The following is a 121,990-nucleotide window of genomic DNA, read 5'->3' on the forward strand; positions in this document are numbered from 1 at the left end:
GTTAATATGAAACCCTTCATGAAGTTGTGGAATCACATAAACAAAGACTTAGTTTGTGAATTATCTCTGGACTGATTTGACATTGACCTTAACTCCAATTAGCATATATGACCTGTCCTTAACATTCATCTTTTAACGAGAATGATGATGATAATGAACATCCCATACTGTCACATCATCACCCACCTCTTCTTTTTCTGTCACAATCATGACAGTTGTAACTCTGGTGATTAATGCTCGAGGAAATGAGGGTGATGCCAGGGACAAGTGGGAACCCTGTAACTTCCCGTGTTCCACTGAGGCCGGAATGCTTTGGGGTGCCCAACGTTGAGCCTTTAGCTAATTGGCTAAATGAGCTCACTGGGGCTTAATTAGAAGCAACTCACAGATACACCCAAATCCAGAGGCTCTTTAATTACCCTCAATTTTGCGAGGCAAGAGGGGGGCTTTGAGCTCTAATTAACCGTCTGCGGTGCACAAATGCGTGCGTATGCTTTTGTCACCCATACATGACTGTACATCCAGAGGGAGAGAAAACACCATTGACATGTTAACTAGGAAGCAGAAAAGAAAAGGCAAGTGTTCAAGAGAATGTGATAAAGATTTGTGTAGTAAGTGACAGACAGCTTTGTGAGGGAGCTGGAATGGGGTGGTGAGATAGAGTGAAGGAGTGTAACAAAGTGTGTGAGAGGGAGTGATGAAGATGGAAGGGTAAGTATGGTAACGCACTCACATAAAGGATGGGTGTGTTGGCTTGTCCTCCCTCTCTTTGTTTGCCAGAAATAGAGAAAAAAATACCAATTGGTGTCTGTGCACAAAAAGTGCTCGTAATTTAAGACAATATGATGAAAAGATGTCTAAGCAGAAATTGTTATTACCATACATATACTGTAAGCAACATGTTGGAAAAAAACTCGACAGCAGTGGAGTTCAGTAAGATTAAAACACCAAAAGCACCTGGGTCAGGAATAACACAATCATGGGTCAAAAAGGGGCAGACTACACTTCGGTCAGTTCGACCCAGATTTTTGGGTTATTCATTAAACTCAAAATTTTAGTCTAAAAAGTGGGTCAATCGAATAATCAATGAAACAAAACCAATAACATAGGTTGTCCATTTTTCATTCATTCCACCAACAACGCGGGTCAAAAAAACCCCACAAAATAACAACAGCAAAAAAAAGTTTGTTGGGGGGGGGGCTTCTTGGGTCAAAATGTGTTCACTCTGGCCAATTTAATACAACTTTTATTTTTTAAAAATTTTGTTCATTTGACTCAAGAAGGGTCAAATGAATGAAAAACAAAATGACAGCAACAATCAAATGGGGTTGTTTTGTGTGTTATTTGACCCGATTTTTATCCTACAAAAAAAAAGAGAAAAAAGGGGTCAAATTGATCCAAGTGACCACACTTTGAACAATAACCCAACTTTTATTTTTCAACCTTTTCTTGTTCATTTGACCCAAAAAGTTCAAAATGGTCAAATGAATGAATCCCAAAATGACAACAACAAAGCATGGTCATTCCCTTTAGCCTCAAAACTGAGTTTTTTCACAGTTTAGCAAAAACAAATCCCACTAAAACATATTATTTAAATTAAAACTATTGACAACCAATCAAAAAGCATATATAGTGTATCCATCTCTACATTTTTGAGAATTGTGGCAGAAAATCTTGAGAATGCCTGCAAGTGTATTAGCATGCTTTTCAAAAAGTGCTGCGCTACACTGTGTCAGGTATGGAGCGAGCCAACGTATGGATTCATTGACTGACAAGATTCCTGGAAGCTTCAGAGCTTGAGGCATCGAGTTGGCTTGCTCAATGCGTCCTTGTCTGCTGAAGGACTGTGATGAGCATGCTATCAAAACATTAGCACTGTGATATAATTAATAAAAGTACTCAGTTTATACTTATGTCAAAGTACTTGTGTACGTAAAGCATTAAGAAGATATGACAAATAAAATGAGCTCCAACTGTGTCACATACTATTCTCACACGTTCAGACACACAGACATACACTCATACATTCTTCACACACACACACAGATAGAAAAACACGCAGCCAACTGTGGTTAGGCATGACCAGATTATCTCTTGACCTCCTACTAGACTAAAAGAATTATACATAATTCTCTTTAGCGGAACAGATTACAAACATAAGGGTGAACAGTGTGAGGTATTTTTTTGCTCTAATGTAATGATGATTACATTTATAAGCCTACCTTATGGGATGCATACACATAAGCCGTGCAGCGCAGCAAGCTGACAGTCGTCCCTCTCCTGCCTGACTGCAGCCAGCGCACCTTCAGCCATTCATCAGTGTCACCCCGTCGCCGCCGGGTACAGCCCGCAGCCCATCGCGTCTTCATTACAGTCCAAATAAATCTGGTGGAGAAAAAAAAAAGCGGCTACAGATGATTTATTAGCTTCCGATGGCGTCACGCTGGTTAGCATGGTCCGACGCCACTCAGGCCCAAAGAGACGCTTCTCAGACATGAGCAGCGGAAATGTGAGGTGACAGAGGGACGTTAGTGAGATGATACCAGTCGGTGATACGGTAAAGGGCCTTTCGTGGCCTGGGAACAATTTGTGGAGGCTGGGTTTAGCTTTGTGCAACCAGGTGTGACTCACCGGCCACAATATTAGGGACACATTTACAATAAAGGGGGAGTCAATGCAAGTATGTCAGTTTTAACCCTTGAAGAACCATTGTTACATACTAAGAAAGGGCTCTCCAAACATGGTGCTCCAGGGCCAGTGTCTTCCATGTTTTTTCCTTTTTTTTTTTTTACCCCGACACACCTGATTCAAACTATTAGGCTTCTGCTGAACTAGCCGATTAGCTAGCTGATTAGCTGATTTTTGCATACCCCTGTACTAAAAGGTCCTCTTTTGTTAAGGGGTTCAAAAATAGATTCCCTGTTGCCACGTTTTATATAACTTAGTATTTAAATTGCTACTTTGAAAAAATAAATAAAAATATAATTAAAAAAATAAGTTAAATACAGTAACCTTTTTTGTTATTGCAATTGTAGCGTGCTTTATCACACAACTAACTTTAATAGAAATGGAAACGATAAAGAGCATTTATTGTTTGAAAATTGTTTCCGAAATAAATAAGACCAATTCATATTTGTGTGTCCACTGTGGCAAACATTTGGTTTTACTTGATATATTTTTACTAAAAAGGGGTCTAAAAATGGTTGGTGAATTAAGAACTAAAATAATTAATTACTTTGAATAAATAGTTACTCAAGTAATAATTTACTTTTGGTAATACATACTAAAATAATCAATTAGACACTCAAGTACTAAAGTAATGGATTCATTTGTGCAATATTTGGTCCAATTCTTCCATCTTTACATCAAAGACATTTCATGTCAAAGTACTGAGACACTAGGGAGCTGAAATTTCACCCAGATAGTGAGAACATGTACAGCGTGGCACAAACACTATCACATTACAAAGAGAGAATTATTGCTTTGCTAAAATACTGCGAGAATGATGTGGTACAAAACGACCCAAAAATGGTCAAAATACTGCACAAGTAATAATATAAAAATATATAACATTGGGAATGAATAGGTTAACAAGGAATAATTTTCATTTATGTGAAGAGTGATCATGTGAACAATTCTTCCCAATATCAAGCCAATGTTTACATTTTTAGAGAAAACCCAATGTCTCATCACTGGTAAGCTATTTATAGAACAAGCTAGCCTGGTACTCATATGGTCCTCAGGGACTACTTGGTGCGTCGGTGACCCCTGTCCTTGGCGCTTCTCTCAAGCAGCTAATATACCAAAATGTGAGAAACCGCTCACAATGTGGCTGCTCCAAACAATAACAACATTTTTTATGACTAGGTCAAAGACAGATTGTAGAGTGAGAAACAAGCTAAATGCCTTTGGTGACAGATTTTCCTCTCTTACATTTATGCAACGCTTGCGGCTCGGGCATGAGAACAGACTTTGACGTGCCTAAGTAAGATAAGAAGACTACTGTATCGTGATAAAGACGCGTGGGGGATGAAAGTCAGTCAGAAGCGGAGGGAGCGAATCAGTGGGAAAGCCGGCATGGAGGTTGGATGCTCCCTTGGCACTCAGCTCCGTGTGGTATCAGGATGAGGGATTGCCTGCCAGCACTCAGCCCGAGCCTCTACTCAGACTCCACGCAAGGATTCCCAACTGAAACCATTAGTCTGGGCATTAAACGCTATTAGAGCGCGCACACACACATGGAGATGCTTGGAGTGGCTGTGAGAAGCTCTCTCATCTCTGTTTTGTGCTCTTTCACTCCTATTTTGTGTGTTGTTGACGTGGGTGAAGGTGTGTCCCCTGAGCTAGGTGTAATTGGGTTATGGACAATCATGACAATGTGACACCTGCACTTCCCAGCTTGCTCCGCTGAGCTGGCCCGGAGTCAGCTGGACCTCGTCTATCTGGAGTGAACAATCTGGGATGGAGAGAAAAGCGAGCTACACCGGGATGCACGAAGAAGATATCAAAATATTTGATAATACTGATACATATTCAAAGCTACATGCTATTATGGATGAATGCATCAGAGACTATAATAAAGTTGAGGCATGGAGAGAGCTTTGCCATTTAATAAGAAATTGCCTCTAACTCATTCACTTCTAGCCATTAAAATGGACCTTTGACGTCTATAGCCGTCAATGGTAGTTGAGTGCACTCAAACAAATTAAAGTGATCTTCTGCAATATTGCATTTTTTTGATATATACTGTATTTTCCGAGTAAAAGTCGAGTTATCTCCACGCTGTTACAACTTATTTTACTTTTTTTTTTATCTGTGTGTGAGTAACATTAATTTGAATGTCAAAAGTAATATGCCATTAAGGCTCAAAATGATTATAAATACAACTCTAATTTGATGCAGTATGCATCCTTTTTAGAGCATTTGCACAGAACATCGCAAAAATGCACTTTGGTCAAGCACTGCCTAATTGCCTCTTTGTTGTCAACAACATGGCGGCCTGGATAATTTTTTCAGGGGACTTTGATGCATTTTGAAAAGGAGAAGAGGGCTTTGACACCTTTGTGCTTGAACAAGTCGGAATGGATGTTGGCAGGTGGGGGGAGAAACAGAGAAGGGCAACCTTCCACATTGACCTCACAACAGTCGTCACTTAACATCCCAAGTAAGATGATCAGCAAATCATCTCCAAACACCTCCATCTCAAACAAAGAGTGGAAGAGTAACGAAGAACAATTGGAACAATTGACAGGAGAAGATGTTCGAGAGTTAAAGGGGAGGAGCTATTTTGCTTGTCAGATGATGACTTTTAGGGATTTTAGGCAAAAATTCAGTTGTCAAAAAAATAAACCATTGTAACTTAAAATATTTTTTTTGTTGCAACATTAGTTTCAGCATTTGCGCGCACATTGCTTCGCACTTCTCGTTTCCGCCCCACCCCCTCACCCCCATTACCGCAACAGTATGTTATTTGATATCTGATGAAGAAATGCATCTAAAATTACCAAATTTAAAATTGATTTGGACCATTTTTAATTAAGGACAGTAGGAGGTGCTGCAGGTGCTGCATTTACCATTGTCCGTAGCTATAACAAACATGTCCGTCAACAAATCCAATTTATCTCAGTGACAGCAACCGTACAGTTTTTAAGTTAAGAGTAAATTAATTGAAAAATGAAGTAACTTACTGCTCAACAGTTTTATAGTAACTCCACAAAGTGTTGTCTGCCTTTTATTTTTATACAGATGTGCATAGTAATTAGTGACAACATTTTTATTTTTACAAAAATATAACAAAAATACGCCTGGTGAGACCACGATAAATGGATTTCTGAACTCTAATAAAGCACAAGTGTGATGAAGTGTTCAATTTTTTTTTTGTCTTCCCAAAAATGCACAGTTTAGGAGGTACTTTGCAAAAAAAAAAAAAAAAAAAACACGGTTTTAATTTTTTTTGGTGGCTCTAATTTATTTAAAAGCAGATAGCTCTTCACAAATTGCCCTGTGATTTGCTTCACTTCCTACTGTAACTCACTCTGAGCAGAGCAGAAAATGGATGGAGGGGCTGGACAATTAGACATAGCTCTCAAAATAACTCTATAGAGTTGTGGGGCATAAGAGAATGGCTTATTTTACCTTGCTGGGAAGTAAAGCTAAAAGGTGAGAAGGTCAAAACTGTGAGGATATATTTAATAAGAAGCCAGGGGTTGCCCTGATGGCTCGAAAAGGAAAGGTTAGGAGAGGATGAGGGATGGGGGCTGCAAAGGTGAAGGGAACTTTACAATGGATGGAGGGGGCTTTGCAATGGATTCTCGGGGTTAGGAAACAAAGAGAAAAGTGGAGTGAGTGCTAGACAGCGGGAGAGGAGAGAAAGTGTCGGGGTGGATTTGAGTGGGTAGACAGGGGGTATAGGTGTGTGTGTGTGTAGTACGTCGGGTTGTGTAGGGGGTGTCAGTACAGATGCTCTGTGACCGAGTGTCACAACTCGGGCGAGGAAGCTGAATCCAACAATTAATCACCGGGCCCCTGTGCTTGTAATCAAACTGGCTCGAGCCATGATGTATGAGGCATGTCACAATTACCGAATCACACACACACACGCACACAAAAACACACACACAGGGGCTCTCAGAGTTGATCATGTGCACGCATGCATACACATAAGTATGAGGATGAATAGACACACGTTGAGCCTCTGGGAGACCGCTGTGGCTGTCTTCCAAGGCCTCACAAACATAAACATCACACAAAGCCGATGCGTTATAATCTTAGTCAGCAACGCCAGAGCCGTGCCTAAGAGGTGGGGGGGGGTGGGGGGTGCTAGATGAAGAGGAAGAATTAGAAAGTGAATCTGTGGGAGTCCAGGTCTAATGAGGAAGACTGTGAATAATGCGAGACGGATGAAAGGCCGGGACGAGGACGGGAGACGAGACGAGCGAGGTCGCAAATGAGCGAATCACGGCGGAGATAACGAGGGAGGAAAGAGAGCAGGAAGTGATCCGTAGGGACGGTTGAGGTTGTGAGGATGAAGCTCTTGGTCAGCGCTTTGCAGGGAAGATGGCGGGCAAGCCAGCTGACAGGATGAATAATTTAGGACGAGGTGCGGACATTGATCCCACAGTGCACTTGTGCCTGACCACAATGTGCCAAAAGAATTCTTTCACACGAGCAATCATGTCCTTCAGACTCCCAACAAGCCTTCATTCTACATTTATTTTTCTTATTTTACTGCATTAGCAGTAATTTTTTTTTTATTCATACAGACCCCATGTAAATTATTCATGCAAATGTTGTATAAAATTGAAATGAGTATTTAAAATAACTGACACATTTTACTTATTCCATTATTATGTAAAATGTCCATATAGGAATTTGTTTACTTTATTACATAATACTAATTGTGACTTTTTTTACGGTATCCTGCACTGAACACTCCATATCATCAGCCACATGGCTGGAATTGTAAATAAATATTTTTGGATAACAGGAAAAATGATTAGAACACAAATCCCCCCCCCATATTGTATCAAAAAATAACCAGGTAACAAGTACATTGTGGGGTGCTTTGCACAAAAATAGTCATTTTGTAAAAGTCAACCCCCCAAATTGTATTGTTTTGTACAAAACAAACCAGAAAATTGGGTCAATCCGACCCAAATATTGGGTCATCCTCTTTTGATACATAAGAGGGTTATTTGTACAAGGACAAAACCATTATTAGGATCACCCCAATATTTTGGTTTATGAGTGAATACTTAAAAAAAAATGGACAAAAAAATAAAATGTAAAAATCACCCAATTATGAGTCAAAAACAGATAAACAAACACCAGCCCAATATTTGGGTCACTTTGACCCAACTCTAAAAAAGTTTGATTAACTATAACCCAATTATGGGTCAACAAAGGACCGCACTAAAATGAGTCAGTTTGAACCAGATTTCTGGGCCGTTTTGTACAAGACAAACTCCAGTATTGGCTTTTTTTAAAATTTTTTATATATATATAAAGCTACCCAGAAAGTTGAGTCAAATTTACCCAATTATTGTACTTTTTTTTTTTTTCTCTCACCCATGTCGCTTAACTGTTTACTCATTTTGAGAGCAAAATATATGCAAAAAATAATTAATGACAAATAATCTGAAGTTTAACATTTATGTATACGATTCAACCACAAACTGATGTGATTTTGCTCAATTTTTTTGATCCTCACTGGCTGTGAACGTAGCAGTCTCGCAGTAGCCCGCTCTTTCCTGTTTGGTCCACTCACTTCCTGTCTACGCAGCCTGATACTTCCTGGTTGAGTCACATGTCTTTGACCCCCGCCAGTTATGGCCGCCAAGGCAAACACAACCGCTTCCACTTCTGTAAAAAAATAAATATATTTTTGGATCAGGTCATAACAACCACTAGACAGCTAATTTTAATATTTTGTCGGTTTATAACCTGGCTAGTTTTGACATTGATTTTTGTTGTTGTTGTTGTTCCCTTAGGCTGTGGCACAACACAAGACCATTTTTTAACGGCGTGGAACAATGTTTCTCCCCAATCTCTGGCTTTTCAGACACCTCTCCTCTTCATTCATCACGCAGCCTGAACAAGTGACCGACGAATGACCTCGCTCGCACACACATACGCACATGCACGTACGCACACCCGGCAAATGCACAAACACGGCATCAACTCGCACAAAAGCGCTATTAATTCATCACAAACGACGGATACCTTGGAACGCATGCTCAAACACGCATGTGGGGGTACACACGCTAACACACACATATTCCCATCACATCCGTTACAGATGGCTTCGCCTCCTCCTTCGTCCTAAATGAATATAAATATGTCTGCTTGACATCATTCATCTGCCAGGGAGCGTTATGCACTTCCTCGCTCAGCCACCAGGGGCAGTGTTGTCCCTCCTGTGCCAGAACAGGAGGAGGAAAGGGAGAATCACAGCGCCACCAATAAAGATCTGACTCCAAGTCGATCTAATTTTAGTGTCCGAAATGGTCAGCTTTGAATATACATACAATAAATGCTCTTTTCAGATATCCTCATCAAATAATTTGTACTTCCCCTCCTGTTTGATTCTGTAACCATCTTGCGTAATCAACTGCGATCCTATCTCCCCCCTTGACAGGAAGTGTTCGCAATAAAGCATTTGAAAGCCCATTAGTGGCACTTTCTAGCGCCGCAACCCGATATCATCGGCGAGAGTCCCGATGAAGATGACGGCCAGATGACAAGAGAGTGAACGAGGTGAGAAAGGGAACAGGGAACATTGAGGAGCGAGAGATGCGTTAAGGACCGGAATGAGGAAATTGGACTATAATGATCATGTTTCAATTTTTTCTTTTTCAGGATTAAAAAGATTTTTTTTCATTTATGATTTAGGATTAGGTCAGTAAGGGCCTAGGAAGCTCCCATTGAACGTATGCGTATTAGAAATTTTAAACTGACATGAAAATTTTCCCGGTGAAGCATATATTTGAATATCAGAAACGTAGGCATATGGTGAGTATCAATGGTGTATAATTTGGTTTTATTCCAAATTGGAATTGGCCGGCCTTGACAGAGGTCGGTGTGCTACTGAGTGCCATGTTACAGTCTCTGAGGTTGAACACATTCATTTACCGCAAGCTGCTCGCAATCCATTTGTCCTGAGAAAAGGGGAAAAATAATCTGTCGTAAAAATCATAAAACACGTATTAAGAACACAGGTAACTTTAAAGTGACATGAAAGTCAACCACTGTTACTTTTAGACATATTAACCACCCAGTCTTGTCTTTAAAAACAGACAATTTAAAGGTTGCTCTGTACTTGTATTGAATGTGAAAAAAAGTCAAATGAAAATAATACATTTTTAACCTTGATAAGTATTGCTAACATGCAGACATTAATTGGTGAAACCAGTTGTATAAGAATTCAAAATATGGTTTACTGTCATATGCATAGTAATACTACACAATGAAATTCTTATTCTTTACACTTCCCTGAGCAGACAATGAATCAAAACAAACAAACAAAAACAATTGGCTTCTCTCTTGTCAATTTTACTTACGTTATATTTTCAGTTTTTTTTTCTTTTTTTTTTTTTTAAGTGTTGCAATAAAAAAGCCACCAAAAAAAAAAACCTTAAAAAAACCTAAATCCTAATCCTTTTAATATTTGACTTTACCCAGATCTCTTATTTGTGGTACATAAATGATCAAACATTAGGATATTTGCTTGATTGGTTCTGTGGTATATATAGTGGTATTGGACGATTCAATATAGCAAGCAAAAAAAAAAATATCTATGTAATATGATTGTCTCATAATTTGGGGAAAAATTAGCTAAATTGTGAAATTGAAGTTTTGCAAAAGTGGCAGAATGCTGGATGGGTAGCTGTGAAGGGAATCATATATTAGGTTGTTATCATTATGTTCTTAGTTCATTGTTACCCATCTATGCAATCCTAGTTCATCTTGACCCTGTCCTTAGATAGAACTGTTGACGCACGAAAGTGTGAGCCGGGACCTTGGCCCAGCTGCCGGTGGCGCCCGGCTGGCTCTTTTGTTGTGTCTTGTAATCTGCTATGCTTCTATTCAATAAAAGCCGGGGGGAACGGCTGGGCAAGTGGAAAACGCGTTGGAAGACCCACGAGTTACATTTGCCCAAGCGGTTTTTCCCTATGTCCGGCATAGAAAAGTCAATCTTGGCTGGTCTGAGTTACTCTTTTTGCTGTTTAAGCAGCTAGGCTTGTCCTAGTCTTCTTTTCTGAGATTTCTCTGACATTCTAACTTGGTCCGTTCGAGCCGGATGGTTAAGAAGCCTTCTCTTCGGTGGACGATCGACGACAGCTGAACCAATCGGTATACCGTCGGAATCCGTTGGATTCTGGAAGCCCTCCTTTCCACGAGGCCAGACGTCGGACACCGCTCACCGGAGGAACGCAAACACCATCCAACGAACCAGAGTGACTCGACCAGCGGAGAGATTGCAAGAACAAAAGGTCAGTCTGACGAGTCTGAATTGTCCACCGGATGTTAAACGTGCGGTCCATCGGACCTTAAACGGGCGGTCCATCGGACCTTAAACGGGCGGTCCATCGGACCTTAAACGTGCGGTCCATCGGACCTTAAACGAGTGGTCCATCGGACCTTAAACGTGTGGTCCATCGGACCTTAAAAGTGCGGTCCATTGGACCTTAAACGTGCGGTCCATCGGACCTTAAACGAGCGGTCCATCGGACCTTAAACGGGCGGTCCATCGGACCTTAAACGTGCGGTCCATCGGACCTTAAACGACCGTCTTGACGGGTTCAGTCTGACGAGACTGGCTGGTCCATTGGACCTTAAACGTATAGTCAATTGGACTTTAAACAAACGGCCTGACTTAAAAAAGAGAAAGTTTAACATCCGGTGCACAGTTGCTGATCATTTTTGTGATGTATGAGTGTGGAATGAATGTGGAGTGGTTGTCCTGAGTGACGGGAAATCTAAAACTGGTGAAACGGTCGTGAGTACAAACACCTGGGGATATCCGCCTTTCGAGGTAGAAGCTCGGTATCCGACACGACACCAGGCACGTAGCATTTCTCCCGTGACGAAGGAAACATAGTTAATCATGAGTAAAAAAAAAATAAGTCCTCCGAGGCCGCAACTCGGCCCAAGGAGGCAAAATGGGAAAAGGAATGTTGTTGCTTTGTGGATGAATCGAAGGAAAAAGTACGTCGGGCAGAGATAGATAGCAGAGAAAGTACTAAGTATGTGGAAAAATGGAAAATCCAATACGGTTTTTCAGGAGACGTGGATGATTGTGGTGGATTGGAGAAAGTGTTGCGGAAGTTGTCATTGAAGGACAGGGAAAGGATTGAAAACAGTGATGGTTAACAGTGGTTTAAATGCAAGGCTTTAGTTGATAGAGCCAAACCGAAACGACCATGGAAGGTGGCCGAGAAAAAAAGGAAAGCAGATGATGATTTGACCGCAGCCACTAACCTGTCGGCAACTAACACAGCCAGACAGTAAACCCAAATTAACGGTGGAAAACAGACACCAACAATTCGTACCTGAGTTTACCACCATATTCTTAAACCCAGACACCTGAGGTTTTCAGAGGCGGAGTTGACAACCAGGCAAGACCGTGGCCACGGCAGTAAGACCCTTTTCGGGACTGGGTCTCAGCTCCACATCTGAGTACTGAGGGTTGACATGAAGCCAAAGGAGTGATGCCATTTGAAATGGTGTGTGCAAAAAGTGTGTCTTGTTCGTGCTTAACAAAGTGCGCATATACGTTGTAAACTGCATGTTGTGTGATGTGGATCTGCGTGTGTATCTGTCAGTTTGCTAGTGTGTAACTATTGGTGTGTTACATGTTTGTATGTTAGATTGTTAGAAATAAACAATGATATTTGTTGAAATTTGGCTAAAATACATTGTTAGATCGGGCTTGATCTAGTCTGCATGGTTAAAAGTCAAAATGACAAATTTGAGATGGTTTCAAACCTGAGGTTTGTGGGCAGAAACTGGTCCATTCACAGGGTTAATTCTCAGCACACAGGTGAAATGAGAAAAAATGGAAAAATATATTATGGGATCAGTTGAGACTAAATTAAGAATTAGGATGTTTCCAAATGCTAGATTAACTGGCAATGAATAATTAGTGGTTGAAACACAAATAAAATACACAAAGTTGTTGTGTTGTATGTGAGGCTATGCCAGGGGTGGATAGCCAGATGACGTTGAATTATAAATGTTGTGTTTTCATAGCTTAATAACATGTAGGCATGTTGTCGTACGATAGCCAGCTTGGGAGACTGTGGTATGAAAATGAGAAGTGATTGTGAGTGTAAGTTTGTGAAGCTTGCTCTGTTGAAATTTTCACACAGTTTGCTGCATGTGTTGCTGTTATTGTTCTTGTCATAGTTGTGGGAATTGTCGTTTTTGCTAAAGTTGATTTTGTTGTTGTTGCTGTTGTTGTTCTTCAAAGTGGAAAATATTTGTAATTGGCAAATTGATAGAGACCACTGAATTTGTTAGAACAAAGCTGAAGAAAAATTTCAAATAGCAAAATCGATAAAAGAGAAAAAGTTGAATCTGGAAATAGCAGCAGCCACTAAATGACCTGTAGAAAAATAAAACAGCCAAGTAGACACCAAACAAAGCTGCTTGCGAGAATTGCAGATAACAGGACAAACAGAGGCGCGGAGAGCAGGGGTGGCAATCAGAGGCCTCTGCCTCCCTTTTTGACCGTGACTGCGACCTTTTTTTCGTAATTTATCCTCCACTTTCTGAAAACAGGAATGCGACCCTTCTCTACCAACCACACCTGTATAGAAAATTGCATAGACACGTGATAGGGAGTTGTATTTCATGATCCAAGTAGCAAACCCTGCATGTTAAGACAAAAGGAGGCAGAAAGGACAGAATTATTTTTGTATACTGGCCCTGCAAAATACAAGTACGCAAAAGCGGAAGAAAGCCTGGCACCTTACAAAATATGAATTTAAAAGGTAGAAGATTGATGCCTTATATGTAATAATTGTTTGAAGAGATTAGCATGATAGGATCAGGTCTTACAGTAAAATAGATTCAACTGTGCAAAAGGAGGATGAACCAGTCGATATGTTAATTGTTTGATATAGTATAGTTTGCAAGAGTTTTCTAAAAACAAATCGCATTATGGTAGATAATGGATAAACAGGCTGAACATATTGACAGCAGCTGAGAAAATGCAAGGCTAAATGGAACTATACGACAAACAAAAATGTAGATGTGAGTGACCTCCAACACTCAGAGATTAGATAAATCGACTATTCAGCTGAGAGTGGAGTAGAAGAAGAAAAGTAGAAGAATGTAGGGGAGAAAACAGACATTCTGGTGTGATGGAGAAGAGGAAGTGCGTTGTGTTGGAAACAGGAATTGTGGTAGCGGAAAAAGAGGATGTAAGAGAGAGTTGAAAGACAAAATTGAATGCATAAGAATGTTGGCGTTGTGGCAAGAAAGATTTTGGGCAAGTGGAAACAAATGGAAGAAGGTTGGCAGAACTAATGAGATAAGGATGGCAGAATTGTTACTGACAGACAAAATTGCGATTTTCGCCATTGCGAAAGCCCAAAAACTCAGACTAAAAGACAAATGATGTCTTTTTTGAGGCTGATGAATTATTGTAGCATATGGATTCCAAAATTTGTTTTGAATTGACTAGGCCACTGCTTGATATCAGTTATGAAAAAAGCTGACGAGGCATTTGACAGTGTGAAATTGGAATTGGTTTAATTCATCCGTATTGACACTACCGGATTACAGCAAACCATTTGAGCAAAGAGTGACCGCTAAACAGGGATTCATGACTTCAGTTTTGTTGCAGAAGCATGACGGGAAACTGAGGCCAGTCAAATTTTACTCTGAGGAATTGGATGCAGTTGCTGGGCTGACCCCTGAAGGCGTTCAGGTGGTGCTGGCTGCAGCATTGGCTGGGGAGGCTTCAGTGGAGGTTGTGTTGTTTCACTCCCTCACGTTGAGGGTTCCCTATGTATTTGTTTTGTTGCTGGAAACCCCCCCCCCAAAAAAAAAAATGACACTCTTATCGCCTGCATGACATTTATATTGCACCGCGGTTCTTGTATCACAGGGACACATTATAATTGTTAAATGTGGAGCATCAAACCCAGCGACACCTTTGCCCACGCCTGTAGACGGCACCCCACACGACTGTGGAAGCCACGCCCAAATTCCCACCGAACCAAGACCTGACCTGAATGACACCCCTCTCCCGACTGGAGAAGTTGTTTTTTTTTTGACGGTTCAGCTAGCAAAGGGGAAGACGGCCGCAAAAGGGTGGGATATGTAGTAAATTTTGTTTTAAGGAACATTAAAATCGACATGTTCATTGCAAGCAGATGAATTGGCCGCGCTAATCAAAGCGTGTGAAATTTTTGAAAGCAAAGATGTTACAATATGGACAGACAGCGAGTATGGCATGTGTTTTATCAACTTTGGGCTAACCGCGGCTTCCAAACCACAACAAGAAAAGAAATGACCAAATTACAGCAGGAAACCGATTAGGCAAACAAAGCAGCCAAAGAAACAGTCATAGGTGTGCCCACAGTTGCCAAAGCACAAGACAACCGCATTGACACACTACATGATGAACAAGACACACAGACCATCTTGATATCAAGGAAAACATCAGCTCCTAAACTGTAGCAGCAAAAATGGCTAAATAAAGGAGCATAACAAGATGTTGAAGAAAAAAGTAGATTGGCGGTTAGAAAACCATGGTTACTAAAATTCTGATTTGAATGAGCAGCAAAGTTGACACATGAGCTTTGCCATGTGTCAACAGGGGGGAATATGCATGATCAGTAGCATATGGGTTCACTTTTTATACTCAAAATGTTTGTGTTTTTTGTAAAAGTTGTGATATCTGTTTTTGCAATAATGCGCAAGTTTATTTGTGACCACATAGAGGCAAATTTCCAGAACCACCCGAAGCATTTCATATGATATATATATGGATGACATTGAATTGAACAAGGCACTAGGAAAACAATATTGTTTGGTCATAATAGACGCATTTTCAAAGTGGGTGGAATTATTTCCAACAGCGCATTGTGATGCAAAAAACAGTTGTCAAAGCATTGTGTGATCGAATCATACTGACATTTGGCAGTCTGAGAGTAATTAGAAGTGACAATTGATTGCATTTTGTGAAAAAAGCTGTTACTAAAGTTGGAGAACTGTTGAATATCAGAAGGGCTTGTTGAAAGAACAAATGGGACAGTCAAGGCCATACGCATAAAAACAATGCAAGTGATAAAGAGACAGCGACCAGATTGCATTCTTATTGTGGCCACAGAAATGAGATTTGTTCCGCTGAAGGAAAAACTTTATCACCATTTGAAATAGTATATGGAGGACCATACGGACTAACAGACTTAACCCATGACCAGCCACCTAGTGGATGTTCTTTTCCAGTTCACATGAAAAGACTGTTTGGCACAAGGGAGATGCATAAGCACAATGACTGGCCAGTGTGTTCTATCCCACAGAAAACCCGGGTCCAGATCGGAGACCAGGTGTTCCTCAAGGTGCTGACGACCTCGTTGGGACAGTGAACGCTGGGATGGCCCGTTCCAGATGATTGCAGCGACACCAACTGCGGTGAAAGTTGAAGGACGCGACGGGTGGATCCACCAGTCGCAGTGCAAGATCCTTCGACCCCCTGTTGACGGGCCTAGCGACGCCAGTCCCTCGAAGTGAGGATCAGCGCCCCCAAGTGCACGGACGGTGCACCGACGAAAGACCACAGAGTGAAGGGAGCTTCGTGTGGTAAACACACTCCTCCCAGGAGAATGGCCTGTCCGCCAGCACTCCTCCGAGCAGCGTTCTGCTTGGTGCTGGGCGGTGTCCTTGTGTCCGGACGACCTACGACGCCTACCCCTGGCCGACGGCTGTTGTCCACTGGCATTGTGGGCAACCTCAGGATTCTGACTGACACCACGGCAACGGTGATAAACGTCACATCTATCGCTCATGAACTGTCTATCACAATACCACTGAACCAGTTGCAGTCTCAAAACCTGGTAGAACGTTACACATCTGTCACTGATATGAGTCAATGGTATGATTATTGGTTTTATGTTATGAGCGCCCATGATGCGGATGCAGGCAAGTGGTTGTCATGGTCTAATTACATTACTTCTGTCGACGGTGATTATTGGGCCAATCCACACCGAAACAAAGGGGCACTGAATTGGCACAAGAAACTGACAATCAAAGTGTCGACTGATCGCGAACCTTCCATAACCTTTATTCTGCAACCAATGGTTTCGTTACCTAATGCAGATAGCACAAATTGTTCCATGCTCACGTTATGGGCTTGGTACATGGCTGGAGCCCATCCGCATGTCCCAATTAAAATTTGTTATAGTCGGCGCCATTCCAGCAATTCAGTTAAAACCACACGAGTCCTTCCACAAGTCGAGGTGACCTCTTTTCGGGGAAAAGTGGGAAAATTGACAAAAGGTGTTAAGATTCATTACAAGGGTGAGAATATCGAAACATTGTTAAAAGAAGATACTGGGGTGGGCATTAATGATAATTTGTTTATGGATCGCCTAGTTTTCGTTGCTAAATCATTACAACAGGATTGCATTGTGTGCATGAAACCTAGAGCAGCCTTAAGACTTGTGGAACCGGTACCATCTGAATGCGTTTTAAATTTGACCCAGGGAATTGCAGGAAATGACATGTGCAAACGGTACTCCCTGCACTTCCCAGTTGTTAAATTGGGAACCAAGCCCATGTTGTTTCATCCACCAACTGCTGCAGCATTCACTTGCTTCACACGATCGGATTGCTTAAAGATACAATGCGTAGATCATGGCACAATTAACAGTTCAATGTGCAATTTGACTGTGACTGTATCAACTGGCATTACCAGATATGTCGCACGTTCACAGTTGTGGTGGTATTGCGGTGGGGGAAATTTATATCCAGAATTATCCCCCCATTGGACAGGCACATGCGTTTACGTTACAGGTGTTCAACAGACTACTGCGTATGTATTTCCAGGAGATAACATTGTGATGAACTCCACCCATCGGTCCAAACGCAATTTTGACAAGCCGCCAGTCCCGCTTACCAGACAAACTCCAGTTTATTTTGACGTGATTGGCATGCCTAGACGGGTTCCTGACAAAGACAAATTGATTGATGAAGCAAACGCAGCGGGCTCACATCTGCCCATAATAGGTGCTTTGTTTCCAGTGACCGTGTACAAACACACAGAGTTGATCAACTATTTAAATCACAAGGTGAACACGTTGATTAACTTCACCGAGGCACTTTTTATGCACACCGCCTCACAACTACATGCTACTTCACTCATGACCATTCAAAACAGACAAGCACTCGACATGATTTTGGCAGAAAAGGGTGGTGTGTGCAAGCTTTTACCATCAGGTGAATGTTGTGCATTTATTCCTTTACACACTTTGTCCAATGGCTCGTTGTCGGAGACACTGACATTGCTCAGGGAGTACAGACTGAGGACTCAAAGTATGGAGGGAGTTGAGCTCAACCCCTTCCTGCATTGGTTGCAGGACTTCTTTGGCAATTGGAAGGGCGTGGCTGTAGCCATTGCTTCTGTCATCATCTGCATTCTCTTGCTGTCATGTCTCTGCATAATCTGCGGTGTGCCCTTGTGTAAGATCTGTGCCACCAAAATCATGGATGCTATCGAATTCAAAATAGCGGCGCAAGTGACCGTGGCCATGACTGGCTATCAACCTGTTGACTCCGACTCCGACAATGACTCCGACTCTGATAACGACTCAACTTCTGTGTGAACCATTTATGATGCACCTACGGAAAAGGTTTCAGACGTAGGATGTTGATGTGCCATGGTTTGCAATATGTATATACATGTATTGGACCAAAAACAGCTTTAGCTTTTGCTTTTTCTTTTTCTTTTTCTTTGTAACAAGCTCTTGCTTGGGAAGGGTTTCTACCTTTTTCCCACTGGGTTTTTGGGTAGTTTTCTTCCCACTCAAGCAATAGCTTTTGACATCGTTTGATGTGTTTTCATAATGATAATCAGGGGGGATATGTGAAGGGAATCATATATTAGGTTGTTATCATTATGTTCTTAGTTCATTGTTACCCATCTATGCAATCCTAGTTCATCTTGACCCTGTCCTTAGATAGAACTGTTGACGCACGAAAGTGTGAGCCGGGACCTTGGCCCAGCTGCCGGTGGCGCCCGGCTGGCTCTTTTGTTGTGTCTTGTAATCTGCTATGCTTCTATTCAATAAAAGCCGGGGGGAACGGCTGGGCAAGTGGAAAACGCGTTGGAAGACCCACGAGTTACATTTGCCCAAGCGGTTTTTCCCTATGTCCGGCATAGAAAAGTCAATCTTGGCTGGTCTGAGTTACTCTTTTTGCTGTTTAAGCAGCTAGGCTTGTCCTAGTCTTCTTTTCTGAGATTTCTCTGACAGTAGCTTAACGATAAACATAAAAAAAGAAAATATTTGATTTGATGCCTAGTATAGTGTAGCATAATTGGGTAGTATAGAAATAAATTATTTTGTAATTTTGAAGTCACAAAAATCAAACAGATTGCAAAATTGAGGTGTTGTGCAAGTGACTGAAAACCAAAAGTTAACTTAAAAATGCCATTTTAAGCAAGTTATCTACGAGAATGACTTTTTTGCACAAGCTAAGTTTGCAAAAAAACTCATTTCTAAACCTTTTGTCATCGTCTGAACATTTTGCACAAAATGCATTCTTAAATTAAAAAAAATGAACTTTTTCAGTGGTTATAAAATGGATTAAAACTGATTAACAGACTTTTTTTTTTTTTCTTAAGATTTCAATTTTGGACCATATTGCACAGCATAATCTATTACAGTGCTCTGTACACAGAACACACATGGGACTTGCACCTGTTTAGAGGCATGTCCAGTCGGCTATGACACCCGCAAAGAGTGCCCCTGGTAATGGAGAGTTCATGTGTAGTGCTAGCCGGGTCCCATTGGGAGGCAACAGCGGTTTCGCATTGAACTGGCTCCTGGCAATGTGTGCTCCATATGTCATTAAAGCCATTAGGGAAACACTAGATTAACATTATGGCTAGACTAGTGTCTTTGCACGTTTTTATCTCTTTGACACCCATTAACAAGCCATCATCTTGTGTCTTGCTCAGCTTTTCTTCTCTATAGCAAGCTGTTGACGCATTTTATTCGACTTGAGTAGACATTTTATTTTGGTCCATGGCTTCTGACTCACTGGAACTACCCTCCTAAGTTTTAATGTGCTCAGTGGAACACATCTAGGCGATGATGGCTCGGTTTGAGTGGGATGTGATTTTTTTTTTTTTTTTGTCCTGGAGAGACAACATTAATACCAACAGTGGGGAAAAAGAGCACAAAGACATAATATATGATATACATTTCTTAGTAGTGAGGCTAAAGAGCGAACTTGTATCCAATAAATGCCTGAAATACCTTTTGACATTTTGTTACATCCTAGTAAGCTCTGAGGACAAGTGGAAATATTAAGTCGCACAGGTAGCTAATAGAACAATAAGGCACACACACATGGTCCTAGTGAGGCAAGATTATGCCAGTTGACAACTGTGCAACGGACAGTTTTTTTTTTTCCCCCCACATTTTTAATGTATATACTCCTAAGACTCAGCCTATTAAATTGTGTCCACTATTGCGTCCCATTTGTCTGAGAAAGACAGCAAAGGGTATCACATTCCACTCCAACATAAGACATCATGGGAAAGGTCAGCATGTCCTCTCCTGAGAACACCAGGGTTGTTGGGTAGCTCAGATGAGTATATAAAAATACAGAAGAAACAAAAACAAAAATTCCACTGCAATGGACACAAAATAATAGGTTCTCTCTCAAGAGGACATGTTTTTCCAAACAAACATCCTAAGTAGAGTATTTTCTTTTAACTAGAAAGGAGAATATTTGTCCAAATATTCAAACAGGTTACCACCTGTCCTCTTTTTTTTTCCCCACCCTGCACAAACCACCACTAGGGGCAGTAAAGAAACATAATGGACATCCATCCATTGGACCCGCTCCGTTGTGTCTGTATGTTTTGTGACAAAAACATTGTTTGCGTTCATTACGACTTGTCCACATCAAATCAAAATTTAATAGCAGGGAAGGGAATTTTTCAGCTCAGGTAGAGAAACTAGCCATCATAATGCACCCTCCAGTAAAGCAGAAAGCAATATGTCTGCATAGAGGTCAGGTGGAGGTCAGCGTGAAGTGTCTGTCCTCCTCCTCCTCATTCCTGTGACAAAAGAGAGCCAGTTTGGTTGCCAGGGAAACAGGCTTCTTCCATGGCGATGCGGGAACACGTGGGACGGGCAGGGGCGGCTTTGTTTCGCGGGTGATGAAGCGCCCGCCGCGTGCATTTTTAAATCGGGCGACTCGTGGGCCCGAAAGCGAAAGCTCATCTAGCACAGCCTGATTATGTTCAGTGGAGCTTGTGACACTGATCATTTCGCCTGTTTTATCATGCTGGCCAGCGCCTCATTGTTACGTTTCCTGACGCAGACGTGCAGCTGAGAGCACAGATAGTCAGCGCAAACACCTTTGGTGACTTCTGCAAGCAGATGCACCTGGACAAATAAACACTTTAAATGCACAACGCACGCATTAGGCCAGAGCACACAATTCGGTTTTGTCCTTTGTCGTATCCGGGCGCACACCACTGTTTGGCTTAGCACAGCAGGGGGGAAAAAATGGCTAATCACCAAGGCAACGGTGTGTGCCGTTCTGCTAGAGCTGTGATGTATATGGTGACACTTTTGACCCTCTAGTGAACTCTATAACGCAAGCTAACGCAGCTAGAGCGTGGTTTTGCCTATGTTGTTGGTTAAGCGCATTATTTTCTCTCTTTGAAAGCTTTCTAAAGTTTGCAATTTTCAAAAATTTTTTATGGTGGGTTAAATATTTATGATGACAAGGCAGATACGGTATGAGGAAAATGTTGTCTTTTATCCATTCGATTTGTCATTCAAGTAACCAGCACGTCTGAGGAAAAAGAACCAACCAGAGACAGAAGCCATAACTTAAGATGTGTCAATCATTTAGTCATAGTCACATGCTTTCTGAGGCTGCAGTTGTTTCAGTGTGTGTATATATATATATATATATATATATATATATTATATATATATATATGCTCATGCACACACAATTTTTTTACTTTTCGCTTGGATGTATTTAGCCCTCATTTGTTTCCGGTATCCATTCTCTGCTATTGTCACACAACATCGGCTGGCACGCCATATCAGATGGCATTTAAAGTCCTGCACGTTGTCTCGCATGTTTGAAGGCACAAATCCAAAACACATGTAAACACAGTGCAAGAGATCATTCCCACCAATGGCGTTGTTACACACGTGAAGAACAAGACGTGACAGAAAAGACGTGGAAAGGTCACGGAACTTTGCGGGCCCTCCCTCTCACACAAACACTCGCGTCACGGGCCACACAAAGCAACGCAAAGCAAAGCAACACTTGCATATGAGCTCCCTCAATCAGCACTTGTCTCCTCATGTCTGGTTTATTTTTGCAGACGTGCAGGGCGTCTTCTGCATGTCTGCCACTAGGGGTGCTGCAGCTCAGCAATTGGAGAGCACCCAATGTTCCCCAGCTGCTGTTGCCGTCTCACTCTGATCTTCTGCAGAGGAGCTGACACCCCATAAATGCACACAAGCGGACACCTTCTTCATCATCCACATTGTTATTTTTTATTGGGAAACAATTGGTCCCACATGGTGCGAACATATATTATGTGGGACACAGCGATAGCTACGCTAACCCAAAATTATGCTCAAAAATGATGAAAGCAAATCAAAACATCAGCTGCATGTGATGCAAATACGTCAGTAGAAGAAAAATGAAGTGGACACTGGCTAACCTTAAATCATTTCCATTACAGTATACCATTCCAGCGCCATCCCTGCAGATGAAAATCCTTCATATATAGACCAAAGAGAAAGGTTAATGTATTTTTAAACATACTTAATTGAAACACCATTAAACTTGTTAAAACACACTTCTCTTAAGGTGGTAAACCAAGTCCGGTCCTCCAGAGCCACATTCCAGCCTGTTTTTGATTTTCCCCCCTCAACCAACACATCTTATTTAGGTCATCGGCAAGGTTTGCAGAACCCTGATAACAAACCTGATTTAAATTAGGTGTGTTGTTGGTTGAGGAGAAAACTTCAAAACCAGACTGGATTGTGGCTCTTGAGGACCGGACTTGGCCACCCCTGTGCTAGTTAGGAGACTTTTTTATAAAACCACTTGAGGAAATGAAGACTTTCACACTGTTCACGTAAGCTTTCCTAGTCAAACTTGCTTGCTGTGAGACCCTGTCCCTTGTGGACCAAATCACAACAGGGTTACACACACGTTTCCGAACACACACCCCTTATTCCCCTGTCACTGCCACCAATGTTGAGCAGGTGACCTTTTCTTTCGGCTAATCCACACCAAAAAGCCCTAATTACTGCTGCCGCTCCACCAACCTCTGCTGTCCCAATAATCAATACAAGCGATTGACCGGCAGATCACCCCGTCAAGACGCCAGCACCCCACATGTGGCTCAACGTGTGTATGTCTTAGACAGTGATGGCATTTCCACAGCAAGCAGAGACGAAGCAAAACAAACATCCCAAAAATGGAAAAACAAGAAAGGTTAAAAAGACAAAGAGGTAAATATGGTCTATCAGTACACATGCACACATTCCTACCTCTAACTTGAATATTGTGACACCAGTTGGCCTTATTGAGCGGCCTCGATGTTAAAAGGCCCTGATTAGAATATTCTCCTTTTAACCTTTAGCAGAGTTGCTCCCCTCACCAAAACAATGCGCCAGCAGGTATATACACTGTTTATAGGAACACAGTACTGTCAGAATTTCAACATGTTTTTTTGAGCATGGTCATTTTGTTTTGGAGCTTTTAATATCCCTCTTGATTAAAAAAAATATTCATGGCAATTAACAGGAACTTGAACCAAGAACTTGATTTGAGCTTTTAGGATCTGTTATGTATTGCCATTGCCATATATGACAACAAATCAATGTCATGCTACAATTGTACCAGCCCTGGCTAATGTTGGCTTGTTTACAGTACTCAGAATATTGACGAAAATAGTAGTGCTAGCAATACTAAGCTAGTGCTACTTTGGTCAATATTCTTTGTTTAACTCATTCGAGACAAGTCAAGAACCCATAAAAACATTCATATACTGTCAATAAATAAACACACCTATAAATACTAACACAAGGATGTCAAACTCGTTTTAGCTAGCGGGCTGCAAGGAGGAAGATCTGTTCTCAAATTGGCCAGACCAATAAAATCATGGTATATATAACTTTAAAACTACTTCAAATTGATTATTCTTTTTTGAAACTGTCAAAAATAACACAATATCACTATTAATCAAATGACATTAACATTACTATTCATGACAAAACATTACGTTTTTCAATTATTGAAAAATTCAGCTCATTTTCATAATTTACGCAATCATTTCGCAGCCTGGATTAAACTCGTTTGGCCTGTGGCCCGCGGGCAATATGTTTGACACCCCTGTATTAGATGTCTAATAAACTGGTGTACCTCGGGCCACATTATAGTTATTGTTTTTGTTGGAATGTCGTTATGTTCAAAAGGGGTTTTGATAATAAAAAAAATGGAAAAGTTGAAGAAAACTTGAATATTTTGCATTTTAGCCAGAAAATCAGTCATAAATTAGCACTTGGCGGTCGACATAAAATGATATGGCAGGCTGGATCTGGCCCCCTGGGCCTTGAGTTTGACACCTGTGCTCTAACAGTGAATAAATAATGTTTTTCAGATCTGTGATAATAGTCAATAAGTCATGTATGACAACACAAGCAATTAGAAAACCAAAGTACCTTTCCTCTTCTTTAGGTAAAAGTAATTTTCTGATGTCTACAGTTTACTCTCAGACTTTAAATCCGAATGCAGCGATAAAGTCTTCATTCTTTGTCAAATAGGATTTTACATTTAACTTTGAGAGGTACCTTTATTACGTTTTTAAATTTTAACTGGACCTTAAAAAAAATAAGCTCAACTCAATAACATTTTGTGTTTGAGTGAAAAAGACATACAAACAAGTCATTCTACAACCGTAGCAGCCGTGGCTAAAATCAGCTCGTTTACAATGCTAAGGCTAGCTTAATATTGCTTGCATTGGTATTGTGAAGATTCTCTTAAATTCAGGACCCTCTATCACCTTTTTATCCCCCAGTTGCACCTTCCAAAATAACGTTAAACCGATAACATTTCCGAGTACTATAATAACACTAAATTACAAGTCATGTTAGCATTGTAGCACCTCTGGCTAAAGTTAGCCTGTTTACAGTCCTAAGACTAGCTTAGAAGTGACAGCGCTACTGTGGTCAATATTCTTTAATTCATTTCAGATATATCAACAATCACATAACCAATACAGAATAAATCAGAATATATAATATTTATGTGTTTTTCAAAAGTAGGGGTTCCCGGTGGTTTAGAATTGGAGTCCGGGGGGGAAATAAACGAGATTTCGACCTTGGACTTTTGGCACATTGATTCACTAAGTGCAAAATAAAACAAAGAAGGCACCAAACTAAAAAACAAAAAAAAACAGGGTTTCATTCTATTGGCCTGTACATAATGTGTTTGCTCTCACTGTACATTTTCACAGTTGTCTGAAAATCTTGGTATCAGTTTTGATGCTACAAACCCCCTTTGAAATCCATTTTAGTGTCTGTAATTTTTGTACTTAAGTACAGGGGTTAAAACTTTGGACCATCATTTAAACAAGTACCTGTACTTCTAGTGTGAATACTTTGCCAATGTTGGTCAATGCAATGAACATGTCAAATAAGTAGCATATTTGACTTTTTTGTTTTAAACAAAGTTGTGTGGACAGTTACATGAAGAGTTGACAGCATGGAATACACATCACCCAAAGCACTATAACATTTCCTCACCTGTACTTGTGTGTTGATGGCGTATTGAGCGAGAAAGGCCCGGAGACACTGCAGGAGAGACAACAGAAAAAAAAAGAAAAAAAGTCTGAAACAATGTTATCAGACAGGAGAAGGAAGTTCCATTTTCGATGCAGCTACAACAACACAGCCGTATCTGTGAAAACTCCATTTCCTCCCGTGTTCTTTCTCTCCATGTCACTCTCGCTGACAGACTTTGATTGGACGAGACAAGTTAATGAAAAGCTACAGCGCAGAAAGAAGGCTGCACCTGCCAGCGTGCATACCTGCAGGCGCATTTGCGCGCTTGTCTTCAGGTCCTCGGGCAGTATTGCAGCCATGACGAGGGTGTTTGAGAGTGATGAGATGTACAGGATACGCTTGCTTGATGTGACAAAATGCTGAGGCAAAGAGGAAATGGCATTTTAGTAACAAACGACTGAAGGTATTAGCATAATGGCTCGAGTCATTTTGAACTTACTGTTAAATTATTAAAACTACCAAAGTGTTTCTTTATGTCTGATTTTGATTCATGGGTGTTCAAAAGTTGAATTATGGATACTCAACTTTTTTGTATTATTTTTTGAAGATGAAAAAATATATGCTGTTGGGCTTACAATATCAGAAAAAAGTTGCTTGTATCTCCAAAATTGTCACTTCTGAAAACATTATTTTCCTCGCATTCATTTATCAGTGTAAATCAAATCATAATTTCATTAAAACATACACCGTTCTGCGCTGTGACAAATAGCTGCATTTTCTTCCCCATCTTACTGCCCCGTGATCAGCTGCGGTTAATTTACGAGCAACGGCTGCATAACTGGGTCAAAAGGAGTCAATAACTTACAAATCTGTCCATTGTTATGATGTGAAAATTTTAACCTTAGAGGGCTGAGGCCTTTTAATTCTTAGGTGTGGTAATTAGAAAACAGTCGCAGATGATAAAGTGGACAGCTGCGGCATTCCCCAAAGTAGCAATATGTAAGACTATAATGCTATCTAAAGACATAAATAGGGACATCGCGTTGATATACTGGCTGCACGGGGAGATTTGAAAGTGTCCTATCGGCCTTAAAGCTGCAATAAATAAAGCGTGCGGTGTCTACTATCGCGCAAAATGGCCGTAATATATCTGCGGATGTGAACAGATTCAATAACAGTGACTCAACAATTGCCCTCCAGTCAATAACAATATATGTACCTTGTTGCTTCATCGGTCCTCATAGAGTTCAACGAAAACGATCAAATCTTTTCCTCATTTCTAGAAAGGAGTTCCGTTTTGTAGAAAGGGGTCTTATCTTTGGCTTTGACCTTAAAAAAAAAGAAAATCTACTAATTGAATACGCATAATATAATCGATGAGTCACATTTTATCTATAGAGACCAGAACGGCAGTGCACATCCACATTAAACCTCCAACCTTGTTATAAAATGGTATGCTTTTCATGGACTGGCGCTAAAGAATGAGATTTTTATTTGTGTAGTAACCGAGCAAAATTATTCTCACTTGAAAGTAAATGAATACAGAGGATTTCATGTCCAAACTGCTGGCAACAAAAACGAGTACACCCCTTAGTGAAAATGTCCAAATTGGTTACAAACTGTCAATATCAAGTCTGGTGACTTATTTTCCACCAAGACACATTTTCAAGGTGTTATCAATTATCTTTTGACCTAGGTCCCCCCTCCCCCAAATTGGGGTACATGAAGGTACTCCAGGGGTATGTGAGATATTAAAAATATATTGAAAGAATAGCATCCCCGCAAATATCCATCAAAAATAAAATGTAAATATTACAGGAAACTAAACTGTAAATTCAACTTTATATTCAGTAAGCAATACAATTTGGATATTCTTTACCCCCCCCCACCCCCCTCCTCCTCCATATCCGAATGGTTCCATACAAATTAGATTGTCATTAACCTGTCAATCACTTAAAAACTATTTAAACTAAGAACAAGTTTTTGGGGGGGCAAAAAATCTTTACTATGATTGCCAAAGGAGATATTTTTTTTCCATGCACAAATCTTTATAATTAAGTTCATTACTATTATAGTCCAGCAAAGGGAAGTCTGGGGCCCAGACTTAAAAAAAAATATCTCCTTTAGCAATCATAGTAAAGATTGTGTGTATATATATATATATATATATATATATATATATATATATATATATATATAAACGTGTTACTTTGCAGATCTCCTTAAAGTGAAGATTTAGGTGGCGATAGAGTGTGTGAAAACACCTAATGGACACACATGTCCACAGAGAGGAGAGACAGAAAAAAAAAAAAAAAAAAAGACTAATTGCACCCACTTTGGACATTTTTACTGAGTGGTTTGCTCACTTTTGTTGCCAGCCACTCGTACATTAACATCGGCATATTAAGCTATTTTGAGGTTAGTTTACATTTTAGCAAAGTATATTTCGTTCAGTAGTCTCATGAAACCACATAACGAAATATTTACACAAAAGCGTGCGCATGTGCGCGTGCGCTGACGGAAGACATGCAACCCCAACAGAGAGCTGCCCCAGTCAGGCCGACCCGCTGAGTGAAAGCCTGTGGTAATGTTTAGCTTTCGGGGTGAAGAAGAAGGTGAGGAGGGGGGAGCAAGGAGGAAAGGATGAGCGGATGACAAGGTTGAAGTCGTGTGCTTGGACCGAGAGTCAAGAGAAGGCTGAAGGGAGGGCGGGGCGGGTCACAGAGGAGCGACGGCGAGAAGGAGGGAAGGAAGGATGAAAGGTCCAAGCGGGACGGCGTTTTCGGGGAGAGGTCCCACTTGGTCTCGTCAGTCAGCCGTCGCTCGCTGACACCTGAACCTCCGCTGACCCGGTCGTGACTGCCCCTGCGGTACAGGAGATAGTGTGAGGGGAGGCTCACCTTTGACCTTTCAATCGCCACCACTGCGAGCTCCAAAGAACTTCGCCAGAGTCCTTCTTCACTCTCTTCTACGCCTTCATTCCTTTGCAGCTCTGAAGTCCATTATAATCCCAAAGAAAAGATTATTATTTTTATTTGAAATGACATGTCGCGAGGCTTAAGTGAAAACAAGCCAATACAAGAGTTTATCCAACATTTAGCTGGAGGTGATTTCAATGGAAAAAAGATTTTATATGGCAAGCTCAATTGTATTGTTACATTTTAAAATCGTTGCATCTTCGGGTGGTATCCTGTCCCATGTTCAGGGACGGACAAAACTGGTATGCAGGTACATATGCGCAACAGAAATCTCTGATGCGTAAAAATGTATGCTTCACTATGCACACCCTATTTAACTTTCACCCATGACAACAACCGAGCCTGAGCCAAAAGTTTTTTTTTTTTTCCCTTGAGAAGTGGCCCCAAGATGTGTCATATCTTGAGGTACACTTACACGTGGTATAAGATCTACCGCTCATTTCCTCAGCTAGCAGACAAAAATGGTGTGTTTGATACCGGGTGAAAAATTTTCAGTCATCCTTTATTTGACAAGTATGAAAAGTGCATGTGAATGTAGCGCAACTTACGACTAACACGCAAGCTAATTGAGAATAGCTAATTACGCCCTAGCTAGGTGGTGAGACAAACTGCAGGAACAATGCAAGCTCTATGTAAGAGCTTTCTCTTTGTCTTTTTATAAAGCTACAGTTACTGACACGGCTTGGATTGGCTGTCTGGTCTGCATATCATTCACGTGAAAATTATTTACGTTCTCACTTTATAGTTGACAATTTACCTCTAATTAATCCTAATGAACCACGCAAATCATAAGTGTTGGAGTTACAAAACTTTTAGGACGAAGGCTGGCCATGTGCACACAAACTGTGCGCTGCTAATGTGGGAGCAACACGAAGAAGAAAATTGAGGAAGAATGTTAGAAAGTGTGTGTACCGATTACTATGACCTGGTACTCATGTGAATAACCTGTGAAAAAAATTATGTGCACCCCTGCCCATGTATGAAGATATGAACAGATGAACAGATGGATGAATTTGTGAATGCATGATGGACGTTAGAATAAATGGATGATTTATAGACGTGTGCATGGATGAATAAACGGATTAGTGGATGACTGGATGGACAGATAGCTGTGTGAATGGATTGATCATACTGATTAGTCCTTGAATTTATGATTGATATGGAAAGCAACCTTGAGCTTTCTTTCAAGCTGTGTCCCAAATTGTGTGCTCAAATAATGGTACACCCATCTTGTGCAAAAACAGTATTACACACACACACACACACACACACACTTGCATCCCTGGAGAGTTGGACCTAATCCCTGGTTTACATTGTTAGGACAACAGGGATAATCCTGCTAACAGGGTGTTTATCTAGAAAGTACAACCACTGAATCCTCAACACATGCAGTATTGACCCAAAGCCAGGGAGCAGGCAAGTTTGCAAAAAGGCCTGGAAAAAGAGAACCAAGCAAGACAAAGATGAGCGGCAAGTAATGGAAGGCGACAGGGGGACTGCAGTGGAGCACAAGCAGATTGAGAGACGAAGATGATAAAGGAAGGGAGATTGCGCGAGGATGAAAGAAGGTCTGCGCTGTCAAGCATGCAGATGAGAGCGTGATGGCATCAATGCAGGACAGGACACAGGCGCTCCCTGCGGACCATGCGCACCACTGAGAACACATACGCCAAAGAGCATTTAAGCCTTCATTAGCGATAAAAAACACGGAGGACTGAGGAATGCTAATATAATAATACAGCAAACCTCACTGGGACTTGAGAGCCACTTTAGAATGAATCTGCTTTCACCATTCAGTCAGTGCAAAGTGGTCATCATCAGTGAGCCATGTACTCATGTGAAAGGGATACATCGCATCAAAATATACTTTGTACCGATGTCTTACATAAGTTCTAAAATATTTGTTTGCAGTGTTATAACCGTTCCTTGTGAAGATAATGCTCATATACATTATGCCTAGTAACGTATAGGACTATTACATAAATTGGGAAGTTTGAATCCATTGGAAACAATTGTTCGCAAACGATCAGGCTAATGGATTTTTCCATTTATTCGAGATTGGATTACACTGCCTGAATACATGATATTGCTCGGAGGAAGGAGTTATTGTCTCAAAAATGTGATGTAAGCCACTAATACCAACCTTAGTAAATCAAAGATTAATGAGTTCTACATTTATTTGCATTTATTGATGATACTAAATATCACAATTTACCCGAGTGTTCTGGGGGGTCTAGAATCTATGTACTGTATGTATGACCTGGCCCAGAGCCAATCAGAGAAAGCATGCAAATTGTTTGTGTACCCATCGGCAACTTGAAATAGTGAACTTTTGCAGTGGAAACACATTCCAGAATGCTCTTGTGAGCAAGAAATTTCTTAATGTAAAACCTATTTAAAAAGCAAAATAACTTAGATTTTGGTAAGCGAGACTGTGTACAGCAAAGATTCTCAACCCTTTTTCAGAACTTTCTGAACTTATATATTTGCGAAACAATTCAATAATTATTTTTAAAAGGATTTTTGCATGCATGTTTGTTTCACCCCCCATTTGAGAACTGCTGGTGTACAGTATGCATTTTGGTTCATGAAACCGGGACTAAGAAAAGTAGCAACTACAAAGAAGTCAGCTGTGTCATAGCTATGAATGACACAGAATTGAACAAACCCAGTTTATTCACTCAAATGAACATATTTCTCCACTGCTGCTTGAGTGATCGCAGTTTCTACTCTAAAGATGCAGCAATATAGCAGACAAACATGCAAGTCAGTTTTCATATTTCAGTAAGCAAAAGGGGGCATGGCGGACATCTGACGTAATGCCTATTCTAACAATTCTGACGGATTAAGATTGCACGTTTTTTGAGCATTCCATCATTCGTCAGTCCTTCAGCAAAATGGGCGTCATCGGCAACTGACTGACTGAGAAGTCCGTCACTGCTGACGAAGTGCCCACCTCTGATTATATTATCACTATGCACTACATTCAGTACAGCCCTTGTGAGATGAGGCTCCACAGAGGTCATCCTTTCCTCCAGAGAGACGTAAACTTCAGTGGCTAGCTGCCACTTTCGTATCTAATGCCGCATGTCACAATATTGCCGCATCTGGCGTTACCTTTCTCTTGGAGGAGGCTGCTGAGTCGGTGGGGGTGGGAATATCGGCAGAAATGCTCCAAGTTTAGCATGCGTGTCAGAGCCTGGGGACGCTCCCTGAGCCAAATGCCAGTCTATAGATCGGAGAGGGGACTAAAGATCACATCATCGTCCACCCGGACATTGGTGACACCGGACAGCGGACGTGGGAGAGAGGGTGGACCGAATGATCCCTGCCAGGACGATCTGTTATAGACAGCCGCTGTCATTACAGGGCAAACATGTGCACAACTACCACCCCAACCACACACACACACACGTACATAAAGGCGTGATGGCGACGTTATAGACAAGTGCTGTCATTAGAGGAGTCTCTATGGAGTTGAAACGATAACGACCACTGGGGAGGAGGAGGCGGGGATGAAGATGAGGGCAACTGTCCTGTTCAGAAGTAGATAGGTGAGCACGTACAGCCCGTGCGAGGTCAGCACCCAGTCTATACGCAGTAGTAGTCTGAGATTCAACCTTCCGGTTTTCTAGCTAGAGATAAATTTATAAATTATAAATACGCAAGTAGTAGCTAGCTAGATTGATCAGAAGCTAGCGGCTACCTAGAGCTGCAAGCTAGCCAGAAGCTGCTTAGAGCTTCAAGCTAGCCAGAAGCTGCTTAGAGCTTCAAGCTAGCCAGAAGCTAAATACAGGATGGCTAGTCAAAAGCTACTTCAAGGAAGGCTAACCAAAAGTTACTTAACCCTTTCATTCCCATTGGGACAATGCATCCCACAGCTTTTCAAAATATAAAACCGCAGTGGGTAATGGAGTCATAGAAATAACATGAAACGGCATTGCAGTAGTTCATTACACACCTATGTAAAGATTGTTGGAGCATTTAGCAACTTTTCCACACACAACATTTTGTGAATTAATGATCCAGTACTGTGGGAATTATATTGATAATATGTGCTGTATATGTGTGTTACTATGGAGTACACTGCGTGTAATGAGTAGTGAAAGAGTTATTGGCTTGCTAGCTAGCCATAAGCTACTTAAAGGCTAGCTAGAAGAGCTAGCAGGCAAGATAACATTAGCTAGGAACAAGCAAGCTAGCTAGCAAATGCTTGAGGGAGGGAGCGACCTAGTTCATTTATAAAAAAGAAAGGAGCCACTGCCATTACTCAGAAACCTAGTCATCTGTGTTCACACCCAGTGCAGCGCAAACATCCATTTATAAATGTTACGGTGTGAAAAAATACCAACAGAAAGAAAACTCCACCCATCAGTTCCCTTTTTATGCCTGCCATGTGTACTGCCCACATTTATACGGCTCATAGAAAAGTGCTCACCATGTTACGAATGTTGTTAACTAGATGCTAAATGTTCCTTATCAAATATGTAAGTCTATAAAAGGTCTCCTCTCTCCAGTTAATTTAATTCCTGTATTTACTTATCAAATCCAACCCAGGACCAGATCAGTTGTGCTATACCATGCCTTGTTACCAAGCAGTTGCTAGGCAACCACCATAACACAGTTCTAGTGTTAAACTACATCAACAAGAATGAGGATTAATCTTTTATGTAAACCACCGCAAGAACAAGAGTTTTACTCGTGTTATCATTCTGTCTTTATCAGAAAGCAAGCATACAGTGTTCCCAAAGAGTCCAGCACTATTTGTAGAAGCTGAAAACTGTGTTTACACTTTTATTGACAAAGTGGTCACTGATATCAGCATCTCATTAAAGTGTAAATTGGGGGTTTTAGTTACTTGCCATTACGGAAGAGGTTGTTGACACAGATGAAGCATTTGAAAGACTGCACTTCACATCAATTTGTCTGGATTTGTGCAGATCGCTTGTGTGAGATGCAAATCTAGACTGGTCCTTGCCTGAAGGGGACAGGGAGGCAGTCTATCAGTGCATAGTTTGTGTGCTTCTCACACTCACACTGCGTGATGCGCTTCAGGGCGCGGACCAACGACAGGCTTAAAGTTACACTATTCAGCCTCTCACCTGTCACTGAAACATCTCAACACAACCTGCTTTAGAATACACAGAGGCTTGACAATTGTATCGTAACTAGGATCGTATCTCTGATTGGCAACTGACTGGTAGACAAAATACGAAGAAAGGCTCCGATTACACCGAAGATAAGAAAACTAGAAAATTAATTCTGTCTGTCAGTGTCAATCCAAAGTGATCTTTATCTTCGTGAAGGTATTTTTTAATTGTTTTTTTATAATTGGTCTATTTTGAGATCTAATGAAGCAGGTGTACATGATTTTGACTAGCTAAAAACCGTACTGACAAACCGTATTGTTATTTGAAAAAAAAATTGACAAATACTGCCCACACGTATCCATCTATCATCATTATCATCATGGCATCATTAGACAGTTCTCATCTATCTTTCGCTGAATACATAGCTGAATATAAAACATGTCAAGTATCTCCGAGTGTAAATAAAAATCCTTAAGTATAATTGAAAATCCATGTGCATTATTATCACTGTCGACATGTCATACAGTTCATCCAATAATTACTTGAGTGAATGTAACTCATTACTATTCAGGTTTAAATTGAGCAACTAGTGGTGAGTGAATGCATTTGTCACCTTGAAAATGACCATCAAAGTTTGAGAGATAACATTTTGTGTCATTTAGCACACAAATTGCTGCCTAATCCCTCCCAGCGAGCACGTGGGCGCCATTTCTCTTCCTGGTGTGCTGGGCAGACAGGTGGTTCACAGGTGACAATCACGCTGCAATCCTAACACTCTCCAGCAAGACATTTAATCTTAACCTTTTTTCTGCCCTGGGCTTTGTGTGTGGAATAGACCACTGTAGTACTGCGAGTTTTTTTTTTTTTTTTTTCCTAAGTGATATGTTAGCAATTATGACCCGGAGGCTATGTGGCAACACGTGCTTCTTCAGCCGTCAGGAGAACAAAGCCTCAGGTCCTCCGTATCAAAGTCTTGGCTCAGGCTGCGGAGTGTTATTGACAAGATTGCTGCTGGCGTTGCAGTTTAAAAGGTAGAGGCCATGCTTCAGCTGTGTGTGTTTAACAGCCTCGCAAAGTAACCAAAGGCAAAACTTACTGGAGGAAGCATAACGTTTTATGTCTCTGCCAAGGAAAGATTTGATGATGGTTGATTTCTTGCATAAGATAAATCATTAGCAATAAAAAATAAAAACGGAAATGCACAAATTATTTACGCACATGCTGTTTTTTATATACTGTATTTATATATATAAGAAACACCGCTCTAGATTTTTTAGAACAGTTTGTACAGTTTTGCCTAACACATACACACACACCTCGCTCAAGGGCATATCAACAGTAACCAGGAATCTCTAACAACTTGAACCGTGACCCTTCAACCCTAAATCTCTCCCTAACAAAACGGAAACTTTACTCAGAGTGTGTTTAAGGGGTTGTCATAGCAACAACAATGCCACCCATTTGTTTGTTTGCAGTGGTTAAACTGCGAGGCCATGCTTGAATGAGACTGTGTGTCCTAAACACCAGGTCACACTGGAAGTGATTCTTTTATTTTCTTGGCTTTTATGAGGTGATACGTTCAAAGCGAATACTGTATGGTAAAAGAAACGCTGAGTAAGTAACTCAACCAAGCACAAGGATGAAGCTATTCTGAGTTCTAAGGGGGAGGGTGGGGTGGACAGCCTCTTTTTGTATCTGCTAAAGTGGCCCCCAGAAAGCATGTGCTTCATTTCTCAGCATTATGTTCTCTGTCCATGGACTCTTCTTCGCTGTAGCATTTCGCTTGTGAAATGAAACGTCTTCTGCTCACAATAGGGATCCAAGTAGATGAATGGGGAACCTCACTACTGTTTTCTATTGTGACGGACAATGCTTTTCCTTAGAGGGCGTCGGGGGCCACGAGCCTGAGAGGAGCCGGGATCAACAGCCTGTTTGTCAGGTGTTCTTACTCACATTAGTCATGAAAAACAAAGAAACGAAGGCAGACGCAGAGAGCATCCAGCCTCCACTCGGTGTCACCCGATCCCTTCCATGTGAATGTGCGGCTAGATAAGTGTGCGAGCGAGTGTTCGGAGGGGGACGAGGGCGCCTCATTGGCTGCCACGCTTGGGTCAAGCCAAGGTCGGGACGCGTGTGATGGATGGAGATGCAGACCACAGCCCTTCTAGCCATCCTCTCGTCTCTCTGGCCCTCAAATCTGATAATAAAGCGGCCTCCCCGTTCACAAGTCTTTGTGTGGTCACGTCGGGCCAAGCAGGACTGCTTTATGGGAAGCCGCTGGCCCTGCCAGAACCGCCGGATGATCCACAAGGTGAGTTGGGGATGAGCCAGTCATCCTATCCATCTAAACCTCACTCTCCTATACCTTGCTGCATATGCGGAATTACAAAAATGTGTGTATATTAGGGGTGACAGATTAACTGAATAGTTGTGATCAATTCATTACGGTCATAGCTAATTTTTCTTAATTGCATTAATCTCTTATTAATCTCTCAGTTTTAATATTTCACAGTGAATAGATGTGTTTTTAATGCATACAGCCTCTTGTACTGGACATTTGGTGTTTGGAAGACAAAAAGTAAATCATACCCTGGAGTGGATGCTGATTGGCCGCTATGTGTTTGGCAGAACCTGATAGGCTTCCGCCGTGAGTCAGACAACAATCTCACGAGCAGAAGGAAGACATGATAATGGAAGATCATGTAAGGGTAGTCAGTCTGATGAATGGTCGAGTTAACTTTAAAAAGAAGAAGCAGCTCCAGTTGAGCCTATCACATCAATGCAAAGCACCCAGCAACAACTGCAGCTATCCATCGCAGGGAAGACACTAATATAGCAAGCCATAGCAAAGCAATGCAAACCTAAAACTCAAGAAGACCCTGAATTTGAACACTTCTGCCACTGACAGGATGAAGGATTTTATTCTTATTTTCTAATTATTTGGCAATTGACAAAAGAAAAAGTATCGTTGCTCCCGATGGTCATAATTAAAAGTTGCAGATAGCACTTGGGGACTAGCCTCAAATACCTCACAAAATAAATGTAAAATTGTACATGTTAATGTAAATTAATGACAAAAGTCACATTAACACATATCTAAAAATATTGAAAAAAAAAATCTGGATAGGCTTTTTCTGGGATATTTTTAAATGAAATTAAAATGAGATTACTTATATCAATTAAAAGGTATTTTTAACTTTTTAGGTCTCTTGACAGCAACTAATATATACATCAAATGAGGGCGATGTAGCTTTTGAGTTGTCCGGCTTATGCAGCAGGGCAAGCAAGTGGATGGTCACATGATCTCTGTCATCACCTTCTCCTCAGTCGCTCCCTCAATCATACTGTCAATTGCTCTATGGGCTGACCGCCTTTATCGGCACACATCTGTCGATGGAGGAATTCATTTTGGCTGCCAATCACAACAGGGGAGTGGTCAATGAGCGACCATGTGCCAATATCTCAACGACCCTGATGACTGACTTCTGTCTTGTATTTTTTCCCCTCCCCTTGGTGCTGCTACCTGACTGGGGGTCTTATAGTTGAAACTTTATGGTGCCCATTTTGAATTGATTTAACAAGCGTACATATGAGAGACCGTAGACAAAGGATTGTTGTGGTTGGATGTATGAAGTTGAGCATGCATGATACATGAATTCCTGCACCATCAGATTGTCCATAAATTGGCATTGATAATTAAGGCTTAGTTTGAAATTAAGCACCAGCAGGGGGGCACACATTTTGCATTTTGGGACACAGACTCAGGGTTTCCCCTGTATGTTTTGACTCTGTGTGTGTGTGTGTGTGTGTGTGTGTGTGTGTGTGTGTGGAGGGGGGGGGGGGGGGGGGGGGGGGTATGAAAATCAAATGGAAAGATATAGGAAGTCTACACACCCTTGTTGAAAAGGCAACATTATGATCAAATTAACTTTTTTCTTTTAAAAAGTTCGGGTTTAAATTTTAAAAGGACTGAAATAAATTTGCAAAAGTGTGCACGTCCTCTTTTTACGTCACCTTAGAATGAGCCAATCACAGTCAAACAAGTTCATAGAAAGTCAGCATACACCTGCCTCCATTTAAAGTACACCAGAATAACCCCAAATAAACTTTAGATGGTCCAGCAGACTACTTTCTTTCCAGATTGTGCCCCCCCCCCAAAAAAAAAAAATCAAAACAAAAAAACAAATGCATTTTCCAGAAACCACAGATAATTTGATTTATAGGGCCCCAAATATTACTTGATTATTTGGCGGGCTGTTTCTGGCCCTCAGGCTTTGAGTTGGACACCTGCAATAGAGCCAAAATCCTCATGTCCATTCATGCTCCAGGTAGACATCATTGGATGCATTTTCTAAACTTAACTCCAAAATAGCAGAAAAAAAGCACAATTTAAGTAACTTCATGAAATATATGTAAATGGACTAATGTGGGTATTGAACCCACATCACAAATACAGTAGAGATAGATAATCACAGTTTGTCAAGTTCAGGTCACACCTGCACATACTGGATGTATAAAATCATAAAATTTGATTACCGAACATAAAATAGAATGCCTTTGTCATTGTACACATATATACAATGAAATTGGTGCATATTATTATGAACAATTGACTAAACTAAATGAAGAATGAATAGAATATTAATAGGTGACGTTATTGTAAAGTTATTTTTAAATGCTTTGAAAAAATGATATACTATGATTTTGAGAGCACATGTCACATCCAAACGAAGTAATAAAATAACCCCACCCCACACACACACACACACACATCTCTTGTAGCTCCTAAATGACTTTGCAGTTTTGTTGAACAAACAAATTGACCGTTGCCCTGATTGAACAATTATTGTGGATTACCACCATCTGAGCAACATAGACCGTACTAAGACATTGAACATGCACCTTTCGCTATTTAAAAAAAAAAATAAAATAAAAAAATTAAAAAAAAGGAAAGGACCAAACCAATTTCTGGGTGTATCTGACCCAACTTTATGGTTCGTTTCTCACAAAATAAACCCCCAAAATTGGTCGCAGTATAAACACAAACATTGGGCAAACCACCCAAATATCGGGTTGGTTTTATTTCGGACCAAAATTTTGTTATTTAACGCAACTATTTAGTGACTATGTACTTACCAGGAGATGTAGTCAGTCAGTACTTGATACTGAAAAATAAATTTTATATATATATAGTATGTACATGAATTTGACCAAAACATAATCAGAGCAGAAATACATAAGTTATCTTTCAGGGATACAGTATGTGATGCAATGAGAGACATTATTATGCTCACAAAGTCATATTTATTTATTATTCATTTATTATCATTATTTTTTTTAATGTTAGAGGCATTTATTTAACACTTTTTGTATTAGTGTTAAATGTATTGTCCTTTTTTCATGTCTATGTTTTAGGTTAAGGTGTGTATGTGTACCTAATCTAATGGCCTGTGACAAAATGCATTTAAAAGCCAAAAAAGGGACAATTATACATGCAGTAATTTACTATATTTGTAATTATGCTTCACAGTGAAAGATTTGAGCAAAACATTGATATTAATCAAATTGAAATTGGACTTGTCCTTTTTTTGACAACAACAGAAGGAGGGTTCTATTTTTAATTCAAGTCAAAAAAAGGCATTTAACTCTCAAAGAAAGGCATTTACATCGGAAAATAAACCCTAATACTGAATGCTAATATGGTCAATATGGCAAAAAAATCCTTTTTTGATTTTACATGTTTCTAAATGTCTTTTTGGCGTTCAAACCACATCAATACTATACGCCTTAAAGACATTTCAATCAAAAACAGGACAAGTCAACCTTTAATCAGTCCTCTTCGAAGGCTTTAATGGTTCGTCTGTCATCGTCCACGTGTTTATTGGTAAACCCTAATGGAAACCATGAGCTGCGTTAGTCATGTTTTGCAAGTGCAAAAAAAAAAAAAAAAAAAAAAAAAGCATAAAACAGCTCGCATCCAGCCTGCTGATGTGGTGTTTTGGTCAAACAGATCCTCACTGGTGGACTGTGACTTTTTGTTCAGGTGCTTGTTTGACCTGTGTGGTCTGTTGTTTGTGCCTGAGAATGTGTGTATGTGGGTGTGTGTGTGTGCTGTGACAACAAACTCCAAGTGTGACCGTGGGATGACCCGCGGCTTTCTTTTGGGGGGTCAGTTGCCTTTCCAAGTCACTCACTTGGCTCCACGGGGCCCCGGAGAGAACTCAATGAGGCCTGAACTTCCTTTAAAGAATTTTCGAAGGCTCGTTTTTTTTTTTTATTTTATTATTCATTTATTTTTGTTAACGGTATCATTCTTCTTGTTATTAACGTATGTTCTATACAATTTAAATTGGATCCTTTTTATTTATTTGCAAAACGCTATGGAAATGTGTTAGCTTGCCTCTTTTTAATAAATCTGAAATGTGATCGATTGTGTGCGAAATTTTAACGACGCAAATGAGGAATTTTTGCACAGAGAACTAAAAAATGTTTACGCTGAAAATCACGCAACTGGCTATCGTAAAACGGACCCGTTTAGATATTTTAAACGTAAAAACTGTCGTAAAAACGGCTCCAAAAATAAAACAATGGAAACAAACTCCATAAATGAAGTAATTCGTACTTTCATAAACAACTGGAAATAAACAACATTACTGAAGTAAGTAATTAGGTAGGTATTAAAAACAAACAAGTTAGAAAATTAGTCTTTATGGGCAAACGTTTTAATTTAAAATAGTCATAATTCTAGGAGCAACAGACAACAAAATCAGTCAAATGCATTTTTTAAATTTTATAAATGATGCTCTCACGTGCGATATCCTCATGGTTCTGCATATATTGTCAGCTTCTCACAATATATTTGTTCAAACACTTTTCTGAATAAAATAAGGCCAGAAATTTTCACAACGCGGTTCAAGCAACATACACGATCTTTTCTGCGTCTTTTTTTTTACAAACAAACCGCAAGCGAATACAATTGGCCACCAAAATCTCCAAGCAAGAAGACATTTTACGATTTTGTTTGATTGTTTTTTTTTCCTTGATTTTTTTTGTTTGTTTTTAACGTGAGAACAACCACGTGAAAATGTGTGAAATAGTTGAAAACGGTTCTGTTTCCTTCAAAATAAAGAACAAAGGGCAGCAGAACTTACAGTTTGGCGTGTTTCTCCACAGCTGCAAAAGAGTAAATCCTGCAGGTAGAACCCGGTCCAGGTGAACTGCAGTTGCTCATTAATCATGCTTCTTTTGGGCGGTTTTTACCCTTATATGGAAAGGTTGGACTCGCTTGCTGAACGCCAGGAATTAAAACAATTAGGCAGAAAAAACCTACCGTTAAATGATAAACGACGCTGGAAGAAAGCAAGCAAGAAAGAAATGAAAATAAGAGGCAAAAGTATGATCACGTGCGCACAGATCTGAAATGTAAGATGACGTCATCATCTCTGCAACTTTTCACCGTTGCTCCTGTCCCTATTTGTGCGGATGATGACACTTCCACGCAAGTCTCGGCGCTGAGGAGCAGACTCTGACAGGGCCAGTGGGGCTGCATCCTTGTCGATATCCTAACCTCCATGTTTAAATCGATACTGTTTATTTTGTCGTCAGCCTTTGTTCCAATAAGGTTGTCATCGAAAATGACTGCAAAATAATGTTATTAACTCTTGTGGGACTTAGTGCGACAACTACGGAAGCTATGTTTTTTTTTTTTTTTTTCTTTTTAATGATACTTTTTTCAAACAGTGTTTTGAAAGTGTATGACGTCACCGTGTAATTAAATACTAACACCAAGTGAAGCTTTCCAGAGGTAATCTCACTTTAATAACCCGTAAACGTTTGAGGTATGTGCTTGGTTAAATATTCAGACAAATAGAAGCCTGCAATACCACGTGTCAGGTCAAACTGATAAAACTCAGTGTTCTGATAACACATGAACGCACCATGCAACTCTTAAGACATTCTCACAATGTGCGCAAAAATGCGGATTATGATGATTGGTGTAACTTTGGCACATTTTATGAACTATTGATTTACAATACACAATATAAAAGACAATTCATGGTCCATTTTGCCTACATTTCCAAAAAGTGCATGAGTTCCTCCAAAATGTCCATTTGGTAACGCAGGAGTTTGGCTACTAAGTGGCTCTTGATTGGGTCAGTAATGATCAGCCCCAGTGGAGGATACCGTGGAGGAAGGTGGTGAGGGGGTCGAAGGAGACGAAACCGACTTCTCCGACGCGGCGTCATCCATTTTCTCTTGAAGGCGCTCGCCAAGGTCAGAGGTCATGGCCTTGACTGGGAGCATCCCTTCTTTCTCCCGCTTCTTCTGCTTCATCCTACGGTTCTGGAACCAGATTTTCACCTGGGTCTCATTCAGCTGCAGCGTAGCGGCTATCTCCACGCGCCGGGCTCGGGTCAGGTACTTGTTAAAGTGGAACTCCTTCTCTAGTTCGGTCAGCTGCTTGGTGGTGAAATTGGTCCTGACTGTGTTGGGCTGACTCCCATAGCCGTACTCACTTGACCTCCCTAGAGGCAAAAAAGCACAAGATGAAATTTTGGAAGATATGCACTCATCTGACATAACATTCGGTGCACCTGCACATTCTGCCATCATAAGATGAAACAATTAAGTGTCATTTGAAGATATCAGAGCAATTTGGTAGGCACTATATATATATATATATATATATATATATATATATATATATATATATATATATATATATATATATATATATATATATATATATATATATATATATATATATATAATGCCACTAAAAAAAAAGAAAGACAGCAGTGTAAACGATTCAATTATGAACATATCATTAAGTATGCAGACACACTCATAAAACTGCAAAAATGCAGCATTTTTTTCATAACATTCTCAAATGTACCCTTGAGATTTTAAAAGGATTTTTGCAAATGTTAGGGGATCAAATTTAATGCTTTTCAATGCGCTAAAAGTACATATTCTTTTCAAATTAAGAGCAAATTAATTGGAACATGGAACAACTGATTGCTGAATTGTGTTAAAGTGACTCTTTTGCAAATGTTAGAAGCCATTACCTGTTAAATTTTATGCAGATGCGCATTGTCATTATTGACGCAATTCTTGGGCATATGAGCCTGAAATAAAACAGAATATGAAACTCAATCTATCTTCTGGAGTCGACGAATCACATACGCCAAAGTTATAAAACATGACAACCGTTTTTAAGTCTTTTTTTATACACGCATGCTTTGTACTATGATTTGGGGGTGCTTGAAAAAAACTGGAAAAAAGTTAAAGAACCATTCGCGTTAATTGAATATACACGCTTAGAATACTTTGTTATTCTAAGAGGGTTTTGTATATTCCTACTTATATTTACATTCAAAAAATATTAAGGTTCTATCAAAATACAGTTCTTTGAGTTGCAAATAGTGGACCCACTTTTGGTATCATAGAGTACTCTTTGTTAATGATTCTTTTGGACCAACTGTTATCCAAAAAACAGAGCCAAGTGAATCTTGAATATTATTATCAATATGGTTGCAAAAGTATGAATACAGTGCCGTTATTAAATTGCCAATTCAATTGCAAATCAAATGAAAGGTTATGGGTATTGATCATATCGAAATGATCAAACATAATGTCACAGATTTCACATGTCATACTGTACTATACACGAGCACTCTAGAACCAGTTGACCCTTTAGAGAACCTGCTAACTCCAGTGGTGCTATACGGCAACCTTTGAGGCCACTTTATTTTTTTCAAGTGCAAGTCAATGAGTAAACGCCACTAAATGTGTCTGATAAGATAAGACACCCAACCTGTTTTGGGGGGATTCCTCTTGACTTTCATCCAATCGAAGGTCTGCGCATTGGAGGCTCCTTCCGAAAGAGGCGAGCAGCAGCCCTCCAGGTGTGCCGCGTGCAGAGGGGACAGTGGGTTCGAGCACCCCTGGAATTGGCTGGCATGCTCGTAGGCGGGGTGCCCGTACTGCAATTGACCCAAAGGGACCGCACTGTAACCCTGGCGGTGCTGCGCCTGCACCACTGACGTGGAAAGGTTACCCGAGTACACCAGCGGGCCGCACTGTGGGAACCCCGCGGCGGAGTCCACTTCCTGGTTGAGCGCGTAATGGTTGTAGGACGCGCAGAAAGTTTGCGCGCCGTAGCCGGAGCCGCAGGACGGATAAGCGAGCCCCAGATTCCCCGCGGGGGGCTGGTACGAGCCAGGTTGCTGGTGCTGGTGCTGGTGGGGGTGATGGGGGGTCTCGTCCGGGGAAGCCCTGCTCGCCATGAAGCGCTCATCCGCGGCACAGTTGTTCACCGTCACGGCGCACGACTGGAAAGTTGTAATCCCGTGATCCGGGTGAAAAGCTCTGACGGAACACGAGCCAGCCTCACTGCTCATGACTGAATAATCTAAGAAAGTGCTCATTGTGTCATATTTGGACCCGCCCGGAGCACCTCTGATCCCTTCCTCTCTTACCCCGAGTGACCGTGCCAACATTTACCTATACTCTGATAGCAGGAGGGGGTGGGGAAGGGGGGTTAAAGGGGGGGGGGGGGGGGGGGGGGGGGCGCTGACCCACATCAATGAACGGGTGTGGTCACGTGGCTCCGGGTCAGCCAGTCAGACACTTGAGCTTATCCTTTCAGCCGATGACAGATTGCTGTTTGAGTGGCTATTTAAATTCCAGCCGCTCGTCGATCAAGGTGACGCGCCGTGCACTCACGCATGCGTTGGCGTAGCAAACAATGAAGCCGGGCGGCACACGGTGGCGGACGGCGGACGCGCTCGCATCCACGGGACGCTCCCGGAGCCAAGGAGGATGCGCGCCGCGTGAACTCTGACCTAAGGTACAAGCCATTATTTTTAGGGGAGGCAATCGTGCATGATGTCATTAAATTGTGTCATTCGGAACTTATTTCTTCAGGATGGATGAACGTCTCAATGTGTGTCACTGCCGGAGGCTATCAGTGTCCCATTCCGATGCCAAATGTTTCACGCTTTAACACTGCGAGAGATTTACTCAGCAAATATTGTCACAGCGGGGCAGAGAGGGCAAATGCTTCACTCCATTGACACCCAAAAGAAGCCAGTGGAGGAGAATATGAGTTTTTGTTTCCTCATTAGAGTCACATTTATCTGCATATCAGAGTTGCTGGAAGGGGGAGAAACTGCGAGATATACTAATAGAATGTGCTATTAATTCAGTTTCCTCTCAGGGTCAACTCTGACCTAACTTACACGGTGTATGTATTCATTAGGCCGTGATCAAATGATGTGATAATGCGTGGCCAGCGGTGGTGTTCGCGCGTAGCCCGTGGCTTGATTACCCCGTTAAAAAGTTCATCAAATAAAGCTGCTGGGGAAATAAATTAATGCTTGTGCAAGATTGTGTGGTGAGAAGAGAGAGTGGGAGTGAGTGGGAGTGGGAGCACACCGGAGGGCAACCTCTTTACTGAGGAGGAAGGAGCGAAAAATAAATGAAAAGGAGGGGGGAGAAGGAAGGGAGTGGGAGGGTGCGCGAAGGGCTCATTTGGTCAGATGAGCGCCCTTAGTGGCCGAATGTGGCAGTACACTTGCATTGATTGCATTCTTAGCCTTATATTTGAAGACATGCAATGGAATAGAAGCTATTTTAATGACTATACTGCATATAAATACTGTATATGCGTATACTTATATGTGTATGATGTATATCCATACACATATACAACATTTACTTGTATGGCTATATGTGTGTATGCCGTATATGAAAACATATGTGCATACATGTGTATATGTATTTCTTATGACTACATATATACATATACCTTTGTGTATAAATAATTTACATGTACATATGTGTGTACATACGTGAGTGTTTATACATGTATACATGAGTATACTGTATATAGGAGTATTCATATATGTGTATACATGCCGTCGATCGACCACCGATCGAGATCGGACGATTTCTGGGAAAAGTATGTGATTAGCATATGTCGATCAATATCTTTCATTGCAGTTAGTACTTTGCAGCCCGCAGCCAACCAGACACCAGCCTGTGTGCGGTGTAGCGTCCCCTCCCCCTTTCTGCTTACAGATCAAACGAGGAGCAGAATCATAATATAAGTTGCAGTTCCTGTACCATCGATTTGAAATAATACAGTTTTGGTACAATAAAGAGATGAATATTTATAATGTTTTATGAATCTGATTAATCAATTCATTAAAAAAAAAGAAATCAAAGATGGATTAATCGATGTGAAAACAATCGATTGTCAGCAGCTCCGAAATTGGATCGTATCGGAAGCAGTATCAGGTGCTATCACTCATGGGCGATCGTATCAGAATCTCCACCATAAAACCCTGATCAAAACACGCCTATATTTGTATACGTTGCAGTACATAAAATGTACTGTACATAATATAGCCTACATGCTCACTGGATACGGTTTTGAGTCTAAACACATATACATGTCTATATGGTTTCGAGTGGACATAAATTGCCTGGTACAAACTTGTAAGCAAACCTAAGTAGCAAGCAATCCTGTCGACTTCCCTTCCCCCTCCCACCTCCCCTCTGACATCCCATCTGCAGCAAAGAGCATGCGTGGGCGCGGAGAATGGTGCATGTCAGTGGAGCCAGCCACCAGCAGGCCACGCAGCTCTCTGTGCTCTTTGTGTGAGCACATGTGTGCACAGAAAAGACGCGTTGTCTCGGAATGATTTGGTTATGGACACCAATACTGCAGGGCTCCCCCAACACTCTTTTTTTCTTTCTCTACATCTGTTTTAACCACACAAAGAGCTCACATACACTCGTACGGTTGTGTGTGTGTTTTTTTTTCATGCCACAGATAAGCTACTTATGACTCGTATTATTAGATCGATCGCTGCAACTGGTAGTTGTTGATTTGACACGCAAAGTTCCGAGCAGATATCGAACCGAAGTAGGCTATTAAACGATTCCCGCGAGTCTACTCGAGTGCAAAGCAATAGAGCAAAGCTATTCATAATCATCACATTGAATCCCAGTATTTCACCCGGGGTCTTGAGCCAAATAATCTTGAAAAAAAATGTTACTATAATAAAAATAATGCTAATAATACGACAGCTAATAAGTTATACTCGCCGTCTGTTTTGAATTTGAGCCCTACACGGGAAGTGAGCAGCTTGCACAGACACGCAGGAGATCTAGCCTGTTTAAACAGGCCATAAAAATGAATCATTGTCCAACGCGTGGAGAGACTCAGCCCCCTTTAAGCTAGGATATCGGGGAAACCCGTTACGGAAAATGTAAGTGGGCTTGTATTTGTGAACATTAAGTCACAATTGGGCTCCTTAATGTTCGTCCCATTCATGCCACCTTGGTGATTTATGAGGTCCTGGAGGCAAACATGGCTCGGCTGTTTGCTTGCAGCATGCACCGTGTCAAGAGCTTGGCCGTGCAAAAATTACAATATCAGATGTATCATTTGATTTTCCAATGTTAAAAAAAAGAAAAACGGTCGCATTTTTTTACTGCACACACACATAAATATATAAATATATAAATATATAAATATATAAATATATAAATATATAAATATATAAATATATAAATATATAAATATATAAATATATAAATATGACGTAACGTAAAATGGTGTCCCGAAATTTAAACACATCCGCCTCTTCTAGGTTATTTATATTCATTACCAACCTGTTGTATAATTTGCATACAATTTGATGAGCCCGCGCATTTTCTGCGAGAATTAATAGAATGCCAATAACCGCCTTCGAAAATATAATAAGACTCCAAACACGAAACAAAAGATTGTAGCAAGTTAATTGTATTCTAACAAAAATAGTCAAGACATTGTAAGCTATACAAAAATAAAAATGACCAGTTTCCACACAGGCCGGATATTGTAGGATTTTCACACACACAGTTTTCACTCAAAAAAAAAAAAAAAATCAATTCGTTACAGTCGTTACAGTCCTCATCCGTGATTTATGTTCATCCTTACCGTCCCACAAAATGTGTGCCGAATATACACAGAGGTGAGTTTAAGCCGTAAAAGAACAAAAACTAGTCGTGATTGATTCGTGTTAATAGTTGAGATTCTGCAGGTCGATTGTAGTTAGAGATTCCGAGAAAAAATAGAATGTGTCCGCAGAAATGTCCACGGGGCTGTCCAGGGATTCTGACAAGCTCGGCGAGGCGGCGTCGGAGAGCTGCAGGCAGGAATCCGACGAGAAAGCTTGGAAGTCGTGTATAGAAACATCCAAGGCTGGGGGACTGTCGCCATTGTCCGGCAAGGATGCCGAGCCTGGGCCCATTGTTGACATGCAGCCCGGAACAGTGGGTGACGGGTTGGGAAAATGTTTCAGATTTTTCTCATTGCTGTTGAGCGGTGCGGCGGCAAAGCTGCTATTGTGGACCTGCTGCGAGGATTCCAAATTGTTGTTGTGAAAGGAGAAAGTGTCTCTCTCCAGCAGGGCCCCGCTTTGCTCGTACTGGGGTCCCTCGTCCTCGTCGTCGCTGCATTGCATCCCGTCCTCCCCGCCGCCGGGACCCTTGCCCGAATCCCCGTTGTGGTTCTCCTTACTCTGCGTTTGCCGCTTGTGCTTCATGCGCCGGTTCTGGAACCACACTTTGACCTGGCGCTCGGTCAGGTCGAGCAGGGCCGCGATTTCAACCCTCCTGGGTCGGCACAGATACTTGTTGAAATGGAATTCCTTCTCCAGCTCCAGCAGTTGGGTGTTTGTGTAGGCCGTCCTGAGTCGGCGGGAGCCGCCGTTGATCCCTCCGCCTTCCGAGACCTCGGGCGAGCCTGGAGAACCGGGACGGAATTATTTAGAGCCAAAGCGACAAAAAAAAAAAAAAAATCTATCTTCCGTGTGCTTGCACGTAAACACTAACATGCGGGGGAGTTGGACACTAATGAATGCTGCAACTCCGGAACTCCATCACTCTTCATTACTGTCACACATCAAAAGTGGGACTAGAGGAATAATCCGGGTAAACTTTAACCAAACTTTTTGTGCCGTACCGCCAAATTGCAATAATATTAATATCGCAATTTAACGATATGAAACTACTCCCCTTCCCAAAACAAAACAAAAAAAAACATTAATAATAATGAAATGAATAAAGTGACGCACCCTTTGGGGAGAAGCACACAGGCCCATTAGTGGACACAGTGGTAGCGGTGGACGTGGGCAGGTGGTTCCGCTTGGACGCTTTCTTCTCCCGCATCCACGGGTACTCCGGAGGCAAAGAGGCGGTGGGCAGCGGGCTGCATCCGTCGGGGCTGTGTCTCGGGCGGCCGTGGCGCGGATGGCTGCCCGGGTTGAGGCTGGGGATAGTCTGCTCGAAGGGAGGAGGAATCAGTGTCGAGCTCTTGATTGATGAACTTTGAAATGAATCGGCGACAGGGGGGAAAGATGTCAGGCACTCAGCAAGCGACGGCTGACTATTGATAAATCCGCTCTCTCGCTCGAATTCGTAATTCATCTCCTCTCCCTGCGAGCCCAGGAAAGTTTGCACGCGATATTGTCGACAAACTCACTGGCGAAACGACGACGAAAATCATTCACCTCCCACAAAAAAAAAAAAAAAATGTCCTCTGATGGCTCCCTCTTCCTATATCTGTGATTACGGCCGTGTGGGGACCGAGCTACTATGAAACTATTGAATTCATGGAGACAAGGTTGAAATTGGACCGAGTTGCCTGTCACATGATTACCTCTGCCCAATGACAATTTGGGCTTTAATCAAAAGAAGCCACTGACTGCCTGATTGATCCAAAAAGTCTGCCTCGCTCAGCCGTGCCACTTTTATTTACATCTTTAGCCAGATCCCGACTGCGGAGACCCCCACCCGAAAAAAGTGTGTTTTTAAGAATGACACACTCTCACTATTACAGGGAAGGACCCCCGAGCTCAGGGCGCGCGGATTCGTGCACTCCTCTTTCTCGTATTGTTTGAGGATGTCAGGCGAGAACGCCCCCAAACACACACGCGCACACGCACGTACGCACACACACTCGTGCAACATAAAACTGCTATTAAGACTTCTTCCGTGCATGTCTACATCCATACATGGGGATGAGCAGCAATAAAAAGCCCACAGATTATTAATGTTGACATATGTGACATTTTTACGCACCACGAAAGCAGCTAGTTCGTCTCACATTTGGACATGAAATCATAAATTAACCTTACCTACAACACGAGGTTTTTAAATGCCTTTACACTGCAATTTTAATCGAGACTAATGGCCATAATGCTCGTCATCAACATTAAAAACGAATTATTACTGCACGTTTCTCCCCTGCTGCGACTTTGCTTTATTGTCCTTCCAAAGTCATCCGTGAAAGCCACATTTATGGGAATGTTTCCACCCCCTTAAACACACCGTGGTATATTTCCAGAAAGAAAAATAAGACTCGGTGGAGTATAGGAGAGAGGAAGAAGTGGTATAGGTCTCTTCGCGTTTGTTGCTTATATACCAAACAAAGAGTGCTGGAAGCCTGCACGCGATCAATCTTACTCGCCAAAAGGTCTGACAGCTCGGTGCCCTCACAACACATTTAAGGCTTCTAACTCTCCCCCGGATCAAATGCAAGCCAGGAAGCGGCGAGAAACACTGGTCACTCAGATTAGAAGCATTTTCTGCTCCTTCTAGCCCGAGCTGTCGCTGGAGGGATTTTCTTTTAAAAAGATAAATCGGAATCGGACATGCGAGTGCGTATTTCCGTGCAGGGGGAGGCTGTGAACGCACCACGGGTGAGTATCGAAAATGCATCCACCTGGATTTTATCTTGCTTATGGGAATGTGATTCAAATTGAGATTTTTTTTTTTAATGGAAATAGTTTGTGTGGCGAAGGTTACCATAGGGAATTTTGGAATTGCACGCAGCCTTTGTGTATCAGGAAAGGAGTGGGTGGAGGCTTTTTCTTAGGTGAGCCTACACACATTAAAACAAGAAAGATTTAACGGCTTTCCCACGGATGTGAATATATTACGAAATATGGCTTAGCTTTGGTTTAAATGCAGCAAAGTGGCACACATGGGTCATATCAGTGCGCGAATACAGAAGTCCAGCTTTGACACACCATGGTTCAATTGTTCCAGGTTTCCCTGCTAACCATATGTCACGGCCTGCTATATCAATCATATTCAGATTGGAAATTATTTTTGAGGGGGTAAAATATGGAGGATTAAAAAAAAAAAAGCAAACGCGCATCAAAATATATATTTTGTCTGGAGCTCTGTGAGAATCCAATTTATTTTAAAATGAACGAAAGCACTCGCATTTATTTTATTTATTTATTTTTTTTGCTGTTCTTTTATCCGAGTGATGCACTTTAAAGAGGTTGGAGATTCAAAACAATTTCCAGCGATCATTTAATTTCCTTTTATCCTAACGATGCACTTTCAAGGCATTTAAACGTTTACGTGCATTTTGCTGCATAATGAGACACACACAAAGCCAATGCAAGTTCGTATCCTCCCTGACCACATTTGACCGACTGGAAACAAATTCAGGGACATTAGTTTTCAAACGATTTCTCATTTAGATTGTTGTCTACTTGCAGGGGCTTGCTGAAGGGTCCGGCGCCTGACGTTTTTATTATTATGGATGTGCCCACGCGGATGAGATGAGAGGAGGGAAGAAGAAGGCCACCGGGGAGAGTTTTCTTCATGTCTCATCAGGAAGAGAGGGAAATAAATTATGCAGTTTTTTTTCTGCTTGCAGTCCCTGTTATTTTGCAGAAGAATATTAATGCCAGATATTTTTGTATACAGGAATAATTTACTGCGCATTTATTCTTGAGTTGATTCTTTTTTTTACGGACTACTTTCCTTGCCTGGTGTTGATTGTACCGATTTTTTTTTCCAAAACAAGAAAATAAATGTGAAACTATAATTAGTTTGAATTAAAACAAATATTCTTTGATTGTATTTCAATTGTTTTATTTACTTCTTCGAACTGGAGCAGCATGGAATGTATGAAAGGGTTTGTCGTGTGTTTTAATTCTGTTCAATAAAGAAACGATTAAATTGTATCCTTCTTTCCACCCTTATTGCGTCGATTGATTGATTTTACATTGTGAGAAAATTAAAATAAACTAAATATCTAATCGAAGAAGAAGGGTGGATATATATGATGTGGGTTGGAAATGTGTGTGTGTCTGTGTGTGTGTAAAGGGGGTGGGGGATGAACCCATTGAGCTTCTCGCAAATAATACTCGGATGTCTTTTAACACTAAACAGAAATAAATAACATCAGAATGTCCAACAAAACAAGCAAAGGGGATGCAGCCGTATATGCTCGTGACCCTTAATTTGACAAATGCATTTTTCACGTATGCCATGGATCCTTTCACAAGTGCAACAAAATGCATTTAAAAAAAATAAAAACTTCAAATGCGGATAAATAAGCTCACATAAAAAAGACGAATAACATGTTTTCATAATACCCTGTTTGAATTTGAAAAACAGTTAAAAATAGATTAAATAGGCCTTGGCTCGCTCCACGTCCTCCTTGAGCGTTCAGAAATGTCTTTTGAAGGAAAAAAAAAAGATTATTTATCCTATACTCTACTTCACACATCAAACTAAAAGAAACCTAAAAGGGGGACAGGAGAGCGCGAGAAAGAATGAAGGTAGACGCATTGTGGAGGCACACAAAGAAAAGTCGGTGATGCGGTCCGTAGGTGGCTACGAGACAATGGGCGGAGTGATACGAACTGCGCCGCTCATCGCTACAGATGAGTCAGTTTGGGCGCCTCCTGGATTCTTCCCTGAGAGTATTGCGGCGTAAGGTCTGTGTAGGTGGGCGTGGCATCACACCCGCCGTGATGCTGACTGTTGCCCATCGTGATTGCTCCATTGTAGTCCATGTTGGAGGACGGCGGGTGCGGGAGGTGCGTCAGGCCGAAAACCGAAGCCCCGGAGTTGGCCATGGGTTCCACGTATCCTCCGCCGACATAAACGGGGCTGCCTTGCATGTGCGTGCCGTAGTTGCCCCCTTGCATGGGGTGCGCGTCATACTCGGGCGTGGCCGAGTCGGGGTACCTCTTGTGGGAGTTATTCAGACCGGCCGGGGGGTATGACGTCGCCATGCCGTAGGCGTTCGGATGATTCTTATTGTACGACGTCGGTGACTGGGACTCATAAGGAACACTGTTTACCAGAGAATGCATAGAGCTGAGGTATCCTCCACCGGAAGGGGGGCCCACTGGACTCCGAGGGGACTGGCCCCCAGGGGAAGGCATCATCCCCACGCCCTTCTGATCCTTCTTGTATTTCATCCTGCGGTTCTGGAACCAGATTTTGATCTGTCTCTCTGTCAGGTTGAGCAGGTTGGCCATCTCCACCCGTCGCGGTCTGCAAAGGTAGCGGTTGAAGTGGAACTCCTTCTCCAGCTCCACGAGCTGGGCGCTGGTGTAAGCCGTCCGGGCCCTCTTGGAGGCGGCAGACCCAGGAGGGCTCTTGTCTCCTGGGCAACTCTCCACTGTGAGGAGACGGAGGAGGAGGGGGGTGTCAATCAGTAATCCATTACAGGCATGACAGTGAGAGTGAAAGCAGAACACAGCTGATAACAAAACTACAGCAGTGTTTGCTTACTGGATAGATAGGTACGCTCATGGGCCTGAGCATTGGGTTTACGAGTATGTCACGCCCTTAAATCCTGGTGGTCAAAATTGACCCAATTTTGGTAATAATGAATGAATACATTAATTTCATTTTTAAAAATGATCCGACTTTAGGTTATTTTGTATGAAAGTAACCTCACAAAATAGGTTGTTTTGCTCCCAAAATTGAATAATTTTGAACATAACAACCCAGGAAGTTGGGTCGACTTGACCCAAGTAATGACATTTTGAAGAAAATAGGGCTAGTTTTGACCTCGCATTATAATTTTTCAATCACACCACTTAAAACTGTGGAGGGAGAAAAAAGAATCCATTTTTACCCAAAAATAAAAACATAGGTCAATGCAATTCAACTTTCCTGGTTTGGGTTCTACAAAACAGTAAAGACTTGGGTGATATTGACTCAGGTACCAGTTGGGAACCCTTTTTAAAAAAAAAAATTCAACTCAAATTGGGTTATTTTTGAGCTACCAAAACAACAACTCGCAGTCCCTCATAAAACTGCTTTGCAAAAAAAAATGATCATAGCCAAAAATTGTACCAGTCCACAACTTGGGTCAATTTGACCTAACCTTCTGAGTTTCTGTTGTTTTGATACCAAACAGGGTCACTGGGTCAAACTGGCCCGAGTAGCTGGTTGGTCTGTTAATTGATAAAAAATTGGTTTCTTTTGACCCAGCATTAAAATAAAATTAAAAAATTCAGTCACGTAGATTTCTCTCATACAGCCCCAATGACTGTGAACATTCTATAAACTTGTAATCACTTCATTACATTATACTTTCATCTTTGAACAATGAATGGTTTGAGATTAGATATATTTAACAACAAATTCAATTTGAAATCGGAAGATAAAAATGAACATCCATTTGGTGATATGCTTGAATCATTTTTCTACCAAAATTAAAACAAAGAGATGTAATAAGACATATGATGCAAAAGGATGTAATATGTAAAAAAAAATTAAAAAATAGACCTTTTTCTTGTCTGTTTCAGTTATTGTATTATGACATTTCAGCAAAGCAAAATATCTGTGATTGATGTTGTTGCTCTTTGAATAACACAGATAACTGTATGTATGACCTCACCTAAGGGGAAATAATTACACTATTGAATTTATAAAGTCTCAAAGTGTTTGTACATGGTTTTTAACATATTTGCTGGGGCCACTTTTATGGTGCGGTAGGGCCAGATTTGACGCTCGGGCCTCGGGTTTGACACCTGTGACTTGGTGTCTTTTTTTTTTTTTTTTACTTGCAACATGAGAGGGAGAAAAATTATATACATCTCATGGTGTAACGCAGCTCTACATGTTAACCACAACCACAAAAATGAATTCCTGCCAGTCAGCGTCAATCAGAACTTTGAGTCCTTGTAAAGGCAGAATTATACTGAGTAGGTGCAACATCCAGTCGCGTTCACACGCGACGAACCACTGTCCTTCACTTATACTCACTATGTTGTGAATCACAACACCAGATAATACATGTGAAGAATAGAAGGCCAGTCGTAGTTCTCACTCCATGAAGCCACACAGTAGCACATGCCTCAGGCACATTTCTCATTGTGTGCACAACTTCACAGATAAGCCTGCCCCTTCTTGCAAGCCCGACTTCAGCAAAGCAAGGCACACTTGGAGTTTTTGTGGCAGGCGGCCAACGGCACATAGTAAATTTTACTACCTGTCGAGCCAAACATGGAGCAGAGGGACTGTAGGATGACATAACTTCCACTGAGGAACTTGTAGCTCGTAAATTTATGAGGTCGGGGACGGTATCCCAGTCGTACGTAACACCAAATTACTTTAATGTGCTGCCCTTGTTACGGAAATGGGCTAGGTTGCACCATAAAAAAAAAAAGTGGGGCTTTATTGCAAATAAGTTGCAGTCTAAAACCGGTTGCATCAAAAATGAACCAATTTGTATAAAATCAAAAGGAGACAAACATTTTTTGTCCTGTTTTGAACACAATAACGTAGTATTTTAAGTATTTGTGCAAAATAAACAAATTGTGTGACATGTGGGAGAGGGAGTTGTGTGTTTGATTTTGACCTAACATCTTGGTTTAATGTATGAACTAAAACGTTGGGTCAATTCCTCATTGAAACAAAATTTGACACTCTAAAGAAAGTTGGTTTAAAAATAACCCAAATATGGGTTAAAAATGGACTGACCCAATATTTGGGTCGAACTGCCCTAACTTACTGTTTTGTTTTAGTTGTTTTTTTTTTTTTTTTTTAAATAACACAGAAATTTGCATCAAACTGACCCAAATATTGGATCAGTTTTTTACCACCATTATTTGGGTTGGTTATTTGATACTTGACAGTTTTAACAAATGCAGTTTTGATATTCATCTTTTAGTGAACGCTTTAAAATGTTATATTTACTTGCATCTGGAGAAGTCAATAAGTATACGTAACAAAAAAGCAATATATGGGTCAAAAGGCAGCCAATCTCTATTTGGTTCGATTTGAATCATATTTTTTTTTCTTTTATACAAATAAGTGGGTCATATTGACCCATTCAGCAGCCTGGTCCATTTTTGATCCATAATTGGCTTATACTTGACCTTTAACGGTTTCTAGAGAGTAAGTTGATAGGCTTTCTTGTCAGAATAATCCAGGTTCAAGATTTTGCGAAAAACAACCTATAATGTTGGGTTTAACTGCCAAAAATATTGGGCTTGTCTTTTGGTTTTTATTGACAAATTACTTCCTCATAACAACCATATTTAGAGTGTACTAACATTGCTGGTATAAATATTAACAATTTTTGCAGAAAGTTGGGTTAGTCCTTTTTTTAATTTATAACTGGGGTATTCATCGCCCTTTTTTGTGTTGCAACATTGTTCCCATGACAACCAAGAATTTACATATACTAAAAGCTGTGTGCGACAACGTTGCAACACTCTGAACACAACCAAATTCAAATCAACCAATCAAAAATTACACAGAATGTTGGGCCAAATTGACCCAAATATTGTGTTGACCCTTTTTTTGACACAAAACTGGGTTATAAATGAACAACTGTTTATGGAGCGTATATGCAATTTTGATGTTAGCAAAATGTAATATTTTAGTTGCTTTGCCCAACTTGAAATTTATCAAAATTTGTTGCCTTTACATTTTTTTTCTCCCAAATTTTACAATTGTATGCAGTTCAGCATCACATAGTTTAGTAAAGTTTGAGATAGCTGGCCCATGTTTAGTGTTTGTTGACTTTGTGGGGACACTATGTGATCAGTGCATGTGTATGTTTACAGTAGGCCGAGGTCATCTGCAGGGCAAGGGGGCAGCAGGCAAACTGTGGGAGCTAGTCCCAATCCATGGTTTTATTTAGTGAATGTTAAGGAAGGGCGGGGGGCTTTAAGCCAAATGTCCTTTCCTTAGCATATTTGGACGCTGTTAACAGAACTACTCAGAGGTGTTGATTATTCCCCTCCAAATCGCATGTAAAATTTCCCTCTATATGACATCGAAGGCACTGGGATGAAGTGGGAACATTCCCTCCACTTGCTGTGGCCTTCACAGTGGGAGTATTATATTATGTGTGTTTTGACACCCCCCCCCCCCCCCCTCCCCCAGCCCCCAACATGAATTTCACGGCGAATGTTGCGTGTGTTGTACCTGAAGTGGCGCTATTTGCGGGTTTCTGCTTGGTGTTCTGGCGGGACTCCTTCATCCAAGGGAAGATCTGCTTGCCGCGGGCGCCCGACGGCGGCGAGCCGCTCTTGGCGCTCGGCTGCCCGCCGCCGTTGTTGGGGTTGTGAAGGCCGCCGTCGGAGGGGGAGAGCGAGGGGGGAGGAGGAGGAGGAGGGCTGCCCTCGGGACGACGCGCCTTGGACGACGGCGCCGCCGTGCCGTCGCAGCTCTCCGCCTGCATCTCCAGCGGCTTGTGCAGAGGAGCCAGCGAGCCGTCAGGAGACTGCAGGGAGCAGGCGGGTCGATGGTAGTCACTTTCCACATGAGAGGCGCGGGGATATTGGACCTGATTGGCATCATAACTGAAGCCATTTGCGCTTTGATACGGGTAGCCACTGTAAATTGCCGAGCTGTCGTAGTAGGTTGCCTTTTGCATCTCGCCGTTTCCCAATATTTATTTCACAAAGTGACAGGGTCTTGACACCCTTGTAGAAGAACATTGGCACCCCGTGGTCACGTGACGCCTCTCCGCCAATGGCCTCCTCGGGTGAACCTGGGGTTACAACAAGCACTGTGAGGAGACGAAATGGTGGCGATCCATCTTACTTTTCAATGCGGGCCTGACACTGCGTACTATAGGCGAGATTGGGCCCGCCGCTTGCGAGCGCTATTACCGTTTACCTTCTGGCTTGCACCTACCAACCTTCTATTACCAGCTGTGCTAAACGACATGCACTCAAAAGCGCTTGGCCAATCAATTACGGGACCTAACAAGAAAAGCGATGTCATTTTGAGACGCCCTACTTATTAGAAACGCAATAAAATTACATTTTGAACTCCAACGCTGGCCGTGCGAAATTGAAGTATATTTTCTGCCACATGCCTGCAAGGCGTAAACAAGCACATTCCCTCCTGTGTCTCTTTTGAAGATAAAAGCTTTGGGGAAAACCTGAAAAACCGGGTGGACATTTGTGCATCTTTAGAACCACATTGTGAACTTTTCCAATGCTGACCCATAATAATGGCAGTTGATGATGTTGACTACGTGACTGCATGCGAGGGTCACTGGACTGAACTCGGAACAACCGGCCAGAATCGTTATCAACAATAACCCCATCACATAACGGTGGAGGGCTTCACTACCATCTTGAAACGCCACTGAGATAACGTAAATATATTGTGTTAACATAACAAACGAAAGGTATTGTAAAAAATGTTAAAAATCGAAACTGTAAGAAATATTTATTTTAACCAGTGGCAGTTTTTTTTTAACGCGAACGAATCGTTCGGTTTTTTTTTCACCGCTCAAAATGTAAAGGGATCCCTTGCTATCCATGTATGTAGATTTTTTTGTCCTCTTTTGTCAAAGAAAGCCCTCAAAATGGATAAATCTGCACCAACGGGTTAGTGAAAACGTCTAACATTAAGCGGGCCGCTACGTGTCCCTAAAATCACTCAAAGCAACACTACAGCTAATCTATCAGAGTAATTATAACGATAATAATTCTAATAATCGAATTGTATGTATTTATTTCATGGTAAATAATTAGTGGAAATCTCCCCTGTATGAAATGCAAACATTTGTTTTGGAAAAGTCGAGCAAGCACAATCTGAAATAATTTTAAAATTATAAAAATCTATTTAAAAACAAAACAAAACCATAAAACAGAAGCACCAGTGCACCCGTGCGTGACAAGCAGTTAAAATCAGTTCAAAACGAGCTTTCAGCCAACAAATAATTAAAGCAAAAGTAATGGTCTGGACTGCATCTACAGTCCCAGAAGCCTCTGCCGATTTCTCCCAAAACAAATCGCGTGGCAAAAAGCGCGCATTAATCCCAAAAGCGCGACTGGAGGCAGGCTTGATCTTGCGCTCGGCCGCGTTGCTCCACGTTAAGAGAAATCTGCGAGTGTGTGAACTCTTCCTGAACCGAGATCCAAGTCATACGGTGATAAATCACCGCTCGCGACTGCACACAAACTCGGCCATTTAGAACCCGGGCAGCCTATTCCTGGCCTGCTTACCTTAACCTCTGACGACCAATGCAGAGCACCGAGCAATATTTTCTCATTCAGCGACGAAATCGATCAAAGTAGTAATCCGGAGGAAAGTTGAGGAGGCAGGGCTGGGCTGCAGCAGCGAGCGCCATGCGTGCAGGAGGCAACCACAACAAGAAGAGTCCAAAAGAGAGAGAGAGAAGCCCCCTTTGCTTTTTTTTTTCTCCCTTTCTTCCACCCTTCTCGTGTCTTCCCCACTCGACGTGGATGTGTACATGAAGATTACGAAAGCAGGCGGGTCAAGCCAGATAAGTCTTATCTGGCTTCAAGGGCTGAATTTATCGTCACGCCATTGGAAGCAATGCTTCTCCAGAGCAAAAGCTGAGCCATGCATGTGCCGGGCTGGACCGGACCTCTTGCGTGATCGTGCGGACACCAGTGAAGTGGCCCGAACCGCAGCGTCACACCATAGACAAGAAAAATTATGCAAATGAAGTAGCGCCTTGGAAAGGCAGTTCAAATCAAGTGGCTGCCTCTCCTCCTCCTCCTCCCCCAAGCAAATGAGGGAGAGAGAGAGAAGAGGCAAAGAAATGGAGCATAATCACAAATAGTATGCGAGAGGTCCATTATTATTTTTATTTTTGTAATTATTTACTGCCTCTTGCATTAGGTGCGCAATTTCGCAAGAAGTTAGCGAAATTATTCATCGCCCTTTGCATGTTAGTTTGAAGTGACTCCAAAGTGAATGTATGATCAAGTGAGGATCAGAGGAGAGCGTGGGGGAATCCCTCTGCGTGGTAATGTTGTCTTTTTCTCTCAAACTGAAAGGAAAACGTCTTGTCAGCTTTACGCACGAAAAAAGTGGAAATTACGGTACGCGTGGGATGGTGAGTGGGCCAAAAAATTCACGAGTGAGGATTTTTTTAGCCACCTCGGCTTAATTATTGACCTCTTTGTGTCGTCTTAACTGCTGATTCTTCTCCTCTCTTTATAATGCGAGGTTAAAAGTCATCGAGGTGGGGGACACAACGGCGTGAAAGGAGGGAGAAAGGCCGGTAAACAGATGTAAAAACGATATAAATATGTATCGCACGTGCATGGCTGAAGTAGAAATGGGTTTTTGAAAGGAGCGAGGCAGCGCTCCAAGAGCCTTCCTCGTCACGTTTATAGTGACAAATTACACCTCGCAGACAAGTGGAAGAGAAGGAATTATTGCTCCCGGCCTGCTCGTGTTGCACATCCAAAGAAAAGTCACACACTGCTTCTGTCAGGCCTTTGGTGGGCGTGCTACTTATTATTTTCGGGGAAAAATGGAATAAGCAGCCATCAGAAGATAAATCAATAAAGACGAATATAGACTTACCGTAGTGGTTGTGCGTGCGAGGTGGCTTTATCGGCCCGGAATTCTGCAACGGAGAAAAAGAATTACCTTTAGCAATGTCTATTTTTTATTTAAATAGTCACATTTAGGAGGAAATAGTTTAGATGAAGGAGGCGCGAGGAAAATAACGCGAATGTCTAAATCCCGCTATTAAAGACTTAGGGTGTCAACATTAAAAAAAACATTATGGGGTTAAATAAACCTCAGTATGAGTGAAAAATAACCAAATATAGTTAAAAAAAATAAAATATTGTTAAAAAAAGATGCGTTTTTTTAAAAAGTCGGGCTTTAAAAAAAAAAGCCCAATGAAGGTTAAAAAGCTCCAAATATGGTTTTTAAAAGCAATTTTTTGTTAGAAAAATGGAAATATTTTTTTGATTATAGCTCTGTATAACTCAATGTAGGTCGAAAAATACCCAAATTTAATTTGGATGAATAATAACCCAATATGTGCTTGTATAGCCACTGATGGGTTAATGTGGGTTGAAAAACAACCAAATATTTAAAGAAAACGAGTGTGCATTTTTAAATAGCACTATTGGGTTAAAAATTGCACAATGCATGTTTGGGAAAGAAGACAAACGTGGGTAAGAAAAAAAAACAATAATAAAAGTAACCCAGTGAGGTAGATTTTTTTAAATGGCCCAGTAGTAGCACAATGTGGGATGAAAAGCAAAAAAGATATTTAAAGGTCAAATAATAGTTAAAGTAACCTAATACACATTTTAAAAGTAGCCCAATACTGCTTTAAAACAACCCAATTTGAGAAGAAAAAAATAACCATATATGGTTAAGAGTAAAATAATGGTTAAAAATTGATCAATTTGCGTTGTTTTAAACTGCCCAAAATGGGTTTAATATAATCCGCTATGAGTTCAAAAATAAGCAAATATGGTGTGAAAAAATAATTTGATTGTTATAAATAACCCAGTATTAATTACAAATAGCTCAATACGAATTAAAACTAACCCAATATGATTGAAAACATTTCATACAATATTTAAAAAAAAAACGAGACGATATTCACATATCTGAGTGAAATCTCGCCGTCTGGGTTTAGTAATCCAAGCAACAACATGAAAATAGCTTTATGCAAATACGCTGTTTGTTGTTTCCCTCTCGGTCGCCAAGCATCTCCCCCCCCTCCACAAACGGATCGAATAGTCATTAGCTGCGGAGCACCATCTTCCCTAAGTCCCCGCGCCCATAAATCACGCCGGAGCGCGGTGACCTCAGCGCGGCCGAGCCGTCCTGCGCGCAGGCACTCCGTCTTCCATTATAAGCTCGTTTTCCCCTGCGTGGAACCACACAAGCCCACAACGTTCACCTACTTTTTCGAGACGGGATTTGATTCGGAAATCACCTTGATGGAGCTTTTAGGCGCAAGTGATTTGTTTGGGTGCGTATAGAATTTACAATTTACGAACGGATGAAAATGATACCGTGTTGATTTAAATTGCTCAGTATTTTTCTTGTCAAAATACTCCACCTGATTGGCATTGATGTGTTCAAAATTAGACTTACTTGAAACCTAATGCATATTTCTCACGTGACCTATATTTGCAAATAAGGCTAAATGTGATTCACAAATAATTCGCCTCTTTATACTAACCTGCGCCTCTCGCTGCAATAACTCACCACAGCAACGAACAATCGGCGGAAATGCCTCAAAATAAAATCCATCCTCCCAAAGCTCGAGCTCTCTCCGCGTGGAAAAACATATCCGTCCGTGACAGCCGTGTGATACATCCACACACACACACATCTACACAAGCAAACACACACAAAAATATTTGATTGCGTCTGTCTTCCTTTCCTTTTTCCTTTTTTTTTTTTTTTTTTTTTTTGCTTCTCCTCCCCACGCGATAAAAACAAGCTACCCGGCCAGGACTCCCCTCATGGCAAGTGGCGCTATAATGAGCATCATATGGCCGCATCGGGGCTCCGCTTTGCTCGCCGCGGCCATAGCATGGAGCGGCGTCACGTGACGCGAGTCAACTTAAATGCCTTTGATTTGAGCCTGTGAATCATTAATAGAGGCAGTGGGATGTTTCCAGGCACCCTGGGTGGAAAATATCATCTTTTGAGTTACTTTTTTCCCCCTATACTGAAATTATTCCGATCCTTCAAACCGGATTGCGTGGATGATTCTCTCCATTATGGATTAATATGATTGCATGGAACTCAATGTCGCCTCCATCTTCTGTGGCGGCCCTTTCATTTGAATGCGGCTCACAAATGTGACCACTTGAGTCAAACATTAAGATGCCAAAAAAAAAAAAAAAAAGCGTTCGAGGGGTATTTGGTTGGCAGCCAGCAACCATGGAGTGTGCCACTCGTGCGCCATGGGAAGTATCTGGCACCGGAACCCCCCCAAAATTTGTTGGCATCATGGCCGGAAGAGCGTCTATCTCTCGCCCACTCGCTCTCTCTCTCTTCGGCACCGTTTGGCACTTGTTTTCAGTCAACACCAAGAAGCGGGCGTGGAAAAATCCCACTACAACAATTAATCACTTGTGGACAACGTCCCCCTTGCATACTCAGCTACCCCACCCGGAGCCGAATCTTTTGTGTTCCCAAACTTGAGCGGCAAACTTTTAAAAGGCAGGAACCCGAGAGGCTGAAATCACATTGCGTAAAAGTTGCTTTTAGGAACCGGAGAGTTGACTTTTACGCACGATGGAAACGTAACTTTTACGCACGGAGGACCTGCTAACCGGTGTGGGTTTTTTTTTTCATTTTCTTTTTCAAATGTTGTTCTTTGCTCTGATTACAGGCGGAATTGACTCCACGCACTTTTCCGAAGCGATTCCGATGCAGTGTCCAATTTATCATGTAGTCACAGTTTATTAGTTAGCGTAGTGGACATTACAGTACACCTTATTGGAGTCGGAGAGGTAAAAGGTGGGGGGGGGGGTCGTTTACACCGAGCAAAGCTTCTTATCATGTCAGCGAGGATGAGTTCAAAGACCTCGTTGGACGATGGCCAGCACAAGAAGCATATCTTAGCACAATGTTGACATGCAGCTCTTAACAGGCAGCTAAAATGAAGATAGTCCTCTCTGCAAGCACTCCGGGCCAACATCAACGATAACAGCCGATGGAATGCCTTAAAAGTGACTTTCTGATGTTGATGTGGGGATTATTTTGCATGTGAAAAAGACCTTTTTTGGCTAAAGCTAATTTGAGCTTCAACGACGTCATTCGGGCAACAATAGCAAAACAAGTCATTTGTTGATTTACTCTGATCTTCAAGTTAGTTCTGTGAACTCATGGATTTGTTGAATATGCAACAAATACAATTTACACATTGGCAAAAATTTATGCAATTGCTATCATAATAAAGTTGAATATGAAGCATGGATTCATTGTTTTTTATGTGTTGCAAATTTAACGTGTTGCAGGCGTGCAAAAACGTAAAAGGTGAGTAAATTAATGCAGCAATAGCTACGATACAACACCGAAAAAGCTATGGTAAGTCTTGAGGACTGTCAGTGATCAACAAGGTACTGTGTTCCATTGTAATTTCCTCTTGAATGGACCTTTCATTTTGAGTTGTGCTGACACCTTTAAAATGCACAACACTTGTCTTTATATTGCTGCTAATGTCAAATACACGTGTGTGTGCATATATAAATACATACATATATATATATATATATATATATATATATATATATATATATATATATATATATATATATATATATATATATATATATATATATGCATACATATATTTTTTGTGTGTGTGTGTGTTAATGTATATTCACATACTATACACATTGAGTCCCAACCTATTTTTTGTGCCCACTGTTTTGTCCATTTTATCTCAGACAGAAACGTAAATTGCATTCCACCCAAACACAAGACTTAAATGAAATGCCAGGATGTCCTCTACTGAGCACACCAGGTCTTAGAGTTAATTAGATGAGCCAATATTGACTCGCCTAATTTTATATATATATATATATATATATATATATATATATATATATATATATATATATATATATATATATATATATATATATATATATATATATATATATATATATATATATTCGTCATTTTGCAGAATGTATTTAATTTATTTGAAAAAAAAAGGCATATTTTACTCATCTAATGGAAGGATTTCCTGCCAAAATGACGGCCCTGCGCAACATGGTTCACACAATCTCTTAAGTACAATTTAATTAAGTATTTCTCATTCAGATTTAACATGGAGCTATAGGTTGGATTTAATACTGCATACGTACTTTAAAAGCTACAAATCTAACTCATATAGACGTGTTTTGAATTTTCATAAGGAGGGGGAAATAAAAAGTCTTCAAACTACTCACAAGCCATGACGGTCAGTATGGAGCAGCGAAGATCTGACTCACGCCCTGAAGAGATCACTTCAAATGAAAATAAGGCACATTTTCACATCTATTTCTAACCCTGGTCCATTCATTATTCAACGAGCCACACGGATGGGCAAATTAAAATTTCAGCACATTGGAAGTGACCTCTATTGGCAAATGACGTGAAGATTGTAATTGGACTTTTTCATGGAGTCTGCGCAAAATTGCTGTCACTCAAACTCAACGCCATTTTTTCCTGTGTGCCGGCAGAACCCTTTTTGGGACAACTGAATTTAAGAATTTAAGTCATAAAAACGTACATTCGTGGTGCAAAATATTGCACGGATTAAAAAAAAAAACGTGCTCACTAATCGCTACAAAAATATTTGTTGTCTGGTTCAAAAGCAACATGTTTCTCCTCCTTTGTGGTGTCTCTAGATTAATTCATGGCCGTGATTCACACCTTACAAGGCGCTTTTGGGGTTTTTTTTCAACCGTGCTGTCTCGGGGTCAATCTCCAACGCAAAGAAAAGGCTCTCGGGGGTCTCGGCGCTGATGTATGGTCTGAACATTGTATGTGTCGAGAGGTCAGGGGTCACAAGAAGGGCTACGGACCGGTGATTGGTCAGAGTCGGCCGTGTCCCTTGGTTGAACCCTTCATTGTTTGGATGTAGCAGGTAGTGACCAACACTCACACTCTGGTGCACCGAGGCTGGCTGAGGTCGCCTTGTAATGGCCAAGGGAAAACAATCCGATGGAGTTGACAATTTGGGTTTGGGTCTAAGGTGTCAAAAGTCAAGCTTGTGACAAGCCTAGACCTATTTGGAAAGCATAGTGATTCCAAGAGGTTTTAAATTACAGCCGAGGCGACTTTAAATCCAAGCGCACAGGAGCACTGTAAAATCAGAACGTGCATTGGGGGGGCAAAGGAACGACTTTCACATGATTGACACTTATGGCAGCAATGTTAGTTAGCACAACAAAGCTTGCTGTTTGCTCCAGAACAATTTGCCGAGTTGTGAGGAGACAATATTAGAGTGAACGGTTATGTAAACTTCTTTCTTTGAAATCTAATTTTCACTTTAGTACAATTCAAAATATTTTATTGAATTTCTCAATTTACATTTTTTTAATTCTACCATCTTCAATTTTCGTGCTAAAGTTTGATCGACTATAAAAAATGTGTTTCCTAAAAAAAATGACTTGAATAATTTCAATTTTACGTTCAGGATGTTGAAACAACACCACAATAAATCAAATGAATATCACACTACTTGAAAATAATACGTCAACTTATGTATGTTTTCTTTGACTCCCTTTTTCGCGATTCCGCCATTTTGTAACAATCAAAAGCCACCCCAGCCTTACAAGTAAAGTACACATTTATTTCACAAGAACATATTCGTCTACACGCTATAGCCTACACAGCACAGAGGTCACTAGTGAGACGGCACAAACACGGATGCGTATTCACAGTTTAAAACAATACAACATGACACAAGAGCACGAATCAAACTATTGAAGACGTCACGACATGGAGCTAACAACCCAAAAAAAAAAGTCTCTAAATGCATTCCTCGTTGTGCCTTCATCCGTGATTTGTCTATATGTACATTACAATATGGGCAGGTCACCTGGACTATACATTCAGCACTCGAACACACACCGTGACTATAATGGAGCTAAAGTATAATAATAACTTTCAAGTATATTAGAATTCTCCGTGGTAAATAAAAATAATGATAAAAAAAGATTCTTTTTTTTACCGCACCCATTTGGCCATTTCTAACTAAATTGCAACATTTGTTTTGATCCACGTGACTGCGCGTTTATCCTTCATTCGTAAAAAATAAAAGTACAAAAAGCAAAAATGAACCCTTCAGTCGCTGTTTTGTGGGATTTTGATGAACGTTATTTCAAGCTTATGTGAAGACGCGAAAGAGTGGACGGGGACAAAAAGTGGAGGGGGCAAATAACAGCAAAATATTCACTCGGTCCATCCATTTCCACTTATGTTCTTTGCCATCTCAGTCTTGTTTTGGGCTTTTTTTTTTTTTTTGTATTTCTGTGCACTATAGAGTGACGGTGCACGGCGTGGGCACGAGCTGCTGGCCTGTTTTCATTTGCTGTTGTTGGGCCCCGGAATTCGATGAGGCCGAATTGGAGCGGATCTTGGTATTGGGGAGCTTGTGCTCCTTCTTCCACTTCATGCGGCGGTTCTGAAACCAAATCTTGACCTGGCGCTCGGACAGGCACATCGTGTGCGCGATTTCCACCCGCCTGCGCCGCGTCAGGTAGCGGTTGAAGTGGAACTCCTTCTCCAGCTCCAGAGCCTGCTGGCGGGTGTAGGCAGTGCGGGACCTCTTGGGCACTCCTCCGGCGTAACTGGCATTGACTGGGACGGAGGTCGAGGGAGGAGGAAGAGGGTGGTGGAGGAGGAGGAGGGGGGGCGTACACAGGCAAACAGGCAGGTGTTAAACATATCCAGAAACTAATAAAACACCCTCCAGATTCGTTTGCAGCTTTTTACGCAAGCATCCGGGGACAGCTGACGCTTAAGAAAGATTAACTAAACAGCGGGGTCGGATATTACACTTTGGCTCCGTTCCAGTGGAGGAGGCAGTTTGGGTTAAAAAGCAACAAAGGCGCATGAGCCCCGACAGACGAACACAGGCAATAAAATTTACGAGGGTCCTTAATTACCGACCCCGCTGCTCCGTAGTCGTAAATTGCAGCTGCAAAGTGGCTGCCTTGCTACCATGCTCCTTCCTGCAATCCACACGCGCTCGTGTTTTTTTTTTTTTTTTTTTTTAACTCACCGGTGCTAACGTGGACCTTTTTCATCCAGGGATACACCACCGGCTCTTTGCCCTTCACCGCGCCGGGGTAGACCTCGCCGGCGAGGCTGCAGTCCTTGATGGTGCCCGCGCCGGCGTCAGGGGCCGAGCCGAGGCGCGGTCCGTGGTTCTGGGGAAGCGTTTGCGGCTGGGCCGCGGAGTGGTGGCCGTCGCTGAAATCATCCAGTCCGGCGGCGGGGACGTTGGCGTAATCGTAGCCCGGTTCCGTGTAGCCGGACCTGGGGTAGGAAGCCTCTTCGTGATGGGGGAAGCCCGTGTCTTTTGGCCGCTCGTAGTAGTCCCCCGGGTTGGGGATGTATCCGCCCTGCTGGTATTCGTCGCATGGAGGAAAGGACGGCTCGATATAGTTGGAGTTTATCAAGTAGGAACTCATGGTCATTAATTTGTGAAGTGCAACAATACTAATTTTTATCGCGCTGTCGTTTTTCTGATCTCCACAAAACCCTCCTACTCGCTGTCAAATGTACAAAGTTGTGTGGTCACGTGAGCGGGGCCACCAATCAGCGCTCTTCCTGCGGGCATCATGTAAACAGGAACCAATGGAAAGCATGGCACTGGCACCAGCCGAACCTCTCCGGACTGGCTTACGTATAGCTCTTTTCCTTGGTAAATCTCATTATAGGAACGCAAAACCAATCCGGATACTTGTTTACTGCACGGCGTCAAACTTATGTGGGCGAGGCTTCGTGGAAGGAGAAAAGATGCACGAGGAAACTGAAATGTACTCTCGTTTGAACAGATTTGCCATTTATTTCAAATTTTAATAAGCATGTTGGTTGTAAAATAAGTGAGAGTGTGAAATAAATGTCTCCTTTATCATCACCAAAACCACAGACAGCGACTTGCACACCAGCGGTAACAAAAATACACAAACACCTCGCACGATTGCACTTATGCAAAAAAAAAAAAAAAAAATCTGTTCATATCGCCTGTGTCAAAGCCGCAATAATCTGGCAACCAAAGCTGATATGAATCTGATTATTCAGATGTCCTGGCATATCTCCCAACTCATCAATAAACACACTTTGGTGCACGGATGACAATAATCTTCAAAACACATTCTCATTGGCTAAATGTGAAAGTGTCTCACCCAAGAAACAATTGCAGACATGCAGCACATATCGAGCAACACAAGCGGCTGCAAAACAAAGCGCCGGGCATGTTTTGCTCTCTGACAAGCGAGAAGGACACTGCACGCAATGTTAAGGGCACAAAATGTGCAAACAAACAAATAGGTTGTGTCTTGACAAAAATTATGAATTTTCAATATTCTCTCTAAATATATATCGAGGTCTAAAATATATTTTAGCACAATATTCAAATTAGGGGAGCAACAATAAACTGTACAACGTTTAGTTTAAAAATTAAATATGAAAGGCGATGACACAAGCCAAACTATGAGAACAGCACTTACTATTTAATAGTTATGTAATAATCACGAAATAATTATGTAAACATTTAGCAATAATTTAAATAATAGTATATATTGAAACTTGTGCATGCCTCCAGGGTACAGTAAATATTGCACAGTTTTTTTTCTTTATTCTCACTATAGTTTTCTATTTTTGCATTTATTTTTGGAGCGTTAATTCAACTATGCATTATGCAAGTCTTGGGAAAAAATGTTGGCAATAGTCAGATATAAAAAACAATGAGCCCTAAAAAAAAAAAACTTTTGGGGTAATACAAGTTTCTGACCTTTTTGCTGTCCCTCCGCCATCCCTCGCAGTCCGCGTTGTCCTTTATCCATTGTGAATCTGAGACAATTTAATGTCCTTCAGGATGTTCCAACTCCACACGGGGACACACCGTCCTCGTCAACAAGGCCTCTCTCTGCATGCACAAACAAGCAGCCCAAACTTAGAAATATTAAAACGCGTTTCCATCCTTTTTTTTGTCTCCCCTCCCGAGTCGCCCCCTTCTCTGTCTTCACTCCCCCAAACAGAGATAACTTGTGGCTGACCCCAAACTGACACAGTTTCCATTTTGTTTCTGATTAATCTTGCCCATTGACAGTCTTTGTTAAACAACAAGGCGTGCCCCCTTCTTCCAAAGAGGCGACATTTTCATATCAGTTAGACGCGCTGACCCGCTCTTCACCCCGGACTTGGACTTCTGGACAACTGTGGATTCGAAGGGACCGCATTTAAAAAGTTCTGCACTACTAGATTTTGAAAGCAAAGAACGCAACACGGTGAATTTGACTGAACTTGAGATTAGAACAGAACTGGGAAGAGCTCGGGTGAAATTTACAGCCCGCTGCCATTGGATTCTATAGAGGTCGTGTTTAAATATATGGGCCGGGGCATCTGTGCTATTAGCCCCTTACAGTAAATTATCCTTGAGTGAAATAATGCTGAAAAGCTTTGACGGACCGTTGCACTTGTTGCTGTTCCCCTTGTTCATCAAAACGCACTGAACGAGTTGATATTTGAGGCCTGCAAGGTGAGCGCAAATTATTTTCTGCAAATTAGATTCGATTGATAATTAAATGCCAAAAAAAGAAGAAATTCACATTACGGCATTCAACAAAAGCAAGCTTGCGTGGTGCGTGAAGTTTGAAGCGAGCCAGACCGTGATGTTCCACTCCAGGGAACGCAAACCGCCAAGTGAAGGTCTGCTGAGGTAAAATATATCACTGTGACACTTTACTGTAAATTTAGATTATGAGTGAAGTGCTCTGGAGATATCGTGACAAACTGCAGGTGGCTTACACAAGGTCTCCTGTCTGTACATATAATAATGAATATACTTCTGAATTCGGTGTGACTGGAGAGGACTCGCGAGTAATGCAGAAAAATATACACCATAACTTTCGGAAAAATATTTGAATGTGGTCAAATTTACGGTGAGTAAAAGAAAACCATTACGCACAAGAAGAGCTTCTGCTTGAAATGTTATAAATTGCATTTGGCAATCAAATCTTTTAGCTGATAAAGAAAATGTTAATTCTGATTATCCTGAAAATTTGATTTTTTTCTTATACACGGTAATTTGGGCAAATTAAAATGATATAAAAAAATTAAAGCGTGTACCCCGTTGCTATTACGTATGGTATTCCTCTCCTAACAAAAATTTATTCCTACCATAAAAAAATATGGTATGCATTTGACTCCAAAAATACTTTGAAAAGACCAAAGTATTCAAAGAAAATCTCTGTATATTTTACACTTTTTAGACCGGGGACCTAAAACAATCTTTCTAGAGTAAAATATATTCTCTACTTTACTGTGCACAATAATGCTAATAAATAATGATGATAAAAAATAATTATGGGTTAATAAAAGACCAACACAGATTTGACCTAAATATTTGGTCGTTCTACACTGAACAACACCAAAACCTGTGTCCTTTCGTACAGAACAATCTAAAAAGAAAGTTGCGTTAAATCTACCCAAATACACAGTCGGACCTTTTTTTTTTTAAACCTATGATTGAGTTGTATTTAAACCAAAGTTCGAGTATGTGTCTTTAAGTCGGTTTTTTTTTTCTTTAAACCGTGATATGAAAAATGCTTTGTGTACACCGATGTTACTGTGTTTGATTTTTTTTTCATAATAAAGATTATTCAATCAAAATTATCTGGTTTTGATTTATTTCAGTCATATTGATTCACTTCCAAATTTGCAATATGCTTTTGGTATATTGTGGTTTATATTTTCATGTAAAAATATTAAAATAATTTGATGTCCCTTTACGGTAGTATTGTAGCTTACTATTCACATTTATTCTGGCCATAACGCAATGATTTTTTTTTTATTTCTCAAAATTGTTCTTTTCAACTTCCCGTACTTTCTAAAAGGCAAAAACGTGCTATCAAGTTCTGTATTTTATTCCAGTCTTTTGTGGGCCACAAAAAAACATCTGTGCCATTGCTGCTCCCCTAAAAGCTTTCCATTCAACACGACGAGGATGCGAGAGGCTAAATGATTTTTAAGGGGTCCGGGGGCTCACTTTGGGGGGTGTGCAGGGCCTTCCCATTACGCGGTGACCGGGTCGAGAGTATCAATCCTGAAAATGCAAATGCCGCCTCCCCGTCCCCAAACATATCAAATGCAATTTATTCAAAGGAAATTCACCAATCAAGCGCGATAATAAAACGCCAGCTACTCAATCTTGTTGCCGGGGACGGCTTGGGGAGGGGGAGTTGGGGAGGGGGCTCCCCACCTCCCGAACGCGGGGTCACCGCGCATGCAGGGTTCACCTGGAGTGCAGGCTGCAACATATGTAATTCAAAGCTATTCTGCCTTTTGTGTGGACGAGTCAAGATCGCTATTATGAGGCTGCAGGCATCAAGCTGATGACGGAGACTTGCTGCTCAACTTTTGACCCCAATTTTTCCTCTCCCCTCTGCCGCTATCTCGCTCTCGTCACCCCGCCCCCCAAAAAGAGAAAGATTCGAAAAATCTCAACCGATGAGCATCATCTCCATAGTTTAAATGGAGAGGGAAACCTGCAAACGATGAGATAGAAATATGCAAATAAAAGTTGCAGAAAAAGCTAAAGGAGCCAGTGTTGTCCTTCCACAGCATCCCAACGCCTTTTTTTAGTCTATTTACGGCCATCCCTCTTATCTGGACAAGGCCACGGAAGCGTGCTATGCTGCCTGCATTTGCAGGCTGACAGTGAACTTGGCCTAAAGCGAGCTCTGCTGGTGGCTCGGAGAGGATGCAGATTTATCTTGAAGCTGGGATGGCTGACCTGCGCGTGAACTCGCTGAGCCTGGCAGCGTGCCGCACAATCAGTTGACTTATTGGCTTGGATTTTCATTTCTGAAAAAGCTGCTGCTCGCTTTCTCAGCCTGCGAGAGTGCAGGACTCGCCTTGTTTTATTGGCATTGTGTTAGGAGGACAAAGCTGAATAACCTCAGCGTGCATGGTGGCTTCTCCAATGAGAAATGGGCAATTTGCATAAGCGGGCGGGATGGTTTGATTAAATTGTCCAACTTGGAGAAATAGTGATGAATTGAAAAAAAGTCATCCGAACTCACGTCTGGTGAGACGAAAACGGTTCAAATAACTTTCAAATTTACTTTTTTGATGTTCACGGCAGAGTGTTGGTTAGCACATGGCAAGCTAGCTCTAAATCAATTTGCTTTGTTTTACGTATCCTCCTGAGGCCCAACATAATCAATTGTGTCCACTGCTGTGCTCCTTTTGTCTAGTAAGACACCAAAGTTAATTGCATCCCAACATGAGACATCATTGGAAAGATTGGGATGGCCTCTGCCGAGCAAACTGTGACTTAGCATGGTAGCTCAAATGAGTCAAAAGTTAAAGACCAACAATAAATGTCCAATGAAGTGGACGCAAATTAATTATTTTTTACGTTGATGAACAATAAAAAGGACCAATAGTTAGTCTGTTAAAAATGCGGGAAAGCCCAATTTTACGACAGCAAAACTTTAACTTTTAATGGGCCGGTTCAAAGATTTTATCGAAGTTTGAATTTTGAATTCAGTACAAAGACAACATGATGCAAACAAATGTTTTACAATATGAATTATTGCTCATGTTCATTTTTTTAGCCTAAGCACGCGTGCTCTAAAGAAAAATTGACTAAACGATTTCCTTTACCAGCTTGGTAACTTTTGTCACCGTTTAAAAGTGAATCCAAGTCAAGTGATAGAGTGTATTGGCCTATGAGTGTTTAATCTACTTTTTTTTTTAAATAGCAGGCGCAAATATCGTTCTACACTTATAATAAATAATTCTTTTTATTATTTAATGGAAAATACAGGGTTACGAAATGTCGTTTAGTTTGAAATAAATAGATTATAAAAGCCTAACGTCATATTTCGAACATTTTCGGGGAGGGGGGCAGTTGCATCATTTAGCCTTTGTCAGTTATGACCTTGATGACTGAAAATGTCTAAAAACATGCAATAGAAACACTTTTATTCAAGCACATTGTCATTTAAACCATATAACGCGATAGGTAAAAAAAAATATAAAAAACTATACGAGAAGCAATTATGCGACACAGAAGAAGTATAAGCAAGAACAAACCTGCGCATATTCTTTCATTGTTTGCCCTAAAAATCATGCTACAATGGCGTCTCCATTTCCCTGTCACCACGAAGCGAGAGTGACTTTTCCAACAGGGTCTGTGGGGCGGACTGGGGGGGGTCATATGAACTTTTCAACCCCGAACACAAAATGACGTGGCTGACACAAAACGGAATTCCTTTTCAAACTGTTGTTTGTTCCCGACTTGTGTTTACTTGACACTGTTTACAGCCCAGCCCAAATATGTGCGTAAAACGCCGCAAACTTCCCCTAATAGTAAAGTCGGACAACAAACTCGCTGTGGTGTCCTGCGAAACATGATCAAATTGAAAGAGAGAGAAAAAAACTCACATCCTCTAAAGACGAGAAGTTAGTGGGTGGAAATGGACGCAGAGATAATTATCCAACATGCAAAAATGGATTATGAGTCGCACCCCAGATGGAGGGAAACAAGTTACAACGGGGAAGGAAGCAATTAAATGGCCATGAGCCGGACCCAACCCTGCCTGTCTGCAACATCTGCCCAGACCAGAATCCAGCCCAGCATCACTGACAAATTAGCTTAATTGACTAATTGGGAAAAATCCAGGCAGAGCGCACAATAATAGACAAGGCTCACTTGTTCTACGGCTACCGTTAAAAAAAAAAAAACCTTACCCGGAAAGGCGCTCCTAATTTCAGCCATCCTTGCGGGCAGCGTCCGGTCCGGTCGGGTCCTCTGAGCCCAAGTGACGCTCTGTTCTGGTCAAGACGCTCCTCAAAGAGCTGCAAAAGGCAGAGTCAGACCAAGCCTGGTCGTCACTGCGATTATATGTTATGTGCAATATACTGTCAACTCCCCAAAACCATAAAACTTACTTTAATGGCCACCACGTGACCGTTTATGTCCAGTGAGCCTATCTGGACGCGCTCCGGATGATTTTTACGATCTAATTCATAGACAAAACCCCCCGTTCATTTAGCACCCAAATGTCGAAGAGCCAGAAAGGGGCCTAATAAAGTTTACAGCTTGAAAAGTCAAGCTGATGCGTCGAGAGGTGCAAAAAGACACTTTGGTGTGGGCTGAGGAGGAACAAACGCCAGCAAGGTGAGTCAACACCAAAAAAAAAAAAAGATTCGTTTCAAACTTTTGAGATTTAATAAATATACATAAAATAACGTGCCGCTTGCAGTTCCAGTAGAAAGTTTATTATAATTATCATGATTAACAGCAACAATGTCTTTTCAGTAACTTCCAGTCTTTTTTTTAAACATTTACAAAAAAATGGACACCACGTGGGTTAATACACAAAAAGTAACAATTTTTGGAAAGCCTTAATGCAAAACAAAAAAAAAAAAAAACAATTCAAAATACAATGCGCATATACTGTACAAACATCACTTTGCAGACTTTGGGAGGCCTTTATCGCAATTTACACCACACAAATAAATACAATACACATAATATACTGGAGATACACAGAAAATTGAGCTAAACAAGCTGTGACTTGAAGTGCATTCGCTGGTTAATAGGTAGCATTTTCTCCCTTCTTTTTTTCCTTCTGAACAAGAAATAATTTAAAGCAACATTTATTTAGTCGTTTTGCTAATCTAAACAGATCTGTACATTTAAGACGGCGTATTTGACCACTACGTGAAAATAAATTTGGATATAATGGTCCTGCATGGTGGAGCCGTGTCTCTGCAACCCCCAAGAGTGGATATGACATAACTTTTATTTTTGTCTCACTCCTTATCAGGGGTGACGATGAGTTGTGGAGGAGAGGGGGCATAATCAAGGCCTATACCCCCCCGCGCCCGCAGCCATGCTCATGCTCTTCAGCTTGTTGTCCTTCTTCCACTTCATCCTGCGGTTCTGGAACCAGATTTTGATTTGTCTCTCCGAGAGGCACAAGGCGTGTGCGATTTCGATCCGCCGCCTGCGGGTCAGGTAGCGGTTGAAGTGGAACTCTTTTTCCAGCTCCAGGGTCTGGTAGCGGGTGTAAGCGGTTCGGGCTCGCTTGCCCTCTGGCCCGGACAAGTCTGGTATCGAGGGGGAATAAGAGATGGGCGTTAAATCACCTGGAACGCTTTTTGGGATAGTGTAGAACATTTCTAGAGTATATTTGACTCTTAAAAGATTATATTTGGTCCCACTCTAAACACAGCAAACTATATGAATATATTAATCATCCAAGGGGTAACTTTTACTTGTAAAATTGTCATACTTTTAGAGGAAAATATAGCGTAAAAATTACTGCCTAATTCCAATGAGGGGTTGGATAAGTACAGTATCAATAAAATTAGCAACATTTAGGGAAGTGGCGTGACGTCACGACTCTTATTTTATCATAAGTCACGTCCTTTTATTCTTTGTATAAAATAGTCCATTTTGACGGTATTTTACACGTACACGAGCACGTGGAACTAACCTGTATTTTGTTGTTAATCATTGTCGCTTATAATGTTTATAAATTGCCTTAGTCAAAACATGTATGCATCAACTTAAATTTCGTTCACGTATTGCGCGTTTTTAAATCAACTCAAACCAAATAAGAAGTTGGTCTCCTTCTGTGATTATTAAAAAATACATAACTCAAATTAAACTTGAACCTACAGAATTTTGAAATGTGACTTGTGTGTATATGCACTCAATTTAGATAAAAGTGAGTCACATTTTTACTTTAGCCTGTGAGATTAAAAGTCACCTGAATCGACTTTTCTATATTGGCCACATATATGACAACACGAATAAGGTGAGCAACACAGCCCCTGGCTAATAAACCCAAAGAGAAACTCAAGTTTACCGTGACTTATGTGCAATTTTCTCATCCACGGATATATCTGAGGCTGGGCCGGGTCGCTGGCGTTCTGTGGCGTCCCGGGCGCACTCCCCGCGGGTTTTTCCTCGTCCAGGGGGGAGCCTTTGCCGTGCAGCATAGTGCCCCCGCCAGATCCCGAGCACGGGCTGGGCAGTGAGTTTTTCACGGCTCGGTGCTGGGTCCGAGACTCGCTGACCTGCGTGGAGGCGGCCACCGAGGACGGGCAGGGGTTGGGGATGGGGTCAGCCGCGGGGGACAGAACCGAGTTGGAGGAGCTGCTGGCGACCGACTGCGTGTACCTGACCGGCTCCGCCGCGGGGGTGGCGGTGGCGGCCGCCGAGTGGCTCGGGGAAAAGGCGGCAGTCCGCTCGCTGGCCACAAAGTGTCCGGTGGCGGTCCGGCCGACGCTCAGGTCCATTCCGTTGTAGCCATAGCCGTACCTGCCCGAGTGCATGGCGTTGGCGTCTCGGTATTGCTCGTCGGCCGAACTATGCTCTCCATAATTATGTAACTGGAAGTCCGCGCCATTGGGATAGCGACCGCAAAATGAGTTCACAAAATAGGAGCTCATTTGTTGACAATTCCGCCACTCGCTGCGTATCGCTGCTGGATGATTGTTGTGATTGCAAGAGGAGAAAAGCATAAAAGCAAAAGCCTGCTTGATTTGTGGCTCTTGTGCTTTAGCGCGTCCTATAGCAGCCTTGCACAATTTATGATGAATTATGGAAATGAGTGGGCCATGGACTTGATTCTCTCCTACGTAGGCACCCAAATATGGGGTACGGCGGAGTATCACGTGCTTTTGTTGACCAGTCGTAAATCCTGCTCGGTGACCTCCGGAGGTAAACTCGCGCGGGGTGGGGATGAGGAGGACTCGCTGGCTCAGGGCGAACTTTGCCTTGTCGAGGTGCGCCATCCTCTGGCGCAACTGTTGCACTGACGCCGCCTGCGGGGTCATTCGGAGGTTAACGAGCATTGCGGCAAAAAACGCCGGCGAAACAATGCCAGGCGAGGAGGCGTGCTGGGAGCGCAATTTCTGCAGCCAGAGGCTCGAGCGCACCCATCACAAACCTGGTGTGCGCGTTAGCAAGGCGACGAGCGCAAATTGGGCATTTAATGGAATAAAAGCCATTCTATCTAGAGTTTGCACTCATCTGCATGATCGTAAAACGTTTCTGGTAGGCGTCTATGGGGCACACTAATGAATAAATGTTTGGGGAAAGAGGACAACTCAAACATGTCCATAATACGCAATTGGGGGGTGTACAACTTGCATTGTGTAACCGGATATGTATTTCACGCGTTCATGAAATCACATTTTACACTGTTTTATCCTGATTGGATTGTTATTTAATATGAAAGCATGCGTGAGGGCAAACAATTCCAGTCTGAGTATGAATAACGTGTATAATAATCATTTGGAACTTTAGGCCAAAAAAATTCATGCTATAAAAAACAAAAGTAATTTGAATAGGCATTTGACGTAATTATGTGAAATTGATCAATGTATTTATAAAGAGTATGTGATCTATACTCATATACATATATAATTTACGTATATATATATATATATATATATATATATATATATATATATATATATATAAACATACTGTATACATGCCTACAAACATATACACACGTGTGTATATACACACATTCATAAATATATTAAAATATATGTATTCACATATAGTATACACTTGCGGTGCACTATGAACACACACCCAATTTAAATTAAATGTATAATAGTAAATAAAATACCAGGTGAAAGTTCGTCAATACTTTCAGACTTGAAAACGTTAAGAGGTCAAGAAATTCAGGCTATTAACTCTTGAAAATGCAGAGCTGTCAATTTGAAAGACATTCCAAGTCCAAATCGTACAGCACCATCCACATCATAAAGCTGACTGACAAAATTGGCTAGAAAAGATGTGCAAAGCTGTTATCTCGCCAAAAAAGTGTCTATACCAAATCATTCCATAGACATGTCTTCATAATGCCGAAAATGTAAGTATTCACATGTTGAAACAAGGAAAAAAATGCGTTCACAAGGCGTTTCCAAATTTCTAACTACTGAACACACACACACACACACACACACACACACACACACGCACACACACACACGCACACAATCAACTTTTAAACTACGTATTGCCTATTTTGTTTTATCTTCTATATACATAAAACTTACAGCGTTCAATACTTAAAATTCAATACGATAAACGATAAATAATAAATAAACGATAAAGGCCGTTTTGGAGAGAAAAAAAAAAGTTTCCTATGGCTACCTTCCTGAGTTGTGTTCAGTATAATTTATTGTCCCAAAGCGAATCTCGTTTTGCAGAGAGAATTAAAGACAGGACCATTTACAAACGGTGAATGCACTTTAAAACAGTCGAAACATCTTAAAATACACTATAGAGACACAAACTTGACGAATCAAAGAGAAAGACATCAACAGACACGCTACAGTTTTTACTTTTCAGCGAAACTTGATGGGCAAATGTAGTAATACGATCGAGGTTGTAAAAAAAATGACCTAAAACGATATAAGCAGCTGTTTAGCTATACACAGAATGCTCCATAATCTATTGTGTCCATCTCAAGGTCCTAAATATCTGAACTGCAGGGAAATACAACACCGCCAAAAAGCGTCCAGGCAGGAAACTAAATAAAAAGCATGACGGTAGCTCCGTTTGGTCACATGCACACTTGTGGAATTTTTATGGCACCCCTTGCCTCTTTGTGAGCTTGTGAAGTGACTTTTGGGTTCACGCTTCCACACCCCGGAGCAACTATTTGCTTTGCATGTGCACAGGCCCAAAATATAAAAAAAAACAAAAACAAAAAAACATACTATGTGCTCTCGTATAAAATGTTATACTGTAGCTCCCCTATTTTGTAAGACGTTGATTCGTCGTACGAGAAGGACATTGAAGTGTGTGCATGTGTTTCCTACAACAGCTGATTTATGACGGGCCAATGGCAGCAAAGTTCCCACGAAACCATTTCCCCCCAAGTCGAGACAAGGACACACCCAGGAGCTAAAAAGGGGGCATGCATGAAAAAAAAAAAAAAAGGAGTGGTGGTCGTGAAGGGGCGAAGCAATAATAGGGCGGCAGTGCACTCTGCAGGATCCTCACACACTAACATGTTTTGCAAAAAAAAACATCAAAATAAGATTTTATTTTAATCGTCGTAAATCGTTAAATTATCAGCACACAATTGCAAAAATTAAAGAATGTGAAGAGTTTGATTTACAATTAGAATTAAATCTTGAAATTACGTACATTTTACATGCTCATAGTGCAAATTAAATCGACTTGGAAGCAAATACAACAAAAAGAAAAACATTGCACTTTATTAATGTATTACGATCAGAGAAATTCCTTGTACGTTAAAGATGGTCGTGATATGAGTCAACAGTCAAGCATTCGACACCATCTGGGTCGTATGCAAAAAAAAAAAAAAAAACTTGTAAGATGTAAGATTCATTGTGACCACGCACGCGCACCCCCGTAGCGCCCCAAACTTCAAACACATATTTCCACCGCAATAGAGGTCAACGCACCAATCTTTGCCCGTCCGACATTTTGAGACAGGCGCTGCTACCGCGTGTCTATACCAAGCAGCCACAAGAGGGCGACAAACACGCCCTCTTCGCTTCTCCCAAACCATCCACAACACCGACTGAAGCCCAGCCCAGTTTAAAGTCAACAACAAATAAACACACGCAAAGGGATGCAAAGCACGAACGAGTGTAGGGGACATTCATATCGTGGCAGCTGGGTGATTTTTTTAATGATCAGGAAAGCATCGATCATTACTGGTATCACAGATATTGCATCACTATGACCATTGCTATTCTATTAAAGCTCACATAGTGTAAATACTAGCGCTGTCTTACCTTTTATGTTTTCTTCCATGACAAGACTTGACAGGAGGTCCTGTGGGACTCAGTGACGCACCGGGACTCTTTGCACACATCTTGCCAAAAGCATCCAGTCACGTCTAAAATGACGTTTTGTGGCTTGAAATCCTCTAAAAAGGAAACATGAAAAAAAAGACGTGAGAGGTTGAGACTTAAAGAAGGGCGGCGGTGAAACCATCCGTGTGGGAGCCGGAGCCTGTTTAATGAAAGGCTGTTCTATTCCTCGATTGGAAATTATATATAAAAAGTTCATGTTCACTGCTCCCGACCACGTGACGAGCCGCGGCCAATGAGAGGCCGAGGTGGCTCGTAAAGCCGGATTGCCATGTTGTAAATTTTCATAAACAACAACGGATTTATGGGCCGGTGCTGGAGAAAGAAGGGAGGGAGGGAGAGAGAGAGAGAGGAGAAGACGGAGGTGGGGGATGTACAAAGGAGGAGAGGAGGAGGGAGGCAGGTCAACAGCAGGCGCCATCTTAGAGAGGAAAGAGGCAACGCAGAGTTCAACAGTAAATTCTCCTTCTGGTGCAGCGTGCCCCGTCTCGCATCTTCATAGTCCACATTCCCTTAAGTCAAATATCAGCCTTACTCGCGGATACATTTTTAAGCGTATAGTTTCGTTGAAATATTTAAATAGATTAAAGCGATATTATATTTTTATTGTTACAATTACAAAGTCAGCCAGGGCGTGAATAATGTCCAGCTATGTGATGATTGTAGCAATATAACTTTGTTATATTATAATATTATTCTATTTAAATTTTTAAAATGTATGGCCAAATATAACAGAGCCCTGATAAAAGAACACTGATAATAACATCAAATATCGTTATTGTGGTAGTGGGTTGTATAATAATAAATCGATGATTTGTCAAAGTCATAGTTGTATATTTAATTTGGTGTGACATTATTTTGTGATAAGAAATTTCCTCGTTCGGTGTAAAACTTTGGCACATTTACGAAGCGCGCGCGTGTGTGTGTGTGTGTGTGTGTGTGTGTGTGTGTGTGTGTGTGTGTGTGTGTGTATATCGATTGGTGAGTCTAATCAGTATTTTATGTGTGCATGTTTAGTGAGTTTCTAAATGGGGATGTATTGATATATTGAATTTGTCTAGTTTCTTGAAAACAGGATGTTTAATGTTTAATGTGAGACCAAAGCATTTGCGTCTTAGGGTTTAAAAAACATTACTGGAATCTCTGAAAGGAGCTTTGGGTATAATGTGTTTGAAATGTATATATATATATATATATATATATATATATATATATATATATATATATATATATATATATATATATATATATATATATATATATATATATATATATATATATATATATATATATATATATATATATATATATATATATATATAGTGTGTGTGTGATCAATTTATATAATTTTAATATTTTTTTTATTTTAAAATGTATTTTATTCTATTTATTCTTTATCAAATATTATTTGTGTCCATATTATTAATATGCACCAATTGGAGCGGCGTTCCTAATTTTATTGTACAACCTTGCGCAATGATAATGATGCAATGATAATATAATACAATTAAGTGATATAATACAATTAAGTGATTGTATTATATTATATCGTACTTTCTATTATGAATCAGATTATTGTTTGTGTGTGTCTGTTCCAGTGTCTTGCCTCCTATGCTCATCCATCGGAAGATATCAAGTTAGTCTGATTCTTACATCCAGCTCTCCTAATGTCAGATTTTCATTCGTCTCTCTGGCAGGCGGAAGGTGCAAAAAATCTCCATGTAAACAGAAAACTTATTTCCTGTGTGGAATCGTATTGCAGTGTTTACAGATATAATGTGAAAGATGTGCTGAATATTGTAAACAATAAAGCATTTTAGAAAAAACGCATTCAGAATTAAGCTTTTGTCATTTTACAGTTAATTTATAAATGTATATTTTGTTGTAAATATTCCATTATTGTTTAATCCATCTCAGGAAAAAAAAAGCAGTTTTCACCATTGCAATGTAAATCCACCTGGCTGCCATTCAACTGTCAATATAGCGCTTATTGAATGGACATCGAATGAAACGCGTTGGGAAAAAAATCTTTCTCCGCAGAGTGCAGGCCCAATTAGAAAAGTCTAGCTTGGGAGTGCAGGAGAGCGATTTACACAAAAGGTCACTTTTTTTACAACCACAAAGGGGATAAGAGGCTATGAGAGTAATAGGAGTGCAGAGAAAACCCCCCAACGGCAAGGTCTATTGGTGCTGAACACAGAGGCGCTGACCAAATGAATTTATGGCTGCAAAACTCATTAGTTGCGCAGTAAAACTTTTACGATTCCTCCCTTGCAACACCAGTGGCTTGGCGAAATTAATTGAAACGCCAATGGTTAGGCTAAGTATCCTTGTGTTGAGGGAAGAAAAAAAAAAAAGTCACACTTGGAGTCAGTAGCACGTACCTGCTGTTTGCATCATCCGGTGTTGTTGGTTGCCGGGGCCGGATGGGAGCAGCTGTCGGCGAGCAAACGGGCTGCAGGCTTGCATGGGAGTCCCGCCTCTGGCCGTGGGGCCTGGGCTGGACTTGGGCCGGGACTCCAGACGGAACCGGTCAAACACAAGATCTCTAGCAGAGCCACTTCCACCGGACTGCACTGCAAATTGCACGGCTGTGTTTGAAAAGAGATTACCTCCACACCGCCGTATATTTACCAAGAAGCCCATCCACATAATAAGAAATCATATTTTCTTCCTGTCTGATTTGTTGGGCCAGAATCCTCAGTGTCGTTTTTACGAGGTTGTGTGATATATGACAGCAATACGGCCTAGATTTACACCAAACACCATTTTGACCGTGCACCCAGGAAATCCGTCACGTGACGCTGGCCTGCCCATTTTCAGCCAATCGGGAGGCAGATATGAAATCTATCATGGCGCAGGTTGCACAGTGAGATTAACGCTTCTTGCTCATAAACATGAAACGCATCACATTAAAGCGGCCCATCACTGAGAACTTGAGTGAATATATGCACAAACTTGAACACAAGTTTTAAGAATGCATCTGTAAAAAAATCTGTAAAATATCTTAATCGTCTATTAGGAATCATCCAACCACTGTAACACAAAAACCCTTTGAGGGGAAGCTAAACTATTAATTTAAATTGGAAACGTATCGTATTTAAACTGACTAATATGGCAATGATGTTAGTTAGCAATACAAAGCAAGCAGATTTTTTTTACTCCACAATTTGCCTTCTTTGAAAAACCAATTTTTTAAACAATGCCTATTTAGTGTATCGCCAATATGATGCTTTATATATATATATATATATATATATATATATATATATATATATATATATATATATATATATATATATATATATATATATATATATATATATATATATATATATATATATATATATATATATATAGGTGTGTGTGGGGTTTTTTACCATATACACACCTATATGTACACATACACTTATGTACGCAGACGTCTATACACATATTTGTATACATATATAATTGAAATACGTAAATATACAGATAGATAGATAGATAGATAGATAGATAGATAGATAGATAGATAGATAGATAGATAGATAGATAGATAGATAGATAGATAGATAGATAGATAGATAGATAGATAGATAGATAGATAGATAGATAGATAGATAGATAGATAGATAGATAGATAGATGGATAGACTGTGTATTTACAAACACACACAAATATATACGTACACTTTAAATACACGTATGTGTGAATGCATAAGTGTATACATACATACATGCACACAAGCGTGCACGCACACATACACACACACACACACACACAGACACACAGGGACATTCAAACGTACACGCATCTATACACACTCATACATGTATACTTATATTAAATTATAATACGATTTACCGCACATTCCTAATGGTTCGTTTCAGAGAAGAATGATCGAGAGCACAAAATTAAAATCACAGTTATTGTATATTAAATAATGTATCCAAAAAAAAGGTATAGCCACATTGAAAGACGCCCCAAAGACAACTACCGGTAGGAATAAAGCCCTAAAGATTATTTTTAATACTCTGATAGTATTTTTGTCATTGTTATTTTATAATAAACTTCAGTAGATACATTATATTTAAAGCGATATATTTTCAACCTTACATGTGTTTTAATAGTCTAAACAGTCTCGGATTGTCGTGAGACGTAATGATGAACGTCCAGTAATCCACCAATAAATATAAAAATATAGACAGCCGCCTTTTTACGGTGTTATATTTATAACGATTACAAAAGTACCTTATTTTTTTTCAATCACGACCGTGAAATGTAAAACATAATTACAAATACATGAACAACTGCATGCGCCCATGAGAGTTGCAGCAGTTCCTGACCCTGCGCGTGCTGATTCCTCTTAAGCGCAGTCAAGTGTTTGGCTGGTGCATGTGCAGACTGTTAAAAAGGTGTGAAATTGTTTGGCTGGACTCTTAAAAATGTTACTAGAGAATTTCGCCCACCGCCGCAACCGCAGCAGGTTCATTAATGCGGACGTGTTAGAAAAGGCTGCCGTGGATCAGTGTCGCCACCCACTGGAGAAGGATGAGAAAGACAATGCACAACTTGGTTCGTTTTTTTTTCGTCTACAGCTGTATTGCATAAATCAGTCAATTATATTTGTGTTGAATTTTATATTGTCGAGAGTTGATCTGGTTAGATTCTAGTTGGTGATTTTCCTAATATATTAACATACCCTGGGAGAATTTTGAAGAAAACGATTAGTCACACGAAGCATGCTTACATTTGTTTTAATTAGATTAAAATAAGGGTACAAACGTTAAACATAGCAATAAAGAAAACAACAAGATGGTCCCCATTCAGTCATCAGTCATATCTTCACAAAATAAATGCCAGAAATTCTGCCAGGGTATGCAAATTTATTAGCACAATCATAAGTTAGCTCATGCCAATAAATGAGATTGAAAAAAAATATGTTTGTCACCTTCTGACACAAATCCCATCATGGATGTATTTTCGTTTCGTGTTTTACATACAAAAACACATGGGAAAAGAAACTTGAGGGGGGAAAAATAATCGAATAGTAAATCGCAATATTGATATTGACGAGAAAATGACAACGATATGTACTCTGCATACTAAGGTAGCGCGCGTGTTTATGGGAGTCTCGACGCTGTATGTGCAACGAGGGTGCAGAGGGCGGAAGGTTCCCAGGTAGAAACAAAGGCTGCGTCCAAATGACCGTGAGTCGTGCAAGCGCGTCCCCGTTGGGAAGAGTCCAATAAAGCTGATCATTTCCGCTCGGCCTTTTGTCCAGAACCAAAGAGAAGAAAAAACAAATGGCTGCCATTCTGGAAACAGCCTAATTGTGTCTGGACGGCCATAAAGCCATTAAAAGTGGAATGCCAGACAGTATAGGAGACCAGGCGGTTTATTGCGCTGTCTCTTGGCGAGTCTTTGAAGTTTGGGTCCATCTGCGTCCCCCCGAAGCGCGTCACAACACACTCGAGTCTCCGGCTTCAAATGCGCCTCAGAATAATGTGATATTTTCTGCTTTGAATGGGACTACCACGCGGATTTTGAGAGCAAGAAAAAAAAATGCGTGGGCAGATCAAAACGTGCCAAAACAAATTCTCTTCGGTACAGAGTTCAACCATGCCTTGGAGGAGGTCGTGTTTTAGAAAGCCTCTCAATGACGAATACTCCAAATATCCTGATTTACTCCGCCAAATGCATTTTCATTTTCTTATTTAAAAAAAAAAGAAATGCTAGCTGTGTTTCCAAGCCCTCCATGTCTTTTTCTTGTTTTGTGTCCTCTTGCCTCGCAGCGCTTTGCACCCCATAAAATGTTATAGCGGTAATTGTCTTTTACGGCTCTATAGAGCCATCACCATCCTGTACTGTAACGTCCAACACGATATGCTCATATTTGTTTGGCTTCTGAACAAATTTCCATTTTTAGCCGTCGGAGAAAAAACAACAACAAGGCAGCGTCGATTAAGCCACATTTGTGCAGATATAATTTGTTTTATTTTAATAAATAAAGTACAAATTACATTTTGAGAACCAAAATTCGAACGGTCGGCTGACCGAGAGGTAATCAATTATAACCTACAGTGTTGTTATTTTGAATTTCTCCTCACTAAACAAAATCATTAAATTCAGGCTTAGCTAAAACCAATCAAGAAATTCTACGATAATTTGCCATGAGAGGAAAACTAGGTTATTGTAGGTAGCTGATAAACACATAGGTAGTCAGTCATGTCATGTAACATAGAGCTTCTGATTCTACTTTAGGAGGTTTCTGAGATGTAGCACCTATGTTTTTTTTCCTTTTTTTTTTTTTTTTACTAAACTCAGTCATAATTCTAGGAACAACAAAATTCAACACATTTTACAAACTAGCTCAGGTGACTGTGAAATAGACAACAGAGAACATCCAAACACAAACACAAACAAGTCTAGACCAGGCCAAATAATTCACTTTAACGAGATACTAAGTAAAAAATAAAATACATATGAAAAGGGCAACTAACAAAATAGGGTAGGGGGGCACTATTAAAATTGTGCAATATAAAAAAGGTAGTCGCTTCAAACGAGCCTAACATGCTTTTTATACAAGACAATTAAGCCCAATGGTTTCTGCTATATGGAACACTAAAACGAGTTTTTCAAGAAGCTCCAGCAGAGCGCATGAGGGGGGAAAAAAAAGCACGCCATTGGCCTCAATGTGATTTTTCTCCTCGACTCATCAGTCACTCATCTTTCGACGCGCCATCTTTGTTAAACTTCTTCATCTTCATCCGGCGGTTCTGGAACCAGATTTTAACCTGTCTCTCCGTGAGGTTCAAGAGCCTGGCCACCTCGTACCTACGGTCCCTGGTCAGGTAGGTGTTAAAGAGGAATTCTTTCTCCAGCTCCAGGATCTGGTGTTTTGTGTAGGGGCAGCGTTTTTTTCTCGTGGCACTCGCGTGGAGCCAGTTGGACACGGGGTTATCTGGAAAGAGTGAGGAGGGAGGGGGGGTGAGGACGCGGTTTTTGGATGGGACCAGAGGCTAAATGCATAAAACGCATAAACATGGATGACGAAAGCTGCTGAGATAAATAAATAGCCATGGTTGCAAGGGTTGCCAATTAATGGGGACCGTTAAGAAAAGGTTGGGCGTGGGGACGAGGGGGGGCACATAAGGAAATGGCATGTTAAGAATGGCATCTGAAATGACACGCGCCCCTGACTTGACATTATAAGAAGGGGAAAAAAGACGCAGGAGACTTACTCGGATCCAGGTTCGGTTTCTCTTCTCCTTCGCCGGTCACGTCGCCTGCTCTGCCGGCTAGCGCAGCCTCCTTCTCCCCGGCTGACGGCACCGAGCCGTAGTCGGACAGCAGCAGCGCCGTGTGCGAGCCGGCAGCTTCGGGTTTGATTCCATAATGGTGGGGCGTCTGTAATCCGAGCGAGCCGGACATGGGTTCGAGGAGCCACGACTGGTAGCGGGCGTCTGACTCGGCCCCCACCGGGCCTTGGGGGTGCCCATAGGGGTGGGGGTACACCGACGAGACCGTCCCCGGGAACTGAGCGGGGACGTGGCTCCACGACGGGCCGAACACGGGAGCTTTGGACGTGAAGGTGCAAGGTCCGAGCTCGCCGTGCTCACTGATGGAAGGGGGGTGCTGCCTGCCGTGCTGGTACCCGGGCCCGGAGGGGTATCTCGGCATGGAGAGCTCCTCGCTCTCGGGGAGAATGAGAGAATCGACGTAATAACTAGTCACCGCTCCGGATGTCGACATGGCGGCAAACTACGCGTTCACACGCACGCCAGCAGAGCCATACAGCAACAACAACAACAAAAAAAGCACGCACACACACATACACAAGCAGTAAAGACAGCCTCACAAAATAACAATGTGGAGAAATCAAGTAGCAAGTTGGCCCCTCGCAGAACTACAGTGGGTTGTAATGTGGGAGCCACGCCGCCAGCCTATTGGACGGCGAGGCGCACGTGATCATACAGGCTGAACAATAAAGTATAAATCAATCCCCTCTGGTCATTAAATACGCGCACAGTCCCCAATAACAAGCAGAGTTGGGAAAAGAAGAATAAATGAATAAAATCTGAGAGATTGGATAAGATATGAATGAAATTACAATGACGTAAAGAGAACAAATGCTCAATTTTGCTGCCGCTGCTGCTTCATGTTGAAGCCTTGCTGCTAAAGACACACGATTTTCTAAGGTCATTTTATGAGCTCTTTTATAGGCCACGTAAGCACCCCGCTAACCAAAACACAATGTTTAAAACAGTTCAAGGCATGCAGGAATTTTGATTAAAAACTACAAATAAGACAAACGTTACAGCGGATCGTTTACCTATACTTACAAACGTCGTCTAATTCTTATATGCTTCGCAATACTGTTTTAATGAGATTAAACGTGGAAAACGGCAACATTGAAGTGGTTGTTTGCAAACCTACAATTTGAATAATGTGTGCGTGCCCGTGTTGTGGTATGGAAATAAAACATGCTCATTAAGTTTAATGTTGATTGGGGGTTGCTTTTAACAACATTTTCCTAACTTACAATTCACCACACGAGCTGCACTTGCGGCAAAAATACACAGACAAGCGAATACGTAGCGCCACGGTACGGCAAATATGACGAGGCTTTTAGCCAGGGGGGAAAAAAATCAAAATATTACAATAGTTAATAGTCAAACGAATTCAGAAACATTTTGAAGTATTTATTTTACAAATTTTAACGAACGGTTTCTTATAATATGTTGTTTTCACCCTGCCCACGTTGTATTTTTTTTAATAAATCAAATTAAATAAATATACATGCGTTTCATAGCAGCACTTTCGTCGGCTAGATGTGTTAAGAAATTCCGAAAGAACCGCGTGTATCAAATTAAAATAAAAGCGTAACTATTACACAACGTTGACCACGCAATTAACTGCGTAAACACAAATCAAATGATTTGTAAACAACAACCATGGCGGTTTGTGCTCTTTAACCATTCGTTCGACTTGTTTATTGTTGGCAAGGCTATTATCACGTCTACGGGCCTGTGCATATTTCACGCTTAACAAATAGTGTTACAGTAGCTCGGAGAAACCTTACACTTAAATGCAGCAAAAATATGCAAGTGGCGGCTGCGGTTTGCTTCTTTGAAAATTAAATGACGCTACTAAGTAAATTGGACACAAATATTTCAAGCATGCTAGTTTTGATTTAAAAAGAACATAGACTGCATTTCAAATAGCAGTATAAAATAGTTTGTATTTTAGGGAGCTAAAACAAGAAGGAACTACTTTATATGAATAAATTACTGACATTCGTGGCAACAATGTTAGCAAAGCAAACAAGTTGTTTGCTCAAATGATTTGCTGAGTTGTTTTTCGCTTATATCTAAATATAAGGACAATACAGGACTAAAAATTTCATGACAGGAAACGGTAATATATAGATAATACGTCCCAATTTAAATTTTGATATCCTTAAAATTGAGTTCACGCGTTTTGTTAACGCTGCAGTGAATGAAGCCTCTAATGCTAAAGCTTTTGTGTCACACACGAGTGTGTGTATTTTTGCATGTGCGCTAAACAGACAATTGCACACAAACAAAACTGGGCAAAGTGTACATGTGTGGACTGTCACCTTATAGGTGCACATTGTTTGGCAAACAGACATCAAACGAGGAGGAGGGGGTGGACAGGAAGGGCTCTGAGAATAGACCATCAACCAACGCCTCAGATGAGGAAAACACGCCACTATATTGCAATGACTCTCAGGCTGTAAACCTAAATCAGGGTGTTTTTTTCACCAACTTTACCACGGGGGCTATTCAGCTCGTTTGCTTGGCTAGATAACAGCCTGTCTGGCGGATCTAAACCTCGCCATAAAGCCCCTTCCCCTCCTTTTGTCTGAGCCTATATTGCGCAGCGGAAGCATCCGGTCTCGTTTGCCCGCGGAGGTCGCTGTTGGCCCATTCACCTTCCCCTTCCCCTCCACTGCAGTGGTCGTAACCGAGGCCTTGTGTCTGCATGGGGCGTCTGCGACAATACATCTCGTGGATGAAAAAAAATGCTATTTTTAAAACAACATATCATATTATTATGAGTAGTGGTTGTCGATACGATTGGTGTGATGATAGTTTGGGAATAAAATGATGTTTGAAGAGCCTTTCTTCAATCAATACATTCGAGGATCAGGTCACGTCATTCGGATCACGTTATTCATATATTTTGACTTATTCAATACATTTGCTCTCCATTCGGCGTCGAAGTCCATAACTGGGGCAATTAAGACAGTTTCATGTTGCAGAGTTAGAAAAATGCACCCCAACAACATGAAACTACCTAAACCACTCGACAGTCCATCCGGGGCCTCACGTCACCAAACTAGCAAATAATCAACCCAATCACACCAAAAGCAACCGGAACCGATGAAAGCGGAATCACACTTGCAGTGGATACACACTTGCTCTCGCACACGCGACACGACCACACGTTTAAACGCACTTACCCATGCGTCACCCCTGTGCCGGATTCTGTTAATCCCAAATTAAAAAGAGCAATATTGGATCCGGGGTGTATGAAAAAGAAGCAGAGAGCAGGGCCGTGTCTCCGTTTGCAAGACTCTCCCACGACTGAAGCAGCTCTTCGAGGAGAGGGAGAAAGCTCATATAGCAGCCAGTCATAAAACTTCACAATAGCCGCCTGCATGCAGCTAAGACGCCTCAGAGCCCCATTTCTTAATTATTTCCGATGCTAATTGCCCCTCGCCTTAAAACTGCAGTCCAAATAAAAGTTTTGGGAATTTTGGTCACAAAACACACACACACATTGAGAGGGAGCAAAAATACAAGCAGCTACTACAATGCGCCAGAGCGATAATTTATTCAGCATGACACAAAAACACAACGTCTGTATGTACACAAAAAATATACAAGTCTTGCCTCGTATTTTTTCCTCGTGGAAACCCCACTAAAGACTGTTGCTCGATTGGCACATTTTACACACAGGAGGCCTGCTGACGACATCGAACTTGGTCACAGGTGGATTAATATTAGTAATATTTTTACGCGGTGATTCCTAAAATGACTCCATGCAAATCGAGGTCGAATATTTTTGTTTGGATTAAAAACAAGAAATGTGCAGGGTGAAATTGACTACACTAGCCAATAATACGGCAGAAAAGACGTAAACATTCCACATGTTTCGTCAAATCATAGGAAATCAAGGTTCCATGGCCCACATGTGAAATGGGTGAAATGGGTGGGTGTGTTGGGGCGTGGTGGCATGGGAAAAGAGAGAGAGGGGGCTGACTAATAATCTTTCCCTTTTTCAACGTTTTTTTTTTTTTAATCACCTCGTTCATCATGAAAATCCGTAGTTGGAAGTGAGCTCCCGGATCCTGTTTTCTCGCGTCATTTTCTTCAGTTTCATCCTGCGGTTCTGGAACCAGATTTTGACCTGTCTGTCAGTCAGGTGTACGCTTTTACTGATCTCCAGGCGGCGCTCTCGAGTCAGGTACATGTTGAAGAGGAACTCTTTCTCCAGCTCCAATGTTTGGTGCTTGGTGTAGGGGCAACGCTTCTTCCGGCCGCTCTTCGCCGTCAGCCAATTGGCCGCGTTGTCGCTTTTATTGTCGCCTGAAAGGGGACGGCACACATTTTAGCATGCAATGCAAATGTGCGGTTGTAAGTAAAGTAATAATGTGGTTTTGGTTTTATGTGACTGGGTAGTTGCATTTTTCTTCTGTTGTGTTTTTGAATTTTTGCTTCTCTGTCCTATTGCCTGTAGTGTGTCTTAGTGTGTGTGCGCGCGTGTGTGTGTGTGCTGATTTTGTGGGTCTAATAAAATGTTTTGATATTTTTTTCTGTTTTATAGTTTTATAGTTAGAGTTTGCCTATTTGCAATTTTGTGTATTTGCCTAAGAGTGTATGTGGGCTTGTATTCTCCCTCAATACGTGTTTGGTTTGTGTATGTCAATATTTTTGTCAGTATTACGCCATTACTTACGTTTGTATGTCAATGTGCATCATTTGTAATGTGTCCACGTGAGTTAATTTTTGTTGGTGTTTTCTTATTTCTACTTTTACGTCAGTGAGTTTGAGTGATCGTTCAGTGAATGTATTATTACTTCTTTTCGTGTGTTGTGGAATAGTCGGTGTGTGTGTGTGTGTGTCTTTGTATTTTTTTGGCAGAGTATGTGTGCATGTCAATGTGTGCCAGTCAATGTGTGCGTGTTAGGGTTGTGTGTCTGTGTTTTTATGGCAGCTAATGTGTGGTTCTCCGTGTGTGTGTGTGTGTGTGTATTTCAATTTTTTTAAACATGATGTGTGTGCATTTGCATTTCCATTAGTGGTGCTTGATGTGTGTGTGTGTGTGTGTGTGTGTGTGTGTGTGTGTGTGTGTGTGTGTGTGTATGTGTTTTATTTGTATCACCCTGTCAGTATGTACTAGTATGTGTGCGTGTATGCTAATGTGCATTGTATATCGGGCGCGTCAGTGGGCGCGTGCATGATGCAGGGCCCGTGCACGTGTGCTCGTGCGTGGCCAGAGCTACCACAAAGCAAAATTGAAACAATTCGGTTCAACGATTGTGTTAACGATAGGGCATAATTAAATTCCGTAGATTATTAAATTGAGAAAATTAGCATACTCCATTAAAACATGTATAGGTTATACATTTAACGCAAATCATGAGATATACAAATATATACATGACTTTGTCCATATATATATATATATATATATATATATATATATATATATATATATATATATATATATATATATATATATATATATATATATATATATATATATATATATATACATATGTCCGCTGGCAATTATAAACAAGGCTAATGCTTAAATTCTTGCAGTATTAGACAAGCAAATGCAAGTATTCCAAGGGCGTGTCTATACTGATCGAGTGATCAAGCTAAACAGGTGCTTGCATCCAAACAGTAGAGCAAGAAAACAGGCATGGACTACCTTTGGTGCCCTTCTCCGGCCTCTCCTTGTCCTGCTCGTCGGTCTCGTCAGCAGACGAGTCTTCCGCATCCGTGGACTCGCGTGGATCATCCCGCCTGGCTGCGACGTGGGTCTCCCGGTCCGGGTTCCCCACGGACACGGGTTCCTCATTGTCCCCGGTCCCTTCTTGAGTGGAGCTCGGTGGCGAGTGGAAGCGTGCAGAGGCGCCCGAGTGCGCAGGGCCCAAATGAGAATAGGGTGGCTGCGGGCCGTCGGCGTTGTAAAGTTTATGAGGCTGCGAGTGGGTTTGAGACAAGCGGAAATAGCACGGCATGGGAATGGTGCCTCCTCCGCCAGCAGCGCCACCTCGGCCGCTGTCGTTCAGCGAACCGACCGGAGCTAACCTGGAGTACGTCAGGTCTTCGGCACCAGACCCTTTGGGGCACTTTGACTGCTCATAGACGCAGTAGGTGCTCTCTTCCTTAATGTTCTGCGGGAAGGAGCAGGGCGTGACCTGAGGAGCCTGCGCGGAACGCTCTTGGTCCACGCGACATGACCTCTGCGCGTCCATCCACATCTCCATACCGGACAGGTATGCACCCGGAGCGCCCACCACATTTTGGGCACCCACATCAGCCCGCTTGGGTATACCTGTGAAGTATCCATAGTTGTGTAGTCCGTAAGGCACTTCGGCGGCGGCGGCGGCGGCCGCGGCGCTGCTTCCCGTGTAATGACCTCCGCAGTTCTCAGCCCTGCCGCTGATCAGAGAATCCACCAAGAAGGCATTTCCTGATGGACTGTCCGAACATGACATTATTGTCGAGTATTTTGGCGAAGGGAGAAGGTAGCCCCCTCTGTCTGACATTTCTTGTGCAAAACATGCTGGATATGATTAGGAGCGCCCCTCATTCTAGCGTGCGCGCCGGGCGGCCAATGGGAAGCTCGCTAAGGGGCTAAGTCCCGCCCACTGGGAGCCTACGTAGGACATCTCTCTCGCAGCCGAGGGCGAAGAGAGTGCAGCCATCAGTGTATGCCTTCATCTCGCCTTAATGCACCATTATAGCTTGAGAAGGATCAACGTTCTCCATGACGCATTGTGAAAGTCGGCGGAAATTGGAATGGTTATGCCGTCAGAATAAATAACAAGTATCGAAACAAATATATCCTTACATTGCAGAATGTGTCAAATCATGTCTGAACTTGCACGGCAGCTTGAAACCCACCAAACAGACACGTAAAAAAACAAAGTCACCACGGGACTTGGAAGGTAATAAAATGTTTAAAATTCGCCGTTGGGGCTTGCATCAGCCAGCAGGAGCTCTTCCTCTCCGCAAAAAAAGAAAGAAAAAAAAAGAAGAGCCAATTTGTTTGCACTAATATGGCCTGGGGGGATTTGGAGAGATATCAAACAAAAACTTCACATTTTTGACCTTATACTACCTCCTGTGTTTTTTTATAGCTCAGATTTATTTGAACAGACGTAAAAATCAACCCACATTGGCAAAAGCTACATAACGGAACTTTAACAATTATATTTCGTCACCACAATAAACTTGTTATTAAGGAATTAGACAAGGGAGGAGCAGGTTTTATCATTTAACTGATCAAATATAAATTGTAGCTTCGTTTATGTGAGAATATTCGTTGCCTTTTGCAGGGTGTCATTCTTCACTTGTTATAATAGCTGTAAGCATATTTTTATGATTCTTTTTTGTAATAAAGAGTTTGCTTTTTCCCCCTACAGCGTGAATCGCAATTGTTTTAACGATGATATTTAGGTGGCTTCTTTGTCATTTATTATTGTTGGAACAACCTAATAAATCGGTGTTAATACTTATGCCTCCACGCAAACAGCGAGGTACCGTGCTGAAATTGTGCAAGATCAAAGTGTGTGTGTGCGCCACACAGCATGCCGTTTGCACGTCCACTTCATCTTGTTGCTCCAATGTGGGGCCGTAAGGGCCACAATAAAACTTTGCTTGCAACCTCCTTGCAGGGTCCTTGGCCATGTACATTCTTATTGCTCAAGTTAATCTCACCTAGCTCTGCCATTACCAGGCCCAAGCAGGTGACTTGAAAGCACCAAGCGGGCTTGTTGAAAACATGCAAGGGCGGCGGTCAAGATCAAATCACATTTTGATTAATAATAACTTTTTTTATTATTATTGTATAACAAGTCATGCATGCAACACGTTTGTTATTGATAAGGACTGGTGCTTTTTAGCAGTATAGATCGATCTTATACGTGTATATTTGTGTGTATTTGGGCTCCGTTGCGACATATCGGAAAAACATGTTGACTCATGAGCGAGAATGTAATATTTAACATGTATCCAGATAATTACATTTTTTTATTATCTAATGATCGTTTTTAAATCAAAGAGGCTAGATATAATGTTACAGACATGTACATACATATATACGTACGGATAGACTCACATACATATACGTGTATATGCATATTGTGCAAGTTTTCTTATATATATTCATAGAATTATATTTATTAATTACATCAAATTGGGAAGCAGTGAACATGCAAGGTTGTATCTGATAAATTAAAGTCGGATCAAAGCAATTTAATATGAAACTTACTACACGTCTTTGTAAAATTGCACGGGTGACTACGTGCACGTTATCGTTCGATATATTATAGGCGTCTGCAAATATGTAGTCTTTTACAAGTATTCTATTCATATAGTAGCCTACAAATGCATATACTTGTGTATTAGAAATACACATTCAAATATACACATATACACACACATGCGTACATTATCGTACACACAGGATAATATAGACACAAAACATCAATATATTCATATACTGTATGCATATAACGTTGCTATGTTTCTACATTACTACAAATACATTATCAATGAATGTTTTCCATGTAGATATATGAATGCAGGTCATTTCAAAGCAAGGATGGGGGAAGTACTTTACATATATATATATATATATATATATATATATATATATATATATATATATATATATATATATATATATATATATATATATATATATATATATATATATATAATGTTTCACAGCCGATAAAGGGAATAACGCCAACAAAAGACAAACTCTATAGGTTCAAGGCATATATTCTCCTTGCGTGTCCTGTCTCTTGGACATATGAGCCAGGGGGAAACTAAATACATCAATTAATTACGTGCGTCCAGTATATTTTACAATTTGGGCCTGTTGTGGAGCAGAAGATGGGGAGCTATCGATATCTTTCCGCTGCAGTTATTAATTGCAGCTATTAAATCTTCATTTTCGCAGCTGCCCGGCCATTTTAGCCTCTCAACAGTTTACTCTGACCGCTGTCTTTGATCAGGCTCAAGCATATAATAGTGGCCGAGGTACTCAGGGTCGGATCATGTTCGTCCAGAGTGCAGCGATGAACAATAATGCGGCGTTTTATTACATCCAGCGGAAGCATTTATTTTTCACCAGAGAGCAAAAAAAAGGGGGGAAGGAGAGCGGGTCCGCACGCACTGACGTCCACAGACACCGAGCAGCCTCAAGGGCAAGATGTCGGGTCCAAAGAGCGGAAGGAAAAGGGAGACGCAATCACCGTCCTGTATCGCAACCAACAATCGACTTTGACTAATTCGACTTTTTATCCACTTGGCACGTTTGCTAAGTGTTTTTGGAAGGACGTCAAGCGTTGCTGTCTCTCAAGAGGAAATGAGGAAGATAAATGCGCCGCTGTGATTTAAGAAGGTGACTGCTTGAATGCGTGTTTTGGGCTTAGCCACCAACACAACAACTACATGTACTAACCAGAAGAGCTTTTGTGACTTCGACCTTTGAAAAGCAGCAAGTCAGCGAAATGAGGAGCACATGCCTGCAGCTATGGCGCACATGTGTTGCCTTTTAAGGGCCCCCGGGACGAGCGGTTTCCGCGCGGCGCTGCGACCTCGAAAAGCGAGCAAAGAGGGGTTTGATTTTCGATATCCAGACCAAGCAAAGCCCATATTCACCAAGCGAACAAAAGGAGCAGATTTTACCTGCTTGCGTTAGCGACGAAACCTACGCGGCCGTGACATTGGTTTCAACAGCGCCGCCCGGTGGCAAAGTCCAGTCCAGCCCAGTCCGGGATGATTGAAGTGGACATCTCACGCGAGGGGACCCCTGTCCAAAAATGAAGTCCAGGCAGGGAGCAAAAAGTGCTTTTCCCCCCTATCCTTGCTCTTCCTGTCGCGGCTCTCGCCTCCTTGGTAACCCAGTTAATAACCTTGGGTCTCAGACGGTTTATTGCAGTGCACTCCAATTGTACAAATGCTCCAGACCCTCAGACAGCTTTTACGACTGCGTTGCCACGGCAACGAGGAGGATGTCCCGTAATTAGGGACAGAATTCCAGCGCGCAGAGAGGGATGCGCGCAAGGCAAGGCCGGACTACAGCAGAGAGGGCACAACCATAAACTTCAGCCTCTCTCTCGCCGGCGTTTACGACCCTTTTGACTGTCATATATGAACGCCAATGCGCTGCGGCTAGCTGCCATAAACGCCGAGATAACAACAGCAAATATGGCGACCCTGCCCCAGCCCAAGAGCTGTTGGAACAAGACTTTGCAAAGCCAATATGTGGCCTGACAGCTTGACGGAAGAAGACACAAAAACTTGTAAAAAGGCACAAAAAGCTGAGCAGAGAATAATAGTGCATGTTTTCCAAACGTAAAATGTTATGAGGACGTTTAACGGAAACGATAAAAAGCATTCGCACTTGAATGAAGTCAGAATTTCAAGGCAAATAAACTGATAAAAGTTGGTTAATTTAACAAAATATTTGGAGTTTTGCTATATGGCTTCCCTGCATTTTATTGTGCCTTTGTATTTTCTTATAGGCAAAAACAACCCCGCAGTTTGCTTGCTTTGTGTTGCTAACCAACATTGTTGCCACACGTCAAACGTTCTTATATTCCGACAAATTGCTTTAACGAAATACAAAGAAAAAGTTGTGTTTACGGAATTGATCATTAAATGGGATTCACATGTTTAAGAAAAAAATAAGCCCGCAAAATACTTGCAACTTAGTCCAACTAATCATTGCAAAGAAATGACTGCAAGCAGCTTTCATAATAATATTTTATTCATTACCTCCATTCTTTAGTGTTCAAGAGATATATAATGCTCAGCTTAAATACACCCGCAGTATTTTTAGAAGTACATATTACTCTAAAAATAATATGTAGTAGTGAAATATTCAAAGTAGATCCAGTGAAAATTTTACCAGCGGTTTTGAATGGGTGGGAAAATGTATTTTTTTCCAGAGTTGAACATACTTAAAGAAATGTACGGACTAGCAGTTTGTTTTTTAATGTGGTCTATTCTTTAAAGAAAAATATAAGTGACGAGAGGAAAACATTTCATTTGAAGGCACTTGGAAAAGCTCAAGCATGTATTTATGTATAGAATATGAAACAGGATACATTTACTGTCGTTTTACGCCTGCATGGTGTGCAACTAAATTGGTAATACGTATAAACTTAAAGCAATTTTAATCATTATATTTAAAAAAACGCTTCTGGCCGCGTAATCACGCATGCCATTTGTTAAACCAAAACACACTCAGGCAAAAAAATGATATTTTCAGTTTGTTTTTATTTGGAAATATAGTATAATACACAATTGTTTTCGGGGCATCACAAGCAGGAGATTCAATACTTTGACCCTGACCAACGTTTTCGCCCTGACAGCTTTCTTGAAATGAACGTTTTCAAAGTTTTGTCAGACCGCAAGAACCAAATGCTTCTGAGTCACCACAGAAAACGGAACAAATTGAGTGAGGTCAAATTAGAGGATGCTGGAGACCCGCTGCATGTTTCTACCTGTTTTGGGCGTGGACCTCAGTGCAACTCCCGTGAATGGGTCGAGGGGACGAGCTTATGTCTCTGGTGATTATAGGCCTGCAGTATTTGACTAAAACGTCCGTTTAAAAAAGCAAATGGCATTTGGGGGGCTATTAAAAGAGAAATAGATATAAATACATTTAACCAGCTTGTTGTAAGAAAACTCCGACTTGTGTAGCCGTGACATTAAAAGATAGAAACGAGTGGCTATACAAAATAAATACACGCAAAGAAGAAAAATTACGTTACATCCTCATTCGTTCGGACACGTTTGGTCACACCAATGTTTCTATTGATTCATATGAATTAAACATGACTTCTGCATTGTGATTCAAAAAATTACATTTTGATAACAAAATACACTAGTTCAGTCAGAGTGAAAACTGAAAAATCAAACAGATAAATCACACGATTGCGTGAGGTGCGCACGATTCCAAAAAGACGAGCTTCAATGCAATAAGCGTCCATGAAGCAAAATAAAAACAATTAAAAAAGAAAGAAAAAAAGTCATTTTTCGAGTTGCTTTGCATTCGGCTGCTTTGTCGGCGAACTTGAAATGCACCACTGTTGTTTTGGCGGCCATTGTGGCGAGGCACGACAACAACCGCAGCCTGACACAGCCGTAGCGTCACTAGAGTAGAGGGTTGGAAGTATAATATTGCAATCGGTCTCTATTCAGCTTCTTCTCCTTCATGCGGCGATTCTGAAACCAGATCTTGACTTGGCGGTCGGTGAGATTGAGCATCCGGGACAACTGCAGACGTTTTTCCTTGTTTATGTACACGCTGAAAAAAAATTCTCGCTCCAGTTCTCTTATTTGATATTTGGAATAAGGGCATCTCTTCTTGCGGGTTCTCTGTCCATCTGTGGGCAGATAAAGAAAATAAGGAGGCTTAATTATGATGCCCATGAAAATCTTTTCGTCCACAGCCCCAGCTCGCTCACAAGGCAAATCAGCGCGAGATTACTTAAAAAAAAAAAAAAACATTCGAACCAAGACTTGGAATATTTCCCTCGCATATATCATCAATAACATTCCCCAGTTGAGTCAAAACAGTCGCTGCTGGTTGGCTTTGACCTTTTGCAGCAGGGGAGGCAGCAGCAGGCTAAATATACTCCACTCATGAAAAATGGGTGCACTCTTTTTTAAGGACAATTAAGTATACACTTAAAAAAAATGGTCGGATTTGGCTTTTTTGTAAATTTGGCCAAATCTAGTTGAAAGCTGTATCCGATTAATCCATAACACATGCAACCAGTCTACACGGTAGTGTTTTCAACCGAAAAATATAATTTTCACTAGGATATTCTGTTTATTTGAAGCCACCCCCCTCCAAAAAAAAGAAATAGAATAAAATCACCGAAACAGTGATTCAAAACGGATGTTAAAGATTCCTATTTTTAAGTCAACTACACAGATTTTAAACGATATTAAGTTGTTTAGATTACCAAGAAAAACTATAGCCCAGTTATTAACCAGATTGGTCAAATTTTGACCAAGCTATATAGTGTCCAATATCATCTTATCCAGCTGTATTGAAATATTTTCATTTCAAACAACCCCTTATAGAATATACCGGGGTATGATGAGGTGACTGACGTTAAAAACCCTGATGACTTGACAGTCATGCAGAGCAATAAGGCACCGCCCTCATAAAGGAAATTGCTTTCCAAAACATGTTTCGATTTCACTCATGCCTGCTTTCTATTAATTTGTGTGAAAAATCCATGTCTACGCGACAACGGTATACAAAGTTTTGTTGCAGAAAGAGAAGGGGAGGGGATCCCCATGCAGGCCCCTCTATAAACATTATATGCTTATAAAACAGCATATAAAATTTTTAACAGCGGCGCACAAGATTCCAAAGTTTCTCTCTTAAGAAGCAAGGTTCTGAACCGAATGCATGCATTACTTACTGCTGCTGCCACCGCTGCTGGATTTCTCCTCGTTGTTGCCGGAAGAGAGTTCCGGGCTGCTGGTGTCTTCGCGGGGCTCCTTGGCTTCGGAGGAACCCGAACCCGAGTCGTCCGGAGCCGAAGCGGGCTGCTTGCTGTGCGTTTTCTCCGCGGAGTAGCCGTTGGCGGACGGGCTTTCCGACGCCGTGCCGTAAGCCGTCTCGTAAAACTGGTCGAAGGCTTGCGGGAGGACGCCGTTTCTTCCCACGTTGCCGTAGAAATTGGACGAACCGGCGGCTGCGGCGGCGGCGGCGGCGGCGTGATGATGGTGGTGGTGGTGATGGTAGGCGGTGGCCGGGCTGCTTTTGCCGAAAAGATCCGACTGCGCCGACAGACAGTCCCGGTGCACCATGTCCTCCGCGCCCGGGTAGCACTGCGACAAATTGCCCCGGTGCGGCCATTTACTTGAGGCGTCGATGGCGGCGTACTCCCTGAACGTCACCTCGCGGACGGGTTGGACCTGCGGGAGGTTCGAGGAGTACGAGTAGGTCATGGGCCGGGTGCTCGGACTCTGGGACAAAAAGGACGGCAGCGCGGGGAAGTCGGTCCCCGCCGACACGTAGTAGGTGCAGCTGGGTAAATACATGTTCGATCCGACGGGGACCCGCTCGTCGAAATCCATCATGGTCTGGTTCTACGCCTTGGATTCCTCGACACCCGCCCTGAGCATGGCTCTGAAGCGCCGTGCTTTCCTCGCCTCTTTCAAGCAGGTCCGCGAGGCAGAAATTTGGAGACGTAAAGCTGACGTGGAGAGCCATCGCCATCCACTCCACGGAGGCGGGAGTCACGTGACCAGGCGGCAGGGGAAAATTGACAGATTTGCAATGTGTGTGTGCGCGCACGCCGCCTGCCTGTCGTGCGCGCCCGCGAGCATGTGTGTGTGAGTGTGTGTGTGGTGTGTGTGTGTGTGTGTGTGTGTGTGTGTGTGTGTGTGTGTGTGTGTGTGTGTGTGTGTGTGTGCATTTACGCTTGACATTGATAGTTTATCGCCATGTTGGACTCCGAATGAATTCTTTCAAATTGCAACAAATCAGACCAGTGGAAAAGCCGCCATTATTCCTTCAAGACTTTGTTTGGGATTGCAGCATTTTTCAATTTAATAATTGGCAATAACAGCATGAAATTTCAAGATATACTCTTCCCAGGTGGTTCACCTCCACCGATGATTATATATATATATATATATATATATATATATATATATATATATATATATATATATATATATATATATATATATATATATATATATATATATATATATATATGCTACTTTCTGCACATAAATGATCCAAAAAGGGCAAATTTGAGAATCCCAAGCCTGAATTGGAGGAAGGAGACGCTCAAAGCTTATCTCCAAAGTCTGCTTTTAGAATTGTCTTAGTCATCAGCATTTGGTTGCTTTTACAACAGCAAGCATTTGGCTCAGCGCGCATTTGGTTATCAGGGTCATGTTCAAAGTAGCGGCTAATGTTTCAACTGTCTACAACCAAGGTGAAATGAAATAGGGGAGGCTATGTTGTTCTAAAAGAAATATACTGGATCAAATGTTTAAAATTGTGGCTTTGGTTATTTTAATTTCTTATAACGGATGTTTGAAAATGGTCGCTGACATAATTTTCTAAAATGCTCCGAATGTATTTTAACAGCAAATATTCTTTCAAATGGTACGTGACTCACAAGTGTATTTTACTCCATTCCAACACGGAGGAATAAACCGCTCCATTTCTCGCAGCACGTTCTTCCTCTTGACTTTTTACGCGCGGCCATTTCTTCATGTTTTCCCCGACATATTTATTAAAAGATGCCTCTTCCAACAAGTAAAACATCTTCCAGATGTTTTGATCTGTAGTCATTCTTTCAAACAACTCTCCTTTAAGGTCGAAGGGTTTCTGGTTTAGTTATCAAAAGTTAATTGTCAGATATTTGACTGTTAAAAATGAACTCAATTTCTGGGAGGGCGTGTCAACAAAATTGCTGATTGTGAAGTTTGGCTTTCATGCTTTTTTTTTGAGTAAGACATAGGATTTTACAGAACTAAATATGCACCAACTCAACTATGTCAACATAGTCACCATAAATGTCAATTTTGATGTTCCGTCACAAATGACTGTTTCAGCCCTAAAATTGAAAAAATATATTTTATGTTTCAAGTTTTGAAATGAGATTGGCGGCGAGTATCACTGCGATCTTAACTGCGTCTTTTTTATACAAATTGCGCTTTTTACAAGGCGGTGCTGTCAGAGAGCAAATTCGGCTACTCATGGGCCACCATGCAGCTTGTTTTGTCGTGTCTGCAACCTGACTCTAATATGCTCCGAATGAGAGACTTGATCTTGGATTAAGACCGCCGTGGCTGGTCCAACATTTGGGCTCCATGTGAAACCCAAGCTGAAAATATCACACGCTAATACGCTTTCTTTGAGCACGAGGAAGCAACATGCCGTGTGGCCCTAGAGCTTTTTCGGGGGTATTTTATTTGCATAAATTGCAGGGGGGGAAACAAACAAAACAAATCTTTTGCAATTTTAAGACTATAGCACGCTCCGCCTCTCGGTTGGTCCAGACTGGTTCTACGAGGTGTGCGGAGGCTTTTAAGCTCCAAATGAGGCAATCTCTGCACAGACCTGCGTTTTTATAGCTGCTATACTATTCTGCTGAGCTTTTTCCCCCCACACAGCCAGGCAGACACCACAAAAGTGGCCAAGCGTGACAGCAAGTCGCCACCTACACGGATTCAAAGTCAGCAGCAGATCGAAGGACACAACAACACAACAGCGGTAAGATGCAACAAATCGCCATTATACTTCACCCTGACTGATTTGTAAAATCTAAAAATAGACAAATGAGCCTTGTTAAATTGGTTTAACCTTGAAGGAAAGTCTTGCCGAGCATCATTCTTGAGGGATTTTTGGCAAGCAAAGTGCAGTCTGGCACAGGGCGCGAGCTCTCAAAGCCAAAGCTTTGTCTGAACGGTCGACTTCAAGTTCGGGGGAGGGAGAAGAGGCACAAAGAGCAAAAGGGGCCTACTGTGCCCCAGATGAAGTTGCTTTCATTGCTTTGCAGTTTACGCATGCTTTGGGTCACAAGATTGGGCTTTAATGTCAGCCAGGAACCTCACACTAGGGGCAACGATCTCATAAATATTTGTGAATTGGGGAATTTGAAGTTGGAGTGTGCTACATTTGGCTGAAAATAAAACTCTTGGTTTTCAATGTGGGGAAAAAAGGTGACCAACTTTTCTGTGGAACATTTACTGTCTAACCGTTTATATTTTTAAATAAACTGTATACGGAACCCATCTAAGAACGACATATATTTTGTAATATAGTCTCAATAGTTTGTGAGATTATCTAGTCAACAAATTAATGATTCTAATTAACTCTCCAACATTAAACATATACTTTGACAATTTACTGTAGTGACAATCAAACTTAAGATTGGAAACTGAAAAAGCTGGACACCTTTTATTTTTGAATTAGTCAACTTTTTTTAAAGGGCGAGTGAAACAATAACGGAAACAGACATTTTTTCTACATTTTAAATCTCATTTAAAAATTCCCTAATGACATTTTAACTCAAACTAAACCGCGTTTTATTAATAAAGTAAATCACGCGGCCAAAAAGCATGCTTAATGTATAGAGCTGAATAATAGCGAAAGACTCTCTTCCAAACTTATAGCGCGTCTTTGTGATACGCTCGCGTTGTGCAGCTGTAGTGGTTAAGGAAAAAGTGCAGCTATTCAAACAATTTCCTTTTCAATTCATTTTACACTTTCACTTAAGCCTCGCGATAAAACTTTCTTAGGCAGTATACGTAGTTCATAAATCTGTTGTGAGTGAATGCAAATATTCAAGAAAAACTGTTGAATACAGTCAATATCCACATACATTTAACGTTTGAGCTGTTTAGCATGTAACGTTTCAATATTATTCCATTCAAATTGAATTCTAGGAAGGCTCATATTTAGCCCACCCCCCCTTCCGCCACCCCCCACAATAGCCTAGCAAGTGGACATCTAGCCGAGCCAAACTCGGCCGTGTGCCATAAAGCCTCATTAGACTCCGAGTCAACAATTGACCGTAAGGAGGATGTGAGGGTACAGCTTAACGCCACATCCCATCAGGTAGGCCTGCATGCGGGCTGTAAAGCAGCCTAAATTGGCGCATTCAGCCCTAGCAGAAAGAAGCCTCCTGTCGTTCGACTCCTTCAGTGCAAGAAAAAAGGCGCGCAGTTTTAGTGCTGCCTGCCTGGTTTTGTTTACATTTTATGGTAGAAAAAAAGAGCTATCACACGTGCAACCCAAAAGGAGAAAATATGCTTTAATTTGAAGAACGAGCTCCGACAATGTACGTTGGGAATTCAAGCTTGAGGAGTAAAAGGTGTTTTGCGGTACGTAAACTAACCAGTCAGCACGCAAACAAAGTACATTTTAACATGCACATATTTCAATTCAAAACATTTGCATGCGCATTATTTGTGATTCCCCTTTTAAGAGTAAAATCTTGTTTTTGAACTTGAATGATACACGCTTGCCGTCTGCACTGACAGCCGACTGCAGTTGCAAGGGGAGCGTAAAACCATTTGGGTGGAACAGGGTCAAAAACATTTACAGCTTAGAGTTTAGGAGCGGAAAAGACGACCGGGATATAAAAATGGTGAGTTAAAAAAAAAAAGAAGAAGAAAAAAAACCTGATTTGAAGCCCGTCTGATGACTTGTTTCTCCCCCCACAGGTGACCACACATGCGCCGCTGGGAAAGTGAGCAACTCCACGGTCAACGGGAGCACTTCTGAGTGGAGGTCCACAATGGCGGCTTTGCCTGTGGATGGCATTTCGGGGAAACAATGAACCGAGACAGAAGGGGAGAAGGTGGATTTTAGGGCCACAATAAATGAATGTGGAAACTCAATGTATTCACACGCTGCTTGACGTGTACGCAGTAAAACGCATCTCAACACAGAATGCACTCATGTCCACAACACAATTGAGGAGATCAAAATTAAATAAACACATGATGAACCATAATTTTAAATATATATTTCGGGAGTAAAAAAGTTACTCGTGGGACTAAAACTGAGATTTATAACCTTATACAACAAAGGGAGCAATATAATTTGACGAGTCGTCTGTGTTTTGGCTTTTAAAGATGTCGCAAAATTGAAAATAGTTTTGTGGAATCGCTTAAAATTAAATTAAGTTTTTTCTCTAAAATCAGTTGAGTGAAAGACAACCGGATTACGTAGACGAACCGAATATTTGGGTCATAACGATCCAAATTTGTTTGTTTGTTTTTTGTTTTGTTTTTTTACACAAAACAACCCTAAAAATACAATAATTTTGTATAAGACGACCTCCAAAATTTCTTAGTTTTGTATATATAAAAAAACAAAAAGCCCAGAAAGTTGGGTCGGGACAAAACGCCATTCTAAAAACCTTTGCTCAGAAAAAAAGAACCGATCCAATATTAGTGTCAATTTGACCCAATTCTGTTTCGTAATTGGGCTGTTTCGTACAAAGCTAATCTGAATTAAACTGACCCAAATATTAGTCCTTTTAGTATTTGATCCAAATGTTTTCAAGGAGTATTGATTTGAACGTCTGTATTCACTTAAAAGAAAATACGTCGCTTGTTTTACAAGACCTTCCGTTTTTCTATTTGAGCAATGTGTCTGGATAGTTTTGTTTCAATACAACCAAAATAATCGGATCTTTTTGGACAAGACATCATCACAAATTTGGCTAAAATTGGCAATTATCTTTACGGTCTATTTTCGACACAAAATTGAGTTTTTTTTTATCCTATTTTTGGTGTATAATGTAAACGTCATAAAAAAACAAATCACCTTTACCTAAAAAAAATGCAAATATATGTCTGAGAAATAAAATGTACACTCGGAAGAGAGTAACATAATACGAAAGACTTTCACTGTTTTAGAGCGGGACTAAGTCTTAAAGATTTGCTATTTGTCACCATATGGTTAGCAAAAGTCTGACTCGGTGTTTTTCCCCAAACGACGTATAATAACTTACACACAGCACTACGCCACAATTGCATTGGAATCCTTTAAAAATGTAGAACTTGTAAATAAACAACAACAACAAAGTTTAAAGGAATTCCGCTGTTTATTTTTATGACACGAAAAACCACAGAGTCATTTAGGTCACCGCAGACGGCTGCTTTATACTCAAATACATGAAATGAATGCATTTGTGGTCGAGCAAATACTGCGGGGATGCAAACGTGACTTTCATTCTGGGATAATAAAAACACTAATCGAAGTGTGCCCAATCACCAATTGATTATTATGCAATGAATCGTGACATTTGCACAGGAGTTGAGCGAAGGGGGGAATTTCCGAGCTGCAGCAAACCAAGGCGCCGATTTTGGACATGGAGGATTTGGCCTGATGTCGGTCACGCGTTGCATTTGCGAGCTGTCATGAGGCTTGAATTTTTGTTGGGAGTAGGGGGGTGGGATTATGGTGCAACCTTGAGCCGCCAGGCTGGGCCAGATATTAGTGTCCGAGCCTGTCTTTGCTTGTGTGTGTGTGTTTGTGTTTGTGTGTGTGCTTGCGCACGGGCCTAGCTTCCATTACTTGCAGACAGCGAAGGTCAATGTAAAGAGCACAAAGCGTGCTGCTGTTGGCCTCGTCTGGCTCCAAGCACTTCTGAGAGGAAGCTGACTCATTCGCTGGCCTGCTATGAGGTCACTGGGTCTTATTAACGATCACAATTCTTTTAAAACGACTGGAGTAGATTAAAATTAACGACATGTCGAAGTTATTAAATTGTGTAAACAAAACAAGATAGAAGGCAGGCTCTAAGACGTCATTGCCTTCCCCGGGTAAAAAAAAAATGGTTTGAAAAAAATGCTAACGTTTAGTAAATTACGCATGGATGCTAAAAGGCAAGGTCAACCCATGCACTGCAATCCCCTATTTGGCCTTAGGATGGCAGCAGAGGTTAAATTTTACACTCAACTGTTGAAACGCCAATGGGCGTTCCATTCATAAAAGTCCCACGTGATCATGGAGGAGGCGTGCTCTGACCTAAGAGTGCTCGAGTTACGACTCAGCTCAAATGGCGGGGGTTTGGGGTTGGCGTTATCCTTAGGCGAGCCAATCAGAGCTTGTCCTGCCTTCACGTGGTGTCACTTGCTTCATTGCTAGCTTCCGCAGTGTTGGCGCACTGCGCATGTCCAGGAGTGTGCTGGCTCGTGTGCACTAGCCACTGTGGTGACGTCACGTCGTAAAGGCTGCGGCCACGCGGACGCACAGTCGCTTGGGTATTCAGTGCCTACAGTGACAAGCACGAGGGTACAAACTAAATACACGGGGAAAAATCGTAACACGTGGCCACATGAAATTAAATCGTGGCCACATGAAATTAAATCAGGGATATTTTTGACTGCATGACTACAATCATCTACTTAAAAGTGTATATAAAAATCCAGACGATTTTGTGTGCAGCAAAACTAAGCACGTATACATATATTCAACACTATTTTTTCAGTGTTTATATACTATTTTTTAATGTTGAGTTATATTTAAAAATCGGTTGTATATAATGCTTCATTGCATTATTTTACATTTGTTTTAGTTGTTCTATTAACGATCTATGCAGTTGAGGGGGCTGGCTTTACTTTAATCTCTGATTAACAAGGCAAACAAATGTTTTCATTTGAATAAATGACGTCACGTACAGGCAACTATGCTTGGACGCCAATTTAACGCATGTATTGACGTAGACTAAAATACTACTACTAAAAAAATAAACTTCCAAACAAATGTTAAAGTACTTTGAGGAAAAAAATACTTTAGATCAATGCAAAATTCGTTTTTTAGGATATTCAAGCACCCCTATATTTAGTCTCCGCTCCCCTAAAATGTAATTTTTTTTGTATTCAATTTTTTAACAAGCTAGTGTACGATATTTCAAAGATAAAATACATCAAAGTTCGACCAGCTAGCTAACTGCACGTTCATGACGAAAATGCTTAGGTTTCTCTTTTAATAATGTTAATGAAATTGAATATAGTCCAAACGTAACACTTAACCCAAAATTAATACTTTGCTAGCCGTATATCATTTGGATTAACGATTCCAATAATAGCGTTGAAAAACGATTGCTACATGCTAGTAATTCAATTGCTTTTTAGCAAATGCCCAAACATTTACTATATTTTTTAGTGTATCTACATTAGTACTTTTTTGCATATGCATGAACCCCGATTCTGTAAATAATGCTGACTTGTTCATACAATAACACATGCACGACTACATTATAAAAAGTAAACAAAAACGCAATAACACTCACAGAACAATTTGAATAGCTTATCGCCAAATGATACTAATCACCTATCTGTAAATTGACAAGTTACATTCTATGTTCATGGCGAGTACTTTTTAATTGTTGAGGAGAGGCTCTGAAGAAACGAAAAATGAGCAGAGGTTGCATCACCAAATGTGAGTGAGCCTGTCAGGGGAGTCATTTGACTGCCAGTCACACTGACTCACACGATGAGTGCAGCCAAAGCAAACTTGCGTGATGAGATAGCTAATATGCAACTTAGTCACTCACTCACAGTATCGACAAATTCATTCAGACGCCAACTCCCGATTTAGTAACGTTTCGTTTTGTAAATACGGAAAATTTAATAAAACAATAAAGAGTCAATTTTAACAGTACATGACTGAATTTATATGCAACGTAATTATTTAAAAACAAAAAGACAAAAAAAATGCCACAATATTTGCAGAATCGTGAACGATATTATTAAAAAGACATATGTGAACGATTGGATACCATCGTACAGTTGCGAAAAAAAAGTACTACTAACGAAATATATTGTCAGCGTGTTTTAAATTACGCAAAAAATAAAAAATCATTTTGGATACAAAAAAGCACAAATTTATATAATTCCCTGAAAACATACAGAAAATTAAATTGCTTCCGTGCTCTAAATAGCTGAAAATGACACAATCGTGACCAACAACAACACTTATGACAATGGATAAATTTAACTCGAGCACAATAAGGAGAGAAATAAAAACCCTCCATTGCACTGGTAAATTTTTATATCTTAAATAATCAAGTAAAGCATGCGGGTTGGATTATCATCATTACTTCAAAATTTGACGACACATTCCTACATCCTCGCTACATTTGCATAGTCAAATCAATAATACATGAAAGAGTGAATTTCGATAAGCATCACACTGGAATATTAGATGTCATGTAATGTAAAGTTATGAGTGTCGGCGATGATTTCAATCAGGATGTTAGTCACAAAATGGATGCTAGATGGCAGTGTTGTACTACTTTTCAGCACAAATCTGCTGTTTACGTTTTAAGTTTTGTTCGAATTCTATGTTTAATTCACACATTTCCATATGTTTAAACTATTTAAAATATGATATATCCTCTCAAGGCCAAGCGGATTTTATGTGTTGCATTCTCCGTTTCGTCTCTGCAAGACTGCAAAGTTAATAGCACCCCATCCAAACACATGAGATCCGAAAGCATCCTCTGTCCAGCACCCTTTGCAGGTTCGCTCGAATGAGTTCAAATACAAACCAAAAACAAATGTCCACTGCAGTGGACACAAATAAATAGACTGGCTATCAGGAGGATATAAGCATTTGAACACGATGCAAGCAAATCCAGACTAATATACTCAAGGACACGTTTACGTTCAAAGTGAAATTAAAATTAGTCTGTAAAATCCCGAGAAGAAAAACAACATTCGTGGGAAAAATCAAAACGTACTAAGCTACTACACGTTACTAAATATTTAAGAGTCTGGTTTCAACCATTTTGGGTGCATATCAACCAAATACATACTTTATTGGCCCGAACACGTCATGCTAGAATTTACTTTATATACAACCACATGAAAAGTCACACATTATAAGACGCTATATGCACGACATCAACACATTTAACCTTAAGATTATCTGAGCATTCGACAATTGCACCATGAAGATGGACATGAACGATGACACGTTCCAACAAGCACTACAAGCTAAACATGTAAAATCTGGGGGGAAAAAAATGAGAAAACCCATCAGAGAGATTAATATTTAACATTCCCAAGGTCCAAATCTGAAATGGCGTCGTTTCAGGTGGCTCTTCGCACTTATCACTCTCGTTAAAAGTTGTAGATAAAAGGTACAAGCTCGTTCTGCACCATGAGTCCAAAAAAAAAAAAAAAAAAACACACACACACACACAAACAAACGTGGTAGCTCAATATTTGATTTTTCTCCTCCTTGGCGTGCCAGGTGTTTGTTCCAAAAGCTCCAGGAAGTTAACACATTATTGCTGTTCCAATCCAGTCCCGTGTGTGTGTGTTAGCCGGTGTGTACGCAGGGGAACTAGCTGATAGGTTTCAATTTGTTGACAACCTTCTTCTCCTTGACGCGTCTGTTCTGAAACCAAATCGTAACCTGCCGTTCGGACAGGTTGGTTTGGGCAGATATCCTCCTCCGTTTGTCTTTGGTGATGAATTTATTGGCGGCGTATTCCCGCTCCAGTTCCTTCAGTTGCACCTTAGTGTACGGGACCCGCTTCTTCCTTCCGCGCCTGTACGAGCTGGGGTCGCCGCCTGCGTGGGACATCGCGTCTGCGTAGACCGGGGGAGAGCGTCAACAAGTGGGACGTGCTCAAAAAACGCATGCAAAATTCAGTTGGATTGCAAATAGAGCAAACTTCCACTGAAAATCAATTAATTACATGGCATCGATCCGCAAAATCAAAATGTCAAATTACGATCGATATTTTTCATTGCAAAATAGCTTGCTAAAATACCGACCAAAAACGTGATTTGTTGCTCTGCAAGGTTGCTCACCTGAAAGCGGGGACTTCCACATGTGCCCCGACTGAGGCTGCTCCTTGCCGCAGTAAACTTGACTGTTCCAACCGTTGGCGGCGTGCAGGCTCCACGGCTGGTAGCTCTCCACCGGTAGCAAGGGCTCGTGTCTGGCCTCCGAAGGCGCGCCGATCGTGGGCACCACGGGCACGTCCAGGTAACCCGGCACAGGCTGGTAAGGACCTGACGGGTAGGTGGGGTAGAAGGCGAATTCCTTGGCCCGGGTGGCGAAGTCGTCTCCGGGGGCCGACGTGTCCATGTATTTCTCGCCGTAGGCGGAGGGGGGCTGCGCCCCGCACGGCTTGATCCCGCCGTGGTGCGACATTCTGCACGGGTAGTAGCCGCTGCCGAAATAGCCGTAAGGCAGGGAGGCGCTGGAGGAGTTCTGCGAGGCCGAGCAGGGGCTGCACTGCTTGGCCGGCTCGCCCTGCACGCCGCTGGCGGGCGCGTCCCCGGACGGGTACGCCGTGCTGGGTGCCAGGGAGGCCGGGTGCGCCATCAGATTCCTGCACTGGTTGGCCGCCAAGTTCCCGCCCGCGAAGCCCTCCATATTCTTGCTCACTTCATCCGAAGCGCCGCCGTTGTCGTAGAGGAACATCACCGACGGGTCGAGCCAGCAGCGAGGAGGACGGAGCAGCAGTGACGTTGTCATAGCACGGCGTCCAACATTGAAGCTTGTGGCTCCTTTAGAAAAAGCCCACGGAGTGAAAAAAGATCCATCCTGGTTTCCCAGAGCGTCGAAGCCGTGACGCGCACCGGAGCGCCGACGTTGCGCTGTCATTGGTCGGCGCTCTGACACGTGACCGACCAGTGCAAAAAGGAGGGACGGTAAACATTCCCACTGGAGATAATTAAATGGACGAATATGCAGAGACGTAAGTTGACCGAAGCCATCCGGGCATTTTGCTATCTTCTGTTGCCGCGTAACATCTCAAATAACTACCAAACAAAACGTAACACTACAATTTAACCTGAGATGTGCTTCCAAGCAGCATCTGCTTGCACTGTATAGATAGTACATTGGATAGGAAGGAACATTCTCCATTACGCACATAACGCATAGACTATAAGCCACACTTTTCTTCATACTTGCATACAGTAATTTGGATGGTCAGAATAACTGCCACTAAAGCACACTATTTTTTATTCAGAGGTGTGCTGCAAAATAGCAATTCTTTTGGTGCTCAAAGTAAATTAAAAACCATCAACTACACAAACGTCATGTATTGTGTGAGATATAGAAAAATGCTAATGCACCACGCACTCCATCTTTTTTTTTTAGCCGTGTTCCATTAAAAAAAACATCTTGACTGCTTATTTAAAAAGTATACATTCAAAATGCAACCACTGGTTTCAAACTCCATGCATACATGCGTGCACGTGCCTTAACAAAATTCCATGTAGATTCGTCAGTATAACAAATAACGTGTTAATAAAACGAGTTACATTTGCACATTTTTACGCACGCCGTGTATTTTGCTCAACATGGACGATCTCTGAGTATTTCTTTTTAACATGAGCTTTTAGACGCCAACAACGTGCCAATAGCGTGCGATTATTATCTTAGGAGGGGGTATTGTGACTCTGGCTAATTACGCGAGGGAGGTGGACGCCGCTGGAGGCCAAGGTCAAGTTGAAAGTTGCCGTCTCGCCGTCCCGGCTGAGGGCCATTGAGGCTTTGAAGGGAGCGTCTGAGCTGCTTTGAAAAGAACGGAAGAAGGGTGAGAATTCCTGTCCCAATGAAAGCGATTGGAGGACATTAAACTTTTACTATCATTTTGTTTTGCTGAAACCAGCGCTCGTTCCCAACGACTCGTCCAATGGCGGCCGAGGTTTTAGCCGAGTGTACGATTCCAAGAAATTTCTTTTTATTATTTGGAGATCTTTTGGGGGTGTTTTTTTGGCAAATACGTGTGACAACGGTGGGAACTTTGGAAAGACGCGTCGTTTCAATGTGTCTGCTCCGTTTACGACCGATGGCTTTCAGTCTGTTGGTTCTGACGCATTCGTACGTCTTGTTTGACTATTCTACTCAAGCCTGAGCTTGTTTTGTAAATTCTGATGTAACTTTTAACGTAAAAGACCGTCCTTAACATTTACACGGGCGTTCACTAATCACCTGATACGTTTTTGCGTGTAGAAAAATTCTATAGAATGGGGGGGGAAGGATTATGAAGTTTTTCAGTATAATAAAGAACATTTGAAAAATGAAACAAAACCACTGCATAAACAATCACGAATAAAGAAATATAAAAATGATTTCAGTGCACTGCACTGAAAATACTGTATGATGCAATAGCTACAGAGCTGCTCAACTAAATGTGTTTCGATTTTTAAAGTTATAATATAATCTGTCATGGCACTTTTGAAAAACATACAACATAGAAAAAGTGCAAGTCTTTAGAAACGTATTTAGTGTTATATTTCATGCATTTTTTTATGGAATTTTATATTCCGAAAAAACATTTCACAATACGTGCTGATATTCTAATGTTAGTCAAAAAAACTGTGGGTATATATATATATATATATATATATATATATATATATATATATATATATATTGCACTATATCGAGTGCATTAGACATTTTAAAAACATTTGTTTGTTTTTTTTGTTTTGTTTTTTTAGCTCATTTGCACAACACATTAATCGCATATGAAACATTACCGATGCCATATTTGTCTTTGTGCTCACTAGGATTGCAAGATAACGTTAGTGAATACGTGTAGCGGCTGTAGCCTAATAGCGCAAGTGAGCCAATTGTATTCTACTACTACTAAAGGAAATGAAAAATCAACTAAAACTGAAGGACGCCAAAAAAATGATATAACCTTGCAACAAGTTGGGCCTAAGATTTCAGAATTCTTCTTACAGCTGCCCGTCAAATGCTGTATTTTTTGTCACAACAAGGTGAACAAGGACGCATGCATGTGGCCAGTCCAGACACTAGACATCCTCACAATGAATAGACGTTTACAACAGGGGTGCAGACAAACACACACAGGGTCCAGCCAAATACAAACAGTCAAGTTCAAGTTTGACTTCCACAACGGAAACGATCGACCAGCAAACGTGACAGTTTTGCTGTTTAATATTGGCCACGCATTCATGTGTACAGAGAGAGAACACAGGCTGCACTTTTGTTACATTACACATATTGGATTAACATATGCGTGCAAAAGAAGAAACCTCAGATTTACTACGGAGTTTAATGGAAATGGGTCAATATAACATATTATATATGGAACACCAATCAAAATGTAAAACGTCCATGCAGTCGACAGAGTGTTGAAGCTTTTATTTTTTTTATTTTTTAAGTTACATTTGAACACAACCAGTTTTACGTGCTACTACTTCTTCGGGCCGTATAGTTCCACGCGAACAGCAATGATGGAAATACTCATACTGTTCATAATGTTTCTAAAATCAAATTTGAAATCAGTTTCTTGTGGTGCTACTTCCAACATTATACAGCATATTTAAAGAAGTTTGAGGCCAGATCCATCGATTTATTGTTTGGTGGGTTGCATATCGGTTTTGAAATTGCACCGTAGTGCATTTTGAAGTCGTTTTTAAATATAACAGTCAAAAATATAAAAGCCCTGTTACGTGAAAATCTAACTTATGGTAGAGCTTTTTTGCAGTATTAAACGTGATCATATCAAAACGGAATTATTCAGTATGCCCACGAAAGACAAATAGGCCAAAAATTAAGGGGATAAGTTTCAAATATGGCCTGGTAATTCATCACATTAGTTATCTGTTAACGATCGCGGGCTCAAATGTAAATAAAGAGCGACTTAGTCATCGACGCGTGCTTATCTAGCCACAATAAAAGGAAATGGAAAGATCGGAAAATGGCGACCAAGCCTTAATGAGTATTTAGTGATAAAAACACTTCTGTTTATGATTGCATTTGTGATTTCCATTTTCTGATTTTTCAGGGGCTTTGCGTTCGATTATTTCCTTCCATGCTTAGAAAATATTTAGTTTTTATTTTTTTTTTAATAAGGACGCGCTTGCTATGGCTGCAGCATGCACACCACGCAAAAAATAGTTGCTAATAGTTGGTTTGACCACCATGACGTCATTACCTGCACTCGTTCTATACCGTGTTTTTAAAGTACAATCATTTAAACTTAGATCATTGCTCTTAAGTCGAAAAACAATTACAGTACGGTATACGCCGAAGCTGGGACGAGAACCACGTTTGCAAGGAGAGAGACTTGTAAATATCAGCTTTCTCAGAAGATGCCAGAGTGAAGAAGCTGGATTCGTGTGAAAGTGCTGGGGCTTTGCACCTGGTGTGTTACCCTTGCTACTGATGTTGGCCCACCTCATGCCACGACCCCCCTTCCCCCTTCCACTTTTAAGCGGCGCGCACGACGTTGGTGTCTCGCCGGTTTACAGTACAGGAGCTGCATGCGGGGATGAGACAAAGGTTTCCAGCTGCAGTCACCGGGACGAGTTTGGTTCCAAGGTCAGCGAGTTAAATGTGCATGCGTCATCCCGTTTCAAGGCCAAACTGAAGCCAGGGAGCGAAAGAGAAAAACAGGAGGGGCAGCAATTGTTTTATTTCCATCCAGGTTCAGGAGCTGCTCTGCTATAGCAATTCAACGAATACTGTAATCATAAAAATGTATTGCAAAAGCCACCCAATCTCAAGTATATTCGTGGACTGGATTACAGGCGTACTGCGCAGACGCCATGGTCAAGTTCAAGTTGGGCTGCCTGCTGCCTCATAAAAGTGAGGGGTGCATTAGCAGCCCCCTTCCTTGACCTTCCCCAAGCAAAGAAAAAGTTACGACGGAGTGCAAGTTCTGCTCCTTGTCACAAAATATGGCCCACTTTAAGATAGAAGTGGAAAAGTAGTCACTTTAAAGTACCAATACACGATACACAAGTACGATACACTCATAAAGGTATAGCAAAAAGAGATGTATTTACTATATACTTTTAGTGTCGCTTATATTTGGACTTACCGTACAGTACTAATTGAGGAAGACTAACAAACAAGGGCACGTTTTTAGAGGCTACCTTTTGTTTCTGTCGTCTTATAAATGGGAATATACCGCAATTTCAGTTGAAACTACTTCAAAATATAAATTATTGGCATCTACGAAAACAAAGCAAGCAAACTTGCTCTAAACACGATGCCGAGTTGCTTCTACTCGGGACAAAAAGTGTTTTTTTTGTCAATACAGGGGACAAGTCGTTATTTAAATGCATTTCGTTGAAAATGAGAAAAAGCCCACATTTTCATATATTTCTCATTTCAAAACGTTTCTTGAAACAGAGTTCGTATTTTTTTTTTAACTAGAGTACTTTAATAATGTTTAAGTTGTCAAATGGCTCTCAAAAAAATAACATTATACATGCTATATGATTTTTTTCTCCCTCTTAGACTATAAATACGCGTCGGGTTGACACTGCACAACAATCGCCGCGAATTTTGTAACTACAAACTATTGTTGACAATAAAAATTAAAAGGATGGAGAATGGGATATCTTGCTTCTTAGAATCCGTTGCTGCCATCGTAAATGCTCACTATCCCTCACATTCCACGTGACTTGTCAAAAATCAACGTTCTCTAAGTTTACGTCAAGTATACATCATCGCTGTTAAAGTCAACAAGCCTGTTCTGATAAATAAAAGGTATCCAACAACTATGCTGTTATTATTTTTCAAACAAGTCGTCAAAAGCACACGCAAACAGGAAAAACAATGTAGAAGAGTATATTTGCACAATTTTTCCACCTCTCTACTTTTTGGACTCAAACATGCGCTCCACGACCACATCCCGACCAGCAAAGTTTCCAAACCCCTTCCGCTGTCCTCCACTATCTAAAACACACACCATATAAGTGACACTACTGTAAAGCAAGCAAGGTCAAGACGGTTGCGCAAAAAAGCCTCTCACAGCGTTATCTCCGATGGATCACAAGATCGCATCTGCCCTGGCCAACACCCGTTGCATAACATCAAGTAACACAAAAACAACTTCTACAATAACTCATACGAGACGTTGGTCCTAATGGACAACAACAACGCAGAAAAAAACACTATCGTATACGTACACGCACAAACACTTATAAACACAAAACACACGTAACTCAATGTATAATACAAATCGTGTTTGTGTATTGAATGCATTCGTTAAATTTAAAAATGCACACAGCCATCGTTTTGTTGCTGTAGCGAGTGCACGAATTTGTAACAGTACCATTAATATATCTAGAGAGCTAAGGAGATCTAATTGAACTGAACACGCTGAATACAGTTGTCAAGAATTAATCATATAAACTCTTTTTGGCACATAAAAGTTTTGGATTATATATTTATTATTCTACCTAAAATGCTGGTCATATAGATAATAAATAAATATATTTGGGCTGTTATACTCAAAATAACCTAATTTTGTCACTAAAAAAAATATTCAACTTTCGGTTTAGCCAAATGTTGGGTCAAAACTTCCAAAACAACTAACAACTTTCGGTAAATGTTATTTATTTTTACCTAACTTTTTGCTAAATTAACGCAGAATGTGTGTCAGTCTCGTTATTGCAACTCGATTTGGATTATTTTTTTAGCTAACAGTTTTAGAGGATTAAAAATAAACTATCACATTTTAATTTAATATTTAAAAAATACCTGAAAACTATAGTATAAACAGGGCTGCTTCTAATATTTTGCTTATTGAGACGGAAAGGAAACATATTAAAAACATCTCTAAAGTCAAAATAAACACACTAATACAGGACTGCTGACGATGTTGAAGCAAACATTTTCTATTTATTTATTTGTTCATGTATTTATTATTGCACATTTCTCTATTGCAGGTTTTCCACTAGTGGTACAAAAAAAAATCATAAAATTTGAAACTTTGCGTCATATAAAATGTTACCACTAATATGGCTAAAAAATTCCCAAAGGCAGACTATTTTTTCAGTTGTATTGTAACATGGATTTGCATTTTCCAACTATCGAGTTTTTAAACTGAACGTTAATGTTCATATTTCAACGCTTTAGCTCTTTATGTCGAGTAAATTGAATGCTACTATTCGAAAGTACATTTAGAAAAGTACAGTAGAGTTACTTTATTTTTAAAGTACAGTTCAGTAGTATTTAAGTCTGGATTACATTTACTCTCTCAGAATGGTTTGACCCATTTTGATACGAGAAATGCATTACATTTCGACTGATATTTAAGGTCAAATTCATTTCACCTCCCTATGTTGATGTTTCCATATGTGCATACATTTTTTTTCCAAATATGATGCCAAACCAACGGCACGAGAAGACAATGGAGAACGCAAGATGTGCTTCCCCCCCTCCTTCTTCATCCTTTAGAGGCGGGATGAAAGTGTTGGGGGAGAAGAGCAAAGGAATTTCCCCTCACCTCTTAGAAGGCAGGCAGGCAGGCAGGCTGGGTGGGGGAGGGGAGGGTACCCACTGGAGGCTTTCCCTCTGTCAGACAGGCGAGGGCGCACAAGGACAGCAGAGGCTGTTGCAATTTGAAGCTTCCCTCTGAAAGTCCTTGTCAGCATGACCCCGCCCCTTTGTATCGGTCAACATCATTGCCATGAAAACCCCTCCAGGCCAGTCTTGTCAAGCGAACAAATTGCTTGCCAACGTTACGTTGCCGGAAATGTTGTTGTTTAAAGTTGTTCCAACTAAACTGATCATTTCACCCCGAAAAAAAATACATTTTCTCTACTGTGTGTACAAAATCCTTTTACATTTTGTCAAATTCGTGTTCTTTATGCAAATTGGAGAAGTAACTTTATGTATTGACACAACCGAAAATCGTAATGGCGCCGCGTTTTCAAATTCAAAGCGGCAGGATATTTCCTAACTTGGCTCTTAACATTTAAAGACTTCAATGTCAAAGGGTCTCTTATCTAAACTGACCCTGAGACTTGACCTTTAAGGACTTTACTTGACTCCACTTAAGGTAGTAAGGGTGGAGGGGTGACAGGGCAGCAAATGACATGAGATGGGTGAGGAGGGGGGGGCTGAAAGTTGAGACACCTAGCGTTATGTATAAATTACAAGATTAAAATAAAAAATATATTGTTCTAACCACAAGTGGGAAAACGTAAACACTTTACTTAAAGGGACACTGTGTAAAATTTGACCGTTTTTCATTCCAGACAGCAGGAGGTGTTGCAGGTGTTGCATTGTCCGTAGCTATAACAAACATGACAGCCTCCAGAGAAGTGCCACCCCCCATGCAATATAATGTAATGATAACTCGACCTACGATTACATTTAAAACATACTATCGGACGTTAAGAACACATTTGCAAGTTGTTGTTTTTTTCGTTTACAATCATTTGATTTATTCCTTTAATAAAAAAGGGTCTAAATCTTACACAGTGTCCCTTTAAAGGAAAGGTTACAATTATGGTTGATATACACTCTCTAATCTCAGCACAGAACTCTGATCAATATTGCGTTTGTGGATTTAAATAAGGAGCAAAACCATCCAATTTTATCCATCTCTGGGGGCGGCCATTTTGTTACTTGCGGACTGCTCAGAGTTCAAGTAACGACCACAGTAATATCACACTTGCTGTCTGAATTCGGTCATGTGCCATTTGCAAGCTCAACCATGATTGGCGATTACCTGCGCAACATTTTCATTGGACGGACAGTGGCAAAATGGCCGTCCCCCAAAGACACAGTTCTCTTCATACAAAAAGCTTTCAAGCTTATTAACTTAAGTGGTGTGGACACTGGATATGCGTGCAAAACGTATTCTTAATGCCTTGTGAATTGACAGGAATTAATCAAACTGAAAGTGCAACTGAAAAAAATACGTATGTGTATGGCTTTCCTTTTATAAGATTGAGTGCTTAAACTCAAATTTATAGAGAACCTTGAAATTACATGCTTCAAACAAAGTGCTGAACATACTACAAATAGATGGGTCAAAACTAAGAAAGTGATCCAAAAAAAAAAATGAAAGGACAACTTTGGGACACACACCCCACTTCCGTGGGGAACAAAAAAACCAAAAACCATACATTTTAAAAATAACCTGAATGGTCAAAAAATGAGTAACAACTTTTACATTGGATTTTATCTGGACCAAAAAGCTTTTAGAGTGTTTAAACATTCTTTTTTTTAAACCTTGTAATAACAGTTAGGTTAAAAATTACCTAACGATGGATCATAGAAAGGACGGATCCAATAGTTGGGTCAATTTGACCTAACTTTCTGGAATGTTTTGTACTCATTTTTTTAGGTTGTCATGTACAAAAGAACCAATTGGTGGGGTTGTTATATGAAAACTAACTTATTTTTACCCATCATTGGGTTATTTTGATGCATCATTGGGTTATTTTTAACCCAGCTGTTTACACAGTAAAATAAATAGTTAAATATTTGGATCAAAAATTCACTAAATTAGTTACAAATGGACTGACAGCATTTAAATAAATCAAGAAGTTAAATCAACTCTGACCGATTTTAGGACCCAAATGGCATACGTGGAACAATAGAGTAAAACCCCATAAAATCATTGGGCTAAAGATCAAGCCAATTATGGGTCAAAGCAGGACTCATCCAATATCAGGGCCAATTTTACCCAACTTTCTGGGTATAAAAAAAATAAATCCAATTTTAGGTTGCCGTGTACTGGATGACCTATTTTTATGAAGTTCTTAGGTGCAAAACACGAAGAGGGTTTAATAAAGTTGACTCAAATATTTGGCCAGTCCTTGGTTTTGGCCCATAATTTGTTCATAGTTTGCACAATTCTTTTTAGGGTGTGAAATAACAAAAGGCAGCCATAACAATCAATAATTGCCATCCAAACAAAAAATACCACAATACCAAGTGTGCATACAGTCAAACGCCAACAAACAAATTCGATGGATTTTCGCTTGGTACATTCACTATGAACTTAATTCAATCAAATAAGAGGTGAACGTTAAGCGAGCCCTTGTACGTTTTCAGATGGGAAAGTAAAAACTCAGCAGAATATTCCATTCAGTTAACTGAACAAATTGAAAAGATCTCAAGCATTCAGACAACAACTGCGACCATTGCGACTTCCGTTTAAAAGTACAATCAGTTTGTGACGTCACAGGGCATCCAAAGACTGGCCTATTGACTGACA

General features: G+C 41.1%; 9 protein-coding genes and 4 long non-coding RNA genes across 16 annotated transcripts; 3 read left to right on the forward strand and 10 right to left on the reverse strand.

Moving 5' to 3' along the window:
• Positions 1 to 2,182: 2,182 nt before the first annotated feature.
• LOC148406529 (uncharacterized) lies at positions 2,183 to 25,924 on the reverse strand. The gene is made up of 3 exons (XR_015864041.1): positions 25,817 to 25,924; positions 25,533 to 25,580; positions 2,183 to 2,385 (listed from the first exon to the last, which is right to left on the reverse strand). It is a non-coding gene; the product is annotated as an uncharacterized LOC148406529 (long non-coding RNA).
• LOC148406530 (uncharacterized) lies at positions 10,392 to 18,901 on the forward strand. The gene is made up of 2 exons (XR_015863981.1): positions 10,392 to 10,991; positions 16,035 to 18,901. It is a non-coding gene; the product is annotated as an uncharacterized LOC148406530 (long non-coding RNA).
• Positions 25,925 to 41,733: 15,809 nt separating the features above from the next.
• Positions 41,734 to 44,009, reverse strand: hoxa1a (homeobox A1a). The gene is made up of 3 exons (XM_088405592.1): positions 43,548 to 44,009; positions 43,397 to 43,460; positions 41,734 to 42,104 (listed from the first exon to the last, which is right to left on the reverse strand). Exons 1-3 carry the CDS (start codon positions 44,007 to 44,009, stop codon positions 41,734 to 41,736), a joined length of 897 nt encoding a protein of 298 aa, XP_088261718.1.
• A 3,365-nt stretch (positions 44,010 to 47,374) lies between these two features.
• Positions 47,375 to 50,539, reverse strand: hoxa2b (homeobox A2b). Its single transcript, XM_088405751.1, has 2 exons — positions 48,711 to 50,539; positions 47,375 to 48,379 (listed from the first exon to the last, which is right to left on the reverse strand). Exons 1-2 carry the CDS (start codon positions 49,060 to 49,062, stop codon positions 47,655 to 47,657), a joined length of 1,077 nt encoding a protein of 358 aa, XP_088261877.1. The 5' UTR covers positions 49,063 to 50,539; the 3' UTR covers positions 47,375 to 47,654.
• LOC148406533 (uncharacterized) lies at positions 50,023 to 51,620 on the forward strand. Its single transcript, XR_015864077.1, has 2 exons — positions 50,023 to 50,336; positions 51,150 to 51,620. It is a non-coding gene; the product is annotated as an uncharacterized LOC148406533 (long non-coding RNA).
• Positions 51,532 to 80,304, reverse strand: hoxa3a (homeobox A3a). 4 transcript variants are annotated; one of them, XM_088405746.1, is made up of 6 exons: positions 80,161 to 80,304; positions 74,104 to 74,211; positions 69,137 to 69,271; positions 60,217 to 60,259; positions 56,842 to 57,409; positions 51,532 to 53,071 (listed from the first exon to the last, which is right to left on the reverse strand). In XM_088405746.1, the coding sequence occupies exons 5-6, from the start codon at positions 57,290 to 57,292 to the stop codon at positions 52,320 to 52,322; spliced, it is 1,203 nt and encodes a 400-aa protein (XP_088261872.1). In that variant the 5' UTR covers positions 57,293 to 57,409; positions 60,217 to 60,259; positions 69,137 to 69,271; positions 74,104 to 74,211; positions 80,161 to 80,304; the 3' UTR covers positions 51,532 to 52,319. The 4 variants fall into 4 exon arrangements, with proteins under 4 accessions (XP_088261872.1, XP_088261874.1, XP_088261875.1 ...); XM_088405748.1 differs by lacking the exons at positions 74,104 to 74,211; positions 80,161 to 80,304 and adding an exon at positions 73,798 to 73,920; XM_088405749.1 differs by lacking the exons at positions 69,137 to 69,271; positions 74,104 to 74,211; positions 80,161 to 80,304 and adding an exon at positions 61,847 to 61,981.
• Positions 65,945 to 68,016, reverse strand: hoxa4a (homeobox A4a). The gene is made up of 2 exons (XM_088405752.1): positions 67,400 to 68,016; positions 65,945 to 66,975 (listed from the first exon to the last, which is right to left on the reverse strand). The coding sequence occupies exons 1-2, from the start codon at positions 67,815 to 67,817 to the stop codon at positions 66,653 to 66,655; spliced, it is 741 nt and encodes a 246-aa protein (XP_088261878.1). The 5' UTR covers positions 67,818 to 68,016; the 3' UTR covers positions 65,945 to 66,652.
• hoxa5a (homeobox A5a) lies at positions 74,619 to 80,284 on the reverse strand. Its single transcript, XM_088405750.1, has 3 exons — positions 80,161 to 80,284; positions 76,233 to 77,193; positions 74,619 to 75,468 (listed from the first exon to the last, which is right to left on the reverse strand). Exons 2-3 carry the CDS (start codon positions 77,161 to 77,163, stop codon positions 75,221 to 75,223), a joined length of 1,179 nt encoding a protein of 392 aa, XP_088261876.1. The 5' UTR covers positions 77,164 to 77,193; positions 80,161 to 80,284; the 3' UTR covers positions 74,619 to 75,220.
• A 6,206-nt stretch (positions 80,305 to 86,510) lies between the features above and the next one.
• On the reverse strand, positions 86,511 to 88,542 carry hoxa9a (homeobox A9a). The gene is made up of 2 exons (XM_088404901.1): positions 87,465 to 88,542; positions 86,511 to 87,184 (listed from the first exon to the last, which is right to left on the reverse strand). Exons 1-2 carry the CDS (start codon positions 87,973 to 87,975, stop codon positions 86,943 to 86,945), a joined length of 753 nt encoding a protein of 250 aa, XP_088261027.1. The 5' UTR covers positions 87,976 to 88,542; the 3' UTR covers positions 86,511 to 86,942.
• Positions 88,543 to 91,130: 2,588 nt separating this feature from the next.
• Positions 91,131 to 94,288, reverse strand: LOC148406538 (homeobox protein Hox-A10-like). Its single transcript, XM_088404898.1, has 2 exons — positions 93,190 to 94,288; positions 91,131 to 91,838 (listed from the first exon to the last, which is right to left on the reverse strand). The coding sequence occupies exons 1-2, from the start codon at positions 94,031 to 94,033 to the stop codon at positions 91,564 to 91,566; spliced, it is 1,119 nt and encodes a 372-aa protein (XP_088261024.1). The 5' UTR covers positions 94,034 to 94,288; the 3' UTR covers positions 91,131 to 91,563.
• Positions 94,289 to 98,878: 4,590 nt separating this feature from the next.
• Positions 98,879 to 101,743, reverse strand: hoxa11a (homeobox A11a). Its single transcript, XM_088404881.1, has 2 exons — positions 100,949 to 101,743; positions 98,879 to 99,895 (listed from the first exon to the last, which is right to left on the reverse strand). The coding sequence occupies exons 1-2, from the start codon at positions 101,610 to 101,612 to the stop codon at positions 99,663 to 99,665; spliced, it is 897 nt and encodes a 298-aa protein (XP_088261007.1). The 5' UTR covers positions 101,613 to 101,743; the 3' UTR covers positions 98,879 to 99,662.
• A 1,927-nt stretch (positions 101,744 to 103,670) lies between these two features.
• On the forward strand, positions 103,671 to 105,899 carry LOC148406540 (uncharacterized). Its single transcript, XR_015863954.1, has 2 exons — positions 103,671 to 103,767; positions 105,723 to 105,899. It is a non-coding gene; the product is annotated as an uncharacterized LOC148406540 (long non-coding RNA).
• Positions 105,900 to 111,366: 5,467 nt separating this feature from the next.
• On the reverse strand, positions 111,367 to 112,512 carry LOC148406541 (homeobox protein Hox-A13a). Its single transcript, XM_088404916.1, has 2 exons — positions 111,840 to 112,512; positions 111,367 to 111,614 (listed from the first exon to the last, which is right to left on the reverse strand). Exons 1-2 carry the CDS (start codon positions 112,510 to 112,512, stop codon positions 111,367 to 111,369), a joined length of 921 nt encoding a protein of 306 aa, XP_088261042.1.
• Between the last annotated feature and the right edge of the window lie 9,478 nt (positions 112,513 to 121,990).

The sequence above is a fragment of the Hippichthys cyanospilos genome, chromosome 21 (assembly GCF_059441005.1).
Source record: "Hippichthys cyanospilos isolate Australia breed blue-spotted pipefish chromosome 21, RoL_Hcya_1.0, whole genome shotgun sequence".
Classification (NCBI taxonomy): domain Eukaryota; kingdom Metazoa; phylum Chordata; class Actinopteri; order Syngnathiformes; family Syngnathidae; genus Hippichthys; species Hippichthys cyanospilos.

What these genes read in the sequence shown, in the direction of transcription:
- hoxa5a (XM_088405750.1), bottom strand. Translation starts at nt 77,163, where the DNA reads ATGGCGCACCTCGACAAGGCAAAGTTCGCCCTGAGCCAGCGAGTCCTC. An exon ending in AAAATTGCACATAAGTCACG is followed by an intron (nt 75,469 to 76,232) that starts GTAAACTTGAGT and finishes CCTCGATACCAG; the next exon opens with ACTTGTCCGGGCCAGAGGGC.
- hoxa9a (XM_088404901.1), bottom strand. Translation starts at nt 87,975, where the DNA reads ATGTCGACATCCGGAGCGGTGACTAGTTATTACGTCGATTCTCTCATT. An exon ending in GAAACCGAACCTGGATCCGA is followed by an intron (nt 87,185 to 87,464) that starts GTAAGTCTCCTG and finishes CACTCTTTCCAG; the next exon opens with ATAACCCCGTGTCCAACTGG.
- LOC148406538 (XM_088404898.1), bottom strand. Translation starts at nt 94,033, where the DNA reads ATGTCAGACAGAGGGGGCTACCTTCTCCCTTCGCCAAAATACTCGACA. An exon ending in GCCGGAGAAGGGCACCAAAG is followed by an intron (nt 91,839 to 93,189) that starts GTAGTCCATGCC and finishes GTCCCCTTTCAG; the next exon opens with GCGACAATAAAAGCGACAAC.
- hoxa11a (XM_088404881.1), bottom strand. Translation starts at nt 101,612, where the DNA reads ATGATGGATTTCGACGAGCGGGTCCCCGTCGGATCGAACATGTATTTA. An exon ending in CAGCAGCGGTGGCAGCAGCA is followed by an intron (nt 99,896 to 100,948) that starts GTAAGTAATGCA and finishes ATCTGCCCACAG; the next exon opens with ATGGACAGAGAACCCGCAAG.
- LOC148406541 (XM_088404916.1), bottom strand. Translation starts at nt 112,512, where the DNA reads ATGACAACGTCACTGCTGCTCCGTCCTCCTCGCTGCTGGCTCGACCCG. An exon ending in GTGGAAGTCCCCGCTTTCAG is followed by an intron (nt 111,615 to 111,839) that starts GTGAGCAACCTT and finishes CGGTCTACGCAG; the next exon opens with ACGCGATGTCCCACGCAGGC.
- hoxa3a (XM_088405746.1), bottom strand. Translation starts at nt 57,292, where the DNA reads ATGCAAAAGGCAACCTACTACGACAGCTCGGCAATTTACAGTGGCTAC. An exon ending in CGCAAATAGCGCCACTTCAG is followed by an intron (nt 53,072 to 56,841) that starts GTACAACACACG and finishes GTCTCCTCACAG; the next exon opens with TGGAGAGTTGCCCAGGAGAC.
- hoxa2b (XM_088405751.1), bottom strand. Translation starts at nt 49,062, where the DNA reads ATGAATTACGAATTCGAGCGAGAGAGCGGATTTATCAATAGTCAGCCG. An exon ending in TGTGTGCTTCTCCCCAAAGG is followed by an intron (nt 48,380 to 48,710) that starts GTGCGTCACTTT and finishes CCGGTTCTCCAG; the next exon opens with GCTCGCCCGAGGTCTCGGAA.
- hoxa4a (XM_088405752.1), bottom strand. Translation starts at nt 67,817, where the DNA reads ATGACCATGAGTTCCTACTTGATAAACTCCAACTATATCGAGCCGTCC. An exon ending in AAAGGTCCACGTTAGCACCG is followed by an intron (nt 66,976 to 67,399) that starts GTGAGTTAAAAA and finishes CCTCCGTCCCAG; the next exon opens with TCAATGCCAGTTACGCCGGA.
- hoxa1a (XM_088405592.1), bottom strand. Translation starts at nt 44,009, where the DNA reads ATGAGCACTTTCTTAGATTATTCAGTCATGAGCAGTGAGGCTGGCTCG. An exon ending in AGTACGGGCACCCCGCCTAC is followed by an intron (nt 43,461 to 43,547) that starts GAGCATGCCAGC and finishes TCGCCTCTTTCG; the next exon opens with GAAGGAGCCTCCAATGCGCA. An exon ending in GAGGAATCCCCCCAAAACAG is followed by an intron (nt 42,105 to 43,396) that starts GTTGGGTGTCTT and finishes TTTTGCCTCTAG; the next exon opens with GGAGGTCAAGTGAGTACGGC.